At 37.2% G+C, this 144,179-nt stretch overlaps 2 protein-coding genes across 8 annotated transcripts; both read left to right on the forward strand.

Annotated features, from left to right (window-relative positions):
* The first annotated feature begins 1,709 nt into the window (after positions 1–1,709).
* Positions 1,710–94,591, forward strand: LOC120534013 (polyhomeotic-like protein 3). Of its 7 annotated transcripts, XR_005634668.1 has the most exons (18): positions 1,710–1,828; positions 15,521–15,688; positions 33,389–33,556; positions 33,987–34,064; positions 49,254–49,415; positions 50,534–50,623; positions 54,751–55,000; positions 55,093–55,143; positions 64,526–65,340; positions 66,857–67,001; positions 69,967–70,217; positions 72,771–72,921; positions 74,610–74,724; positions 80,854–80,992; positions 84,985–85,228; positions 88,965–89,077; positions 90,327–90,613; positions 94,027–94,109. XR_005634668.1 is itself a non-coding variant. In XM_039761244.1 (17 exons), exons 2-16 carry the CDS (start codon positions 15,569–15,571, stop codon positions 89,042–89,044), a joined length of 2,859 nt encoding a protein of 952 aa, XP_039617178.1. In that variant the 5' UTR covers positions 1,710–1,828; positions 15,521–15,568; the 3' UTR covers positions 89,045–89,077; positions 94,027–94,110. The 7 variants fall into 7 exon arrangements, 5 of the variants coding, with proteins under 5 accessions (XP_039617178.1, XP_039617162.1, XP_039617171.1 ...); XR_005634669.1 differs by lacking the exon at positions 88,965–89,077; XM_039761244.1 differs by lacking the exon at positions 90,327–90,613 and having other exon boundaries at positions 94,027–94,110.
* A 13,250-nt stretch (positions 94,592–107,841) lies between these two features.
* On the forward strand, positions 107,842–127,116 carry LOC120534042 (claudin-11-like). Its single transcript, XM_039761279.1, has 3 exons — positions 107,842–108,505; positions 118,361–118,525; positions 122,621–127,116. Exons 1-3 carry the CDS (start codon positions 108,280–108,282, stop codon positions 122,863–122,865), a joined length of 636 nt encoding a protein of 211 aa, XP_039617213.1. The 5' UTR covers positions 107,842–108,279; the 3' UTR covers positions 122,866–127,116.
* The last annotated feature ends 17,063 nt before the right edge of the window (positions 127,117–144,179 follow it).

Consider the following 144,179-nt stretch of genomic DNA (forward strand, 5'->3'; position numbering starts at 1 on the left):
TTTTATTATAATATAATTTTATATTAAAATAACCTGCTAATAATGGTACCTTTTCTTTCTCTAGCTGTATGCTGTGGACATTATCTGTGGTTAGATCCCATGACAATATGTGATCAATCATTACAGGTATTAACATATTGTTAAGTGTTACAGTGTTATTTAGAATCAGTATTAAAATGTTGAAAGCTGAATAACATTGGCCTATTTTCGTCTGAAGAAGTTTTACTTAAGACCTAACATAGTATTATTAGTGACAATTAAAACACTGTAGCTCTATTTATGTTTATTAAACCAGCTATTTCAATGCACTCTACTTTATGCTGCTGTGAAATATGAGTAGTTATACTAGGAACAGTGGGTACAAAGGATGGACCAACCTATCACAGGCCACATTATTAATGAAAAACAATAAATTATAATCAATGCAGTATTTACAAATGTCCCTTAAAGGTCTTCTTACAGAAATAAGTATTATGTACCCTTTTCATAAAAATTTGCATTACGGATATACAGGTACAGGAAATTAGCCAAATGGATATGTTATAGGCTGTATATTACAAATTATTTTACATCTGCATCAACTATATATATATATATATATATATATATATATATATATATATATATATATATATATATATATATATATATATATATATAATGTTGCATTGTTCATTTCCGCAATATCCATCTGGAATGTGCAAGACTTTAACATGTCTTGACTTTTCCCTAAGTGATGTGTATTAAAGGGAATAGGGTTGTGCCAATCAATATTTTACTAATGGAATTACAATAGTAATAATAATAGTGATAATAATACTGTTAGATATTGTATTTAGCTGAATAAGCGCTTTAAAAGGGATTAAAACACTGTCAGATATGTTTAGCGTAAACAAAAACGACATCTCCATAAGAATCCGAGTCCAGCTATTAAATACTCATTTGAAACTATTATGATAAATGGCTAATGATGTTTAAGTCTAAAGGTAAATTAATCTGAACTAAGATTACAATCCGTAATATTTTATAGGACGTGCATATTTTTAAAGGACAAGGATTAAAAATGGAAAATAAAGTATTTTAATTAGTGCGAAGGCGAACTGCAGTTACTCAAGTTTATTCTATAAGTGTTAAAATATTTCAATTTACTGTTAGGTGTCCCCATGTGTTCGTTGACTTATACCCTTCATTTCTTCTTAATGTTGTTTATTTATTTATTTTTATTGTTTAATTTGTGTGTTTGTTTATTTTTCTCAATTACAGATGATAAATATATAAGTAGGTATTTGCTTTAATGAAAGTTTTCAGAATCTACTGGTCAGCACCATGTAATTATGTGTAATTTATTTATACTATAGATTGAAGTATGTATATACATTTAAATATTTCTAGTTTTTTCGTTATCCTTGATAACACAGTTTTACCTGGAGTTGTGAAAATTTATTTTGAACTCTAAATTACCATATAACGGTAAACAAACTGGAAAAATCCCCACACTTCTTTTACCGCTTCAGCCGTGAATCCCAGGAGACCCCCAGGCAGACCTCCACCCTCCTCTCTCTAGGTTTTACTTCACCGCGCTTGGATGAGCGAGCCGCAAATATTATGGCCATTTTGTATAACCTCCAAAAGTGTCTGCTTGTGTGAAGTCCTCCTACACTGAGAGCGGTGCTGTGTCTGTTTTCTTTCTAAGAGTACGTAGCTTTTTGTTTTTATCTCCATTTTAGTGAGCATTTACGCATTAGGACATGACAGACTGTGAGACAGCCTAAATCCGTGACAGACGCTCACCGGGATGGGTTATGATTAATGATAATTCCTTGGGCAGGTAATGCGATTTTAGATTAAGAAAAAATAGAAAGCCTGGTGCTGTTCAAGCAGTGTTAGCCTTGGTCTATATTGTTCTTATGTATGGAGACCTGTTATTAATAATTACGAAAGAGCAGTACTGTATATGTCGGTGTCGACTAATTTGATGTAAACGCGTGCAGATGTCAATTATTGCGGAAAGCGGAGACTTTAGTCCAGACGTTTTGGTGGCGCACATAAGCAGTCGTGTTTACATCGTAGGGATGAAAGACAAGGACTATGTTAAAATGTGATCATCCTCGATTCAGTCTGTAAATTGATGTGTAAATCTTTTCGTATAAAGTTGATGTAGTGTCATTGCGTATCATTTTGCGTATAGCGATCATATGTTTACAAACTGCTGCTGCATGTAAAAATGTTAACGTTCGAGGCATAGCTTGGCAGTATGAAGAGCGTAACAATTTACCTTGAACCTGAACGTTTTATACACCTTTTTCTAGATGCTGTTTGCTGTAATCATGCATCATCCTAAAGTAATAAATATTATAAAAGAATAAAGTTTTTATTTTCTGTCACTGATTGTCATGTATTTCAAGTAAAATTGCAACTGCAGCTACTAAGGCGCGGTCCTAAAAGCAAGTTTAATTTTATCGTTAACTGTAATCCGATTTTACTTGAAGCCTTATAAATTCTTAAATTGTAAGTGTGTGAGCATTTATCTTAACAAGAATTAGCATCAGCATATTGGGGTTACATCTTTCTTTCTTTCTTTCTTTCTGCAGTTTGCCTAGATTCTCCTCCTTATTCGGACTTAAACTAATTAAAAACGTTTAAACTTAGGCAGGCAATACTGCACCCTTCTCAAGATGACCCAATAGTCATCCAGAAAAATACACAGCCTCAGACATAACAGCTGCTTCTGGGGCTGATGAGATTAATTATCAAGATAAAAATGATGATTTATACCAATTTTAAGGTACGTAGCATTATACGCACATTTCCAAACTGAAATATATTCCCTAAAGAAAATTATTTCCAATTAATCCACTCTCACCCGTTTCGTTATAAAGCTTTGGATCCAAACTACAGCAAATAAAAAATGGCAGCACGTATTTTGTCTTCACTAATTAATAATCGTGTCAATAAAGAATATACGACTCCCAACTTGAAAATTGTGGCATGTGTTGGATAAACTGTGTATTATTGTATACATAATTAGGTTCTATTAATCTGACAGAATTTAATTTTTTGCGTATCGTAACTACACACGTTTTAGGCTTAACCTTTTCTGATATGTTATTTACTTCCCCGTGTACAGTAAACGTATATTCTATTGTAATTTGTCTAATTGTATCTTATTTTATGAGCCGATACAATTCTTGGCAGCTTAAAAGTTGTGAAAGTCCTGGGGCATTTCGATTCCATAAATTGTTTAATTTCATTTATTTTTGCTTTGAGAATCCCTTGAAGATAAAATTGAGAATAAAAGCCGCTATCTGAAGTATTGCTTAGTAATTTGATAGATGGAAGTGACGGGGATTGTTGTTTAGCTCCGGTGTTTTATATGTTAGAATGGTGAAATAATCATTTAAAATAACAATGAACTTGGCTATTATTTTACTTTTTTGCAGCTTCTGTTAACGAAAAGTATTGGAAACCCCCCCTATAGCCGAGAACAGGCGCGACTAGCGCGCAAGATTCTAAGTACTGTACTTTTAAAACATCGCTAACATAATAATGCTTTGTACAGGCGGAAGAAATGTTTTTAATGAAAGTAACCCGTACTTCCCAGCTGTATTATGCAAATTATACTACAAAAAGACTACCTCGTGATATCTTTAATTTAAAAAAAAAACACGCGCTGTATAGCTAAGTCATTTTACACTTGTTGAGTCCATCAGAAGCTGTCTTTAAGACATACTGAATGCCGAAATGCAAAAGTATTCAGACCCTGGATGGCTAACAACATTTTTCTCCGTTTGCTGCATTGGCACATGTAAATGAACGGTTTCCGACAGTCAGCGAATCTTTACTGGAAAAAAGCGAGTTTCGGTGAAAAAACGTTAAGTAACCCAAACAGGAAACCTAAAAGTCGTAATTGCACACGTATTTAAACCTTTTTGTGGCAAACCTGCATGAATTCAGGTGCAAAGAATAACTGTAGCAGCCGCACCACTAGCTAATTAGTTCCCATGACTTCGCAGTTAAAACGTCTCGTTGAGGTTTCTTCGTCAGGTAATTAATCAGTGAAGAAAACCATGGGGCTTTCAATGTAAGTCAAATTAGTCATTGAAAAGCATGCACAGGAAGGAGAGCAACAAAGTGTCAAACATCTGTCAATATAGCCTTTCATTTGCTTATCAAGAAAGTAAAAGGTGTGCTAACCAGTTTAAGCTGGGATGTCCCTTCAAACTGAGTGTTGGAACAAGAAGTCCTATTGCTGAAGTCACGGCGACACCACTACTAAAATATGGTAAACTATTAAATTCAATGGACGTGATGAGATTAGAAATGAAAAATAACCAGGTTAATCCACAACTATTGATTAACAAGATATAATTTAAGTGCTGTACTAAACGTCAAATGGGGCAAAACACAACAAAACTGGAAGTGTTTGACTAAAGCTCATGTGTTAGGTTAGATCAGGCAATGAGTACCACTCCTGCTTTCAAACATGGGGACAGTATAATTTAAGGCAGGCTTTTAAAAGACATGTACCTATTAGGATTATGGACAAAACTGACCAACCAAAGAAAATGGCAACATTCTGAGAAAATCCCCAATGGAGTCCAAATTTGTATCCATCAGGACAGTAGCAAACAGTACAAAACCTGCTACTTAATACAAAATTAGAGAACATTTTTAAGTATTTCATTCAGAGATCTGACTTAAATCTATTGCAAAAATTTAAAAGTTGTCCCCAACTTCCAAGCAATATGAAAGTGCTTGAAAAAAATGTAAGAAGAATAAACAAAAATTACATCATTCATTTTGCAGTTTCTAGAGATACACTTAGAAAAGACTTGCACCTTCAATTTCTGCCAAATGTGCTTTCAACAAATATTGAATTCACATGTTTGAATACATAAGCAATTGATATTTTATCCTGTTTACTCATTGTAACATTTACCATATTTACTCCTAATATTCTTCTCTTTGTGCTCTCTAATTTTAGATAAAGTATTAAGTTAAAACATGCACACATCACTATTTATAACTTTACAAAACATACACAATATAAGAGCCAATATGCTTCTTTAAGGTTCAGTGACTCTGGGGTAGTAGACTCCGGGTCAGCTGTTACTCTGGGGTGGATAAGGGGGTTGGGAAGTTATTTAGGTGTTGGTTGTTTCCTTTAGTCTCTTGGGCATTGGCTCAGCATGACCCTGAACTGGATAAGTGAATTATTAAATGGATGAATGGATATTAGTAAAAGGAGACTACATTAAATAACTAGATCACGCATACAAGCTGTTAATTGCTTTTAAACTGTTGTGACAACAGACACTGCATAAGTAAATTTAACCTGTTTACTGTTTTATAAATAGAAGATATTCTTTTCACATTTATTTACCATAGATGGTTAATTTTTTTTAAACAAATCACATGCATATTTCACATATCTAATTAAAAGTAAATATAAGGCCTACCTCTCTATGGATTAAAGGTGCTTTTTAAAATGGGTGGGTGTATTAGGTTCTTTTATTGAAAATGCGATACCTTGTATGTGTAAATTAAAAAATTCACGTCCAATGAAACCATTTCCTTAACACACAATGTTATGGTTTTTTAAACATGCTTACAGTATAAAATGGTATGAGTTCCGAGACCTGCAGATCGGTAAATTGAGAACTAGTACCAAAGTAAGTAACCAGTTGCGGACATGATGCCATCATACGACAATTCTATTTTCTTTCACGGTATTTTAGTGCCGCATTACTGCCTGGTAACGCATATTTTGAATTATGGGAGAAAACCAAATTCGTAAATGATATTTACCTACTTTAATTATCGTTTATCATATAAAAAGTAGTTTAGTGTAATAACCAAAGCGATCGTTTAATTGGCAGTCTTCGATGAGGCAAATCGATCAGTATTTAAGAAATAATGTTGATGGGAAAGGAGAGCGGCACTGTGGCACATGTGGATAGGAAACTGGGTTTAAAACGCTGGGAAGCAACTCTTCCAATAACATTTACACGTTTTTCCCATGGCAATGAATGTTTGCCTCCGTTATACTAAAGAGATACACGTTAGTTTAAGAGCGCTAAGAGAGTTGCCGTGCGATGAACTGTCGTTAGATGTATGAAGCTGCAAGGGTAGGCTGTAATCCTAACCTGCCCTAGCCTGAATTTGACTTCTGTGATATGGAAATTGATTAGAAATATACAGGTAGCAATGTGACCTTCGGTCATTTCATGTTGACGCTTCTCTTAAAAGCGTACCAGGCCTAAAACAAGAAGAGTTTACTTTGCTGTATGAAATACAGCTCACAGTCTAGTCATGATGCTGAAGATGTCGATCCGAACAAGCAACCTGGCTAGCGTGCTATTATGCGCCGTAATTCGAGTATTCGTGAAATCCGTTCATGGTGTACTGAACCATTGTACGTATCCAATTTACCAGGCGAAAGCATATCATCACAACATTACGCAGCAGACAGCTACTCGAGTTTTACGTAGGTGAACTTTGAAGTGATCGTTCCATAATACACTTCGAGCACACACGTGTAGGCACTTTGACTGCAAACTTTATTGGTAGGCTATATTAACTGAGACGTAGTAGTAGGGTGTTGTACAGTGTTAGGCATTATGGATGCAACGAGAAGTCAAGCAAAATGACGCCTTTTATTGGCTAACTAAAAAGTTCACAATGTACAAGGTTTCGAGGCAGCTCAGGCCTCTTTTTCACGCAAGATCTGAAGAAGGAGCCTGAGCTGCCTCGAAAGCTTACATATTGTAATCTTTTTAGTTAGCCAATAAAAGGTGTAATTTTTCTTGACATCTCATTAACTGAGATGTAAAATTCGCCCATTTTCACAGGTGCAGCCAGATTCCTGTGGATGTAGCAGAGGTCATCTTCGCTGGTACATAACGGATTTTTTTTTGTACTCAGTATATTAGTTTTAGGCTGTGTCGTTTATATTATTAGTGTCCAACACTGTACGGAAATTTTACTTTTAAAGCCGAGAGCACCATTTCTTTGTTTTTCAAAGGTGCAGAGTATTGAGCCAAATGAAAATACCGTGCAATTTAACATGCATCTTTTTCTCTAGAAAATTTGAATAGTTGCTAGTAAAAACTGCCTCGTTATTTATATAATTGTCAGAAGCTGAACTTTTCTTTAAATTTCTAGTTTACTCGCACGCTTGAAGTACAATGCCTTTCCGTATGTTGGTGTATTGATTTTAATGCTCTCGAGAGCACTTACAGTTTTTGACATTTTTCGTTGTGGGTTTCTTCACAAAGACAAAATACACACAGTGCTTTGAGAAAAGGTCAATGACACGTCTTTAGTTGAGTGTGCGGAAGTGATTCAGAGTTGGATGTGTTCATAGAAGCAGTGGCATCTGGCAGACTTACTGTAGATAAAAGTCCAAAACTAATATCGCTAGAAGAAACATTTAGTTATGTTTAGTTGTATGTTCGGTTTGTTAGGAGTTACTGTATTTCTTTATTTGAATGATACAATCAGCTGTAGTAGCTCCGAAATTGTGCTGGTTGTTGCAACTTAAATAAATGCGTTTTGCACCTTGAAGTCCTTTTAGGAATATAATTCTGTAAAATACTATATACTTTTGTAGTTTACCCTTTAATAGATTTTACATTATCTACACTTAGGCAACATATTTTTGAGGAACGATTTTTTTTATGACAATGAATGTAATACTGCCCTGAAAAAGCAGAATTCAAGATTTACATTTTTAACAGCTGTAAAACACCAACTTTCTTACTGAGCTATAATTTTAAATTTGTACTAACATTTTGTTTTCAGTGTATTTTCCTAAAAATGAATAAATGCACTATAGTCAATCCAGCAAACAGCAAACATTATTTAATATAAAACCTTTCTGTAAGTAATTTACAAGAACAGAGCTATGGTCAGTTGTTTACATATACATTTTAAAATTGGTGCGCACAACAGATTTAGTGACTTTCAAAGTGAGATTGGTGTGGAGATTAAATGGGCAGCATTGTGATTTACAGTCCAGTTCCTGAGTTGTTAGGCCATACAAACCACCTATAGCTAAACTGAAGTTATTCAATAAATATTTCTCTTTTGACATATTTCAAGCTGATGGTTTTTGGAATCAGTGATGTGAATATATGGTGGTATTCTATAGAATATATATATTCTCTGAATGGGTTTTGAAGGCAGTGAATCCTAAAATCACTGATTACTTCAGGGCTTTCAGCACAAAAGAAATTATCTGTCAAAGTGGAAACAAATGATGAAATAATCTTTAAGAAATGCTATAAAGTTAAACTGTATTTAAATGCAATATTAAGTGAATAGAACACTTTTTGCAAATTATTTCACAAAAATATACTTGAATCTAGGTGAGACACATTTGGCAGAAGAGCAAATGTCTTTTTAATAAAGGCAGAAAATTATTGATGACACAGTCTGAATGATACCAGTTAAAGCAGCCTTTGAAATAAATAATTTCAGCAATTAATAATATAGCCTATGATAACATTCATAAACCTTCTTAATCCTGTTCAGGGTCACATGGCCCAGAGCCAATCTGGGCAGGACTGGGTGCAAGTTATGAACCAGCCCTGGATAGGGAGCCAGTCCATTGTAGGGTCCCCTCACGCTCACACAATGCTAATTTTCCTAGCATGGATATATTTTGACTACCCAGATGAACATCCACACAGACACAGAAAATACATGCTTTACAAAAAAAATGATGATATAAATTCTACTCCCTAAATATGTAAGTCATATTCATATGGACTTTCAGATTAACGATCAATAAATACATGAAAATACAGTGTTTTATGACTAATACAAAATAATTGTTGTCCTTCCCTGTACCATACCATGGCCAAAAATACACAGGTTTCATATTATATGAAATGTTTAAATGTCATTAAAATTGCAAAGCAAGGTTTTTTAAAATGTGAATCTTCAAAAAACATTCAGAACTCATTATATAATCTTATGCATTTTAAATTTTATATTTAAATCTGTTTTAAATTATATAGAAACATGCTACATCATCTGTAGAGGCTTTTTTGTGGTATGAACTGCTTGTGTCAGTTCTATGTTTTTTGAATTAAACCACTTAGGATTAGTCAGCTTATAATGGAGAAAACGTATTAAGACACTTACAAACATTTGCTGTACAAGTTACCAAATATTTATTGATGTGTAATGACATAGCAAAGCTTCATTTGAGGGTATGGTTATACTGTAGGGAATAAATGTGAAAATCTGAAGACATTATATTGTATTATAATAGTGAGCTATTCATAGTTATATTGTAAAAAATCAGTCTGATTTAATTCCTTGTTATACTGCAAATCTTTTGGTGCATATAGGCTACTTTACTACCTTCTCCTGAGATTTATTTACGGTATCCAATGCTTGCAGTACTCTAATGTGTTTAACATATTAAACATACTTACTGCTCGTGTGATTTATGTAAAGGTATCTCCATTTTTACCTCCTGATCATCCTTGTCGTAACAATTTATCTGTTTATTTAATTTCCCGTTATCTTAATCCTGTATGATAGAAGATTTAATCCACACTTTTCTATTTATACGTATCAAAACCATTCAGATGCCCCATTATGTAATTAGTCAATTCACCTATCTCCTTATCCAGGTCAGGGATGTAGGAAGCTGATGGCTATCCTAGTATGTCATTATTATTTGTAATACTCTTGCAGATTGTGAGAGTATTGACATCAATGTCCAATGAAAGCATGATGTAGAACTCAAGTAGGCCACACAATGCAGTAGCAAATCAAATGCTAGAGTAATCACTTACGTATGGTAGCCTCTCTTAAAATCAATGTGGACAAAAACATATACTCTACACTTTTATGAATGTTCTGCAAGGTTTCTGACAAATATTTTGTTTGTAGCCTGAATGAAATTGATAAATAAAAACAGTGGTGTTGAAAAAATAAAAAGGAAGTGAAAATATTTGGTGTTCAGGTTTTAGCTGCTGATATTTGATGTTGTTCTGAAAGCCATGATCTTGATTTGCCCATTTAAACCATTGAATGAGTTTGATTATACTCTTGCAGTACTTTTGATAAATGGTGAACGATTCTTCAGAACATTCACAGGCTAAGCCTCTGGTCTTTTAGAGCTGTGGTGTTTCATATTACTTGTCCTGTGTCTGTCATCATGACATTCCTTTGAACACACCGTTTGGCCCACCCCATGGAGTTTTCTGTGGTCATTTCTCTCAAATTCAGTTGCTTGGAAGCCACAGTTATCTTGCTGCCATTCAAAATTTGCCTCTTTACTGGTCATCTTGAACAAGTTCCTAATGTTATGTCTTCATAGAGTTTTTCATGGTTTTCATTAATTTTCTAGTATTAGTATTTGTCTATTTGTTCACTTTTGCTATGTTAATCTACTGATTTTTGCATACCAATTTGGTTGTTTTAATGTGTTTAATTTTTAATCCCACTGTTGGTATTTTAACTACATGCTTATCAACTACTAACCTTTTTCTTTTTTTATCTGTTAACTCCTCAACCTATGGTTGTCAGTTGTATCAGTGTGTATTCATCCTTTACCCACCTGTACAGAAGAGTAAATGTAGATTTGTTTAGGGTTTTGCTGAGTGTAAAATGATATAATAGTGTACTAGACTATATTAAAGGCTAAATACACTGAACAATCCCTCATATTAAGCCTCTTTCAAGCGACCAGGACTCTGTTTAAACACTTTGTTTATGTTCCTGTTTGTCAGAGTGAGGAAAATGTTTTGCCATGGTGTGTGTTTAAGCATGGCAGATTAAATTAATTAGTTAAATATTGAATTAAGGAAGTGCAACCGTAGTTGGTCACATGTATATCATTAATAATAAAGTGAATTTAAAGTCAGAAATTTACCTTAATTAAACAATTGTCTGGAGTTAAAACTAAGAATCACAGAGGTTCCCAGAGACCAGGTTTGAAAACCCTTGAGTAAAGGGTTCCCAGTGTCAGAGCAGAGGAGCCTATGTGGTTGCAAATTTTCATTCTGTTTATTACTTACTTTTATCTGGACTTTCATCTTAATTTAACAAACTGTTATTACTCAGAATTTACCATCATTGTGTCAATCCAGTTTTACCGGATTTTAAAATGTAGTGTTAATGTTTTATAGATGTAAATCATACTTTTAAATTTATTCTACAATGTTTTGGTTGCTTATGACATTATTTAATAATGAGCACTCAAGCGGAAATTATGCTGAAGTAAAAGCTCCTTTTTAGTATTCATTGTTATTTGTATCTTTTTCTGCACTGTACTGATTGTCACTATTTGTGTAGAATTTAGGAAGCAAAATACAGAAGGGATGAATTTAAAGGAAATTAAAAAGAGGCTCATGTGTATTGAAAGCTATGGCAAAAATGCAAATCTTTCTGAATTGCTTATAAAAAGCAAATCCCCCAAGGCAATGTCTGAGTACAGAATGAAGGAGAAAAAGACCAACTTATAAAAAAAAATCCTGAAAGCACAAGTGAGTGTTAGATTATGAAATTTAAATGCAAACCAGCAGATACAAAAATCAACCTTGCAGTCCACTTGTCTTTATCCAAAACCATTTTTTGGATTACCTTCATCCAGAACAGTGTTGTGTGGAGCAGGAACCATTCCTGATAGTACCATCCAAAAAAAGCGTTATTGGAACTCCAGCCTGTCTTATATACATCAACACACAAACAAGATGAGCCAATGTAGAGTGACCAAAAAGTAAAAGGAGGTTGGGAGAAACCAGTGTTTTTGGAGAAAACTCACATGGTCACAGGACAAACACAATAACCTAACTCAGAATCACCAGACTGGGAATCAAATTTATGACCCAGTTGTTGTATTTCAGCAGCACCAATCTACCATCCATCAGTAAGTTTTATGTTTTCCCAGTAACTGTTTCCTCAGATAGCCTACAGGTTAGGAAATTGAACTGTAAGTCACATGGCAGTCAATTCCTGTTTCAAATAAGAGAGAGCATGTATATCTATAAAACATGTCAATACCTTTTCAAGACCTGAAAAATGTGGATAGGCGCAATCAGAGCCATCCACAGCAACACCCAAAAAATAAAATGGCAGTTCAAATGAAAGGTAATCGAAGACTCATTCTGAGCCACTTAATTTCCATAGTTCAAATCTGTAAACAATTATCTTGTCATTTGTGAGACATTTTTCATAAAATCAAAAGTTAAATAAGTAAATAATAGAATACAGGGACAGTGAGGAAAGTTTTAGAAATGCAACTTGACAGTTTATTGATGTGACAAATCTTGAGGAAAAACATTTGAGCACTAGTAATGATTATACATTAAATTTCCAGACCAATCAAGCAATATACGTTTTACATATCTTTCACATACCTTACCCTTCCATCTATCCGTTGATACATCCATAACCTAAATGCCCAATTCATTGTTGCAGAGAGTTAATTCTTGTTCTGAAAATACTGTCCTGCAAAGCAGGGTCTAATAATCATTGGGGAGCCATCCCATCACTGGGCACCATATGCTTGAGGTGAAAATAAATTGAAGCTAAACTACTCAAAGCAAAATGTTAAGTTCAAGTAATCAGTGACAATGAAAATCAAATTTGATAAAGCATTTATGCTGTGGTTGTGGCATTACTAAACATCAGTCTGCTCAGTGACATCAAAGTATATCTTTACTGTCTTGTATTATATTATTATTAATTGAGGTTTAATAATGCTGATGTGTAAGCCATTGTTGAAATTAAAGATTAATAGGCTAATTGATGGGTGCATGGTCTTGTGATAATTAATCCCTTAAGTGAGCAGCTGCAGACTACATACTTCTTCATTTACAGTAAAAGACAAATTACAGTATGATTAGAAGTTGCCCATATGCAAATAATTTAAAATCTACCAATCAGTCAAATAATTAGTCAAAGAATCAACCAACCAACTAATCAAATAATCAGCATTTTTTTTAAGCAAGAGCTCTTTATTATGAGTAATGTCTCAAAGGACTTCACAGATCAATTGTGAATAATATTACAAGGCAAAAAAGTACACAAAGTGTCAAAATGCCATTTAGGGGATATAATATAGACTAAAGGAAAGCATTGCTTCCTGGAGAGTGGGAAGAAGACTGTGTCTGGAGTGTGTCCACTTGTCACAGAAAAAGTAAAATGAATTTTTGGGTCAGTAATTTGTTTTTGGTATGCAAATATCATAAGTCCATGTGTTGTTTAAAATGAATATACTCAGGTTATCCGCTATGCACTGTGATTAACTAATGCTTGGCTTAGGTTTGATTCCTGCCTTGTGCCATGTATTACCTGGAATGGATTTTGGTTCCCGAGGCACAGGGTTAAATGGGTTGGAAAAATAATAGATCAAGGTAATCCATTCATTCATGTATTTTTTCAGTTCAACTGGGGAACTTGGCTGTATACATTTTTTAGAATGGATAGAAGACGGGTTAAATCATTGGAATTTGATGCAAGCAATAAAATTGCTGCCTGCTCTTCTGCAAGAAAACTTTTTTTACACTTTTTTACTGTTGATTTCAGTTCAGATGATCAGCATGCCTTAACATTGTACTTCGCACAAGATTAATTTGAATAGCATAATGGTGTGGGGGCTTGTGCTGCTCTGTGAACTTTGCCATGCTATCTTTGCTATTTTTGTTGCAATTTCTTTTTGGGTACCCTGGTTTCCTTCTACATGTTAGTTTCTGCTTTACCTCTAAATTATCCAGATCTGTACAAGAGTATGCCCTGCAATGGACTGGAGTCTTGTCCCGATTTGGTTCCTACCTTGAATTCAGTGCATCTGGTACAGACTTTTGCTTTTTATCACCCTGTAATTGCATAAGTAAGGGATGGATATGGATGAACGAGTAATCTTGATGCATATATTGTCTCAGTGTTATAATCAGACAGATTCAACTAGAGGACAAGTGCCTACTTTTAAAATAAAACAGATTTTGAAAAGGAAAAATTAGATGGTTTCACAGACAGGTCAATGTTTGAATAGTAATACTTGCTGATTATAGCAGGGGGAATGTTGACTTATTGCACATTGTTCAGACAAGCAACTAAGAATTTATTTGTCCCCTGTACATGTAACAGTATTTACTTAAATATTATGATTTAGAAATTGTTTCTAAAGCAAATGGTTTCCTTCTTTTCTAATATTTGCAAATAGTGTGATATTTTGCCACCAGGTGGCACAATAAGAGCCTTCTTTCTGCCCATGTTCTGTCAGACCAGTGTTCATAAAGTGTCTGTATGCTTCACAAACCTGCATTCATTAAGAATTCTGTATTATTTAGAAGTGATGCTGTTACTCTTCATCTGCAGAAATGGCGTCTTTCCCCTTTCACAGTATTGCTTTTGTGTCTCACTGAATGATGCTTTGTTATACAGCTATGACAAGTGTGACAGTTCAGTTACAGACAAAGCCTGAGCAAATGAACTGGAGTGTCCTTGTGAAATGAAAGGCAAAAATATCTCCCCTACAGAGGGAAGCTATTGTTTAATGTTGTGCTAATAAATGGTGCTCTGATGTGCTGTTGCCTTGCATGACTTCAGGTTGCATTAGGTCATTGCTGAAATAAAAGGTTTTCCAGGTAAGCATTAAATAAATTTAATCTGGAATTTCATCATTCAATGCATTCTTTTGTAAAATAGAAATAGAACGCCAATGTGGAGTGTAATAAGCTGTTATTTTTATTATAACCCATTCATCAAGTGTAACTGTCACATTATAGATGTTCAAATGATAAGCCAGGAATAAAATGAGTTTTGGAAACTAAACTGTGACTGGTTTATGGGTCAGATTCCCAACACTAGAGAGGACATAAACACGACTGAGCAGAGTCATAGTCATTGGGGAGTCATTTAAGAAATTAGTAAGATGTTTTGTACCTTATGTTTGACCTTAGTGGTGTGTGTGTTTATGGGGGCAGTCTAAAGTAAATGTCAGACTGAGTGTGCAGCCTATATAGTAAGTATGTACTGTATAGCTCCTCAGTCATTCATCATCCACCAGTTGTTTGTCCATTTGAACTACTTACTAAAATGAAATACACCTTGGTGTTTATTATGACAAGCTACAATAAAATTACTTTCACATCAAAAAATAACCCGAGGCAGCACTCATCTGATGATTTCTCTGAAATTTCCTTTGTCTAATTGTGACACTCCTGCTCATCTTTCCAAACTCTAGCATATTAACTAATTTCTAAATATCATGCTTACTTGGCTGCAAGAAGTAGTGGCAAAATCTTTCTAACACTGCATATGGATGCAAAATGGAAAACAGTATCAATTACTTGATAAATCCAGCTTGTATGAAAATGGTTCTTATTATTTCCTTATTGTGGAAATATTATTAATAGTCAGAGGCAGCATATCTACTGTATGTATCGCAGAAGGCATGCTACAAGAAGAAACACATTTTCCAAACCACATGAAATGCATGTAGCCTTGACTTGTGTTCTTCTTGCTTTATTGTGCTCCTTTCCTTTTTTCACAGCTGGGTTCAGCCCAAAAGGAAGAAATTGCAGAAAATCAACACAGAGCAATGGACAATGAGGCAAGATCTAGTGCCCCATCTGGCACAAGTGGCACAAGCACCCCATCCCGGACACAGGCGCCCCCAGTGCCTCTTTACAGTGGTTCATCTGAAAGACAGGCTGTTCAGGTACAAAAGAGAAGAGCATTTTGTGGATTCTGTATATGGTCACGTGAGTGTTTAGATAGGCCAGACAATTTGTGTTAAATACTGCAGATAACATGTTTCTGAAACCTTTAGAAATAATCTGTTTTCCTGCAATAATTTCACCTAGCATGTGATTTATTTCCATCTAGGTCACAATAATAGAAGGAGAGGATCTGACTAAACAAATAACTCACAAAAAACATTTTACATGTCTTGTTTGAAAATATAAGTCTAAATTGCATCAGTGTAAAGCAGTGTACATGTATACATAACATTCCTTTAATGGACTAACATCACATGCTATAAAATGACTATGTTGCTGTAGTGGATTCAGAAATTTATCAGGCTCCTACACTTTTTGCAGACTTTATTTAGATTTAATTTTAAATGGATGAATGTATCATATTTCCCCATCAGTGTATTCTCAGTTTCCCATAATGGCAAATTGAATATGTGTTTTCAGAAAGTTTTTCATATTTATTAAAATGAAAAAATAATTACAAAGTTAAAAGCAACAATCTCTCATTCGTTTAAATAAACAGACCTGTAATTCAGTATTTTGTAGAAGCTCCTTCAGCAGCAATTACAGCTTTGAGTCTTCTTGGGTAAGTGTCTACAAGCTTTTCACACCTAGATTAGGGCAGGTTATCCCATTCTTTCAAGTAGATCCTTTCAAGATCTGTTAGATTGTATTGAAAGCTTCTGTACCTTGCCATCTTCTGGTGTCTCTGCTAATGTTCTATGTGATTTGGTCTGAGCTTTGGCTGGGTTGCTCAATGACTTGTCCCAAAGCCACTCCAGTGTTGTTTTGGCTTTTGGTATGCTTTTGTTGCCCCAGTTTGATATCTTGTTCACTCTGGAGTAGGATTTCTTCAAGAACCTCTCTATATTTTGCTGAATTCATCCTCCACTCTATTCTGACTAGCCTCCTTGTTCCTGCCACAGAGAAGCACCTTTATAACATGATGGTGCCACCATGTTTTGCCATAGGTGTAGTCTTAGACAGGTAATGGGTAATGCCTGGTCTTCACCAGACATACTACTTGGACTTCTGCTGAGAGTTCAATTTTTTTTCACTGGACCAAATAATCCTTTTCATCATGCCCCCTTAGTCCTTTTAAGTGCTGTTTAGCAAGTGTATCTTCCATCTAGACACTCTACCATGAACAACTGATTAATGGAGTACTGCTAAGGTGACCATCCTTCTGAAAGAATCTTCCATCTCAGCAAAGGAATTCTGAGTCTCTGTTATAGTGACCATTGGGTTCTTGGTCCTGCTCCTGACCAGTGCCCTTCTTGCCTGGTTAATGAGTTTGGACAGATGCCCATTTGTAGGAAGAGTCCTGGTGGTTTGAAACTTGATCCATTTCACAATTATTGATGCCACAGTGCTCCTAGGCACACTCAAACCTTTGGAAATAGTTTTATACCCTTGTCCTAATTTATGCTTCCCCACAACTTTATTGTGGAGGTCTACAGGGACCCTGAACTTCATGACTTGTTCTTTTCCTGACATTCAGTTTAAATTGTCTCCACTGTGATGTTTCCAGTGGACATTGTTATTTACAGTAGGTTTGAGGGACTGAACAACTTAGTTCACCACAATAAGACTGAAAAAATATGCGAGTGCTTGTGTTTCTGAAGGCTTGGATAATGTACATAGCACAACTGTAAAACTCACAATTTATGCCAGTCGACAAAAAGAGAGGAGAATATCCCAGGACTGATGCGTGAGTGAAGCGACAAGGCAGTTGACTCAAAGGGCACTTTAGTCAGGGCAACATTTTCTTGTTTTTATGTAACACAAAAAAGTTGGTATGAACCTTAAGATTTATCACACGTTCAGTACCTTATTTATGTACTCCCTCTAAAAATGGTGATAAAATATATTAAAAATTTCAAGTTTGGTATAACGTAGTTCACAGTACCTTGGCACATTGCCAGCATCCGAGAATCAAAACAGTGCATGTGCATTTCAAAGTCACATGCCAGTCCATAGCACTGACATACAGTTTTCTTGATAACTATCGTGATTTTGCAAAATTAATAAAAAATAATTAATGAGACTGATGCAACCTGAACCTCAATCTGAATAGCAGCTAAATACCAGCTTTACATTTTATAAAACATGCAGAAACTGATTTTTGTATTTCTCATTTCTGTAAGTAGTATTGAATTTTGGTTATGGGTGAAAACAGTTTACATCAAACTGACATGCCAATACACATAATAGCATTGTTGGGTAGCTTGGTATTTAACATGCCAGCATGCCAGGTGGCTTACAATAATGGTGATAGCACCATTGTAACTTTTTATTTTATTCATTTTTTTAACGTTGCTGACCCATAAACTGTAACCATGTAAATATATTTAGGCCCTTAATCTAAACAGAATAGCTTAATATCATCAAAAATTAAATGAAATTAAAACATAATGCTTATTTTTTACATTTACCCATGATTCCTTTTTACCCCATCATAATTAAAGTATGCAAGTACTGCAGTGTTATTATCCAAGAATACATTACGTCCGTTTTTCTAGCTATGGAGAATATTTTTAGCACAGCAGGAGCAGGAGTGAATATGAAGAGTACAATTATCAAGTCATTGATGGCGCTGATGCAAATTTTAATGTAAGCCCATTTGAGAGATGCTTATATTTTAAATTAAATTCAGCTTTAGCAGTGCCTTTACATTCTACAGTTGCAATCCTGTTTAATTTGACTTTGTCATGTCTGTTTCTCGTGTTCTACACCAATTTGAGGATTATTATTTTCATTATTATTGCAGGATTACTATCTACATGTTGTAGCCTATAATTTTTGCCCTCCTCCTCTCTATGTTTATGAAAGGTAGGTGCACATGTATGTCACATAGTACATATTCTGATTATATATTTTTGTAAAATTTAGTTAATTTCTGGAATCTGTTTAATGTGTCAGTCAGAGCCGATGTCTGTTAAAAAGTCTCACAAGTTTGAAACAAAGATGGTTAGACAAATGTGGGGGGCGAGTTTCATATTAAACATTTGAATTGTTTTTAGTGCATATTTGCATTTTATTGTTTTAAAGCTAATCTTTTATTATTTTAGATTTTTTTTTCCAAAAGTAAAATATTTGTTTATTTTTTTGTTCGTTGTTTAGAGAATGCACTGAATCATGAAGCCTGTATAGCAACATGTAATATATGTGAAATAAGAGTATCATCCCATGCTTAAGTAAGGGTAAATCTTGGATTAGTGGCTAAAAAGCAAAAACAAATCACTTTGCCTTAGGCAGCATTATTCAACGTGCTGGCCCTGGTATAGCTAATCTAACACACTATGTTTTCTAAAGATAGAAAGGTACTCAAATATCTAGATAGATTAAAAGTCTTTGGCATATATCTTATCATTAAATATGAACTTCTTATATATAAATACTACAGTTAAAAGAATTATTATTTGATATTCTTCCTGGTACTTTCATTGGCACTTGAAATCTTGGTTACTGTGAAAGAAATAACAGGACAAGGTTAGAGGTTTGGGGCACCTTAAGGCCAACCTCATATAATTCTAAGCAATAAACTGAAAGAAAACATGTTTTATGATGCAAAAAACAAGTTGTAGACTGACTAGAATAGCGGCTCTTCCAAATTTAAGGCATTCTGGAAGGAAGCGGCGATGGAATGGTGTCAATCATCCTTTCTGCAGGAGGGAAAGAAGAGAGATCATTAATACACACTGCCTCCTCCTCTCTTGGCGGAGAATTACCATCACCCAAGCCTTCGAGCTTTTTTTAATGCTCATGGGTATGACAAATAATCCTCCCCAGCCCAGATTCCATTGGATCAAGTGACTCAATCTCTGAGGTCATAGACATGAGGCAAAACATCAGTGTTGATGTGGAGAGAACCCTGACGATACAGGACTTTGAACTGATAAGGCTGAAGGTCTGAGAACCATCTGGCAACACAGGATTTGACTTCTTGTATAGCAACATCCAGTGTAAAGAAGAATGGTCTGTCAACAGAGTAAATTCGTGTACCAGGAGGTAGTAGCTCAGATGGTCAACAGCCTTCCTTTTCACTGCCACATACCTGGTTTCCCAATCTAGTAGCTCAAGTACATTATGTGGTGTTCAACACCATCAACACTTTTGCTTAGCACGGCACTCACATATGTATCTGAATGCTGTAAGGTCGCTTGGGCCCAGAGCAAACCAAATGGGAGGACCATGTACTGCCAATGTCCACCTGGGGTACTGAATAAGGTTTTTCCCTTTGTGGATTCCGTAAAAGAAATTTGCCAATACCCTTTTGTCATGTCCAGTGTGGTCAAATATTGAGCCTTCCCAAGCTGCTCAAGGAGTTCGTCCATGCGAGGCATTGGGTAGGCATCAAATCGGGAAACTTGATGGAAGTCATTGTAAAAGTGTCAACCTCCGTCCGGTGTTGAGACCAGAACAATGGGACTGGAAAAGGAACTAAAACTTTGCTCTGTCACACCAAGGTCCAGCTTGCATCTGATCTCAAGTTCCACTCCTGCTTGTTTAGCTTCAGAGATGCGTAAAGGGCTCTCTCTAACAATAACCCTGGGTTCTGTAAGAATGTCATGTGCAATTAATGTGGTTCTTCCAAGCCGTTCATCGATTACTCCCGGGCCAGACAAGATGGCTGTTTCCAGCTCTCGTCGATGGTGGGGTGTCTGTCATATTTGCTCCAAAATGAAGGTTATTTTGCGCAAAGAAGGAGCGAGGTTGAGCTGAGTGGGGATCAAGATTCCTTTCCTTCCAGGGCTTCAACAAGTTCACGTGATAGACCTACTCAACTGGCAGCATGCCTGGTTGTTTCACCAAATAGTCTACCAAACCCTTCCTCTCCTTAATTTCATAAGGGCCTTGCCAATGAGACAATAAATTGGGAATGACGACCATGACATGGTCTCTGGGATGGAGCTTCGGTGCCATGGTAATAACACAGAACCTGAGCTAATTGCACACATTCATGTTTTTTTTTAGGATGGATCGAATTTTAGCGAATCTATTGTGTAATTGCATAATATACCTAAGAATATTATTAGACTGCGGTTGGCTGGTGCCCTGTCCGGGGTTTATTTCCTGCCTTGCGCCCTGTGTTGGGTGGGATTGGCTCCAGCGGACCCCCGTGACCCTGTGGTTAGGATATAGCGGGTTGGATAATGGATGGATGGATGGATATTAGTAGAAGGAAATGCCTCTTTTTCCCAATTTTCTTTTAGAATATCCAATATTCCTCAGGGTTGTCGACAATACAGTTTCAAAGGGAGAGAAGAGGCCTGCGGTACCTCCTGATAATCAAAGAGTATGAGAGTGGTATACTGAGGTTTTTAAATGCTTAACTTGGAGTAATTTGGCAACCTCCTTGAACATTTCTGAAATGAATGACGTCCCTTGGTCCATTAGGATTTGTTTAGGAGTACAGGATAACTGGGACGTCAGTCTTATCTCACTGAGTCGCCACATAACTCCGCTCAAACTGACTGCAAGCACGGCATGGAAACAACTTGTGATGGGTTTTCACCATCAATGGCCAGGCTCAGTGCTTTAGAAGAGAAGGTAGATATCATTCCGCTTTTCATTTCTGACCAGTCCTATCTGAGAATCACAGGAAAACAGGGACTTTGCATAAGAGACACCCTGATCCTTTTAGTGACACCTTTATAAGCAACGATACAACGAGAGAACATGTACCATCGAGTCTCCCTGTGAATACAGGTTAGATGGGTTGTTCCAGGTTTCCAAAGTAGTGGAAGAACATATTGATGTGTAACAATAGAAATGTTGCTACCAGAATCAACAACCCTATGCTTGTGAACAACCACCACTTCATTGTGAGGAAGAGACAGGGGATTAGCAAATAAAACAGTACCCCTTTCCTTGTGCACAGCTGCAGTCCATGGGCTCATCAAAGCAGGGGCAGTTGGGGATGGTATGTCCTACCTCTCTACACTTATAAGAGCAGAGAGAAGTTGTGTTTTTCTCTTTTGGGTTGCACCTCTGGTTCCGTGTTGTGTACGGTGGGCTCCTAATTAGTGACAGGTCAAGGATGGGACTTGTGGTGATCAGCGAACTATTCCACATGCTTGATTTGCAAAGTGGTCTGTTGGCGCTTGAGGACTTCTATTATTAAATCCAAGTTCTTGTGTTCTTGTTTCTGGACTAGCCGGGCAAGGTAGTTGGGGAGTGCGTTTAGAAGTAGGTCACATGTTACCATGTAGGTAATGTGTTTTGCTGAGTTTACCTCTGGTTTCAGCCATCGCTGAACTCTGCCCCTCTGCCCCAGAAATGCTTGGGAGCGGGTTGACTTCTCTGGGCTGAATGTCCACTTGTGACACATCATTGCCTGCTGTTCCGGATTAATTCTGTGCTGTAGCAGCACCTTGGCCTTCAGTCGATCATAATTATCAGCCTCCTGCATATCGAGGTTATAATAGGCTCACTGTGCCTGTCTCCCCAAGAACTGCACCAGTATGTGTGCCCAGTCCACACATTGCCAGTGATGACTTGTGGCAGTTCTTTCAAACACAAATAGGTAGGCCTCAATATAGGGGCAATAATCCTACAGACTGTGTCACTGTGAAAGAACTAACAGGACAAGATTAGAGTTTTGTGGCACCTTGTGACCAACCTCATATAATGTCAAGCAATATATTGAAAGAAAACACGTGTTTTGGGGCATTTTGTGACCAACCCGTATAATTTAAAGCAATAAATTGAAAGAAAACACATGTTATGATGCAAAAAGTGAGTCGCTCTGACTTCTGTCTTAGGTAGACTGACTAAGATGGTGGATCCACAGAATTTAAGGCATTCTTGGTGGAAGAGAGTGATCCAGGTCGATGTCAGATGGAATGGTGTCTAACATCATTTCTGTAGAAGGAGAATAAGAGAGTTTGTTAGTACAGAGTGCCACATCTGTCTCAGTGGAAAATTACTGCCACTCATTTTTCAAGCTGTTTTCCATGCACATGCGTGTGACATTAAACTGAAAAGAGCATTTTTATTGGGGAAAAAAAGAATTTTTTATTAAGAATGCTCCCATATATAAGACCATTATTCTATACAATACTCACACATATAATATGTAAAATTAAATGCACAAAAGTATCCATCCATTTTTATCCAGAGCAGGGTCGCTGGGGCCTATTCTAGCAACTATTGAGCACAAGGCAGGAATAATCCCTGGATAAGGTGGGTGCCCATTTGGGGGGCGTTACAAAAACACTGACATCAAGGTCGTGTTTAGCATTGTCAATCCATCTAACATGTCTTTGGGAGGAAACCAGATCACCAAGAGGAAACCCACTTGGATATGGGAAGAATATGCAAACTTCACAGATGGAGCACCCAGAACTTGAATTCTGAAATTCTTGTTGTGAGACAGCGGTACTCCCTGTGTGTTACCCTACACAAAACTATAAAATCTATTTTTGAAAAATGAATGTCATGCAATATATACAGATAACATATTTACATACTGTATATATATGGTGGTTATAAGTTTAAATTTTATGTATTCTATGTCAGTGGCATTCTGAAAAGGATCATTTACTAAGCAAATAATGACACTAGACCAGTAGATGTCTAAAAACCATCATATGAGATAGTGCTCCTAGTTCAAGGTAAATTAAGTGCCATCACTTTTTAAGAAAAAAAATAGAAATGACTTAGCAATGCTAAATTAAAAGCAAATACTACAATTAATGAAAAGGCAGTGTAATGTAATAACATGAAGCAACCTCTGCAACAAACTCCCAACAAGCATATGCTATGCTACGCTTGTAAAATAATAACTTTTCAGCCTTGATTTAAGTGATAAAACTGATGAGTCTTCTCTGGTATTGGTAGGTGAGACATTAGAGATTATGGGTGCCCTATAATTAAGTGTTATGGCCCCTACACTAATTTGTTAATTTATCCATCGGATATTAATAAGGCCTGCATCTTGAGACTGAAATGTATGCCCTGGACAAAATTTAGATGCTCTAATAATGATCTATCTATCTATCTATCTATCTATCTATCTATCTATCTATCTATCTATCTATCTATCTATCTATCTATCTATCTATCTATCTATTGATCCCAGCTCCCTCTGCCCTGAATTAATGGAGAGGAAGGAATCTTAATTTACTGTTTGGGTACTTTGCCATCCTGGAGCAGATATTGTTGCGGCAGGTTAGGGAGATTTTCCAGGTTTACATTCAGGAGTGTTTTCAGTGTAGAACTCTGTATTAAATGCTTACTTATTTTGTATAATGACAAAAAAGCATGCTTGTTCTCAAAAGTCAAAAAAGCAAAACAAAGTAGTTAACCAAAAATATTGCTGATCAAAAATCCTTATTAAAAAAAAAAAGAAAGTCAAAGTTAAGAAAATGTAAAGCAGATGGTCAAAATTTAAAACAAGTCAGAGTAAAGAGGTTTTTAAAATTGTTACCCCAATGTTAGAATGCATAGAGCTCTGTAGCTCCATCTTTTGTTGAAGGGAGCTGCTGAAACTGTATATCAAATCCATGTACAAAACTATCAAAATTATGTTAAAATTTGAGAAATTAGAAATTGTGTAATACAGGAATATAATGCAATAAGAAGGAATAATACCAAAACAGTAGAAAATCATGACACATACTGTACATGTGTGATTTAGTCGCATCACATCACCAAATGGCAGTATATAGATGTTAAGACTGAACTTAAAATAATGAGTCACTAATGTGATTGATGATATATATTTTAAATTATCAACTAAAAACTGGAATATCAGTGGAATGGAATTAAAATTTAAATAAATGTTTCAATGGTTTTGAAGTTCAGTCCTGGGGACCACCATGGCTACAGGTTTTTATTCCAACTAATTTCATGGACCATTATGCTTACTTTTAATAGATCACTTTGATTAGTTACATATATTTCCAAGAATTATTGAATATTTGTATTTTACCGCATCTTTAAATTCTTAAACTTTTTTGGCATTATATACAAACTAGCCGAAGCCCGCCATAGCATACGCCGGTGTAAGAATAGGAACGGAAAACGGTGAGAAAGGAATTCAGTATAACAAAGACTTAGGAAACCACCGTCGCAGTATAACGAAAATAGCAAGGAGCAAAACCAATGCCAATGGTCGAGACAGTACCTTCCTGTAGCAGGCTACTGAAAACATAGACATATATAGATAGATGCCGCATTCACTTTGTTGCCCAGTGGACACTATACAGTAAGTCAGCACGTCTGCCCTATTGCGAGTGGTAAAAGTTCCATTTAAACTAATACAGGTAGAAGTGGAAACCGGGTTTTCTGATGGAAAAATAATAACGTTTTAAACAGTATCGTTTACATAGAACAGATTTTGGCGAATCGTTTACATGCAATTATTTATATCCATGTATACACTAAATGCGTCCGTATCCCATGGTCTTAGAGTTGGTGGGTGGGGCTCTCTGTCTTGCGTGTGCTCTCTGTCTTGCTTGCCCTTAGTTAGAGTTGGTGGACGGGCTTTGGTGGGCGTGGCTCTCTGTGTTGCTTGCCCTTAGTTAGAGTTGGCGGGTGGGGCTCTGTGAGTTGGTGATCGTGGCTGTCTGTCTTGCATGCAGTGTAAAGTCAATGTGGCTCAGAGGTGCATGTGGACTTTTGCACAGACGAAGGCGACTGAAGCTGTGTTTGGTGAATTGTTGCATGCCTCGAGAGCGACGCTGGACTCGGGAGGATGGTTACAGTTGCTGTGCATGGCTTTGTCGTGCGTATCCCATGACGCGGTAGGTGGGTTAGAGTTGGCGGGCGGGGCTCTGTCGAGTGTATCCCATGGTCTTAGAGTTGGCGGGCGGGGCTCTGTCTTGCTTGCGCTCACTGTCTTGCGTGCCCTCAGTGTCTTGCTTGCGCTCAGTGTCTTGCGTGCCCTTAGTGAATTATATATATATATACTGCTCAAAAAAATGAAAGGAACACTTTTTAATCAGAGTATAGCATCAAGTCAATGAAACTTATGGGATATTAATCTGGTCAGTTAAGTAGCACAGGGGGTTGTTAATCAGTTTCAGCTGCTGTGGTGTTAATGAAATTAACAACAGATGCACTAGAGGGGCAACAATGAGATGACCCCAAAACAGGAATGGTTTAACAGGTGGAGGCCACTGATATTTTTCCCTCCTCATCTTTTCTGACTGTTTCTTCACTAGTTTTGCATTTGGCTACAGTCAGTGTCACTACTGGTAGCATGAGGCGAAACCTGGACCCTACAGAGGTTGCACAGGAAATCCAACTTCTCCAGGATGGCACATCAATGTGTGTCATTGCCAGAAGGTTTGCAGTGTCTCCCAGCACTGTCTCAAGGGCATGGAGGAGATTCCAGGAGACAGGCAGTTAGTCTAGGAGAGCTGGACAGGACCATAGAAGGTCCTTAACCCATCAGCAGGACTGGTATCTGCTCCTTTGGACAAGGACAAACAGGATGAGCATTTCCAGAGCTCTACAAAATGACCTCCAGCAGGCCACTGGTGTGAATGTCTCTGACCAAACAATCAGAAACAGACTTCTTGAGGGTGGTCTGAGGGCCCAACGTCCTCTAGTGGGCCCTGTGCTCACAACCCAGCGCAGTGGAGCTCGATCGGCATTTACCATAGAATACCAGAATTGTCAAGTCCACCAATGGCACCCTGTGTTTTTCACAGATGAGAGCAGGTTCACCCTGAGCACATGTGACAGACGTTGAAGGGTCTGCAGAAGCCATGGAGAATGTTATGCTGTCTGTAACATCATTCGGCATGACCAGTTTGGTGGTGGGTCAGTGATGGTCTGGGGAGGCATATCCATGGAGGGACGCACAGACTTCTACAAGCTAGACAAAGACACCTTGACTGCCATTAGGTATCAGGATGAAATCCTTGGACCCATTGTCAGACCCTACGCTGGTGCAGTAGGTCCTGGTTTCCTCCTAATGCACGACAATGCCCGGCCTCATGTGGCAAGAGTATGCAGGCAGTACCTGGAGGATGAAGGAATTGAAACAATTGAATGGCCTTCACGATCCCCTGACTTAAACCCAATAGAACATCTGTGGGACATTATGTTTCGGTCCATTAGGCGCCGCCAGGTTGCTCCTCAGACTGTACAACAGCTCAGGGATGCCCTCATACAGATCTGGGAGGAAATTCCACAAGACACCATCCGTCGTCTCGTTAGGAGCATGCCCCGATGTTGTCAAGCATGCATACAAGCTTGTGGGGGCCACGGTATTAAGATACTGAAAAGCATTTTGAGTAGCAGAAATTAAGTTTTTGAAAAAATGGACTAGCCTGCCACATCTTCATTTCACTCTGATTTTAGGGTGTCTACACAATTGAGCCCTCTGTAGGCAGAAAACTTTTATTTCCATTAAAAGACTTGGCATCCTTTTGTTCCTAAGACATTGCCCTGTCTTTATTTGTATAGATATCCAACTTCATATTGAGATCTGATGTATCTAATGTGTTTCTTTAAAGTGTTCCTTTAATTTTTGTGAGCAGTGTATATAGATGCTGAAGATTAGCAAAGAGCAGTGCAGACCAAGGTGTAAATAACAGATACTAAAGGGATGCAATAACTTCACTGCTATTTTAACTTGTCTGCTGTTTAAGAAATATTGCTTACAAATAAGCAAACAAGTGAATAAGGCACTCAAGTAATCATTCCTCTTTAGTATTCTGTGTTGTCAGTACTTAGATACAATCAAAGAAGCAAACTCTATAGAACTGTGAAATAAAAAGCAAATGGCAAAAATATGCATTTAAAGTTTTGTCAAAAATACAAATATTTCAGAATTTGTTAGAGTATGACTATTAAAAAGGACAACTGACTAAATGATAAGATCTGTTGAAAGCAAGAACTATGTACTGATCGTGACATTAGTTGAAATAAAAATCCATAGGCGCAGGGATCTCCAGTACTGAACTTTTGAACCACAGGTTTACAGACTTGCTTTTACCGTGGAGAGGTTAGACTTGCTTTATATAAAAACTGGAAACAGTAAAATGGCAAAATTTCTAAAATTGAGTGTGGCTCCCAAGCATAGAGACAAAGCAGAAAGGTTTGCAATCCTAACCTTACCTTGTTTACACCAAACTGACAAACATATGAGATTCAGCTCCAAAAGTGTGAAAAATGAGGTGACAGAGATGGCAGCCAACTTACACATCTTGGGTAAATTTTGCACACACCTGTGCTTATTGTGCATTAGACAAGAGAAAACACAGAGTTAGGTCTCCATAGAAACAACCTTCTCTAAGAAGTGCTATGCAGTAATGGCAACTTTCTTTGAAAGCATATTGCCTGACGGTGAGGTAGGTGTACTAGAGAAATAAAAGCATTCTCTATCCCTCTGTTGTGTATTTCTTTTAAATAAATATTTTGAAGTCACTTGTATGTATTTATATATGTCTTCTATTGAAATGGGCATAAATATAAAATGACAAGGCACACATGCACACCTACAAAAACTTTTGAGAGAAAAATGTACTGTTTGCAGACAATATAAACACAACAGTTCCTGGAGTCACACTCCCTTTTCCTATGTATTATCAAGCTGTTTATGGGCATCATAGGAGAGAGAACTTAAACAATTAAGAAATAAAAGGCAGCAACATATGTGTGAATTAGTGTTCCAAAGGACTTAATACATAAGGTTTAATCAACCAGGATATTAAAACAGAAACCCCAGCTGAGAAGTCAGGGAAAATGAAAAGGTTAAATACTAAAATAACTGTGGGAAAATCAAAATTCAAAGCAAAAGGCAAAGGTAGAAGTCAGAAATCAAAGGCAAAAGTCCTAATTCTGTTTGATGTCAATCACCTAATGAAACAGTAAAAAATTGCTTTTTTTTAATTGTGTGAATTCAGTGTTTGGATGTTAGTGTGCTCCACTATCTTGCACCACTGTCAGGTGCAAGGCAGGAATCAATCCCTGGATGTGGTGCCAAAATGAACAATATACAATATTTAAAAATTATTGCCAAATAATTCTCGAGAATGCCAAACATTGGGAATAGAATCTGTCAGGAGAATCTTGTGATGAATCAAAAAGTCAGAAGTTTCATTAGGTTTTTAGTACAACTAATAAAGATGATGTCCAGGTGTTTATGAAGTCAAGTCAAGTCAAGTAAAGTTTTATTTATAAAGCACATTCATAACAGCTTAAACTGAACCAAAGTGCTGTACAAGATAAGCTAAAAAAAAAAACAATCTATCTATCTATCTATCTATCTATCTATCTATCTATCTATCTATCTATCTATCTATCTATCTATACAGGTGCTGATCATAAAATTAGAATATCATGACAAAGTTGATTTATTTCAGTAATTCCATTCAAAAAGTGAAACTTGTATATTAGATTCATTCATTACACACAGACTGATGTGTTTCAAAGGGTTATTTCTTTTAATTTTGATGATTATAACTGACAACTAATGAAAGTCCCAAATTCAGTTTCTCAGAAAATTAGAATATCAATTAAGACCAATGCAAAAAAAGGATTTTTAGAAATGTTGGCCAACTGAAAGGTATGAACATGAAAAGTATGAGCATGTACAGCACTCAATATTTAGTTGGGGCTCCTTTGGCCTGGATTACTGCAGCAATGCGGCGTGGCATGGAGTCGATCAGTCTGTGGCACTGCTCAGGTGTTATGAGAGCCCATGTTGCTCTGATAGTGGCCTTCAGCTCTTCTGAATTGTTGGGTCTGGCGTATTGCATCTTCCTCTTCACAATACCCATAGATTTTCTATGGGGTTAAGGTCAGGCGAGTTTGCTGGCCAATCAAGAACAGGGATACCATGGTCCTTAAACCATGTACTGGTAGCTTTGGCACTTTGTTCAGGTGCCAGGTCCTGTTGGAAAATGAAATCTGCATCTCCATAAAGTTCATCAGCAGCAGGAAGCATGAAGTGCTCTAAAACTTCCTGGTAGATGGCTGCGTTGACCTTGGACTTCAGAAAACACAATGGACCAATACCAGCAGACTCTGGGACCTTGATTTCCAAAGGAAATGCAAAATTTACTTTCATCAGAGAACATAACTTTGGACCACTCAGCAGCAGTCCAGTCGAGAAGCTTCTGATGCTGTCTCTTGTTCAAGAGTGGCTTGACACAAGGAATGCGACAGCTGAAACCCATGTCTTGTATACGTCTGTGCGTGGTGGTTCTTGAAGCACTGACTCCAGCTGCAGTCCACTCTTTGTGAATCTCCCCCACAGTTTTGAATGGGTTTTGTTTCACAATCCTCTCCAGGGTGCGGTTATCCCTATTGTTTGTACACTTTTTTCTACGACATCTTGTCCTTCCTTCGCCTTTCTATTAATGTGCTTGGAACCAGAGCGATGTGAACAGCCGGCTTCTTTAGCAATGACCTTTTGTGTCTTGCCCTCCTTGTGCAAGGTGTCAATGGTCGTTTTTTGGACAACTGTCAAGTCAGCAGTCTTCCCCATGATTGTGTAGCCTACAGAACTAGACTGAGAGACCATTTAAAGGCTTTTGCAGGTGTTTTGAGTTAATTAGCTGATTAGAGTGTGGCACCAGATGTCTTCAATATTGAACCTTTTCACAATATTCTAATTTTCCGAGATACTGAATTTGGGACTTTCATTAGTTGTCAGTTATAATCATCAAAATTAAAAGAAATAAACATTTGAAATACAGTCTGTGTGTAATGAATGAATCTAATATACAAGTTTCACTTTTTAAATGGAATTACTGAAATAAATCAACTTTGTCATGATATTCTAATTTTATGACCAGCACCTGTATATATATATATATATATATATATATATATATATATATATATATATATATATATATATATACATACACATACATACATAACAATACCACAATCATAACAATCATGTGCTATTTGGTGTTGTAATTTTACTTTTAATGCTTGTAAATAACTTCCTTTATTGATTTTGTGGATTTGTTTACATTCCTGTCTCCAGGCATTACACACTAATGACATCTTTGAATAGCATCATGGCCATCTATGCCATGATGACACAGTTTGTAATTCAGTGTGATTTGTATGATAATTCCTTTTTTTGAAATTTGTCTTACATTTGAGGAAGATGAATGTTTGTTTGAGACTTGGAGAATAAGGGAACAAATAAAAGAGAAGAGTTTTTGACCTGTAAAGGTTTAACACTGAGAGTTCAGGTTCAGTTCCTGCTGGTATTTTGACTGTTAATATGCTTTGAGGTTTGGGTCTCTGCATATATAAAGTAAAACTAGGTCTAGTAATCAATAGTTCAATTTGAGAGGCCATCATCCATATTGAGAATGAGAATGATTTCAATCTGTTTTAAGATTAAAAACTTGATGACTCAGAAAGTTAAATAATGTTGTGTTGATAGAAGGAATTAAAATATTAATATATATATAAATATTGTGGAGAGAAAAATGTTGCCTTAAGACGGGTAGAAAAAATATTTAAATATTATGTTTTCAGTCATCAGGAGGTTAGTTGAATGATGCAAGAAGTTCTAATAGTGCTAATAATAGTGCTAAAATATTATAAAAGAAGGCTGGGTTAAGGATTCTGAAAGCAAACACTGAAAGCAAATAAAACTGAAGATCAGTGATACAGTGATATTGAGAGTAATGGGAAAGGCAGGGCATAGTGAGGATGTAAGGGATTGGAAAGACTGCAGAACACACACTAAATAGGCTTAAATAACTTTACTAAGCCTGTCCTCATTCTGTACTATATGAGGTAGGTGACAGCTGTTTTGAGAACTAATGGAATCAGAAGATGGCATGGAGAGTCAGTATTCACACAGGGACCATAATCAGGAAAAATATAATAAAATAAACAAAGCTAAGAACACATACTCTTAAACCTAAAAAGGGTACCTGTAGCCAGAGTTAAGAAACATGAAACACAGATCGTCATCCGAGGTCAGAAAAACTGTTGTAATCAGTAAATTTAAAAGCTAAAAATCAGAAATTACACAAGAGTTTTTTGTTTCAAGAATACAGTCTTGGAGGACCAGTAACGTGTGACGTCACTTTTTAAAGCATCGCACTAGTTAAATCATTATGTATGACTTCCAGGAACTGCATGTAATCAATGCCTTCATCAATAAAGAAAACGTGATGGCATTGCAGGTAAATGTGAATAATTTTTTACATTATTTTAAACATAATGAAATAAAAAATTACTCTAACCAGTAGATTCATTGGCATCAGCAGCCCTAAAATTCATATGCAAATAATTAATTCAGAGGTCAAAAAAGAGTTGGAGAAAAATTGAACTCCAAAAAAAAATCATGTCCTTTTCCATTTATGTAGATATGACTGTGTGCCTTCAAGAATAGATTACTTTATATATTTTTGGTTAGTTCATGGAATGGCACAAAGGTACAGCAGGTGGTGTTTTTATCTTACACCTCTTAAATTCAGATTTTGATTTTTGGTTTAGAATCCTGGCCCTGTGGAATTTTTACATGCTCCTGCTCCTTGCATTCATGTATATTTTCTTGACACATTCCTTCACACAGTCTATGAGTTAATTCAGCAATGCAAAAAATGTATGATCTTGTTTACATGGAACTCATTCTACCTGAATTGTTGTGTATAACAAAAGTTCCTTGTAATATTATGCTCTGTGAAGTGTGTGCTAGTAAAATCTGATAATTTGATTGGCCTCAGCTTTATTCTTTTTCTACTAAGACAGTCTCTGACTCCTTTTGAAACATAGAGCACAGTAGATCATCTTCACTTCGCTCTAACCTTTGTCCTTGCACCCCGTGTTCTCTCGGAATTTCAACTATACAGAGATGGGAATTATTACTCTAAAGCATACTGAGGGATGTTTTAATTGCTTTTATTGTTTCCTTGATTAAGAAGTTAGCCTTATTTGATCTTTGAACAAGTCTTGTAAACGATTAGACAGGGCTGAGGTTTAGCTGGTTTTGATGTCACTTTTCAGTAAATACATGACCTTAAGTAAGTCTATGCTGCTGCACTTGGAATTTTGTAGTAATATTTATTTCTTGAATTTGTGCAATGTATGTCAAGCACTTGATATAAATTATGAAAGTATACCTCTAAGTTAATGCACTTTCAGATACCTGGAAGTGTACTATATATATATATATCTTTAAACCACCCTGTATATGTACTGTATAAAGATATATACATACATACTGTACATGCATATACTGGATATACAGTATGATGTATTTCTGTTTATGTTTCAATGTTGTGTTTTATACTTTTTTGTTTTTTGTTTTTCATACTGTATTTTATTGTACAGCATAGCGGGCTCAAAAGTGTGCTTGAATTTATCTAACATTTGTTTTAAGCATTTTGAAATATGCATGGAAGGCAGTAAATATAATGAAAAGAACTCTTTCTCACTTGTAAATGAGAGAACGCTCATAAAGAACAGGAAATCCTGGAGATATGCTTGCAGTGGTCTGTGGTTCATGTCAGACATGTGAGAAGTACCTACAGTGCTGAGAGAGAATGCTCTTTCACAGCAAAGCTTTCTTTGGTGGCTTAGCTAAGTACAAATACTGATTGCCATTTTAGCCTCTATGTAACATACAGTTCAAGTGTTTCTGATCACAGGTAATAGATTGGATAGACATGTCCCATCATCCATGACAGCAGCAGTACTAAATGTAGAAATTCCTGCAGGTCATCCAGCAGGCAATCCATCGCCCACCTAGTATGGCAGCACAGTATCTGCAGCAGATGTATGCAGCTCAGCAACAGCACCTCATGCTCCAGACAGCAGCCCTGCAGCAGCAGCAGCAGCAGCAGTTGAGCAGCTCCCAGCTACAGAGCCTAGCCACGGTCCAGCAGGTAAGTAGCAAACAGGCCTTGTTTGTGAGTGGTTATGTACCTGGGATGAGGACTGATTCTAGAGTATAAGATAGTATTTTAAGTAGACTCTCCTTCTGGGGATCTTTGTTTTGCGCCCCCCATGTTCACGTCTAAACTTATTGTTTCCTGTAGGTGCCTTATGCAGGCGTACCATTTTTTATTTGATGTCAGGCATTTGTTTGCTCTGAAAACCACAGGGAGGCTTACAGTTGTTGTGAGCCAGTGGTTATCTCTTTTTATTATTCTTGTGAAACTTCACACATGCAGCAGCACCCACTGTAGGAGGTGGGTTATGCTGAATATAAGACATTAACTGACGGATATTAACCTTTCGCTCTCTTTTTCTTTCTCTCTCTCTCTCTCTCTCTCTCTCTCTCTTTCTCTATCTCAATCTCTCTATCATTTCCAGGCGACGCTTTCTGGAGGCAGGCAGTCCTCATCCCCCACTGGAAGTGTCACTCAGCAGTCAAGTGTTTCGCAGACTTCGGTGGGTAGCATTTAACTCTGCATCTGTTCACATGTGGCAGAGCTCTTTATTGTGACAGCGGTGACCTCAGTATTTAATTAAGGGCCTTGTAAAGTGGAGCAGATTCCTTGGGTAAGTCCTCTGGGGTGCCTCTGGGGCTGCAGTTAAGGTGGAGTTTTCCTTCCTTCGCTCTTGAGAGTGTGATGGAGCTTCGTGCTCAATGCAATTGCTTCCTACTTCATGAAAGGTATCATGCCACAGAAAAGTAGAAAACTATTAAGCCTAAAAGCAGAAGGAAGCATTGCAGTGCTTCACATGTATTTGTCTTGCTTCATTTTTACTTCAGTTAGTCATCATTCAGGTATCAACATGCCATTGCTACTTGTGCTAATGTGGAGACCAAGCTTCAAGAAGTCTAGATTTCAAACTTGCTAACAGGTTATCTGATTCTAAACCATCTTCATCAGCTAATCTTCCAAAAGCACAAAGCTTAGTGACCCATAATGAACTAACAGTTTTTGTTTATATCTGAGATTGCATTCCAAGTCGTGATTAAAAAAGAACTTCCTGATCCTTGCCAGCTAACTGGTCAGATTATATGGAATAAACCAATGACTGATGGTTCACTCAGAGTAGTTAATTTTTCCATTACTTTTCTGGCTTAGGTACAGTACCATGAAAATGTCTTCAAACAAAACTAAAATTAGACATACAAAGAAAATAATTAATTTCATTTATCTAACGAACAAAGTTATACAACACCAACTAGCATTATCCGAAAAAGTAATTGCCCCCGTATAGTTAATTTCTAATATTAGTTCCTTGCAGAACCACTTTATTTCAGAAACATTGGTAGGTTTCCAAGCATGCCACAGGATCTGTGTGAGGATTAGAGCAGGTCTGGCCTCTCCAAAATTATAATTTTGCTTCTTTTCAGGCACTCTGTTGTAGAGTTGATTTTCTTGATTCCATGTTTTGGATTAGTGTCTTGCTGCATGACTCAACTTTGCTTCAGTTGCAGACCACAGATGGTAGATTGAACTTTTTCCTTAAGAACTTTCTTATACAGACCAGAGTTCATGGCTCAAGTCATCCAGGTCCTAAGGCAACCAAACAGCCCAACACCATCAGACTACAAAAACCATGTTTGACTGTTGGCATCTTGTTATTCTGTGGGATGCTGAGTTTGCTTTATGTCAAACAAAGTTGGAAACGTGTCAGTCAAAAATTCTTGTCTCATTTCTCCATAGAACATTCTCCTAAAAGACTTGGTGATCATCCTGGTGCTTATTGGTAAATGAGAGGAAAGCAGTTATGTTCTTCTCAGTGGTTTCTGTCTCACATCTCTCCAATGAAGCCAGTAACAGAAGAAATCAGGAAGGTGGCATGTACCTTTTCACAGCGCTTACATGAAGTGATCCTTGTTGAACTGATGTTGCTGTTTTTTTTTCCAAGTGCACTGAAGTGGCCTAAGCCAGCAGGCAACTGACAACTAATTAATGTTAACATACATTATAATTGCATTCCAGGAATTAGAAATGACATTTCAGGCGTGGTAGTACAAGATGATACAAATACTACTATAACACAGCCTCAAAGTCCTGGGTTTATATCTTTGCCTGAGCACTATCTATGTGGAGATGGCATATACACTTCTTCCATCCCATATCTGAAGGACACACAGGTTAGGATGCTGGCATCTCAAAACTAACTTGATTGGGTTAGTATGAGAGATTGGTGCCCAGTGTTGGATGGGTCTGTTGACTGTGTTCAGTGCAGCTGGGGCATGTATCAGGCTCTTGTGACCCAGAACTGGAATGAGATTTTTCATGGATTCATGGCTTTTGGAGGTACTGAATTCTCTACTAATAGTAAATATTTGTGTTGTTTCCTGTAGTAAGAAACAGCAAGATTGAAAAATAGAGATAGCCCACTGTGTAATATAAAACTTTTGCAGTTACTATATATATTTTGAAGTCAGAGGCATGCTTGTTCAGATGAGTGAAGGTAGTTCCCTTTAGGTCAACTTTTTCAAGTGAGTAAGCTGGTGGTACTTTCTGACTCAGAGTCCTGGAGTTCACAATCAGCCAGTCTATGTGAGGATGTGAAATGGAAGAAGAGTGGGGTCTTCGGTGACTTCTCAGTGGTGACTCTTGCTTGTGAAATTCCAGCATAATAATAATTGCAAAGTCTTATTTTGGGGTGGCTCACCCAGTTTTGTGCTTTTAGCAGATGTGCTGAGGGAAAAGTGTTTGAGGTTGTCATCACCACCTAGTATAAATTTGAAATGATTGACCCCTGAAACTCCTGCCTGATTATAGCATTGACACTAGTGTCTATATCAGTGCTGTCTGCCCTTCACCTCATCTATAAATCCTACTTCACTGTAACCTTTAACAATTTTATTACCTTATACAAGCTATACTAACTATACTGAACAGGACCGGAGAAAGTACAGTCACCTGCGGCACTCCTGTGTTGCTGACCTCAATGTCAGACCTGCAGTTCCTGAGACGCACATACTAAGGTCTGTCTGTAAGATAGTCCATGATCCATGCCACCAGGTCTGAATCTACTCCCGTCTCTGTCAGCTTGTCCCTAAGGAGCAGAGGTTGGATGGTGTTGAAGGCACTAGAGAAGTCAAGAAACATAATTCTTACAGCACCACTGCCTCTGTCCGAGTAGGAGAGGGATCGGTGTAGCATATAGATGATGGCATCCTCCGCTCCCACCTTCTCCTGGTATGCAAACTGCAGAGGGTCGAGGGCATGGCAGACCTGGGATCTCTGGTGGTGAAGCAGAAGCTGCTCCATGGTCTTCATCACATGTGACGTCAGAACGACAGGCTGGAAGTCATTCAGCTCACTAGGACATGATACCTTTGGGACTGGGGTGATGCAAGATGTTTTCCAAAGCTTTGGGACTCTCCCCTGTTCCAGGCTCAGGTTGAAGATTCGCTATAGAGGACTCCCCAGCTCCAACGCACAGGCCTTCAGCAGTCGTGGTGATACACCATCTGGACCCGCTGCTTTGCTGGCATGAAGTCTCCTCAGCTCTCTGCTCACCTGGGCTGCTGTAATTGTGGGTGGGGAAGTCTCTGCAGTACTCCAAGGTGAGAGTGAGTTAGGGTGGTCAAACCTGTTAAAGATGTTGTTCATTTGGTTTGCTCTCTCCACATCTCTGTCAATGGTGGCACCCCGCTTCGAGCTGCAGCCAGTGATGATCTTCATCCCATCCCACACTTCCTTCATGCTGTTTTTCTGCAACGTCTGCTCCAGCTTTCTCCTGTACTGCTCCTTCGCTTCCCTGAGCTGGAGTTTGGAGTTCCTTCTGCACGCGCTTGAGCTCATGCTGATCATCGCCTTTTAAAGCCCTTTTCTTCTTGTTCAAAAGGCCCTTGATGTCACTTGTAATCCATGGCTTGTTGTTAGCATAACAGCATACTGTTCTTACTGGAACTACAATGTCCATACAGAAGTTGATGTAGTCAGTAGTGCAGTCAACAACCTCCTCAATGTTCTCACTATGTGATACCTGCAGGATATCACAGTCTGTAGTTCCAAAGCAGTCTCTCAGAGCCTGCTCTGCCTCAGGGGACCACTTCCTGAATGAGCGTGTGGTTGTAGGTAGCTCCCTCACTTTTGGTTTGTAGTGAGGTTGAAGCAGAACCAGGTTATGATCTGCTTTCCCAAGCGCAGGCAGCGGGGTGGCTCTGTATGCATCTTTAACATTTGCATACAGTAGGTCAGTAGTCCTATTTCCCCAGGTGTTACATTCCCCATACTGGGAGAAGGCAGGTAATGTTTTGTCCAGCATCACATGGCTAAAGTCTCCAGCGATTAACAAAAGCACCTCAGGGTGCTGTGTTTGTAACTTAGCAACAGCAGAATGGATTATGTCACCTGCTATCTCCACATCCGCCCGAGGAGGGATGTAAACAATAACAACAATGATGTGTCCAAACTCTCTGGGTAAGTAATAGGGACGCAGACTTACGGCCAACAGTTCGATGTCCCTGCAGCAAGTGGAGATTTTGACGTTTACATGTCCAGAGTTACACCATGTTGTATTTACATAGAGAGCGAGTCCTCTTCCTTTCTGCCTCAGGTGGGCAGACGCAGGTATTTGCGTCTCTGTCTGCTCTAACTGTGCTTAACCCGTGTAGCTCCACGTTAACATCTGGGATGTTAGTTTTTAGCCACATTTCACAAAAACACAACATACTGCATTCTCTGTAGGTCCTGACATTTTTCACCAGCGCAGCCAGTTTGTCAATCTTATTTGGTAGTGAGTTCACATTTCCCAGGATCACAGAAAGCACCAAAGGCTTGAAATGCCATTTTCTCTGGTTTATAATGATCTCTAATGACTCGCCCCTTTGAAGACTCTAGGATGTGTCTTATTGGCTCCTTGTGACCTGTGGTCTGACATACTAAATGTCACAGTAGGTTAACATTTGTTTAGTTAACTTTTAATTAACCACTGCCATAAGATTGAAATTTTACTTTGTTAAATAAATAATTATTGACCAGTGAATGCTATTTCTCTGTCAATGTTCTGCTTCCATAACATATAAGACATTTGACAAGAAATACTGGGAAATATATAAGCATTTTGTGGAACGTCATTGAAGGTCACATTTGTGAAGTATGGCATAATTCAGAAGAGACTAACTTTGGTCAAGAATAATCCAAATGTGAGGCCCCCCCTTGGTTATCTGAATTCTCTTTTCTTCATAAGAAATATCTTTTTTTAGCCAAACAATAAACATTTTGGGAACAGATGACAAAGCTAAGAATGCATTGCTGAATGATGCCTGACACCCCAAAAGCACAACTGTGTTGATGTACACAAAGGAAAAAGGATCTGCTACTTCCATATCTTTCTTGAAAGAGTTTTTGTTTAAGACAAAGGTGTGTCCTATCAAATTCTTGTATTTTGTGTTTTTTTTCCACTCTGGTGGATAAACACTAAATAGCCTGTTTCTTTCCTGACGTATTTCATTCATTTACCTCTCTACTTAATGTATTCACTGGATTTTAGCTACTTAATTTATGGCCCTTTCAATTCAGGGGAAAGTTCAGTGTACCAAGAAGGATTCAGTTTGGCGTTTCTCTAGCTCATTGCTGTGGGTTTTAAGTTGGAAATGGCTAGCCAGCCATGCGCTAACCTTTCTCACTAGTCTAGTATGCCTACTCTTGAGAGTAAGCCTTTGTGTGATGGATTAGCTTGATGAATGATCATTTTCACACCCAAAGTGATGATTACATTTTTTGTTCAAGAAATTATTCATTGGTAAAACAGTTGTCTGCTTGGGAATCAGTATGTTAACCTTTTTGGGAGTGCTTGTGCAGGTGAATCATCAATGAAATAAAATGTTGCTTTTGGGGTGAACCTTGAATGTCTTCTAGTTTTTAATTACAGAGGCGGAAGCTTCACTGAATGAATGCTTTGAAACAGACTAAAAAATGACCAACTAAAAGGGGGTACTTCAGAATTATATATTACTTTCAGTGTGAGAAAACCTGCAATATATGCCTGTCTCGGCATTATTGGACATAGTTAGATGACTGCCAAACAGCCTTATCCTCATTTATTCATTAGGGAACATCCATTCATTTCATTACCCACTTGTCCAATTCTGACTTGTGGGGACTTGAGCCTATCCTGGCAATACCAGAGGCACCAGGGCACTAATCCATTGTAAGGTGTTCTGATGCACACACTCACCTTTGAAGAGCGAAACTGTAAATGTTATCATGGGAATATAGAAAAGTGAATTGTGTAATGGAGAAAGAAGTATTCTTCTCCTTTACATTATTACATTATTAGTGTACTTCAGCTTTTTCTGATTTGATTTGCTTTATTCATTATTTTGCATGAATAATTTGCATGGAAAAGTGTGGTTTGTTCAGCAAAAATTATCAAAAAATAAGAATCCTATAAAATATTTCATATTCATTATCTGGTTTTGTTTCAGCTTGTATTTTAACAGAGCATACTTATAAGCTTCTACTAACATTAAACAGATATTATATCCGAACCCATTAAATCTACAGTGCAAAACTAAACTCCATATCTTTTTAAACAACCATAATTACTAAAACTGAAACTAATATACAGTGGATTCAAAAAGTGTTCAGACCTCTTCACTTTCTACATATTTTATGGTGTTATAGATGCAATTCTAAATGGATACTTTAGATGCTGTTTTCCAAACTTCAAGCAGGAGTTAACCACTCTACCATAAATGCCAAGTTAATTTACTGTAGGGCTGTCGAGATGGCTTTGTTACAATGAAATTGGGTTATCGTTCACCTCCCTGATAAAGACCCCTTTTGCCCGGTTACTCAGTTTGGCTGGACTTTCAGTTTGCCACAGGTTCATTACAATCAAGTTCTAGACACATCTCAACGATTAAAACAAAAAGGCTGCACCTGAACACAGTTTGGAGTGCCACAACAAAAGGGTCTGAATACCTTTATAAATGAGAGATTTCAGTTTTTGATTTTTAATAAATTTGTAAACCTTTCTGAAAACACATTTTCAGTTTATCAGTATGAATTATTGAAAGATGGGCAAAAATGGAAAATGTATCCATTTCAAATTAAATCCACAACAAAGTGTGTAGAAAATAATGGGGTCTGAATATTTTCTGAATCTACTGTAAAAATAAAATTAAAGTGTCTTCTTGAAATAAAAAATAAAGTAAAGCTAAAATATATTATGACTGAAAAATAAAACTAAACTGAATTATGATCAGAAAAAAATAATGAAATAAAAACTAATGGAAAAAAGCAAAACTATGATAATCTTAGTAAAAATAAAAGGCATCTATACTATGACATTTGTACAGTGACATCTGTGTGAAATTCCATCCATCCATATTCTAACCCGCTGAATCCAAATACAGGGTCACGGGGGTCTGCTGGAGCCAATCCCAGCCAACACAGGGCACAAGGCAGGAACCAATCCTGGGCAGGGTGCCAACCCACCGCAGGACACACACAAACACACCCACACACCAAGCACACACTAGGGCCAATGTAGAATCGCCAATCCACCTAACCTGCATGTCTTTGGATTGTGGGAGGAAACCGGAGCGCCCGGAGGAAACCCACGCAGACACGGGAGAACATGCAAACTCCACGCAGGGAGGACCCGGGAAGCGAACCCGGGTCTCCTAACTGCGAGGCAGCAGTGCTACCACTGCACCACCGTGCTGCCCTGTATGAAATTACATCAATTCAAAGAACTGATATGGTACAGTTACAGGGTGTTAACTCATTTGTGATTTTCGAATACTTTCAGTTGCTTCATTTGTTGTTTTATGCAGTGTTTCACATTGAGAAGTACAAGAAAAAGGAAATAGAGGAGAGCACAGCGGAGTACCACAACTCCACAAGACTGGCTGGTTTGTCTCATTCCCCCATGTCTGTGTGGGATTTTCTCTGAATTTGTTCCCATATCTGAAACATGTGCAAATTAGGTAGATTTGTGTGCCCTGTGATGAACTAGCATCCCATCCAAGGCTGGCTCCGGTTGTGTACTTACTACTGACTGGATAAGTGCTGGGTTCCTACAACTTTAAAATTAAATTAGGTTCAGAAAATGGATGGATGAATGGATGGATGGATAGATAGAAGGATGGGAAAGCTAAATGTAAATAGAATCCGCTTTCAATTTTGTTTCTTGTTTAATTGTTACCTGCATTACCAGCATTTAAGTGATTATTTTTTTCTTTCACATTTCAATAGTGTTATCTGTCTCCTTTATTCAAAAATGTGTAATATTTCCTAGATGTTTTTTTTGTCTGATGCTGCTAAAAGCTATTACAATGATTACATTTTTACTTTGCTTCTTGTCTGTACAGCACATGCTTGCTAATTTGTATCAATTACAGAATGTGCATTATCACGTGTTAACAATCCCATAGGAATGGTCTAGTGGTTATTTAATCAGGCTGCTAGTTGCTTCTGTTCTCCTAAGGAACAAAATGAACAATAATTTGTTTAAGCAAAGTTAACTTACAAGTGCGAATCAACAGCAGTATTCCTATTTTATTGTTATTCTATTATTTATTGTTGGTTTTAGGTTGGTGATGAGGATTTTTACAAGTAGCTTACTGTTGACATGTAGATTCTCAAAGAAAAAGATATCTGCAACATACCAACATTTATATCATTCTTACTTTTTCAAAGACGCTTTAGTTAAATTAGGGTAGCACATAGAACACTGAAGGGAATAATTAAAATCCTTGTAAGTTATTTTTAGACACCTTTACAGTATATTTTAACTGTGATATTTTTATCAAGATCCAAAACAATATGACAGTTCAAATAGTTTATTAAAAGGGTAAAGTAAAGGCAGTTAAAGTAGTTTACTTACATTTTATTATTTATTTTTTGGGTGAACTGCTTCAAGTGCAGTACTTTATGGCTTCTATCATAAGTGTTTCCCAGAATAGGCTTAAAAATAAAAATAATTTAAATAGCATTTAATTTTAAAGCACATTTTCATATACACAGTAGTGTACCTGTAATTGTAACATAATATACTTTACAAGTAATATAATAGAATCCCTCACTTGTTAGTTTGGAATGGTTACAACTGAAAAAGTAAATGTTGAATTTTATCACATATTTTATAGTCAAAATTCCTGAGAGGTGTGGAAAAGAAAAACTCCAGCTGGAGAATACACCGGAGAAAATAAAACTCTAGAGATTTCAGTGCCAACAGGACACCTTAGTCCATCTGGGTGTTCTACAGTAGGCATCTTAAATGGTGGTGCAATGTAGCACTGCTTTCATGTATCAAGGAAACCAAGCTTCAAGTTCCTGATGCTCCCTGTCTGTAGTTTACAACTTCTCCCCTTGTCCAGATGTGTTTCCTCTGGGTGGATTGCTATGATGTGTGTGTGTGTGTGTTCACCCTGCGATAGGATGGTGTCCTGTCCAGAGATTGTTCCTACCATGCCCTTGAGATGAGCTCCACCTTCCCTGTGACTCTGTTCTGGATAAGTGGGTTTTAAAACTAGATGGATAGATGATTATTATCCAAGGGATGAAAAGTCCTAGCAGATTCATTGCTGCAGATATCATTGCTGTCACATCCTTCAGTCTTTCCTACATGAAAATAGGCTACAGAGTACTTTGGCCAGGTAGTAATGGCCCAGATCACTACCAGAAGATTTCAGAAAGAGAAAACACAGACAAATATATTAGAAACTGGAAAAATGATATATATTTAGGACTATCTAATGATTGCATTATATGAAAGGAGCCAAACCTGTCACTGTAAGTAAATATTCGATTTTATACTATTAAACTTTTACAACAGTGTTCAAATGACATTAAGGATGATTATGTGTTCAAACTGACATTCTAAAATTTAGAATGGCAAATGTTAAAAGTCTTACACACAATTAAAAATATTGCAAAATCAATCCTAGAAGAAACAGGAACCCAACATAATGATGTTAATAAAGGTGAAACAAGTTGAAATTTTCTGTTAACCTTTAAGAACCCTGTTTCTTCATTTTGAAAAAACTGTAGCCAATCAGTTTCTTTTTCTTGGTAGTCCATATAGGAGTGTATTACAATAATCTTGTTGGCTAAAAACAAAAGTGTTAATTTTTAAGCATTTTTAAACAGTATTAAGGACTAAATTCCTGCTATGTTTCTTGAATAAAAAATAAGCATTGGTAATATGTTTAATATGTGACTAAAATGTACCTATTACTATGCCTAAACTATTTACTTTAGACTTGACCTGCAAGGCCAGATGATATCCTCACTTTTTTACCACAGCCAGTAACCCAAGTGTTTGTTTTTTCTTTGTTTTAGTTTAAGTAAATTACTCCTTACCCATTCTTTAATTCTAGTAAGACTCTGTTAGGGGTTAAGAGTCATTGAGGTGTTGGGCTCTATATGAAGGTACTGTATAGCTGTGTGTTGTCTACGTATGTAGCTATGGTATAGTTACAAACATTTCCAGATAGTTTTCTCAATGAAAACAGTTTAAAATACTTCAAGGAAGGCCTACAGACTATCTAAGACAAGTAATGGGGTTGCTGTGATCTATTGTATCAAGCACAGCGCTCGGGTCTAAGAGAACAAGGACTGATATATTATTTACATTAGTATTTTGCGATAAATCATTAAATACTTTGGCCAGAGCAGTTTATGTGCTATGATTATGTCTAAAACTTTTCAGGACTGATATTTTTATTCAAGGAATAATTTAACAGTTAAAAGACCACTTTATAAACATAGGTATGACAACAGCTGTTTTTAAGTAATCTAAAAAAAGACATCAGATTCTGTTGAACAGTTAACTATGTGTAACAATATTGACTCCATGATTATGAACGTTGAACTAAGGTCAATTACAGAAGGTTAGCTCAATTCGTAATTCCCAATATTCTCTTTCCCGGCTTGATGTTTGGTATTTGTATGGACCTTTGATCAACCATTTATCCTTTGCTAATCCCTGCCTGCCTTTATTTTTCTATCTCCAGAGGTGAATAGTTTTTGGTAAATTCTGCCTTCAAAGAGATTTCTAAATACCATTGCAGTGTGTTCTGGATATCCTTACTGGTGCTAGGTCTAGGGTGAAAAATACCAATATATTCTACTTCGCTGTTTTTACTGACTTGCTTGCCTGCCTAACAGTGATTCATGCAGGTAACATCCCACCTAAATTCCATTGCTTGCTAACTGGAAAACATTCTTGCTTCCTTGTTGCTCACTTCCCATATGTTATATACTCAATGATCCTAAATCTTTTTTGGCTTTTATGTCTGTGTAATAACTGAGATTACTTTTTGCCCAAGTAAGACTTCATAAACCACATGCCACTTGTTTATGCCCGATTAAGCAATTCATTTTATTAGGCTATTTGACCTTTATTAGAAATATCATACTCATCGCCTCAGTTGTATTTCTCTGTTAATTGTTTGCAGCTAAGCACCAGAAGTTATTCATTGCTTAAAATCTTCTGTGAAAATTTGGAAAGCAAAACATTGCTGACTGATTTATATGAAATTTTATAGTTTATGGTTAGTTGTTAATCTCCGATTACATGGTCTGCGTTTTTATTTTGATGGAATTATTGTTTGACTCCTGTAATTAGACTGTAATTATTTTCAATTATTTTTTGTTTGTTTTTTGTAATCTAAATGTTGTGAGAACAATGATGTAATCTTTATGTCATCTTGGATTATGGTTGCTGTGATGCTGCACATTACTAGGTTGTGTGACATCAATGAAGAACTTGGTCATATTCACAATGTCATGGTAGCTTTGTTATTTAAGCCTCATGCTTGATCATTGATCAGTTTTTGTTTTATTGGCAAGACCTTTCGCTTGCTTCTAGAAAACTGTCATCTGCCAATTTCTTTTCAAGGCTGTTTTTTTTTTACTTTTAGTTTTGACTTGTTTTATTACCTCAAGTAAATGTAGTTAATTGATTTAGCTTTTTGCGTATTGACCCCAGCTCTGTCCAGACTTCCTTATTTACCCTTAAAAGACCCAGGGCCTCATGCATAACACTGTGCGTAGAATTCACACTATTGGAGTGTCCTCTGCATGGTCATGTCAATTTGCATCTTGGATTGACGCAGCTGCATGGTGGCGCAAAGGTAGTGGGGGTGTCACAAGAGCCAACATTGGCACGTGAGGAGTAGCAAGATTAGAAGGTCATTGTGAACATGCGTGATGGTACTGTAGTCAATTTATAGAGGGGTATGCTCATGTGGCGGGATCCTGGGGCCTCATGTATAATGCCGTGCATAGAATTCACACTATAACATGGCGAGCGGACAAAAGAGGAAATATGCTTACGCACAAAAAAAAATCCAGAAGCATAAATCTGTGCGTTCGGCAACTTCCACATTCTTCCGCTCCATAAATCTCAGTCAACGTGAAAAGTAACGCACGTGCACGCACCTACTATCCCGCCCCAACTCCTCCCAGAATTATACCTCTTTGAATATGCAAATCAATATAAATAGCCCTTAAGCTCAGCCTTCTGTGAAAAGTCAACGGCAAAAGCATGAGGAAAAATAGAAGAATTTCAGCAAATACAAAGTGGAGGCAAAGAAAAATTTACTATTTCTTGGTTTAAACAGTGGTATAAACAGCAAAAGGAAGTTGATCAAGTGACATAGCATGTTGGAGAAACTCGAAAGCTCAAGTTCACAAAATCGCGCTGTGCCCGAAATAAAAAAGTTGTCACATATCAAAGTCGCTGTGAAAAGGTGAGTCGTAGTCTACTGTCTGAGTGTCATATGAAAGCTTATTAGGGTACAGAGAAACAAAAAAGGTGCACAGTGGGAAAAAGGCACAAAATGACAACTTTTATCTCGAAATTTCCACTTTAATCACGTAGTTTATTTTGTCATTAAAGTAGAACATCATAAACTTCATTTTAAAATCGTTTAATTTACTAGTTTCTCAAATCCCATCGTAACTAAAGTAGCACGTTAAATGCTTTGTTTTGTATTTGATCTTCTATGTACTCTATGTGTGTGAATCACTACGTGCTTCTGGAGTTTCTCTTCCTCTGACAGGACACAGAATCCGTTACATTCGTAATATTATAGGTCTCTTTATAATTAAAATACTGAGGTGTATATGTGATATCATTTTCATGATGATAGGAGTTAAAGCATGTTTTTAAACATGAGAACATGATGACGCAGTGATTGTTCATGTCTCACGCAAGATGTTTGTTGCGCCATGCACGACCTGTGATGAAATAATTTATTGCAGCAGTACTGTCTGTCAAACGTACTAACCTCCAATTCCTGTTCTTCCTTTTCTTTCTCCAAATACCCAATTGCCACACAATCAGTTCTGTAATAGACGTTAAGCCATCTGTAAGATTAGAACGGCGATTTTTCAAAACCTTTAAGGAACATTGAAATATCTTTGTAGTATGTGTTTAATTATTCTATCCATCTATCCTTCCAGTGTCGCGCCAGCACCAGCAAGAATACAGTGCGAGGCAGGAACAATCCATGAACAGAGTGCCAGCTCCTCGCTAGCGCAGCGACACTGTGTCCTGGCATGTTTAATTATTAACAATATAGATTATTTAAATGAAGTTAAAGTTTTATCTGTGTAATATAATAAACATATTTTGCTGCATTTCATCCTAAAAATGATATGGTCATTATATGTAAATACACACTTTATAAAGTGGCTCAGGTTATGCAATATTATAACAGTTCGCAAGTTTACAGTGAGGTAATTGTACTTATAAGTACAAACCATTCTACAAGGAGCACTTGATGGACTGATTGAGTGCATTTATAGCTCTTGGGATGAAACTGTTTCTGAACCACGAGGTCTGTACAGGAAAGGCTTTGAAGCGTTTGCAGTGTGAGAGCAGTTCAAATAGGCAGCATGGCTGAGGCAGTGTGTGCTTGATGCTGTATACTGATAATTCATAGTTCTGATCAGCTGCTGTACAGCTGTGATTCCCCACTCAGATACAGTTATATAAATACTCTGGTGGTGCAGTGAGAGTAATATGGAAAAAGATGATCTGCTGTGGCAACCCGTAACGGGAGCAGCTGAAAGAAGAAGAAGAAGGTGCTAAAGCAACTATTGTATTTAGAATAGTTTGACCATTCTGTGGACCATTATATTGTTACAAGTTAATTACAATCAGATGCATTAAACTAATAAACAATATACTGTTAATTTCAGTGTATTTATAAAGCCACGTCAGGGATGTGGATCTAAAAAAGAAAGGAAAAACACACTAGAACAGTAGCACTGCTTTGATGCTGGGTGTCGCTAGTCTGCAAAACCGAGCACAGAACTTGCGTACGCCAGTGTATGAGCTACCGTGGAAATGTGTGTGGCTTTATGGCAAGTTTAGGTTTTATACATCGCAATTTGAACGTGGAGACGTTCTTACGCAACATTTTTCTGCGTACGCACCGTTTATACATGAGGCCCCTGTTCTTCACTCTAGTGACTATACTGAAATTTTCAGTGCAATTTTATAGGAAGCTCAAATTGGCTCATGACAGCATTCCCCAAGTTGCGTAAGGTTAAGTCATGTTGATTAGCATCATTTCTGTGACATAGTGTTTTTCATTGGCACCGCTATTTTGTTTGTCTGATGACTATGATTATACATAGTTGCTAGGCATGTGCGCATGTCACATGATCTGTGATCTCATGGTGGTCATGTTATATAAATTGGTCACATGGTTAAAGTATTGTCTGAACTTTGTTCAAAAATAAAGAGACAACTTCACAAACATATTCTGGTATATTAGCAAATCAGTTTAGCTTAGATTCTGGTTACTGTTTTGTTTGTTTATCATTGCAAATTTAGTGTTGCTCCACCAGGCATTAGTGTACCAACCTCTGCTTATTTCGATGACTCTTTTGAAACTTACAACTGATCTCTGCCCCTTTGCTTATCATGTGCCTGTGACAACTCACATGAAAGTTCTCATTGGTCATAAACACTGGTAAAGGGTAGTATGGGCTCTTCATAAAATAGAATAGCGAACTGCTGGGCGCACAAAGACAGGGTCTCATCATTATTCTTCCTTCTCTCTTCCACCACACCTTTAATTCCCAGCTTTAGAGATTTATCCAGTAATGCTAAACACACCATTATGCAATCGCAATTGGAAAAAAAAACTTTATTATGCCACTTAAAGTGTTATCATTCAGTGTAGTAAATACTGGTTGGCTGATATACTAAAAAATAAAGTATTTACTACTGTTATTAATCAAGGAACATTCTTTCAAACCTGGAATGAATAATATTACAGCACATGATGAAGCTAACTGATAAGTTGAAATAATGCACTTTTATGAATTGCATACAGATTGGCTGAACCCCAACAGCATAAATATACAGTACTTCTTTTAGCGCTTTCAGCTCAATTTCAAGTAACTGTAAAATTTTGACTCTGGTTCCCTCTAGGTTAATGGGAGCTAAGAGGATGATGGTCACCCTTCAGCAGAGAAATGAGCACAGAGAAGAATTAATTACATTTACCTGATGGGGAGAAGCACTGGAACATAAATTATATTGTTAGATTGGCTTTTCATTTGGAACTATGCTAGCATTTTCCTGTGTGTCTTGCTTGTTTCTCTAAGCTTTGGAAGCATTCTTGCTATGCCATCTCTCTCTCTTTCTCTCTCTCTCTGTGTCTCTCTATTTCAATCTGTGTAGATCAATCTTTCAACATCTCCAGCAGCCACGCAGTTGATCAGCCGTACTCAGACTTCCAGCTCTTCAGGCAGTGGTGGCCTCACTCAGCAAACCATGCTACTGGGAAGCAGCTCCCCTACCCTCACCACCAGCCAGGCACAAATGTACCTGCGCGCACAGATGGTAAGGGAGTTATCATATGTATGGGGACAAGGAGCATACTGGGAGCATATAGGGACAAAGGCAAGGAACATATTAAGTCTGATGCCCTTTAGAAGCATGACATTTGTGACATTTACCTCCTATTTACCAAAGCCAAAAATGTTTTGTGGTGGACTAGAATCCAGCCTGCCTTGCTTCAGCTTATATTTTCACTCACTGAAACCTGGTACTGGCCCAAGAAATGATTGGATGGAGGGGTGTTTACTTTGTGGATTAGTAAAAATGAGTACGCCAGCAGCCATGTACCACTTGCACTACAGCATTGGTCATTCACCTGAAACTAAGCATGTTTAGGCCTAGCCAGTACTTGGTTTGGTTTGCTGCTGAATGAGGTTTTGGTGAGGTGATTGGGGGTGCTGTGGTTTGTGTGTGGATGCCAATGCCCCAGTACAGTGACATTGAGCCTGCGCTTTAAAAATGCAAGATGCCCTTCAAATGAGGTGTAGAACCGAGCTCCTGACTCTCTCTGGTCATAAAATATCCCTGAGCATCTTTCAAAAAGAGTAAGGTGTTCCCTGATATCCTGGCCAAAATTGCTCACCATGGCCTGGTCATTCTTCCCCATTAATCATCCCCTGTCCCTCACTGACTAACTATCTCTCTCACCCCTTCACCACCTAATAACTAATGTGTGGTGAGCATACTGGTGCAAGAATGACTGGTATTGCATTATCCAGGTGGATGCTACAAATTGGTGGTAGTTGAAGTGGTTCCCAATTATCAATGTAAAGCTCTTTGAATAGGGTAGTTACATTTATGCACATGTCATTAATTATAATAACAATAATTATTATTATTAATATTATTATTATGAAATGTATTATGTCCTTCAGAAAAAGGGCTTGATGTATTTTCAGTAAACAAGGAGCATTTTAATTCAGATTAGTGAATGCAAAGCAAAAATTCCCTGCTATTTCAACATCAGTCTGTTGGAATTATTTAAAATAACCCTAAAATATATATCTTGATATATATCTGGTATCTTCGCCATTCACACTTTTTATTGTTAGCAGATTATCCCAGCAGCTATTACTGTTTGGTGTCCCTTTTTCCTCTTTCTTTCTTCTTCTATTTGACAGCTTATTCTCACTCCTACTGCAACTGTCACTGCTGTCCAGTCTGATCTTCCTGTTGTTTCTTCTGCCTCCTCCCAGTCAACTGTGTCCCAGGTGAGCTGACCAGACACAAGCAATTTGCTGAAGAAACAAAAACTGGAGTCAAGGCAGCACTTAAACAAAATAGTTTTTTAGAGCAGGAGACTTCAAATCACTGTTGTTCTTGACACCTATTTTTGATGTAGTAGTGATTGTTAAAAGTGACATTATAATAATTAAATGACATTCTATTATAGCCAAATCCAGAATGAATAAAACCCAATTCATTTTCTCTAGAAAAAATAGTTGTACTCTATGTGGTTCATTACACTTTTGTTCCAACATTAATCATTTTATTGTATATTTTAATTTGAGTTTCACTGTTTTTTAACTTATTTGCTTAGCAGGTGATCAAACATTGTGGAATTGTGATTCCCTGTCACATTTATATTGCGTGTAATCCTAAATTGGAATGATGTGAATGCATATGTGTGTGTGTTTGTGACTGTACACTTCTGTGGATTGGTGTCCCATCCAGAATTAGTTTGTGCTTTACAAATACTAATACAATGATGGGCTCTGGCTCCTTGTAGGTTTGGAAAACTAATATATGGATGAATGGCTGTATGGTGATAATATTGGGCAGCAGTAATAAAATATACAAGAATCTAGTAAAGTAATCACAAAGTCAATTTCATCAACTATTTTTGTAATAACTTTGATAAGCTAAATAAAACTGTGTCTTGAGAAGTATATACATGAAATTGCAATTAAATTTTAGAAACATATCAATATCCATCCACCCATTATTTCATTATCCAATCTACTTTATCCTGACCGAGGTTATAGGGACCAGGGCATATTCCAACACATCAAGGCAGGAGCTAATGCTGCATTACACGCTCATGCAAACACCAATACTCAAGTACAGAGCTCTATTCAGAACAGAAGATGAATAGCATTTAGTATGGAATGAAAAAAGCAATTCATTACGTTTTCTTACTTAATATCAGGCAGAGTTATGTACAGAAAGAGCACAAATCCAATACAAGGGATACATGGGATACTTCTTGGTGATCTGATTATTAAGTTAACTTTCAAAAGCTTGTAAAAATATATGATGGTGATCTTCATTGATAGCTGTTAATTTATGCAACCAGAGAAAATGAAGTTAGGGCATCAGGTGTCATATCTTTTAAAATTTCCTTAAACTATAATATGGCAGCTTAATGGGGTGAATTAAGTTTACAAAAGTGAACTGTTTACCTGGCCACTGGTTCTTAAGCTAAACTGAATACCATGACTTGGAGATACTTTCTGATGCTGGATTGATTTCTTGAGACACTAAATTTACATTGTTTGTGATTTTTTTTTTAACAAACTCTATCTTTCTACTTCATGATGGCAAATAAGTTTTCATAGCACCCAGTCAAAATGAATGTACTTCGTTCTCACTCTTTTGTTTCTCACTGCCTTGGCTTGCTGTAACTTTCTCTTGCCTGAAGTGTTTCCATACTTTTTGCTCATGAGGCTCTGTCCATATTCCTAATGTGACAATCTGACAGACTGGATAATTTTTTTTGTTGTTGTTTTTGGGTGCCATTAAGTAATTAATTAACATTTGTATGGTAAAAGTTGGGCAGCATGGTGGCGCAGTGGTTAGCGCTGCTGCCTTGCAGTTGGGAGACCCAGGTTCGCTTCCCAGGTCCTCCCTGTGTGGAGTTTTCATGTTCTCCCCGTGTCTGCGTGGGTTTCCTCCCACAGTTCAAAGGTTAGGTGGATTGGCGATTCTAAATTGTCTTGGGTGTGTGTGTGTGTGCGCGTGGGCTGGCGCCCTGCCCGGGGTTTGTTTCCTGCCTTGTGCCCTGTGTTGGCTAGGATTGGCTCCAGAAGACCCCTGTGACCCTGTAGTTAGGATATAGTGGATTGGATAATGGATGGATGGAGGTAAAAGGTAAACAACCTACCAACTAGAAAAAGTCAGATCAAAAATATTTGTCAAATGAAGGCATCTAAACAAAAGCAGCTACAAAGTTGAAACCAGTAATATGTAAAATTCACAATTAAAATGCAAGTGTGTCCAGTAGGGAGGGTTAGCTTTTTTGAATAGACCAGATTCATTATTTGGAAAATCACTGAAAAAAAGGTGGTTCCATTTAAAGTACCATCTTAAGGCCATACCAGTTACAAAATAACAATAACAAGCCAACAAATAATAATTTTATACTTAGTTTATATTAAATAATCATTTAGCGTACAATGCACATCTAGGTGTTCCTGGAAAACATCGTTTAAAATTCAGCAGGGTGAATGCCTCTGCAGCTTTTGGGATATTCCCTATCTTAATTTTTTTTGTTAGTTAAAGTGCTCTCCATGCTCCAGCCTTTATCTTCTCTATACAGTATGTTATACAAGTTTAGTGGGTGGCAAGTTATGGGGTGCCACAATCTTCAGGATTGAGCAACTCAGCAGTTTTGGTCCCCCAGTATTTCTGGAGTGAATTTCAAGTGCCAGGGAATGGTAACACCTTTTATTACTTTAAGAAGATAATGTTTTTGTACGGGGCGGCACGGTGGCGCTGCTGCCTCAGTTAGGTTCGCTTCCCGGGTCCTCCCTGCGTGGAGTTTGCATGTTCTCCCGTGTCTGCGTGGGTTTCCTCCGGGCGCTCCGGTTTCCTCCCACAATCCAAAGACATGCAGGTTAGGTGGATTGGCGATTCTAAATTGGCCCTAGTGTGCGCTTGGTGTGTTTGTGTGTTTGTGTGTGTCCTGCGGTGGGTTGGCACCCTGCCCAGGATTGGTCCCTGCCTAGTGCCCTGTGTTGACTGGGATTGGCTCCAGCAGACCCCCGTGACCCTGTGTTTGGATTCAGCGGGTTAGACAATGGATGGATGGATGTTTTTGTACAATAAACTAATCAGTGTTTAACTAGAAATAGAAGTAAAATAAATATATAAGAACAATAAGTCTTTTTCGTAAGCTGATCATGTATGTGAGTGCAAAAATGAAATACAGAGACTACAGTGAGATATTGAATATAGATTGTACTTTAATGCTACCTACAGTCTTCAACCAAACCGAATTCATGCAAAACTAAATAAAATTAAAATAAAATTAAATTTGGTTGAAAATGAGTAATACAGATCTGTTTTCTTTCTTCTTCAGATATTATCTTACCAAAATAATTAATATTTTTGTTTCTTTAGAAATTTTCCTTGCAGACGGCTAGGTGCTCCTTTTTCACAACCACAAAAATCTGACTAGCAGCCTGTCCTTTTCACCCGATTCTTTACTAAATTGTGTCTATGTCACACACTGGAAGACTTAACAAAACCAAAAGGACCTTACAAAATATTTAACAAAATCTTTAGAATGCCAGGATCAGGACAAAAAACATGGCCAGGCATCCCTAGCTGCTAACATATAAAATTCAAAGTTACTGGGCTAATGCTGCACTATATGCTTCTAATAGGATTTAAAAGTTTTTATGGTGCTACTGAGCAGCATTGCCCCTAATGTTATTGCACAGAAGTGCAGCCCAAGTATTACTACAAAAAGATGATCAAGTTTCTGCCTCAAATATGTTACTTTCTTATTGGCCTTTTTAGTAAATACACAGTCTGCTCAGCGGTGTACATTTATTCCTTTTCATTTCTGCATGTTTATTTAATTAGAGAAACTGATGGTTTGAAGGGGTTGCCAAAAGCAATGATTATCAAGAGGTCCAAAATTAAAATTTGTGAGTGTTAGCTATACTGTATAGCTTCACAGATCTGTAAGTAAGATCAGACTGCTGACACTTCTAGAATGTTTACCCTAAATTCTGTCCCATATCTTTCATAAATGGGCCTGCAGCAGCCACCTCAGCATATTTCTAGAATGATTCACACCTCATATTGAAAGCATGAAGTGAATCTTGGCCTTACTTTTATATCTGATGAATCTGAGATAAGACTTATCATAATGATTGGCTGTTTAATGTGTGTGTATTGTTGAACTCAGCTGCAATTCTTTATATGGCTTTTTCCTCTACAGTGATATTCCTGTGTGGCTTGGAGAAAAAGTGACTTTTAAATTCTTGCTATAACGTAGTTTTGTAAGAAGTTTTGTGTTTTCACTTCTTTTTAACTAACCTGGTACTTCAGAATGGTGTCTGTGCTTGCATTGAACTGTTGAACCTATGCTTTATTTTTCACCCTGCAGGTTCAGAATTTGGCTGTTCGCACCCATCAGGCCAATACTCAATCCAGTGGTCAGAACACATCCGTTAAAACCAGCACTCAGGGGCAAACGCTACCTGCTTCCCATCCTAAGATGTCATTGAGCCCTGTGAAAGCCAGTCCAGCACCCGACTCCCACAGTGAAGGAAGCAAGAAAGGCGATAGTCCTGGAGCAGAACCCAGATCGGGCACTATAAACCGGCTATCTGCTACTCATCATTTGATAGCCCCAGGTGAGCATCTTTTCTTGCACTGATCCATTGAAATAGAATTTGTCCTCTTGTGCAACATTGGAATTCTTAGTGTAGGCACCTTTTTCTTGCAGTTTATGCTAGGCCTTGCATTATTTGCAAATTCTGGCTGGCAGATGTATCAGGTAAGAGAAGAACACAAGACATATGTCCTTATGATTGTTGACTTCATGGTCTCCTCCATGCTACCTATTGTACAGTCATGTACACTCAGTATATACTACCATTTCACTCAAACCCTTATGTGTTCTGAAAAATCTCCAAACATGGATAGTGCTCATGTAGAATTTTTCACCACAGCATATTCAGTGTGTTGTTTATTATAATACATTGGGTAAGTTATGTGCTTCTGCCCGCATCAGGACAAGGCTGCTATATTGTGTAGATATGAATAAGTGGCACTCCCACTTCACAAGATACCTAGGAAGTGCCAGCATATAGTTTCCATCACATTGCTAGTGGAGTATGCAGTGATGCTAATGAATTATAACACGAGCACCTAAAAGCATGGAAGAAATCTCGCCACCCATTTACACAAATCATAATTTAATTAACACGCTCATTGATTGAAGTGTTTTGTGTTGATCAGGACTCTGTACCAGAGACATAACTTTTCATTTCAAAGTCAGTTTGCTAGTAAAACAATGAAATATTCATTTACTTTATGGTAATTATTAGCTCTAGACATAATGTGGAAAGTGACTTGGTTGTTTTTTTAAAAAGTGCTATGGGCATAATTCACTTTTTTTCATTCTCTTGATAGCTCCCCTTTAGTACTTAAATAAGAAAATTGTCTTGAATTTATAATAATCAGCATTATTCCCATGACCATTTTTACAAAGTATTGGGGCCATTTCCCATCTCTCACAGTTAACGGTTACATCTGTTCTGTTTTTTGTGTGCCTGAAAAAATATCTAAAATACTGTCAGTTGTAAATTAGGCAGTGTGGAATTTTCCTGAATACAGTGTCTATCTACATTGTATTTTTCTATTTGGATCAAGTATAGGAGGCAGGCAAGAGCAGCTGAAGAAGACACGTCCAGAAATACAACAAATTTTGAATAACAACAAAGTTTATTTTATACAGGATTAAAATACAGGGAGCACAGGAAACACTGAAGAGCAATGAGAATAGACAGTTCTGTAAAGATATGAAAAATATTTATATTGTTTAAATATTCTCATAGTGAGTGATGGATTTCAGATCTTTGTGAGTGTTTGAGTTGTTGCCTAGCAACTAAGAAATGCCAGTGCAGAACTGCAGCTAGCTGGCTTGCTTTATGATGTGTGTTATATATCTTCCAGCTGAGACGCAAGAAGACAATAGCAAAAGCAATTCAAATCGGACGCAGTACAACAGATGCCTTGTTAATGGGCTTGCATGTCATTTTCAGTAAAAGGTCCGTAGTGCAGCAAATGCACATACTTAGTGTTTCCAGCAGGGGGGAATAATTCCCTAGCAATTCAATTTTTTTCAGCTATAGTGGTTGAATTGAATTTTCCCTGTGAACAAATGTTGGTGTTTTATTTTTTTGAGTGTTCTGCATGATGTATTGTTGTCCTTCAGCCTAAAGTTTCAGGGACCCACTACAGCTTCATTTACCACATATTGGATTAAGAAGGTTAGGAAAAGTGGCAGATGTTACTAGTAGCAGTTGGAGATATTAAACGTGAGTTTGTATAGACTTCAGCTCTCACAAGATCTTCAATTATATTACAATGGAAGTTTTCTGTATTAAAATTCAGCTTGCCTGTAGCTGATCACATGGCTAATGAATGATCAAACATCCACTAATCATTTCATAGACATCTTTACAGACAAAGAAAAACTCTTGTCTGGCTCTGTTATAGGCCAAAGTAGGAGTTCTTCACTATCTGGTGAAGATTTGAGAATGTCCAACTTTCCCCTGTAGAAAACTGAATAATGCTTATGAGTAGCATCAATCAGAGAACACTTCAGCACTGTAGGGTTATTGAAGGTCTGTGTCAGTGGGCATCTGCAAAAAGAAAAAGAATGGTTAAGGTTATTTTGATGCTGAAAAAAATAGAAGATTAAAGGGACAATGTTATCAAGTGTATCATACTCTATGCAAAGGGCAGGATAGACTGTTTCATTCTACTGTAGGACTGTATGAATTCTTGCTGCAAGAAAGTGTTTCTGCATCTGACATGTATTCCCAGGTCTCCCTCTGCTTTAGAGGAGAGGGTCAGGCACATAAAGCATATACTGCCTCATTTACATTCAAGAGACCTGATGAAGCATTACACACTTCCAGCTGGCCTCAGCTATTCCTCTAATTCTCATTTTCATGTAGGTGCCCCTACACCATGGACTTTCTGGTGCACACACTACACACAGAAGGGTATATCACCTCCTAGTAGCCCATCTATTCCTAGACTGGCACACACAGCATCTGTCTTGATGTCTCTTTCACTTTACAGAAGAACATTAGAACAGTTTTGACAAGAAGAATCCATTCAGCCCAGCCAACATGCCAATCCTGTTCACCTAATTTTTCCAAAATAACAATGAGTTATTTGCTGTGTTCCTCTGTACAAATTTCTTTCATTATTTTAAGCACTTTTATCATGTCACATTGTATTTTCTTTTTCATGCCTCCTGTTGTGTATTCAAATCTAACATTTTCATATCCTATGTTTGCTACATTACATTTATTTATATTAAATTTCATCCACTACAAATCTGCTCAAGCCACTCATTCTGTCTAGACTATAATAAATACGATGATTCTAGATTATCACCATTTCACTTAGTGCAAATGTAACCATTTTGTCATTTATATTTTTATGAAGATGCATTATGTGTAATGAAAAGAGTAGTGACCAAAGCACCGATCCCTGAGAAACATAACTTTTAACATCATTCTAACATTCTAAAAAGCTCCTCTCAACATATTTCTCTGTTTCTGGAGTTTAAGCCAATTTTGTACTTACTTACAGATTCCATCTTGAATTCCTAGTTCTTTTAGTTTGAATACTAACTTCTCAGGTGGGACCTTTGCTATTTAATGTAGAAAGTGCAAAGTGCTATACGTGGGCAAAAAAAAAAAAGCATAATTTCTAAGTACAAGTTGGGAGACACAGTACTAAAGGAAGCAAACTCTGAAAAGGATTTTGGCATTTATGTGGACATAGCATTTTCATTTTCTAAGCCAGAGGTTCTTAACAGGGGGGCCTCAGTAAACTTTCAGGAGGGGCTTCAATGTGAATGAAGATAATAATAAAATAATGGCAAAAAAATCAAATCATTAAAAATCTACAACAGACTGCCAAACTTATCTTTTCAAAATGGATCACTTTATCAATATACAAAATATTGTAGCATCTTTGCCGGCTTCATGGTGGGGACTGTCTGACGGTTGGATCTGGCAAGGGAGGCTTGGAGTACATCGGAGAGCCACCTGTCTTGTAGATCAGGGCAATATACAAAAGACAGACACAGAGAAAGTAAAAAGGGGTGACACCTTGATGAGGTAAAATAAAAATGATGCAGTTTTTCTTTTGGATGGTTTGATAGGTGGTATGCACTCTTGGGGAAATGTCACGCAGTCTAAGAACAGGATGGTGACCTGGATGGATAGATTTTATGACGCAGATCACAAAAATGACTTTAAAATTTTAAAGTTTTTTGAGAAATGGCTAATTTTCTAATACAAATTCCAATATTCTCAAATTGGGTGTTTTGTGTAGTCATGTGCTCAGGTTTAGCTGCCTTTCAGTAGCTCATGATCTTCTTAGGTCAAAATCATTATATTTTATAGCCTTAACTGATGCCATTTATATGATACTCTCTTATTTAAAATACTGCAAGAAAATCTGTCTGATCATGTGTGCTGTGGCGTGCTCCAGCATGCCCGCGCGCTCCTTCAAGACTACGGGTTGTTTCCATGATAATGCAACCCTATATATACTGTACCTAGCAGCAGCAGTGAGTAGCAGCTTCAGGCTTTCTATCTAATGTCAGTGTCAATTAGTATTACATTAGAAATAAAACTGTTAAAATTCGGGGCCTTTGAACTTATTTTTATGTAATTTCTGAAATGCCACGCCAATGTCACAATAACTGTGATATGTTTTGTTACATCTGTGGTGAGTTCACTTTGAATGTACAGGAATTATACTTCAGGTGCAATTGGTGACCAGGACAAAGTATGGGCTCCTGATATATGTTGTGCATCTTGTGCGACCAGCTTGAGAGCTTGGCTGAAGGGAGTGTGTCCATCCATGCCACGCCATGGATGGAACAGAAGGATCATGTAACTACATGACAAATGTCTCAGAATTTTCTTCCAAGAACAAGAGGAGATGGAGTCCATCTATACTAGGAATCTATTGCTGGACACTGATACGCAAAGCACATGACTTTCTGCCATGTTGCTTACGTTGTAATATCGTATCAAAGGCCTATGCCACTGGAGACGTTAAAATGTTAAATGCATAATTGGAGTTTCCTTGAAAACCATATGTGATACAGAAATTACAAATGCATTTTTGTGTTCAGTATGTAAAAATCTATCGTTTACAACCACAATTGCTGAGGAAACAACATTTTTCATAAAATTTGTTGGCGAGTGTAGCTTGCCAGTTTTCTCAAAGACACTTTAACATTCATTTCATAGTGTATGTAGATTGTATCTGAATATGAGTTAATATGAGATATACACATGTGTAGCGATTGTAACAACTACACTTCACTAAGTTTATAGTGAAAATTTATCTACTGTCAACCCCAAACTGTCTTCAGACCCTTTTCCACAGTGCCGAAAATGTCATCCACTAATAAAAGTGATTTTTACAAAAAAATGATCCAGACAAAAGATGCAGCAAAAAAATGTAATTAATACTTTATCTACAATCCCACAAAATCACCGTACATAAACCGATTCCGAAAACCGCCCACCCTCTCCCAATGTATACAGTACACAAATGTCATAAAATCATGTACCCCAAAAATATCCCACAATGTCCACTCAATTTAGTCTCTTTATCAGATAATCATATCTCCCAATATTTCAGTTTCTAAGACATGCCAGTCCCATAATAAAAGATTTATTGCTCACACTGATTCTGATCCCATCCACTGTCTAGTCCACTTCCCTCAGTGTATCAAGAATCTTCGAGGTGGCCACCCCCAAACTGCATTGGACTGGGGCTCCATCAAAAAACAGTCTTTTTCCTGGCCTTAGATAGGTCACATCTTTCCCCTCCACCATAAAGCTTGGGCTGTTTTTTTCCTTTTCTTTTCCTGCCTTTTGCGCTCCTTTTCAATAGTGCATCCGTTTCCATGGCACTCCTGGAAATCACAACAACAGCCCCATACCTCACAAAGGTCCTCCCTATCCACACCCGCCCAGCTTATGCTACAGTGTGCACAGATGGAAACAGGACTCACATAGAGAGAAAAAAGACAAACCAGAAACATACATTTTATGTGGCAGTGCTACACATGATATAACTTATCCTGATTACATTTGCACCAGACATTAAAGTGTGTATCCGAAGTTCTCATGTGTTAATTCATACAACATAGCACAGCACACCACAGCTATAGTACTATAGCTAGAATGTGAACATGCTGCCCACAATGACCCAACAAGAAAAAATTGAATTAATGTGAAATATAATACAATACAATGCAATTTATTTTTGTATAGCCCAAAATCACACAAGAAGAGCCGCAATGGGCTTTAACAGGCACTGCCTCTTGACAGCCCCCCAGCCTTGACTCTCTAAGAAGACAAGGAAAAACTCCCAAAAAAACCCTTGTAGGGAAAAAGTGGAAGAAACCTTGGGAAAGGCAGGTCAAGAAGAGACCCCTTTCCAGGTAGGTTGGGTGTGCAGTGGGTTTCAAAAAGAAGAGGGTCAATACAATACAATACACAAAACAGAACAAATCCTCAATACAGTATTAAAAAAAATAAAAAAATTACAAGTATGGAACAGAATTTAACAGTAGATGATATCACATAATATGATTTGGATTTGTTTAGAGTCCTGGAGACCTCAGCCATCAAGCTGCCCCCATTTGGCCATTCCACAGCTGAAACAGTGCTGGGCCAGCCAATCTGATGAAAGGACCCTTCTACCCCACAATTCCTGTGATCCTCCATCAGGGATGACTTTACTTTAGGCAGGCAAAACAACTTGGCAGATGGGCCTGCACCATGTGCCACATTTGAGTACTGAGAAGAGAAACAGAATAGGTGAGGGTTAGTATCCAATTATAACTATCATGTTACTTATGTTTTAGTGCTAATAACTAACAACAGAGATGCAGTCTGTACAGTTAACCGAGGGGCATCTCTTATGGAAGCAGGCAGACCATTCCACAGTTTAGGGGCCCTGTAACTAAAAGCTCGACCTCCCACTGTTATTTTATTAATCCTTGGAATCATAAGCAGACCGGCATCTTGAGATCTTAATGTGCGCTCTGGTTTGTAAGTCATGATAAGTTCAGACAAGTAAGCCAGACCTTGGCCATTTAATGTTTTATATGTTAAAAGTTGGACTTTCAGATCTGCCCTAAACTTAACCAGGAGCCAGTGTAAGGATTTAAGAACTGGATTAATGCCACTCTTGCATAAAAAAAAAAGTGTTTTAGTGTTTTAACATTATGCCAAATGTGTGACAGTCTCATAAAGGTAATGCAGATTGACACTTGCCATTGCTGCCACTCTGCTAATTTTTTAAAGACGTATAGGTGTCAGGGCTAACCAGCCTACTGCAGTTTACCTGTCTGATGTCACTTCCCCACACACTTGCTTTGTCTTTTCCACTGACGTAATTGTAGTTTGTGAAAAGAAAACAGATTTTAAAATTACTTTTAAAAAATTACTTTCTATTTTTAAAAATACATGATCATTTTATGCATAACTTAGAAATCAATACTTAGCCAAGTTGAGTAGTGAGTAGCTGTTGTTGTTATCAAAAATATTTGCAGTGGCAAATTCTGTGTTGTTAATAACTGGTCATCATTTTTCCTTAAAAAATCTGACTTATTATATGTTATGATTATGGAATTCAGGCACTAATAATTTTATTGAAGTAAAATATATAGGCTATTTTTGAAATGGCTTCTTAATTTTTTATTGTGCTTTAAAAAATACAGGCATTATTATAGCACTAGCAAAAAATATAAGTTCAAAAACAAGTACCTTTGTCAAGACTGCAGCAACCATACAAGAGAGTAAATATCATGTCTGGAGATTTCACATATTCTCATGCTTCACTGGGGGACCTCAGAGGAAAAGAGGTTGAGAACCGCTGATCTAAGCAATGCACAAAACTATTAAAAGGGTAAATAAAATTGTAGGTTATGTTGTAAAAACTGTTGAATTTAAATCAAGAGATTTTATGCTCAGACCACATAATGCACTAGTGAGACCACATCTGGAGTATTGTGTGCAGTTCTGATCATCACGCTAAAAAGAAGACACAGCAGTACTGTGCAAAGGAGTGCAAACAAGTGAATCTCACGACTTAAGGACATGTCCTACTCTGACAGACTCTGAGAATTAAATTTGTTTAGTCTCGAGCAGAGGAAAATGTATGGGGACCTAATCCAAGTTTTCAGAATTATCGAAAGGATTGACAAAGTAGGTCCTGCAGAATTCTTTCAATAGTAAACCAGCTTTTCAAGGACAGCAATGGAAATGAAGGGGTGGTATATTTAGGACTGACACCGGGAAGCACTTCTTTACTTAAAGAGTTGTGGAAATGTGGAACAAACTACTGAGATATGCAGTTAAAGCAGAAACCTTGACAACCTTTTTAAAGTATCTGGACAAGATATTGGCATAGCTTGACTGTTCAGTTAAACAAATGAATCGGCTAGACTGGATGCTCTCTCGCTTATCAAATTTGTTATGTTCTTGTGTTGATTGTAAAAGCTTTTTGAAAATCAAGATAAGCAATATCATGCGAAACTCTCTGATTGTTTTGTTGCTTCCTCATGGAATTCCAACATGATAGTCAAACATATCCTCCTTTGTCTAAACACATGCTGACTGTTTAGTAATACACGTGTTCTTGCCATGTGTAGCTTAAACTTTTGTTTACAAACTGTATGCATTATTTGATCCAATATATACATTAAGCTTACATGCCTGTAGTTATTTGGATCAATCCAATCATGCTTTTTATAAAAAGGAATAATATTTGCTAGGTTCCAGTTCTTAGGAATTTTCTTAAAGTGTGTGCTGATTTTTTTGAGTAATACACTCAAAAGGTTTATATACTGTACACACCTTTTTGAGCACTTTAGGATAGATGTTACATATTTTGTTAGATTTCAGCATATTTAATCTAAGCAGTATTTCTCCCTCTACAGTTTACAATTCACTTGACAGTCCTGGTAACCACTGGTAGCTTATCAACATCTTTACCTCAGTAAACCATAGCAAACAGCAAGTTAAGAGCATTTGCTATATTACAATCTGTATATTTCAAACTCACCCTTGCTATTTCTAATGCAGTTCACCTCCTTGGTGACTGCATTTAAATACTTCCATAATGAAATAATCTCTTTGGGTCATCTCTATGCTTTTTCGCAATATTTCTCTCTTAATGCCTTTTTAGATTTCCTATTATCGTTATTCACTTGTGGCTGTCATGCTCTCATAAGTCCTACGGTCAGCACTGGAGTTATTTCACTTGTGTACCTCATAGAATTGGTCTTCTTTTCCTTTTCAGCTTATTTTGTAGCTTGCTATCTGCCCACTGCAGAGTTTTGTTGAATTGCTTTGTGCGTCTTAATTTCAGAATGCTTCTCGAGGCTTAATGTTAAAATTAACTGTCCTTTGCCACCTTGTTTTTTTTTAAGTTTAGTAAGCAAGCAACCACCACTCAATTCATATAACTACTAGACAAATCATAATAGGGCACAAAATGACTGAAATATTTCAGTCAGTGCAGAAGGTGCTAAAAGCCAACATCAGTCATCAAGTAGGTAATGTTAAGAAAGTATATTATAAAAGATTTTTTTTCATAGTGTAATTAGTGTGAGGCAGGCCTTCATTCAATATACAGATCATAGCAATGCCATAGGCACACAGGTTGAGACATTTATGGAGGCTTGACATCTCAAATGTCTACGAACATCACATGCTAATGACAGAAAAACATAGGTTATCAGAATCTTTTATGGAGTGAACCGGGTCATTGGGATACCACTAGTGCAGAACATCCAGCTTTGGGATTGTATAGAAGTCTCAGCCTTAGGGTTGTAGATACTGACCTTGGAGCTTTTAATTCTATTGTATTCTAAATGGTGGCCATGATCTGATTTTTGGGCTGGAGTAAATGAGTAATAATCATTTCCAATGTAATGGGTAGTTGTTCAGTTATATATTGGTTCAATGAAAGAATCTGGTACTGGGAAACTTGACACTGTTTTGAACGTAGTAATTCCCAGCTTCATATACTTAATCTGTTACTCTTTAGTAAAAAGCTTCAAAATGCTTAACAGTTGCTCTTTTCACTTGCAGCTCCATACCCTTCCATGCAACCTCAGGCGCTAATTAAACATCAACCACTCCCACTATATACGTCTCCACCAGCACAGAAGGGGAACCACCACCAGTTAATCATCCAGCAGTCATCTCTCCCCAACCGACAGGTACAACCAGTGGCGATCCAGGTCTCAACCCAGGAGACTCCATCATCTTCTCAACCTTGTGTGTCAGTGCAGACCCAAGTGTCAGGAGCATCTAGTCCAATGTCTGCTCAGTCCCAGAACTGCACAGTGGTGAGCTCATCCCCTAGCCAGCCACAGCAGCAGACAGTTGTTGTTTCCCCTCAGCCTCCTCCCTCACCAACAAGTCCATCTCAAACCATCATTATCCAGCCTCAAACTATTGTCCAGGCCCAAACACAAGCCTTGATATCATCTCCTGTCCAGCAAGCTGGTCTCACCCAAGCCACTGTCATTCCCTCCCTCCTCCCTCCAGTGTCCTCTCCTGTGGTTCAGAGTTCCACCTTACCTCAGACCCCTTTGCTGTCTCAAACATCTGTCTCCCAATCTCCACAGCTGCCCCTGCCCCCTCAAACTGCTCCTCCCAGCACTTCCCTGACACAGCTGGCTCACACACCAACTGCCACACTTCAGCCTCTCCCATTGCAGTCTGTCCAGGCACTTGCAATGCAGTCGGAGATTTTGACACCTGGTCAGATGCTGGTGTCGCAGGAGGAGTTGCCTGCAGCAGAAGCCTTGGTGCAGATGCCCTTCCAGTCTTTATCTCCTCCACAGACAGTTGCAGTCAACCTTCAAGTACAGTCATCTGCCCAAGTGGAAGCTCCAGTGGTAAGACCTGTTAAGATGTTTTTTTTTCTGCAAAAACATTCTTGTGAGTGATGTGATGTGTATTAAAGTGCTATTGAGAGTGAGAGACCTAAACTTAGTCTTTCCGGAAAATTTCAGTATGTGGAATTCTACAAAATGTTTTTAAGAGTATAAACTACAACACGCAGTGTTACTAGAGTTAGCTGCATAGGCATATATTGAACATTGCTCTCTGCAGTAAAATAGATTTTAGGGAGATACATGTGATGTGGTCTGTCATGTGACCATGTCAATCACTCAATCATAACATAAAATTCTCAATCCCACTTAATCCTATAAAACCAGTTTAAAATTTCCAATTAATTAGCGTGCACATCTTTAACATGTGATAGCAAAACACAGATAAGGCCCTAATACAGGTCTCAAATGTAGGATACTGGACCTGTAAAGTAGAGCGACACTGCTTCTGTCAATCAGGTAATCCTTAATTTATATCATATTCTTGATTCAGCACACCATTACTAGGCATTTCTTCAAAGCAAACAAGAGTATCATACGAAGTAATAAGATAAAGTACTTAACACATGTTAATTTACAATGAAACAAAGTATGAAGTTGCATAAGCAAAATGGGAGAAGATTAATGTTATGAGATGACAGTAAATCAGAATCTCAATCAGTGCTCCTGGTACAGAGCAGTAAAATTAGGGCATGTAGTTACCAGTATACAATGGTATAGTGATTAGCGAAGGTTGTGCCTTATAGCTGTAGAGCCTTTGAACATTTGCAGTGCTATGCTTTCCTCCCACATCCCAAGGATGTGTATGTTGATAATCTTTAGATTTGTCCAATGCGAGTGGATTTTAGCGTCCATGTGAGTGTTCCCTGTCATGACTAGTTTAGCTTGGTGCCTGTGTTGTGTTTAATAGCTGGATGAACTGAGTTGTACACATAGCCTATTTAAATGAAAGAGAGAAAAAGAAAGATATGAGTATGACATATTCATGGAGCCCCATGGACAGAGAGTAAGAATCATAAAGCTAAATGAGCTTCAAAGCAGTGTGAATACTCTTAAGTGAATTTTCACATGTGCACTTAGCCGTGGTTGGGACTGGACAAAGGTGCATAATTTAATCCCTCAGATGTGGTTAGGGATGGGTCACCATTGTATTTTAAATAAATACTGTATTTTTAAAATCTTGTCTCTCTCTTGTCTCTCTGTTGAACTTCAAAATTGTGTGGTAAGTTTACCCTCAGCCTTTTGATGCTAGCACTCATTCCATTATTCGTAAAAATGATTGCTTGGTGCTTCAAATCTGCTGACATCAAATGTCTCCCTTTTACTGAAAAGACTGAGTAAGGGATTAGGCTACTTGGAGATTGTGTGCTGGACATTTACTTGAATACCTCTTTTCTCCTTGAAAATAGATTATGGTGAAATAGAGAGACTGACGCGGTCACAGAATCTGTTTGCTTCTTTAATCTGCTTTCTCTCTCTCTTCAATTAATCATTGGTTTTGGGACTTTGGGACAAACAGGTCTATCAGATTGAAAGTATTTGTCAAGATGAGCTAAGAGAGGACAGAATTGGCAACAGAACTCCTACACCACCTGCCCTTTCACCCCCAGCTGCCCCAGTTGAGCACAATGAGGAAATGTCTGAGCGGCCTGAAAATGACACAGGTAAGACATTACAGATTGATCTTCTGTTCAAAACCACTTATAACAGATAAGATTTTATTATCAATGTACAGTTAGATCCATAAATATTTGGACAGAGACAACTTTTTTCTAATTTTGGTTCTGTACATTACCACAATGAATTTTAAATGAAACAACTCAGATACAGTTGAAGTGCAGACTTTCCGCTTTAATTCAGTGGGTTGAACAAAACGATTGCATAAAAATGTGAGGCAACTAAAGCATTTTTTTAACATAACAGCCCAAAAAAACTGCATCCTAGGTGCAAATCCCACACTCTTTCTCTGGGTGAAGATAACATACTTGCTATTTTTTCCTTTAACTTTTCCTTTTCTCCTCTTCCACAGCTCAAAGATGCTTGTGTTGGGCTCATTAGCAATCATAAAATGGCCCAGCAGGCATGTGTGGCTATACATGGGAGTGTGCCTTATAATGGGAAGCATTCTGATGCTGAATGGAGTACTTAAATACACACACTTAACACCATAAAGTTTTTCTTTGAGTATGTAAAATACTGGACAGGAAATAGCATGCCACTATCTTAAATACCCTCTCAGCAATGACATTACAAGTTATGAAATCAGGGTCACATGATCCAAAATGTCAGATCCAGTCACAACGAAAATAGCCAACAAAACAAATTACCTCATCAAAATGGCATGATGAAATTAAACAGAACAATCAAATTATGTAGCACCTTGACAATGAAAAATAATTGTACAACAAAGGCAAAAATGAAATCTGCACAGTTCAAAATCTCAGAATCATGACGTTATGTGTCCAGTTTTCCTCTAAGATGCTAAAGACGCGTACGTTCATTTAACTGGTTGTTCCAAATTTGCTCCCTGCGAGTGAGTGTGTGTGTCAATGAGTGTGTGCCCTGAGATGGAGTTAATTCCCATACACCATGGTTGGTTCCTGCTTTGCACCCAGCACTAATTGGAAAAAGCTCTACCTTGCTAAACATGATTAAGTGGAACAAAAAGCTCCAATGGTTTACATTGCAGCAACATGGCTCTGTGGGACTCAGACTTCTTTTACAACTTACTCACTGCCTCAGTAGAGTTTGCATATTCTCCCAATGTACACTCTCCGGGTAAAGCGGTTTCGTCCAACAACCTAAAGACATACAGGTTAGATTAATTATATTAATTGGTAAATATTATTTGATTCTGTATTGGTGTGTGTGTTTGTTCCCAGTGAAGGACAGCTTTTCCCATCCAAATGTCATTGCTGCCTTGTTCCTATTGCTGATAGGATTAGGTTCTGGCTTCTCATCTGTAACAGAAAAGGTGGTTCATAAAATGAATGGTTTATATATTTAGACAATATGTAATCTAAGGAAAATAGTGCACAAATGGTATTATGTAAAGTGCATGTATGGCATACGAATAACACATTTTAAGGTTTATATGTGAGACATCATTGCTTCTTAGACAGTTTTATTTGTTAACTAAAAACCGGTAGTGTTCCTCTGAAAGAATGTAATGGTTCAGAGAACTGTCAAATAATGCTCTATCTGATAGAAAATATGAAAAAAAGAATGGACAGTCACAGTGAAATCACTGGTAGGGAATTTTGATTGCGGATTGTTTTCAAACTGTCTGTTTCATACTCCCATTGTCAGCTTTGTCTACAACAGAAATATCTCCTCTTACCATTTTGCATTCTCATAAAGCTCTTCCTTCTTTTTTATTTATAGATAACATCATTTTTTTTGAATACAGAACAATTCAAAGAACCTTTCTGCTTTGTTTCCTGCTAAAATTATTTTTTAATTAATTTCATATTACCAGTTATGAGCAAAATGAGTTATGCAAAATTGAATTTGCAGAAAACTCAGCGTTTCACTTGACAAAACAATATTGCAAAACAAATAGTGTTTTACTTCCAGTGATATTTGTGTCATTGACAAAAGAAGAAATTTGTTTAATTTCTGTCTAGAAACATTTGAATGCATTTATTACACATGCCTGTCATCTATTATTTAAATAAGTATCTCTAGCGGGAAAAAAATCACCTGACTTCTTTCTTATCATGTCTAGACTTTTGATGAACTTTCAGGTGTGTGTTATGCTTGTACTAGTAAAAGGATACCCACTTTGCCAATAATAATGACAGTCTTGGCAATTGCAACCCTAAAGATGCATCTGAGACAAATAAAACTCAAAGCTCTGTTGCATATGAAGCATGCACATCCTCAGCTTACACTGCAGGAATCAAGAAACAGGAAAGGGCAGTTGCTAGGTAACAGCTGGTGAAGCAGATTTTTGTGTAGCACAAAAAAAAAAGCAGTAATGTGCAGGACTGTGCATTTTCATATCTCTTTGTGCAGGAAATATGAAGCAGGTCACATTTAAAAATGCACTCTGTCTTCTTTGTGATGTAGACAAGAGCCATAAAATATAATTAATTTGACTGATGTGCTGAGGATTCAGGATTACCTGAAATCTGCAGCTGCAAAAAACAAAGGCAAACATGTTCATGTGTACAAGGCAATAGGAAGAAAAATAGCTTTTAGTGAGTTTTGCGTTTTGTAATTGCGCAGTTGCTTACAAATGAATTCTGCTATCACTTTTGCAAAACTGTATGTGTTTCTCTCATCACTAGATAATTTAGGTTGTTCATTTGTTAAGTAGTTCTCCTCCATTGATCTTTGCCACCACTTCCAGAGTGTAATCATACCATATACACAACATTAAATGACTAGCTTTGGTGAAATAATGCATAATTCACATCCTTGTGCAATTTAAATTCTATGAGGAAAGCTTCAGGCTTACAATGTTTCAGTAACATATTTTCTGTTCCACCATACAGAATAGCAGGGGAAGAGAATGGCATAGGTAGTGGGATGTATCCTAACTATCAGATTAACCAACAGATTCTTCCTGCCCTACTACAGTTCCAAATGAATAATTACTTTTGTCTTCATTGTCTGTTTGCTAAGATCCCCTGGATCTGCAGTGCGTGACCACCTGTGGCAATGCCTCTGTTATCAGATCGGCAGCAGATCCCTCTTACGTAAGCAGTTCACCTCCTTGTCTTCAGCCTGCACCGGTCCAGACTAGCTGCAAGCCCACATCGGCAAGTCTGTCCAGTGGGGCTGAGAACAGGCCCCCACAGGCAATCGTCAAACCCCAAATCCTCACTCACCTTATTGAGGGCTTTGTCATCCAGGAGGGCCTGGAGCCATTCCCGGTAAGTAGCTGTCAGTCAGAAAGCTCTTAACGCAAGTCTGCATTCATTATTAGTGTATAATCAGCCTCTGGCGTTATTGCTTTGTCAGGTAGAACTATTGGAAGTGATAAAAGGTGCAAAAAAATTCCAGTTGGTGTTTTCATGTACAAGTAACCCAGTGCTTCACATACTTGGATGTTTGTCTTTTATGGCTCAAGCCTGTGCTCCACTAGAATGTCTGATCCTTGCAAAGTGTATTTCCTGGAACCCTATGCTTATTCACCTTTGCTTCTTTGCCACTTGCACAGCTCTATAAAACTAAGCACTTTTCATTCGCTGCAGATATTTTCTTTTTCACTAGCTGCTTGATTTACATTGGCCTGGTGTTAGTGTGTACAGGTAAAAGTGTACAGTATACTCTGTGATAAACTGACATCCCACAATAGGTTGCTTCCTACTTGACTACTAGTGTAGGTTTCCAATTCCCTTAGGACCTTGTCTTGAAATATGCAGAACTAGAAGATGAACAAAAAGATGAATGTTACAACTTTATTTGGTCATCCATCCATTTGCTAAACCTTCTTAAACACATTTTTGGTCAAAGGGAACAAGTAAATGTGGTGCCAGGCAGCAACGAATCCTGGTTGAAGTGTTAGTCCATCAGAGGGCACACTCAAGCACACCTTCACTATTCATGCCAGACAAGTTAACCTGAATTTTCATTATGTTTTAATTCCCTTTGGGATGGGAGTTCATTTAAATCTACAGATTGTTCCACCAAACCTTTAGTTTTCATATCCCTTCTTATATGATTACATTTACTAGAAATCTTATTATTAATCAATATATTACCAGTATTACATTGTTACTGAATTTTCTCATTCAAGCAGTTCAACATTTTAGTTTTTTTTCTTTTTCTGCCATATGTATTGTAGGGTAATAGTAAGCACTAGTTTCAAATCCTGTCCCATTCATGATTTATGTGCAGTAGGCACCTTCTTCATGTGTTTCCATGGTTTTAGTTCTCCTCAGCAAGGTAAGAAAATGGATGGATGTACTTTGGATATATTCCAATTTCATGTTAAATGTATTATTTTAGTATCAAAGGCTATCTATCTATCTATCTATCTATCTATCTATCTATCTATCTATCTATCTATCTATTACAAAATTATTTCAGTCACATTTCTCTCTTCTATATACTCTTCATTTTGCCTTTTTATTTCTTAAGAAACATTTGTAAAGTAGAACATTTTTGTCTACACATATCATCAAAGTCTGAAATTATGGTGTTGTTAGTTCTGGCCTTTTCGTCCATTTTGTCTATAATTAGCCACCTTTCCTGTTTCGGTTTCCAGTGTAAAAAGTTAGGGACATTGTACCACAATGGTTAATGCTGCTGCTTCATGGGTTCAGTATCCTGGCTTTGAATCCTGTGTACTCAGTGGAGTTTGCACATTCTCCCCATTTTATGTGGGTTTTTTCTCTGGGTACTCCAGTTTTCTTCCCACATCCCCAAAAATTTGTAGGTTAGGTTAACTGATAATTCTGAATTGATCCTTTGGGTGTGTGCATGGTGAGCCTTGGGATACAATGGCACCCCCTGTGATCTTGAATTGGTTTTGACAGGTATTTATAAAATTTTAAAATGCAAGAATCATTCAGATAGGCAGTATGATATAGTGGCTAAAATGTTGGAAACAAACCAAACATTTTCACCCTCCACCACTTTATTTACTATATATACTTGAGTAAGTCACTCAACCTGCCAGATTTCACTCTCAGGAACATAATCATTTTTCATTTTCATTTTTATTTGATCATATTTTTATAATTTTACCATCCTGGTGGTGATGTCATCTTTGATGCCATTTTGTAAAATTACTTGTAACATTTTCGTAAAATTTTCTTGTATGCCCCCATTTTGTATTTTTGTTTCTATGGACACCATTTTATGTGGCAGGTTGGTTGATATAATGCTACAGTACATGGTTGCTATGCATTTGATGCATATAACAGGTTACCTGTACATTGCATTTGTCCTATTTTATAAGATAGTGACACTGTTAAAGTAGTGTCCATAAGTGGCTGAATTTTGTTGGAAATTAAAGAAAAAATTGGGATTTTAGGAAAAAATCTTTTGTTTTTGAGCCACATTCTAGTTTAGTTTAGTTTTGTTTTTATTATGAGTCTCTTGAACTTGATGACTTACTTGATTACTCTTATGACTTACAGTATACTGAATTCAACTATGTATAACTTTCCTTCTGTAATGCCTTTTAATTTTTTGAACATTTTCTCTTCAATAGGACTTTTATTGAAAAATGAAATGGCTATAGCATTTAGATTTTAGGTGAATGGTTGTACTTTATGTTTGTAATTTTCTGGTCACTTTGGATAAAATCAGCACCTAAATATCTAAATGTCTCCATCTTGTAACATCTTCCTTAGAGAGAAGGAACAAGTCTTAAGGTTCAACCCATTCATTTCTGTATTTTAACTTCTTTATTCTATTAGCCTGGTAGCTTTCCTTTGATGTCCCTCTTTAACTTTTACTTTTATTTATCATGACAGGTAAGTCGTTCTTCCTTACTGATTGAAAATCAAGCCAAGGTATCGAAAGAACAGGGAATCAAGCAGACCAGTGTTGAGCCACCTGCCTTGATAGAGATGGAGCAGCCTGAAAATTCCACTGACAGTGAAATGGATGACATGATTACTGAGGGTCTGTACCAGTTTAAACTTATAAATGAATGAACTACAATAAGAACTTTACATTTTTATTCTCAGTGATAGTGGTGATAGGGTGTCAGCATTACTGGCTAATAGCACTAGATTCACAAGTTCATTTTGAAGCTCAAATGTGCAAATTCTCCTCACGTTTATGTGAGTGTACAGAATACTGAGGAGCTGTATGAAAAACTGGAGAAAAAAGAGGGACAGAGAATGATTTTTAGAATAGCAAAGAGTAGGAACAAGAGTGGAAAAGATTTTAGTCAGATAAAGTGATGAAGTAGTCTTAAATGAGCATGATAGGATCAAGAATAGATGGAAGAGTTACTCTGAAAAGCTACTAAATGAAGAAAATCCAAGGGTAGTATTTGAGGATGGAGTCATATAAAAGGGCTAGTATAAAAAATAAAGAGAAGAGGAAGTAAAGGAGGCACTGAAAAGACTGAAAAATGGAAAGGCACACACAATGAAAATATGGGAAAGGGTTATAGAGAGTGTGGAGAGGAGCAATTTGGTTTTATGTCAGGGAGAGGAAAAACTGATGTAGTCTTTGCATCGAGACAGCTCATAGAGAAGTATTGAGAAAAGAAAAAAAGTTTACATATGAAATTGATTTAGAAAAGGAACTTTTGATAGAGTAACACATCAAGAGGCATGGAGGTGCATGAGAGAGAAAGTAGTACCAGAGTACCAGAGAAGTATATGAGCATTGTCCACGATATGTATGTACAGTATGTATTAACTCAGGTTAAAACCAGCATTGGGGTAACAGACAAGATCCTACTTAGATTAGGTCTGCACCAGGAATCTTCTTTCAGTTCTTACTTCTTTGATCTGGTCATGGATGTGTTGAGTCATGGGAGAAAAGACAAATCCCCCTGGTGCCTGCTTTTTGCTGATAACGTTGTGCTGTGTAGAGCACCAGAAAAGAAAAAATGGAGAGGAAGTTGGAAGAATGAAGATAGAGTTTTAAAGATGAATAGGAAGATGGCAGAATATATGAGGTTTAAAAATTTCAATATCTAGGATCAGTGGTGGATGGAGAACCCGATGCAGAGATAACCCATAGAGTGCGGTTTGAATGGAACACTTGGAAGAAGGTATCAGGAGTATTGTGTGAGCGAAGAATTAAGGTGAAGTTTAAAGGTAAGGTTTTAAACACCATGGTAATACCAGCAATGATGTATGGAGCTGAGACATGAGGAGAGACAGTGAATATGTGGGAAAAAGAATGATGGGAATGGAAATACAGAGGAAGAGGCCATAGGTAAGGTGGGTAGTTAAAGAAAAAGAAGATCAGAAGGAAAAGGCCTTGACTGGCAAGGAGGTGCAGGACTGAGCTGTTTGGAGACACTAATTTTTTGAAGCTTTTTTTTGAAGCATAGAGCACATAGGCCTGCAGAGTAAGCAATATATTAATTATTATTTATTTTTAACCCTATGGATATTTTTCCCTAACTGCATTATTAAGTTTTCACACCCTTAATAACAGTGCTAATAGTTCTCTCATTTGTACCTATCCCAGGTAGATTTCAATTCGGGCTGTTACCAAGTTAAGGGTGAATCTTACATTTTAAGAGCTAGAGTTGGAAACCTATTTGTTAATTCAAGTATATGATCTGGGAGTCAGAGATGTGCATTGTGAATGAAAAGTAACTGTTTTGTGCCTGTTTTTATTAGAGGGAATTGAGGATGCTGTGACGAAGCTCCTGAAATGCGAGTTCTGTGGGAAGATGGGCTATGCTCACAAATTCTTGAGATCAAAACGTTTCTGCTCTATGTCCTGTGCCAAAAGGTATAATGTTTATTTGTACTTAGAATTCCTAATTGCTCATCCCCGTTATCATATAAAAGATCTCCTGGCATTTTTACTTCATGCACAGAGTTATGAGATGTGTTTATTAACTTATGGAGGCATGTTACTAAGGTTCATCTTACTAGAAATAAAGAAAAGCAAATAAGCAGCGTGAAAGTTAATACACTTGGGAATGAAGCCAGTAAGTTTGTTTTCACAGAGATTAGTTGCATTGGCCAGGACTATGTTAGCAGGATCAAGTTAACATTAAAACATCCTTTAATTTTGGAGTAGGGGAGTAAGATTCAAACATCACTGAAAAAGTAATTACATTTTGGAAGGTTTTTCAGTTTTCGAGTTTACAGTGTACATTTCTTTTTTATACTTTGTTAAGTTCAGAATTGCAGTAGAATACATGGTATGGTTTTAAAGTTTTATGTTGAATTCATCTAGTAGTCACATTTTTATTCCCCTTCCCCTCCAAATGAAGCAAAAATTAACAAAACACATAAGCAGTTAAAAATAGTTGAAGCCTTCAGGAAATTTAATTTGGTTGAATAGTAGTAGTATATGCATATTAAATCCAAAGCAGCATAACGTTAAAACGCTCTGCTGAATAATCTGTGAAGAACATTTTGTCAGGTAAGGACACCAAATAGAAGCGACAGAAATCAAGCAGTACAAGGTACAGAAAATGATGATGCTAAAGTTTGCCTTCTGTTACCTATGACTGAATTGTAGCTAGAGTACCATACATACAATACACTCTTTTTACATTTAAGCAACAACCATTTTTTTAAAAATTATTGTATATGTCAGACACAAACCAAACACAAAGCCATTAATCAGTATGAAAAATCAAACAAAAGTATAATATCATCTTGCATGGTAAAGACTTGACTGCAATAGAGGAGTAGAAAAATACCTCAGTATAAAAGTAACTTTGGTTTCAGAGTTTTTCAAGGATCAAGGATCTTTTATCAAAATCCATATGTTGAAACGAAATTCAGTGCTCAGGTCCCGGTAATTAAACAGTGCCCATGATAACCCCATAAAAAACTTGTTAATAAAAAGTACCCCTTAAGTAGCCTCTTAACCCTATATATTTTGTAATAAAGGTATTACAATTAAACACAGTAAAATAGAAAGTAATAACATTAATACATAAAATAAACTAAGATTACTATAGCCAGAAGAAATATTGTTGCAGTATGCTCTGTAATTAGCAGCAAGTAAAAAAGGTAGCAGTAAATAGTTTAGTACATAAAAAACTACTGAAACAAAATGTAAAGTGTAGTATAAGTCACATAGAGTGTACAGTCAGATTTAATGATGTTGTATATATACAGATAAAATATTACTGCGAGTTCTGACTAGATATACCATTCTTGAGCAGTCTAACAACAACCAGACAAGACCATTCAAAATATGCAAAACGGTCCAACAGATCATACTGTGGCTTCATATTAGAATGAGTCTTTCTCAACATGTGTTATAATAATAATGATAATTATTTACATTTATATAGTTCTTTTCTCACTTCTCAGAGTGTTTTACATAGTGATTGAGGAGCCACTTCAACCACCACTAATGTGTAGCATACACCTAGAAAATGTGACAGCAGCCATTTTTGTGCCAGTATGCTCACCATACATTAGCTATTAGGTGGTGAAGTGGTGAGAGAAATAGCCAATTAGAGACAGGGATGATTAGGGGGCCAGAATGACTAGGCCATGGAGGGCAATTTAGCCAAGACATTGGAATACACCTTGATCTTTACAAAGGATACCCTGGGATCTTTTATGACCTCAGAAAATCAGGACCTCGGTTTTACATCTCATCTCAAGGATGGTGCCATTTTTATAGCACAGTATTCCCATCACTGCACTGGGCCATTGGGAAGCACACACAGACCACAGGGTAAGTGCCCTCTGCTGACCTCACCAACAGTTTTTTGTGCAGCAGCCCAGGCATTATTCTAGGTCTCCCATCCAAGTACTGCCTGGGCCTGAACATGTTTAGCTTCAGGTGGATAACCTTTTCTGATGTGCACGTGGTATGGCTGTTGGTTGTAAAGCCAAGCTCTATTGGTAGGAGACACTCTTTGTAGAAAGACTGTTCAAAGAATACTAAAACATAGATACATTCAGTAAAATTAATAGCAATGATAAACTTAAAATATATCAATCCATTTTTTAGCCTACATCTTCAGCTCAGAATCATGGGTTACTAGAGCATGTCTTTGCACCAATGACAGGAAACATCTTTATGTATACACCTGTGCCCATTATATTAATTTGTATTTAACTGGATATTTTAAATTGTGCATAATCCATTTAGTACTTGTATTCAATTCTCTTCAATTTATTTATTTTTTAATTTGTGTGCTGCCATTTGTTTTTACAGACACATGCAGTTATAGTGCTGTTGCAATGTTTCCCTGCTGCTACCATGTGATACCCAGAAGTCACATTGTGTGACATCATCACCCAGAGGATATTTAACATGGTGGTATGCTACTCCTGGTGTTTAAGATTTTAGATTTGTATGCAAAAACTTTTGTGGTGCTGTCTAGTATAATCTTTTCAAGCTATTAGAAATGTGTGTGATTGTAACTTTGATTTTTGATAAAAATGTTTGGCTTTGGCTGCTAGGTGTTTTTGGGCAAATCTGTTGGCTTTGAAATTTTTTTGACTTTGAGTTGGCATTTTCCAACTCCTGGTCTAGATCTTAGTTTACTCTGCCAGTACATAATTGCAGCATAGAATTAAATGCATAAGGCGAACTAAACCAAGATTGGGCACTAGTTCACTACATAAATCTGTTTATGCCTATGGTAACTCATATAATGCCAGTTTAAAGTTCTCAACCAACCTACCATTAATATTTTTAGGATGTGGAAGGAAAATCTGAGTGGAAGAATAAGCTAACCCCAATGCCTTAGTTAAGATTTGAATCCTGGACTTTGGATGATTATAAATAACCCACTAGAAATTGTGCATTATACTCCATAAGCAGTAACCAGAAAAAAACAATGTCAAAATTGATGATCTCCACTTACTGTATGTTTTAAATTATATTCATACTAGGGGGTTCTCCCCATGCTCGTTTTGCTTGCCAACCCCCCAGGCATGTGTTATGCGTCAGCCACTTCATGTCTCTGCTGCTCACATTGTGAAGAGGGGGTCTGAATGCACCCCAAGGAGATGCGGTTGCTCCTCCAAAACCCCCTCTTAAACGGTGATACAATGGGAAGCAAATACAGTTTTTTTTAACCTCCTCTTTGCTCGATCAGTTGCTGGCTTGCTGCTGCTGCCGTGCTGCACGATCTGCAACTTGCGCTGCGCTTTGGAACATATAAAAACCTATACAGCAGCTGTCCTACTCTTTGTCTTTTATTTCTGGCCCCAGGTGTGGTTAAATCACTTGGCACAAAGTCTCATCTCGTGGGACGTGATTTCTTTAGATTTTTTAGTTTATAATTTAAAAATGGAATAAGAATCTGAAAATCTAACAGCATCAAATTAAAGTTTGATAAATTCTGAAAAGAATGATACCAAACATATATATGTAGGTTTTAAAATAAGCCCAATTTAAAGTGTGACATATAAGTCACATAAAAATTGTCACAAAAATTGTTGCACTTTTAGGGTTAGGATTTTATATATAGAGAGTAGATAGATGAAGTAACTGCACAAGTACCGTCATTCTGACTGGAACAGATTTCCTTCAAAGGTGGCTACTGTATGTTTACACTAATCTGTTTAGTTGTGCGTGACCATCATGTAATTTGTAAACTTTGTAGTTTTTGTTTTAGCTATATATGTAAAAAATGAAGTGCAAAACAGTCTTTATATTTGACCTAAGACTGCAAAATGCTGCACCAAGCAGTAGTCCAACAGCACATTTACAAAGAAGAACTGGGGATAATCTTTAGCATTGAGATTGCAGATTGATGTAGGATTTATTCTTAAAGGGAGAATAACCACACATATTATAAAGCTTCCCTCCAAGGAACAAAGTTTGTGGTCTGGCACAGAATCTTGGATATTAAAAGTGTTCAGTAATAAAAAAAAAAGTCTATGCATGTTTCAACCTTTATCTATGGCCAGTTTTGTATAGCAGTATGTACAGTTACAAATCCAGACATTAATATTGCAATCCTGTTACATTACAGAGATACTGCAAAAAATGTTATGTACAGAAAAGTACTCTAAATGCAATTGAATGTATGAATGTGTTTTTCCTAAGATCCAGAAAGGTATTGAATGCTTTTCATTTCATACTTTTTGATGGCATCTCTACTAGATCTTATTTGATTTTCAATATGTTTTATGTGATAATTCCTGGAACTACCAAGCTGATGTAGTAATCATTGATTGGTTCCAATCTTATGACAAGCCTGTAAGCAGTCCACTCTTTTTTGTGTGCTCTTTCTTTTAATGTAAAACAGAGTAACAAATGAACTGCAATTGAGTATGAATTGCAACCAAAGGAAATTACAATCACAGGCGTCCTGCATAGCTTGAAACAGTTTCAAATAATACCATAAGAGGGCAGAAAAAAGAACAATAAGCATCAAAGTAATTTCTTCTGTATTTAAGGGCAATTTATTATTTCCACTCATGTAGATCTAAACATGACAAAATAATTTAATTTCCCATCCTGAGTGCTCTCCAAATTTTCATCACTTTGCAAGTAACATACACACTGGCAACAATGAACACTTTAGAGGACCAGCTGTGAAAGGATTTTCAGTGCTGTAGACATCTTTTTGATGCTTGTAGAAAGAATCCAACATGGCAAATAAGTTCAGAAGGAAGATAGGACAGACAAATGGCAGTCAGGAATCCAAATGCAGAAGCAAAAGGATGAAGTAGAGATTCTCCAATATGACCCTGAGATATGATAATAAACAATACGTAATCAAATGTATGAGAATTGTGATATCACATATGTCACAAACACACATTTTCAAACAGTGTAGCAGCCACACATTTAAAAAGATTGTATGAAAGTGTACATGTAGTTGTATGCACTTCACGTCTGTTGAATTATATATAAACCATAAGTATGTAAATATTTGGCATTTACATCCAATCAGTGTAAAGTAAATCTAGTGCCACCCATGGAATTCTTTTTATAATGGAAAAATGTCAAGCTGTTGGCCCTCTTAGATTTCTGAATGGTTTCTTGTGTTAGTAAAAAACAACACTCCTATGTTTTATTGAAGACACCCATTTCTTAGTGTTATTGCTTTGATAGTATCTAGCTTAAAGTTAATCTAATTTGTGGAATGCTCCACCAGGCGTACTACTGCTGTACGCCCCAATTTCATGACCACCTGAGTTCTAATTAAAACTTTCAGTAAAATAATATGGAAAATATTGCCTCCGCCTACCTCAAATGTATGACAAACTGCTCTTTAGAAACTTAACTCAGCAGACTTATACTTAATGCAACTTGTTATTGGTAAGGCCAACTAGCATTGTGTACTCTAGCACAAAAAAGTGTTTTTTTTTCTGTCTTTGTGGTTGAGATAGTTTAACCAAAACAAAAGATAAAAAGATATGGAGTAGAATAATTTAGGAGCTACAGCAAATACGTGTAAAAGTACAACACAGTAGTGACATGTAAGCAGCTTACTGTATTCATACTTTTGTTTAAGTAGCACAATGAGCTCACATGTTCCCGATGTGGGTCTTTTGCATGATAGTCATCCCAAGTCTCACTGTAGGCTTTCAAAGGAAAATGCCATTCACAGTTCACATTCAGAACTTCAGTTGCTGTGATGTTTCTATAAAGAAAATATGCATTTGAATGTTTATATTCAATAAATAACATATTTAATGTGATAGTGCTTACTAAATAAAGATAATAAAACTGCTAATTTTGGTAAAAAAAAAGTTTTTAAATGTCCTGAGATGAGTTTAATATCTTAAAATTGGTTTGTTTTACTGCGACACTTTAGTTAATGGTTTGTCTAAATCACAACTGCTCTGTTATACAGCCTTTTGCTTTCTGACACTCTACAACTAAGTAGGAGTAAAATAGGCTTATTGTATGTCCAGTTGATGCTCACTGTGTTTCAAAGCATAACTGGGACACTTCATTTCTTGCTGTTTACAGGTTCAATGTCAGTTGCACTAAAAGACTCAGTTTATTGAAGGCAGACAAAGTGAGCCGGTGGGGTCGTAAACCTGATGGAAGAAGAGGACGCCGACCCGGTGGTAGTGATGGAAGCAACAGAGAGCATTTCCATAAACAGGTGGGTCAATCATATTTTTCCAAAATTTGGAAATAATATTGCTGAACTTAAATATAGAAAAGCAGCGCTGCAGTCAAAAAATATGGAAGTTAGTATGGAGCATTTGAAGAGGTGAGTTTCAAAACCTACTAAGTAAATTTTTTGGCGAACTTTAGGTGAAGCATGTTTGTGACTCATCAAAGGGTCAGCTATGTGCTTGCTATTGAAGTGGGCTTCAAAACCTGCTAAGTATAGTATAGTGCTATAAATTTTGACGTGAGTTCCAAAACCTGTTAAATACATAACCAGCTTAGTTCCAAAAGCTGCTAAGTACACCAGCCAATCATCTCAATATGCCACACTCAGAGTTTTAGGAAGAGACTGGCAGGTGCTTAACTACAAGTCTGCAACTGCAAAAATCTGCAAAAAAAAACTCCTATTTCACTTGACAAAAGTTCAAGTGGCGGAAATAACAAGAAGCAACATAAACATAAAGACAACGTATTCGGGCTACTTTTGCAGTCACACTATTGTGAAACGTGGCAGCAAAATAAAAAAGTTGTCAGCTGACCCACTTCCACTGAATTGTTGTGTTAATCCAGCAAAAGCAAAGGATGTTGAAATGTTGCTTAGCAATATGGACAATCCACAATCAGAAAAAATTAAAGAGTTCTACCTCCCAATCATTGGAACAGCCAACAAAAACACTAAACCAATGGCAGACAGTGATACCAAAATATATGATGCAGACAGTGTAGAATATTGACATTCTAGAGATTGTTAATAACTTGTTTAATTTACTACTCAAACACTGCTTAACAGGATTTCATGACTTTTAGCATTACTTTTTAGCTAAATAGTTTAAAGACTACAAGTTCTGTATTTCTTTTGTTATATAATAAAAATATTATATATTAAGATCCAGAGCACTTTTGATGAAAGTTTCTACTGTACTTATAGGTTTATGGAATAGCATTGATTTAGTGTCAAAACCTGCTAAGTACGTTTTTTTCCTATTTTTTACAAAAATGTAAAATATTCAGATTTCTGAGATGTCCAGCAATTGACCTTCAGTAATGTAACAACCAACATTTTGCAAAAAGAATTTTAAAAATATCATTTCAAAAACTTAAAAATTATTTTTCTCTTTTTCACAAAAAGTTGTGTCCTGTACTTAGCTGATTTTGCATCTCAGCTCTTCATTTACTATGTGGTATATACATATATATTCTGACAGAACCACTAGCGGCTTGACAGCCACCCAACCCAACACAGACAGACACGGGAGGCACACTTATGAAACACAAGTGCTTTTATTTTATTTTTTGTTTCTTCACTCATGGAGAACGTCTTCCCCGTTCCCACGAGCCCACAACTCAGTCCAAGCACAAACAACACACCTTAATGCAATTCTCATCTTTCTTTTCTCTTTACTCTTTCTCCTCCACTCCTCTTCGGCACACTTCGTCTCCCTCCTCCCGACTCTGACTCACTGAGTACTGTCTACTGGCCCCTTATATAAGGCACCTGGAAGTACTTCAGGTGCTCATTGCCCCATTTCCGGCAGCACTTCCGGGTGTGGCGGAAGAATCACACACATGGGCTCAAGAACAGCTGTAGTGCCCCCTGGCGGTGTCCCTGGATCCCAACAGGGCTGTGTCCAACTCCATCTCCCATGAAGCTCTGCGGGAGTCCGAGGCACCACCTCCTCCCGGGAGGCTGTCATCTAGCGTTTCGGGAGTGGTAATGCTCTATTTGTTCCCGCGGTCCTTCCAAAGAAGAGGCCTCCTGGCTGGACAAGGGCCCCGACCATCCACAACAATATATATATGTAGATATATTATTATATGCCATAATAAATAATATAATGATTGTAATATGATATATGGGAAGGAGCAGTACTTAACCAGACAGGTACAAGGTATAGCAAGAAAAGTTGGTTATCTTGGTAATAAAAGAATAGCAAAATTTATATTACACTTTAAAAATTATATTATTATTTTAGTATTATTAGACAATTCTAATAAAAAATGTTATAGAATGTTAAAGAATATTCTAACCATTTTAAAGGCGGTGCTGAAAATGTTCTCCTCTGTCAGTGACACAAAATTCCCTGCACCACAGTAGGTTCATAAAAACAGGCCATAGCCCATCTGTTGAATTAATTGTCACATGGACATCTTTGGAAACTTACTACCATAGAGCTACTGTAGATCCTTCCATATCTGCAATGCGACAACCTCTGAGCTATGAACGGAAGAGTTTCTTGGTTTATGCCACTTTTTCGTCATTTACTAAACTGTAATTCTCAAGAGCACTCCCAGTAGGATATTGTTCCAATAATCCCTCCACATGTTCATTTGAAGCCTGTAGGAACCTACAACTCCACAATCAAAACACACAGTTCCCATTAATACAGTGTGTCTTCTTTCCAGCAAGCCTACAGATGCCGTAACAGAACTAACAACACAAAACGATGGTGGATAGTCCCACCATACCATGCACAAAGGAATACATAGTGGTACTGTAGGAAGCACCAAAGCTTTTTTGCTCCAACTTTATATGTACACAAACTATATAAAAAACTGTAACTGTTCTGTTTAATGGTATAAAAGTTTAGATGAAAATGCTGAAGGCTAAGGCTAAGAATTGCAATGCAACTAAATCTTGCAAGTTTCCTTGGGTACTGGTGTCTGTCACTTACACTACAATAATGATAGTAAATAGATACTGTTGTCGAATGGGTGCGTACATGAGTATAGAGGTGGAAAGAAAAACCAATACTCATGACATATTGTTATGTAAGTAAAAGTAACTGACATGGAAAGTACTCAAGTAAAACTAAATAAACATGATCTTAAAAGAAATACTCAAGTAAAAGTACATTTTTTTGACTTTAGGAAAAAAAATAAATTATTAAAATATCCTCAACTGTACATTTTGCAATTTGTAAAGCATAAGCAGAATATACATTGCAATACAGTAGGTTTTATTAATCAAAAGCCATATTCATTAAATATACACACATGCACACACTTACAACTATAAACAGTGTTTTGTAAATGGCAGTTAAATTTCAAAATCTAATTAATATCTACATTCTGTGCATAGGTGTAGTGTGCAACTAATCAGTATTATCCTTAATCTATAGAAAGTTAAGATTCACACCTCATTTAAAAAAGTAGAGACTTCATTGGAGAGTAAAGAAAAGCTTACCGTTTGACAAGTAAGGTTTTGCAATAGGAGACAAAAGAAACTAAAGTTGTACTTACACCTAAACGTGCAGAAAACATGAAGTTTTGGCACATATGATTAGAGACGGAATCTTTAACAGCATACAGGTGTTGTCCATTTATCCGATACATTGGGTATTTGTACTGCAATATACCGCATGGCCATTACGCCATTTACTATTACACTTCACGCTCTATTATCATGACTTACAAGTTACTTTAATGGTCTCTTGCAAATCTGCATTTTAAACATAAGCAATAAATTTTACTTTGCAATGACCGACTTTGAGAATGTAACATAGTAGCATTAGTTATAAATAAGTATACTTTTGAAAGAGGCTAATTATTTGCGTTTAAAAATACTTTTAAAAATACAATTCCGTACAACGATAACTCAAGTAAGGTAACAAAAGCAAATGCAATTACTTTCCACCACTGCACGAGTGTCCTGCACCATTTTCTAGCTTTCATATTCAGTGGATGGTTTCTGCTTTGTGGCCATTTTTTAGGCACCCATGACCCTGAGCTAGGTTAAGAAATTTCAGAAATAGGTAAGGAAAGCTAAATTCTATGCAAAACATTTTTATAATATAAAGATTTAAAAAGAAAGGTTACTGCTTGGTTCCAAATGACAATAATAGGCATCTCCAGGTCTTCCTAAAAAGCTAAAAATTGTAAACTTTGTACCAAAGAAACATAATAAGGTGAGTGATGTAGGTTTTACTGATCAGTACTTGCAGGGAAGCCTACTGATTAAAGTTTTGTTTGACTCTGATTTAGCTCCAAGTCCCCTATCCTGCCACTGATGAGGTTCAGCCTCATACACCACATGAAGATGCTCTTTCTCTTCCAATGACAACACGACTGAGGAAACACAGTGAAAGGGAGCGGGAACGAGAACGGGAACGGGAAAGGGGACTCAGGGTGCGTGAACCCACTGACAGTGAGAAGCTGCAATCAACGCTGAATGACCCCATTCTCTGGACAGTCGATGAAGTCTGGGCCTTTATTTATGCTTTGCCAGGTAATAGACACTTAATATTTGTCCTTTTCTTTCGGCTAACTTTTGCTTCTGCAGTAATACTGATCTATACATACAGCTTGATCTATAAATCTATAAATACAGCTTGATCTGCTGTGAACTATTTTTTCATATTATGGATAGGACCTCTTATATTTATGCAATGCGTGCTGGAAGATACTGTATGTGTATTCAAAAAGAGAGATACATAGTTTTAAAAGTCAAATTGCCTCATTTTTTTCCTAAAACTTTGCTGGCAGAAATATTAGTGACACTCATAAAAAAAAATGCATTTTTCATTTCACTGTGTTTTTCCTTTTGCCCCTTTTTCAAAAAGGCAAGTAATATCCAAAACGGAAAAAGCAGGAAAATGCACTACACTTTTAAAGGCTGCTACCCTTTTTGAAAATATGGCAAAGAATGTAAATTAGAGCCCTGTGGTGGGCTGGCGCCCTGCCCAGGGTTTGTTTCCTGCCTTGCGCCCTGTGTTGGCTGGGATTGGCTAGGGCAAACCTCTGTGACCCTGTAGTTAGATTATAGAGGGTTGGATAATGGATGGATGTAAAGTAGAGCATTGTGTGCTGTGAAAATTATGGGTCATGTAAAGAACAGGTACAGAATGAGCTGGTATGTTTAATTACCGTAAATCGGATGTAGAGAATGGCAGAGCAGGAGAAACACTCTTTAAACAATTATTGAAGAATTTACTTAAAACAGTTTATTTCTGAAATGTCATTATCTAAAAATACACTAATTCATTTTTGACTCTGCTTAGAACAGTACTGTTTTATAGAGAGCCATGACACCACAAGGTATCAGATAGGAACCAGCCATGAATGGAATACCTATCTATAAAAACACACACTTACAAGACTCAATTTAGAGACAATATTTAAACTAGCAAACATGTCATTTGGTATTGAAAGAAATCAAAGGACCAGGGAAAAACATAAGGAGAACTCCTGCAGGCTTTACATCTGCTGTGACCAGATGTCGAGGTCCTTGAAGCAGTGAGATCACAGCTCCAAACACTGTGTCACAGGGCCACCCTCCAAAAAATGAAAAAAAGCAGATAAAGGCAATAATCAGTAAAGAAAATACATTTTGAAATCAATTTCTATTAAATTTATAGTAGATCTGTGCTCTAAACTGATTTCCATTTTGAATTTTTGCTCAGGACACAGCAAGTTCTAACATAGATATGCATAATTTGTGTATCACATTGTGTCCAGCACATACTAAATGCAACTAACTGGCCCCATAGAGTACCAATGTACTCCTTTTACATCTAACATATGGGCATTTTGAATTCTTTAGTTTTTCGTATTGTCATTGTGTTCCTCAAAGATATAATTCATGAGTTAATAAACAATGGATAATATTGGACACTTATGAACATTAGAACATAAGAAATTTGACAAACAATAGAAGATCATTCAATCCATAAAGCTTGTGTGTTAAGCTAATAGCTAAACTGTTCCAATATATCATCCAGGTACTTCTTAAAGTTCATCAAGGTTTCTGCTTCAACTACATGACTAAGTAGTTTGTTCCAGATTCCCACAAGTATTTGTGTGAATTATTATTCTATTCAGTCCTAAATGCATTTTCCCATAATTTCCACTGGTGTTCTCAAAAATGGAAATCACTGCTAAGTTTAAAGAATTCTTCGGGATCTACTTTATTAATGTCTTTGAGAATTTTGAAAACCTGGATTAGGTGCCTATGTAGTCTCCCCTGGTGAGAGTTAAAGAGGAGACTAAAATGGGTTTAATTCTCAGAATCTGTCATAGTATGACATGGTCTTTAAGTCCTGGGATACACTCAGTTGCCATTCAGTTGCTCTTCTCTGCACCGCTTCAAGTGCTGCTATATATTGTATTGCATACAATAGTCCAGATGTGGTTTCACTAGTGCATTATATAGTCTGAGCATAAAACCCTTGATTTATAATGAACAGTTTTAACAATATAACATAACATTTTAATTGCCTTTTTAATTTCTTCTGCACATTGCTTAGATGCTGAAAATGGTTTGTGAACATTACCCCTAAATCATTTTTAGAGGTTGCTTCATATAGGACAGTATCTCCCATCTTGTATTTATAACTGATATTACTTTCCCCCCTGTGTAGAACTTTAAAATGTAAAATTTTTTTTAACATTTTGACATTAAACTGCATTTTCCAAGTGTTTACTCTATTCAGAAACTTGCCCAAGTCTTTTTGAATTGTTTTTCTGCCTCTTCAGTGTCTGCCATTGCTCCAGTTCTGGTGTCATCTGCAAATTTCACATGTTTACTAACTATACCAGAATCAATGTCATTAATATAAATCAGAAACATCAGTAGTACAAGAATAGACCCCTGAGGCACTCCATTGATGACCTCACTGCATGTAGAGCATTCTTCTCTTATCTGTGCTCTTTCTGTCCTGTTGGTTAACCTACTTGAGATACAGTTTTGTACATTACTTCTGATACCTAGTGCAGTCAGTGTGGGACTGTATTGAAGGCTAAGTAAATTGTATCATATGCTTTGCTTTTGTCAATTGTTGCAGTTGCCTGTTTAATAAATTTTAAAAGTTTGGCTTGGCAAGCTCTTCTTCTCAGAAACCAAATAAAGCCAAAAGAGACCAAAAAAAGATAGCATTCATTAGTACAATGAATTATAGACTTCTGTAATGGTGTAAACCAGAGAAGCCTTGTCACTGTTTCCACTGACATTCCTTAGTGCTACTGTTTTGTCTATTACCTCTTCTGGAACAATTTAATCAGCTAAGAAGCATAGTTCTCCTATTGCTGACAGAATCCTATTTATTAGAATTATTATTATTTTTATTATTTATTTTTGGTTAAGCAACCCAGAAAGGTATAGGTATGGTATGGTATATGGTATAGTGGGTCCACGGCTCAGAAAGAATGGCAGTTTTAATAAATAATCAATTGGCCAGCTCATATTCTGAGGGCGCACTCACACAGCTGCAGTGAGTTGGTGGAGTAATTGAGGCAAGATGCATCTGCACATGAAGGTGAAACCTTTCTCAATTGTTTCATCGGCTTCGTGCGATGTGCGATTCAGATACTATGCCCACGAAGCCTTATAAGAATTAGCTGGCACGAGAAAAAAAAATAAATGAAATGAAACAAAGGAAGAGGAGAGGCAGGAGAGAGAGAGAGAGAGTAAGCAGGTGTAATGTGAGGAAGCAGGCGGACGTTTGTGGAGCCCCAGGAAAGAGCGTGTGGCCAGCGCTCAGGAATCACTCCTGTTTAATGTTCTAGTAGCAGGAGCAACCACTAGGCTTAGGAGTGTCCTCTTGTGGCGAGGAGCCAACGGATCGGTGGCAATGAGAGGACAGAACGAGATTTCGCTGGATAGATCCTGTAAAGGTAGTGGTGGGTACAGGAGCAGGGCTCGGTAGCTCCCCACAGACGTCACAGGGTTGACATCGGGCACACAGGCCAAGAGAAGAAGGGTGTCTGCACCCGGTAGAGGACTTCTCCTTGGGCTGCAATGTCCAGAGAGGGGAAGCCGAAGAAGAGTCTGATTTTTAAAAGGCCACCAAAGCTCTTGGGATAAAAAGATAGTTTCCTGCCAGAATTATGACCTAATTTTAATGGATTATTTATGGATTGATTTCATTTTATGGATTATTTATTATAGACGTTGCAATGTACTTTTTGGACATTGTTGTTTATCTTAATAAAAGCACTGAGCACTTTGCACCTTCCCCTTGCTTCAGGTGTGTTTTATCCTCATCTGCTCAGCTCATCCTGGTCATGTCTATCAACGGTGTTGGGTTCAAGATGCTCCCAAAAATGAAGAGGGAGCAAGGAGCCAACCCGCACCGTCACAGTAGGTCATTCTTCATTAACATCAGTACTAGATTCAGAGATGGTTTTTATCCATACATCATAAGGCTATGCTTTTGCATTTACTGCCTGTGTTTTCATTGTCTTTTGTTGGCACCGTACTATTGTCATTAGTATGTGCATTATGTATATCTTATTGTACTATGTACACTTGACAATACAGTATATCTGAACTTCAGCTTCATGGACTGCCCTCTAGCTTCCTGGAAGTACATGTTTCTGGTATATGTTTCTCTTCATACATTCTCTGATTTTAAAGGTACACTTGCCTTTTTGCTCTTCTGGGTTCCTCACATTAAAATGTATAACATTCTCTGCTGTTAACAGTCCCTTGTCTGTCAAAGTCACAAGAGTTGCTATTGCAAGTGCACACTCTACCAAAGTGTTCTATGGCTCTACTGCTGTCTTGTATTATATTCTAGCTGTGGCAGCGTCATCTTGACCAGGTCCTCTGTAACAATACAGTACATTTTAAAGTTTGCACCCCCTTGGAAGTTTCCACATTTTATTATTATACATCTAACAGCATAGCATTAAATCAAGGTAAATTTAATTTGCCTTTTTTGACATTGGTCAACAGAAAAAGACTCATGTCAAAATGAAAACAGGGTACTGGAAAGTGGTCTAAATTAATTACAAATATAAAACACAAAATAGTAGATTGCATAAGTATTCAAGTGGGTATTTACTAGATGCACTAGTGTGTTATTCATAATGTACAGTGTCAAGCATGGTGTTTAGTCTGATGGCCAAAACACATAATTTTGGTCTCATTAGACTTAGGGAACTTCAGTCAGCTGGAAGAAAGTACTATGTGCCTTCAGCTAACTCTAGCAGAATTGTTGTATTCTTTTTTCTTAATAGTGGCCTTCCTTTAGGCACTCTCTCAGAAAGCTGTGTCTGGTAATACAATTGTACAATAGCTATTTTATGCAAAGCCTCTCCAATTATTTCCACTGTAGCTTGTAACTCCTTTGGAGTTGCCTTAAGTCATTTGATGGCCACCTTCACAAGCTTTCTTCTTGCATGATCACTTCATTCTGATGGGTGGCCTGCTCTAGACAGATTTACTGTTGTGCTATATTTTTTACATTTCTTAATGGTTGGTTTAACTTGACTCCAATGGATATTTAGTGACTTTGATATTTTCTTGTATCTATCCCCTCACTTGTGTGTTTCAGTCTCCTTTGCATGGAGTTGCTTGGCGTATTATTTTTCTCTTCATTGTGTAGGTTAGGCCATGATCTGACTCGCCACAAGATGGACTAGGGATGGAACATTTGACACCGAGGCTTTGAAGCGCACATCCTTTTAATGAAGAACACTGTTTCAAATCAGTGTACTGAAGCTTGTATTACCTATTACCACATGACTGATGATGTCTGAAGACTGGAAAATCATTGAAACAACAGGAACATTGACTGCTTCAAAGTTGTGTGTTATCCTGAATCAGACAAGCTATAAAACTGGGAAAATAGCGGTCTAGACTGTGGGAACATTTCAATCTGTGTAATCGACAGTAAGTTAAATGCTGTACTATACAGTTCTTCTGTAGTGAAACTTGGAAGTGTCATTAGTATTGTAGACTACTGAAGCCACATTCCCTTTATCACTTTGCGGTGTTCCGCAAACAAACTTTTTAAACCCATAATATTGTTATTCTCCAAATGCTGATGGAAGAATAATAATCTTTCACATTGCCTCACAGCTAAACTCCCCTTACATAAAAAAAAATTGTTGCATAGTTATGACTCAGTGGCAGCTTATAAAGTATTTATAAAGACTGTAATAAATTAAATCTTTGGGATAACACATTTAAATATTTTTATTGCAGAAATTATGCTAATATGTACATTTTTTGTGACATTTTAATGACAACATGATTATGATAATATCAAAATGTTCACACAGAACATCCATGGGCTTTTAGATGCTATGCAATCAATAAGAGCTTGTATGTTAGCTTTCTTTGCTTGCTGTCTTGAGCTCATGGCTAATGTGGTTTCAGTAAACCACTAGATGTCACTTTGTAGCTCTTCACTTCTTTTTTTCTGCCACAATCAGGATGAAGCCTCAGAAGCTTCATTGAACTTCGTCCGGCCGCTACTAAAGTAGACTTTCCAGTTACAGATGCATTTATGCTATAGTCAATCGAAACCCCTTGACTACACACAGGTGATCTCTGTTTAGCTAATTATGTGACATCTTAAATCAATTGACTGCACCAGTGATAATTTAGATAATATTAGAGGGGCCTTTCACTTTCACATCAAAGTTCCTTTTTGTGTTGATCCGTGTCAAGTAAGCCCACATTAAATCCACTGTGATTCAATGTTGCGTAACAGTAAAATATGAAATCTTCCAAGGGATAAATACTTGTCATAAGTACTGTACAAATACTTAAAAGTTATGTTACTGCTAAATTATCTGATCAATGTTAACAGCAAGTAAGTCAAGTGGCTTGATATGCACACTATTCTCACAAACCAATGATTTCATTTCACAAAGTACTTTTTCTCTTTTAGCAATGAACTATGCACCAGATGTTATAGACTTTATATAGATGGGGTACTTTTCCATGGAACCTGTTAACATTTGTGATTGCTTGAAAGTATAGATTTCACCTTAATATGCTACTAGGTTTATTGCAGGACGAGAGTATGAGCTGTGAGAAAAGACTGAAAAAGATGAATCTTTTCATTATGGTGAAATGGGGACTAAGAATTGAGATGATAGAAATACTTAAATAATAAAGAGAATTGCTGGAAGGAAGACAGCTATCACATTAAAATGAGTTCTTCAGCAAGAGCAGCTGGAGCAAAGATTGATTTTCAGTTACGTTAGAAAGTATTTCTTCACTCAGGGAACAAACAATATGTTAGTAAATTACAAGGTATTATATTAGATAGTAACTAACTAACCTGGGTAAAACCATTGATGATAGGTTTATAAAGTGATTATCGTCACATGTTCAAAGTACAGTAAAATTCTTACTTGCATGTGTTTATCAATGTGCAACTGATCATGTTGATTATATTAGACAGTAATACTTTGGAACCTTCAAAACCCATCTGATGATATTGTAGAAAATGCAATAAGTAGGGATCATTAGCAATGTTAGGTCTGTTTATATCAATAACTTGCTTATGTTTTATGTAACATGTGACTATCCTCTAATGTCTACATGTTTTAAGTATATCCACAGCAGTTTGAAGGTTAATACCCTTTGCCTTTTTACAGCATATTGAGTAAGCAAAGTCACAGAAAATCCGATTTAAATCTCAGATTAACAACTAGCTTTAAGGCCTGGCACTTCTCAATAGAAGTGCTAGCCATGATGGAACCAGATTATACTGCTGCTGGATTATGTGAATTTCCCCTTGGGATTAATAAAGTATCTATCTATCTATCTATCTATCTATCTATCTATCTATCTATCTATCTATCTATCTATCTATCTATCTATCTATCTATCTATCTATCTATCTATCTATCTATCTATCTATCTATCTATCTATCTATCTATCTATCTAAACATAGAATCTAGTTGTTGACCACGGCCCTTTATGGGGCTTGCTGTAAATTAGATTAAATGATTAAAACAGATGGCATTGTAGAAGTTGCTTAAGTAGGTGGTATCACATCTAAGGTACATCTTAAAGTGTGTTTCCAGTAAAACCTTGGGTGAGAAAACATAGGTAAAATAGGAGTATGGTTCAGAAAAGGTTTTCCAGGGCCATCTTGGATGAAATGCCACTGTATCAATCTAATCCAGCAGTTTAATGGTGTGGGAACACATTTAAGGTGGATGTTGAGTATGTACATTGTGATCATATCCAAATCATTCATGCCCACTGTTAGTATTTGATCCAGATCAGAATATTTAGTGTGAATGTGACTCTTACTGGGTTTTCTAACTCTTATTTAAGCTTTTTTTTTTTGCTTTTTTAGTTCTGTTTTTTCTGTTTCTAGTAAGAGTTCTTCGTATGTGTAACCACTGTAGGATAATAAATAAATTAGTGTCATTTTATGGATACAATTATGTCTTATGTTTATTAGATTGATTTAGGATGTCAGTCATATCATTTTATCATCTTATTATTTATTGAAGAGGCAACAATTATTGTTTGTTTTTTTCAAAATAATAAGTCTGCTTGTGGCTTATATCATATTCAGTTAAAACACAGATAGATAGATATTATTGTTTCATTTACTGCCTTGCACTTGAATGAAAAATGAATTTTAACTGCCACAGTATATTATGTGTTCTTAGTTCAGTGTGACAAAATGACTGGTAAGGAAGTGCTGTGATTGAATTCATTGTGAAGGAAGGAGCCCTATTGCCACATTCACACTCAACTTCAGTTTGTCAACTGAATGTGCAAAGTAGTTTAAAGTCAAGAACATAAATATTACCAATCAGCCCACAAATCACATCCCAATCAGGCCTGACAAATCACATATATTGGGAAAAATTAAAGAAAAAAATCGATGAGCTCATCTGATATGATTGACATGTGACAATCAGAAAAATAAGGATGTCCAAGGAGCAATCTTCACATTTCTAGAGGTGTGCTAAAATGCAGTGATGTGGATGGGCATTTTTGAAATTTATAAATGTACAAAGATTTCACTGATAAGTTCTTATTTCTTATTCAAATCTTTATAGAATCAGAAAATTAATTTGTTCATTAAGTTTATACATAGACAGATATATTGATGCTCTACATGGATGCAATAGATAGAAACAAGATGAAAACAAAAAAATGTCCAGTTTGAATAGATGAAGTAAAATTGTTATGTTCATGGCTGCAATTGGTTTCAGGTTTATTTACCCTCTACTTGAATGTCTTTTCAGATAGTATTCAAATGTTTTCAGAGTAAGTTATTTAACCCTTGATATGTTTGTATTACTTTTTTATCTTTTCACAGGGTGTCAGGACATTGCAGACGAGTTTCGATTGCAAGAGATTGATGGCCAAGCTCTTCTTCTGCTGAAGGAAGATCACTTAATGAATGCTATGAATATAAAACTAGGCCCGGCATTGAAAATCTGTGCTCGAATAAACTTATTGAAGGAACCGTAATGGAAATCTAAAGAGACAGACAGAGAAAAGGGAGTTGGGTTAAGAGAGAGAGAGAGAGAACGTGAGAAAGAGAAAGAGAGACACCCTGTCAAGTACATGTCATTTACTGCTGCTGAGGGGAAGTGTTTCACTTGCTGGTGATGTTTTCTTTATTACTCCAAGGGAAAGCTTTGTTTGTTTCAGTTCCAATGGTGGAAGTGAACAATTTTGGCTGGTTTTATAAAGGGTGTTATACTTTTTGCAGGTGGAGAAGTAATCATTTTAAATATAATCAAATTTGAAAAGCCAAGGTAAACATGGTAGACACAGAATATAATAGTCAACATATTTATTTAATAATTTACTTGTTTTCTTTGTTGCTAATTTACAATTGTCCAATAATATCATAGATTATTCTGTCAGTATTTGAAAAGATTTAATATATACATATTTTTAGAAAAGTATTTATCTGTCTATATATATATATATATATATATATATATATATATATATATATATATATATATATACTGCATATGTGTGTATATAAATACGCACAATTTTTAAATTAATATATTTTTTTCTGCACAAGTAGATAAAATATTCTGATATATGCTCCTTCTACATCCTTCTTAAACAGAAAATTAATGTTTTAAATCATTGTGTTACTAATAAAGCTTTTTAAGTAAAATTTAGAGGATTATTTGAACATTTAAAGAATCTAGCTCAAGGAGCAAACTAGTGACACCTCATTATATTTTATGCATTTTTCTGATATAAAGAAAGGAGGAATACTCACAGAGAAATAGAAAAAGTAGATTTCATTGAAAAGTGTACTGTCCCTTTGTTTTTCCTGAGTGATGTGACACTTAGAAGATGACAATTCATAGTGTGTAGCTGGGGCCTTGACAATGGGCACAAAATGAGCCCTAAACCTTTCAATGAGACACTCAGACTGAGGGATAAGGACTGCAGTGTGCACAGAAACTATTTAGATGCAATTTTAGGTAATCCCAGACCCTGATGAATTCAAGAGCAGTGTGTAAATGTTTTTTTTTTTCTTCTTTTCATGGAGAAACACACATGGAGCAGCAGGCAACTGTTGTGTGCCAGGACTCGATGTAAAGAAGCTGTGGGCATTGAGAAATAGAAACTACTCCCACTGTTTAAGTAAAGGTTAAATCAGCCATTGCAGGGTACAAAAAGGTCAATCACACAACTTTTTTTTGGTTTTTTTTTTCCTACATTCTTTGTCTTGTTTTAACATTTTTTAAAATATTTTTTCTAGTCTGACATATTTTGTTTTGAATTCAGGGCAATGCTAATGAGTTTCACTATGACATATGGGGGCTTGTGCTATAATGAATCCCTTATCTAGAAGTGTTCTTCTTACTCTCTCTCTCTCTCTCTCTTTCCTCTCTCTCTCTCTGGCTCAGCTGGCTTTCCTCCTAGAGACTGCAGACCCCCTCTTTGGCTTCTGTAGAAGCTTTCAAGGCTGAGGTCCTCATCTTTTGCTGACTGTTTAAAGCAATGAATAACTATTTTTTTCTGATGCCAAAGTAAATGCTTCTCAGCACTGCTTCTTGTGAAGTGTTTGTGCTATTTTGGATTATCAGTCTGAAAATGGGCTTTTAAATGTTATAGGGAGGTGATATTTTCCAATATCCTGGTTTTCCTGTTTTAGGCCATGTATTTGTTCATCTAGTATGAATACTTATAATATACATTCCAAATTTATTACTTGGATTTAACTGTAGTGGAGAAATAGATATATCATCTCAGAATATTTTGTTTTGGTTCTGTTGCCTTTCAGTCCTATGACCCATTTATTTATTTTCTGAACTTACTATCTCCAGTACAGGCTTGGTGGGAACTAGAACCTGTGCTGGGAGCTAACCTTGGACAGGACACAATCACTCTTAAAGGGAAAATGCACATCTAGTGCTAGAAACCAATAAAAAGGTAGAAAACATATAGGGATGCAGAGAAAACACTTTATAGACATCACACAGACCTTAATTCACGAGGAAGCTGAACCCAGCACCTACCGCTGTGAGGCAGCAGTGCTAATCAGTGGGCTAGTTGTCTCAAACCTTTGAAAATCATTTTAAATTTGTTGTTTAATCCATTCCATGAAACAGAAAATTGACAGATTTTTTACTGTTTTACAATATCAACAACAGATGACCAAATCCAATTAGTAGTAGTATAGAAACATACATAAACACTATTCTTAATATTTTATGTTTATTTTCACACTATTTGATGATAGATTCATTTTAGATTATTGATAGAAACAATCAGTGGTGAGTTTACTGAAAACAATGCATCATGCAGGATGGCATGTCAAAAGCATGTCAGACAAAAGAGCTTAGACAAATATGTACCATCAAAAAAGTATGTCATGATAAATGGGTGGGAAAAATGCACATAGCTAGCAAAGGGTCACTGTACTGTGCAAGTTGTAGCAGCATGAACATAATTTCTAAAGCAAAGTATGGCGCTATAAAGGACACATTGCGGCTGCTCTTTAATTTGCACGCTTTCAAGGTGGCTCTCATTAGTGTATTGTATTTCTCCTCATGTTGTGTCCTCATGGTTCCATCCATCCATCCATCCATCCTCTTCCGCTTATCCAAGATCGGGTTGCAGGGGCAGCAGCTTGAGCAGAGATGCCCAAACTTCCCTCTCCCCGGCCACTTCTTCTAGCTCCTCATGGTTTGCAAGTTTAATTTGTGACAGTGCAATGTCTCTATCAGCTGTGTGCATTTGTCCCATATGATTTTGTTATGTAGCAACTGAGAGATTAATGAGTATCTTTATGATGAATGTGCATAATGTATGTGTCACTTTTTCATGTGATTCTCAAAAAAATCTTCATAATTGAATATTTTATGAGTGTATAAAGTACTTTTCTTTAATCCTACACCTTAATTTAATTAGTGAAAAGCATTACAGGATGACTGAAATACAATATATTCGTGGTATCTTGTCATTTTATATGGGGTGAAATATATTTTTGAAAAGTAAAATTAGAAATCTGTTGTTTCTAAAGCAAAATAATGACTGTAAATGAAACCCACACTTTAATAAACAAGAGCTTGTGCTTCTGTTAAAACCAATGTCATGTTACCTGACTTCTGGTCGATGGGTATGTCAGGCTTATTGACTTCAGTTGCGGCTCTCATCACCAGACTATGTCAGTTTACATGACTGAAAATCCCTGGGCATGACGAATTTAGTGACTGTGTCATGACTTTCTAGCACAGTCTTCCTTACCCCTTTTTCTCACAGCCAATAGTGTGCTGTCTGATGGAGCCAGCACAGTATGAATTGATAAAAGATATGGCTAGTTCAGATGCAGACTCTGCCCTTTTTTCTTTTTTCCATTGTGTCATGGTACATCAAACACGAGACATCACACAGATGAGCTTCTCTTTTGTTTGTGACGTCCAAAAATTCCTTTTCACTACATTGTGGTTCTGGATGATCATTCATTGGTTGTCAGCCCTCATGCACACAGAACCCGCTCCTACAACTAAAGACAAAATCGAACCTGTCTGATTTTAAAGTCGCAAGTTATTTGTGTATATGTTTGATTTATGTATTGTTATCTTTGTATAATTCTTAAATAGAGATGAGTAAGTTAATTCCGTTTTTCAATGAAAATGTCTGCACTCAGTGTACACAGGAATAACTCCAAGTACAAAGAAATGCAAACTGAGTCTTTTAATTGGAAAGCATTGGAAGATTGGAAATAATTATTTTAAAGCGTTGGTGATTATGGCCTGCCAACCCTCCACACCAGCCCCATACACACCTTCTGCTCTAAGATAAGGAATTTAGGTGTTTCTAACATCCAGTCTTATCTTCACTGGGTAAGTGGAATGTCTGTTCAAACAGCAATGTTGTGCAGAATAGTACACACAGCTATCACGGTGCACCAGAGCTCAGGTGTAAATCTGATGCCACTTGAGTTATAAATAAAGTGGAAATGCAAGTGGGCTGCTGTTGTGCTCCAGTATGCTATGAGTTTGCTGATGTTGCACTTTTCTTTGGTGTTAGTTACATGTGTCAGCAGATACGCATGAAGGTGATACCTGCTGGAATATAGCAGCCAAATCAAAAAACCAAACCCAACATATTTCATGCCTTCTGATGCACTACTGAATTGGCCCAGATCAAGGCATCTTCTGTACTTTGAGGACACTTGGCTAATTATCCATAAAAAGTATTTGGTGACTGAAAATCACCTGTAGGTTCAATGCAGAGAACTGAGTCTGCGTCAGTATCACTTGCAATAATTGAAATTAAATATTGTATAGTGTTGGGTTTGTCAGGAGGTGGTTGACGACACAGACTTCAGTGTAGGTTTTCTGTATTGTAGCCATACTGACTCTCCTCCAAATGTACAAAGTCCATTTTTTTGTCCTTCTCTTTTCTTTTTTCTTAACTCTCTTCGTAACCAACTTCAATACAGAAAATGTTAAAGTAAAGCTAGCTACAATCCTAGAACATAGATTCTTCAAAATTGCTGAAGGACATAGAATATCAACTAATGATTAACAACAGATTTTTTTATATGTAACACCGTCTTACAAATGCATTACTTAATCTCATAATGAAAATGATATCATCTAGTCAACAACTGATTTTAAGATTGAGCTTACAACATTCTTAGTGCTATGGTACTTTTGGGAATACTCACCCCTATTTATCATTGTTAACCACCATGCTTGGTAAATTTACTGAAAGAGCAAAAACAGTTGTGATGTTACATTCCTTAGAAAAGCAAAACACATTTAACATGTAATTTTATATCTAGAGAATGCAAAAATAGAAAAAAGGCCTCTTTTGAGGATTGAGTTTAATTTAAAGTGCAATTAAATCTTCAGAAGCTGTGTCTGCCCAATTTAGTGACAAACTCTTTTTTTTTCTAAGGTATTATATACAGCTATAAAACTACAATGCAGTTTTTCCATTATTTTACTGTTTTGTTTTTCTCTGTTTTTGTTAAAGTGGTATCTGGCATGTTATTTGATCTGCCCAGGGTCACACATTAAGTCAGTGGTGGAGACTGAAACTGCAGCCCTGTGATCCAGTGCCTTAACCACTAAGCCACAATGTGTGCCCGGAGGGATAAGAAGTAAAGATGTATGCGAGATGTACAAACATTGAGTCAGGAGAACCTGCAGCCCAGTATCTTAGCCACAAGGCCATGTTGTCTTAGATCAGCCACTACAGGATTATCACTCCGGTTATTACGTTTTACCTACCTTTTATGTTTTAAGGGAAATGGAATGAAAAGAGCTTATGTGTTAGATAAGAAGAGCAAAGAAAGACTTTTGGAAAAAGTGTTTAGGAATGAGGAAAAGATTAGTGTTTGTTATATAAAGCATGCTGGTGTTTAGTGGAAAACTTGGGTGTATGTGTTTCAAATTTTGTTAAAAATGTGTACTGAAAATCAATTGTTTTGGTAGACCTGAGACAGAATTCTTAAGATTACAGTGTTATAAGTTGAATCATACATGAAGTAATGAATTAGTCCTGAGGCAAACAAGTAAAAAATTAAATCACACCAATGATAAAATGAAATATTTTGAAAGGCCCCATAGTTGTTATGAAGTCATATTCCAGACTTACTTATGAATGTTCCAAGTACACAAATCAAGCACTGTGTTATAGGTTTAAAAATGTGTCTTTACAATTTTTAAGATTTGTATTTACTGTTATATTCCATGTTATTTATAATATTTATTTATTTACTGTTCATTTTACAAAAGGTACGGAAGCTTTTGTCTCTCGGCTGCAGGTTATATGTAAGTTTTTCATATTGCCAGGAGTGTTCATTGGAAGAACTTCCATCACCACTTTCTATGCTTTATTAAAAAAAAGAAAAAAAAGGTAAAAAGCTTTTTTGGACTGCAGCACAGAGAAAGCAAAAATGGCACTTTAAAGACCTTCTTTGAGTTTATAACTAGTGTTACTTAACAGTGTTGCTTAATATTCTGTTTCAGAGGTATTCATGCATGAACCGTCAGGGTGGAATTATACAATGGCTTTGGTGATTTTCCTTCTCTCTTGTTTGGCATAGGAGTGTCAGAACATTTAGGTTTCCTTTTATTTACAGAAAAAAAGGCTTTATGTGTATAGTACACTGCTGTTCCATTCTGTGATTTTAGCATAAATATGCCTTTAACTCAAAAAATGATCTTAATTCATTGAGATTATTCACAGTTTCCTTGTCATGTTAAGCATTTTAATTATTACTGGAAAAAACAGAGTTAGCAATCATAAAATGTCAGCCTGTGCTAATTCTTATAGTTGCAAAAGAGGTTACTGTTCCTTGTAGTGTTGGCATGGATTCATTTGTTACCACTAATGTATCATTTACAGTTGTTTAATCAGAATGCAGAATTACAGCATGTATATTTCAAACTTTTGCCTCAATGTGTGTGCATTTACACTAATAGGATGGAAAATACATTTATTTTTTTATTATAAAGATATGTGACATATGAATTTAGAGAATGTAAGAAGTTTTAAGTACAGTATTCATTATTTCCTTAAGTGTATAACAATGAGCAGCTTTCTTTACCACAATGTCATTTACATAAAAAAATACAAATACTGTAATTACTTCTAAAATCACTGGAGTTCAAAAACACAGACATCATGTTAGCCACCTTGTCAAATCAACACTTTTTTAATTCTTCATTTATTTAGTACACAAAGCTAAACTCAAACCAAGATCTTTCAGTATAATTAGAAGGAAATATTAAAATTGTATTAAGGACTGTTTTAAATATTTTCCTATGTGCCTGAAAATGTTAATGTTGTTACTGCTGTCAGTGGAATGAATATAATAAAACTTTAATTCCAGAAAAAAATCTCTTTTTTAAATCCTAAATGCATCTTTTACCATGTAATTAGAATATTACTGAAAATGACTCTAAATAAGTATATCAGGATATAAGTACATCCTCCCTGCGTGGAGTTTGCATGTTCTTCCCATGTCTGCGTGGGTTTCCTCCCACAGTCCAAAGACATGCAGGTTAGGTGCATTGGTGATCCTAAATTGTTCCTAGTGTGTGCTTGGTGTGTGGGTGGGTGTGTGTGTTGTGCCCAGTGGTGGGCTGGCGCCCTGCCCGGGGTTTGTCCCTGCCTTGCGCCCTGTGTTGGCTGGGATTGGCTCCAGCAGACCCCCGTGACCCTGTGTTAGGATATAGCGGGTTGGTAAATGACTGACTGAGGATATACAGTATGATGAATACCATCCATTATCTAGCACATGTTTCTGCAGAGACGGTCATGGAGATTTAGCGTGGCTGCAGGTTTTTGTTTTAACTGGATTGATTATTTAGAAACTGATCCTTATCAATAGCAGACCTTATTAATTTTTAATTATCAATTATTAATTTTATGGCTTGTTAGTGTTTTCATTCTGCCATGTTAGCTCATTCTTATATCGTAGATCTTTTTATTTCCAAGGATGTTATTCAAATGATTTGTAGCTTGAAATGGCTGAGTAATTTTCAGTCCTTTACTTTTTCCTCTTTAGTTTCCTTCCAGATATTTTAATAAAGCAGAGAGTTTACAATAAATACACCAAAGTGTGAATAGAAGCAAGTTAGATGTAGAATTGCTGGTCCCTTTGTTATTTACATCTTATTTCTAATAAGCAGCCGTTAAATACAGTGAATACAGTCGTTTAAGACAAAATGGAGCATTTAAGAGGGGGCAGTCTTTTAACAGGTGAGACGACTAAAATGAGGTATAAAAATGTTGCTTGAGCAATGAGTGCTTCAAAAGCAATAATTGGCTTCTCATTTAAGAAACTGATCTTAAATTAAATTACACTTAGGTTACACAGGAACCAACCATATCCAGGATGCCAGCCAATTGCTGAACATATTTATGGGACAAATATGAATAACTTATCCTCTAATATACATGTCATTAGGATTTGGGTGGCATACTGGAGTACCCTTAGAGAGGAAACACACAGAGATGATGGGGAGAATGAGGACATTTTGCACATACAGTATACTGACCAAACTGGGATCTGAGCACGGTCTTCTGGAACCATGAAACAGTTCAACTCTGCTGTGCACCTTTTTAATGAAAAAACCTGTTACTTCAAGGGAATAAGATATACTGTATTCTTAAATTCCTGCATATATCTTTAAAGGTACTGATTTACATATACAATATTATAACTTTAAATGTTGAACTTTTTATAAGTACTCAAAAGTTGCTCATGAAATTTATGAAAAGGCTTTCCATTTCAAACCCTAAATTTCTCCACTTCCCCTTCCTGATACCCCTGAGTGCTCAATACACGGAAGATGTGCTTCACACACCAACATTTCTGTATATTTTACAAACCCACATCTCCTTGTGCCTACACACTTTAGTGTCCTTCTGAAACAGACACTCCAGATTCCGTGTGCTTCACCCGCTCGAGCCTCCTTGTGCCACCTGCACACAAGCTCTCAACTAAACAGTAGCCTGCATTTATTTTCCTCTTAACAATGAAGTATCTTTCTTTGTTCTTTTTCCCACAAAACATTGAAAGTTTTCCTTTGTTCATTTTAACATAAAATTTGAATGTTTCTTACTGTTCTTTTCCGAATCAACCTTTTTGCCTTTATAATCTTCATCTTCTTTCGGCTGCTCCTGTTAGGGGTCGCCACAGTGGATCATCTTCTTCCATATCTTTCTGTCCTCTTCATCTTGTTCTGTTACACCCATCACCTGCATCTCCTCTCTCACCACATCCATAAACTTCCTCTTAGGCCTTCCTCTTTTCCTTTTGCCTGGCAGCTCTATCCTTAGCATTCTTTTCCCAATATACCCAGCATCTCTCCTCTGCCTTTATAATATTTGTAACAAAAGCCTCAAACCCAAACTAAATGACTACCATGGTGTTTCATTAATTTCTCTCCAAATGGCTAAATCCATATCCTTCCAGAATCAATGATTAATTTAATAAAGTTATTAAGTGATTTTGTAATCAGTAGTAGGAAAAATGTATATTTAAAGAAAAATAGTACTTTACAAAACAAATACAGCCAAAAGGAATAAATGTTACAAATCAGGATATGAGAATTTTTGTTGAGTAAATAAATTTTTTGACTCAATTAAGATTTTTTGGTACTGGTGAAAATCAAGGATTCTGGGTGTATGGTTATTTTGATTAGTATTTGTCTCTGGATCAATAGATGATCTTTTTCATCCTTTTTTTTGTTTTCCGTGGACACTGTCATTTTGTTAGAACCATAGTTTTGGGAGGTCGCAAAGTGTAACATCAGCTGTGCAACGCTTGATAAACAGGGATCACATGTTATGCAGTGTTCAAGATCATGGATTCAGAAGAAAAGAACACATCATGTGTGACGTTAGCTTTATTAGGATTCTGCCTTCTTGTAATCCTCCTTTTGAATTTGATTATTGTGTAGTGTTTTTGCCTGCGTGGAGTTTGCATGTTGCCTGTGTGGAGTTTGCATGTTCTCCCCATGTCTTTGTGGGTTTCCTCTGGGTTCTCTGGTTTCCTCCCACAGTCCAAAGACATTCAGGTTAGGTGCATTGGCGATTCTAATTTGTCCCCAGTGTTTGCTTGGTGTGTGGGTGTGTGTGTGACCTGCAGTGGGCTGGCGCCTGGCCTGGGGTTTGTTTCCTGCCTTACGCCCTGTGTTGGCTGGGATTGGCTCCAGCAGACCCCCGTGACCCTGTAGTTAGGATATAGCAGGTTGGATAATGGATGGATGGATGGATGTAGTGTTTTTGTTTTGGTGACAGGTTATAGGCTCTTCTAGTTTTGACCACTGCTTCATTGTAGTGTTCCCTTCCATTAAATTGTACAAAACTGTTGTTGACAGTACAGTAAAGAAATCAACCATGAAATTAAACGGTGTAATAAATAAGACAGTACCCTACTCTATGAAGTTTGTATGTTCTATCAATTTATTTTCTACTGAGTTCTACAGTCTTCTACCCATATTCTAGATATGTCAATCTTAGGATTGTAGATGCCTCAGTGGTACAAGTAAACCCAAGGGTAGGACAGGCATCATATTCACAATTAGGTTCACCCTTTTGCCCAGTGCTGCCAGTGACTCCCTGTTCAGAAAAGTTTTACATTTTTGAATAGCTGCATTATGCAACATAGCCAAAGAAAAATGTAACCTGCCATTATAAAGCATATTTACATTACAAACCTCAAAAATCTTTGAATTTCAAGGGTTTTCTTCCAACATGGAATCATATTCATGAGAATGATAACAAAATACTTTTTGTAGTGCTGGCTGGAAGCCTCAGCACAATCCTTATGGTGCTGTAGGCATTCGGTTTATGTGACATCTGGTTGGAGAGCAGCATGTAAATTCAAGCCTCAACACCAGATGGCAGCAATGTTCTACAAAAGAAAATGTGTGCAGTGTAGATAAGTCACTGGACATGGACCACTCCCAGTTGTTAAAGAATTCCTGTCAAATTTTTAAACTATAATTTGAAAGCAAGTTGGTTATCTGAATTGCTATTCAGTTTTTCTACACAGGGATACAATATGCGTAAAATCCTAAATTAATGCAGATATTTTATAAGTCTAAAGATTCTGCATGTCTGTCATGCATTATTGAATGCTGTTAGTTCTTTTGGATTCTAAATGTCTGCTTATAGTTTTTTGAAGAATATGCTCCATTTAATTAAATGATAATTTTCACAATTAAATGGGCCCTCTTCAATGAGTTTGCCTAATTTTGATGCCCATCTTTCTTCAGTTAGTCATGGTGTGGTAGCCAGGGGTGGCTCCTCCCCTTTCATAGAACACATTTCAGTTCATTTATAAGTAGCAATAGTTACATCTCAAGCGCCATGATAAACTAGAATATATTAAAATATCCAACTTCATTGTAACAGAAAACTCAAAAGAGCTTACCTGATGTATTCTTTACTGCTGTTTCCGTTTCCCCATTATCTGAAATTGTATCACCACATTAGTATGACAGTCATTCAGTTGTGATCAGCGGCAACGAAACAGTGTTGGGGTACCACCCTGGTAACCATGTTTAATTATAATGCAAAGTAAAATCAAATTGGGTGCATAATGCACAAATCAGCCAGCAGCACTTTCAGATTTCTCTTCTCCCTCAGCTTTGCAGCTCTTAATGGACTTGGGTCTTGATCGGTAATCAGACGCCACCTTTCTGTGTCATCACTTTATATGGTAGAGTGAATGGAAGTGGTGGGGATGGCTCTGGACAACATGGTCGGACAAAAGTACTTTCACTGGGTGTCTTCTATGGACTGTGAAAAAAGGATAGGATACTGTTAGTGACAGCACCCACTTTCATCCTGGAGTGGTAGTGCTTACCTCAGCCAAGCTTGACAGGGGACACCTGAACACCCATGTGTGACACAGTTTAGAGGCTAAGACAACTCTTAATGTACGATCAAATGAAACACTATTATTTTAGTGTTACCTTATGGCCTCAAGAGTACAGACACATATCCACTCTGTTAATATTAGGACTCTTGTCACATGAACAACTAAAATGGAGAAAAATGCGCACGCCATACCCTGACCAGATACAACGCCTTTAGTTGTATGCTCTAAATCTTTAAACTTATATAAGTGGATACATCAGGAAAACCCACAAAGGGAATAAAAGATGACTTCCTACATGAAACATAGGCAAACTTCTGATTGATATAAATTGGTTTTGAATACTATGATCTGTGCTGAATGAATCTTTCGATACCCAGCCTGAAAGAAGGAGTAATTTAATCACATTTACACTGACAATTAATGAAATACTAGCGTCCATTCTGGTCCTTGGGATATACTGTACTTACAGTAGTGCCCAAGGCTTAAATGCTGACACCATGACAGCAACTGCATTTTCAGGTGACCTTGGGGAAGAGGTATAAAATTGTTAGAACTGACAACATTAGTGAATCTAGAGGAATGAGATGGGGAAAGAAAAGGGGTCATTGACAGCTTGGATAAGTAGCCATCATAATGAAGGTGTGAATGGTGACATGAATAGGCACCTACCTATTCATGAGGAATGACGTCGGCATTCAATAGAAGATACGCAATATGGCCAAAAATATGAGGACACCCCTCCAAAGTGTCAGGTAACCTATTGTTAACATTTACATAAGATCATGCACATAGCCGTACAATCTCCAGTGTTAAACACTGACAGTAACTCAGTGCTCAGTGTCTTTAAACATGGCAATGTCATACAATGTCATCTTTGCCCGTATGTGAAATTTGAGTTCTGCTAGATCTGCCCCAGTCAACTGTAAGTGCTGTTATTGTGAAGATGAAATGTTTAGGAACAACAGCAGCTCAGCCATGAGGTGGTAAGCCATGCAAACTCACAGAGCAGGCCTACTGAGTGCTGAAACGCATAGCACATAAAAATCACATATCCTCTCATATCATCATTCACAACAGGGGTTCCAGACTGCCTCTGTAAGTAACATCATTACAAGAACTGTGTGTTGGGAGCTTCTTGAAATGGGTTTTCATGGCTGAGCCACTGCACACAAGCCTAAGATTGCTATTTGTAAGGCCGAGTATCAGCTAGGATTGTGTAAATCACACCACCATTGGACTCTGGAGCAGTGAAAAAGTGTTCTTAAAAGTGATGAATCCCATTTCACTATCTGGCAGACTAACACAAGGCCATCTTAACATATGGGCACAATGAGCACTGGCCCTGGGCACCAGGAGCATAGGGGCTCATGATGTTTCTGATGCCATTGTATGTTTCTGTTTTGCTGTCAAAGCATGGGCCCCAGCACACTACTTTGTTTGTGCTGTTAAGATGGCCCTGGGGTTGGTGATGCCAGGAAACACTATCTAGTGCCTACTGCAAAGTTTGGTGCAGGAGGAAAAGTGGTCTGGGGCTGTTTTTTCTGGTGTGGAGTAGCCCCCTTGGTTTCAATGCTGAGCATTGTTAATGCTATAACTCACAAAGGCATTTTAGATAATTATGCACTTCCAACTTTGTTACAACAGTCTGGGGAAGCCCCTTTTCTGTTCCAGTTTTGTCCATAAAGACTTGGTTTGACAAGTTTGGTGTGGCCTGAACAGAGCACAGACCTCAACCCTTAGAGCTTTTCAACATCAGTATCTGATCTCACAAATGTTCTTTTGGCTGAATGGGCGCACACACTCCACATTCTTGTAGAAAGCCTTCTCAGAAGAGTGATGGCTATTATAGCTGCAAATGGGGGCAAATCTATATCAGTGGTCAATGCCCAACAAACTTATATCGGAGGGATATGTCAGGTGCCCACAAACATTTGGCTCTATAGTGAGTAGTGTGTGGTTAACTTTTTTGACATTTACTCACGTCATATGTGCATTTGTGAGCTACAGGTATTAAAAGAAACTTTATGATGAGAAACTTTAGATAAGCATAATTCTATTTTCATTCGACTTTATTTGCAGGCATATATTATAATTCTTTGTGCTATATGCTCTGAGATTTTTTTTTGTAAGCAAGACAGAATTTTCCAGGTAAAGCAGTTCTCACTAACCTTGCTACATTTTGATTAGCATAAATTTTACCGTACTCTACAACAAAGAGACTTTAAACCTGTTAGAACTAAACTGTATAAAATACTTTTTAATGTTGTCTTCGAGAAAAAATAGTCAGAAAAGATGCCTCTAGGTGGCAGTAAAACCGCAGAAATCGTTTAAAAATGCAAGCTACTGTGAAGCAATTTCAGTCCTGCTACTCATACAACGCAATGCCGACACCCCTACGAACACATAAATCAAACCGACATTAATATCTTTCGCCCACTCCGACTGAAACGCCGCCACTCACTTTCAACGCCACCCCAGCACTGTTTGCCGCCTCCCGCCGTCGACGCCCGAGCCGACTGATAGGCTAAAAGTTCCTCAGGCTTATTTTCGTCGACAGTGATTGGGTGTTGAAAGTAACGGTGAAATGCAATCAAGTCGCCACAGAGTTTAGAGTAGAGATAGTCCGCTGTCTGCAACTAAACTCACCTGTAAACCGGGATTGTTGAGTCCGTTGAATATACACGACGGCTTTGTTAATTTAAATTGAGACATTTCTGAGTTACTCCTTTCATGGCGTCGGCTTGCCTTCAGCTCTCAGGCTTTTTCATCAGTTTCTTCGGATGGATTGGAATAATAATCGCAACTGCAACCAATGATTGGATTGTGACTTGCAGTTACGAGGTCACCACCTGCAAAAAGATGGACCAGCTGGGAATTAAAGGCCTTTGGCAGGATTGCGTGATGTCAACGGACCTGTACCACTGCAAAGCTCTGAGCGACATACTGTCCTTGCCTGGTAGGGATGCCAACCTTCTCTCAGAATTAACCTGTCGCGCTTGGAAATGCGTAGTAGATGGAATTCAATTCATCCAGTGCACTGCGCGCTCAGCTGTATGTTCTGTCACACACATGTCTTTCTTAACTGCTAAAATGTATTATTATTATTATTATTATTATTATTATGCAACTAAAGAAACGCCACGATCATTTGGGGGAAATTAATACGTTTTATATAATCAATTATGTACACCTCTTTTGGAAAATAGGCAGGGGTAATCAAGCAGTAACAGATATGGAAGGGTGGGCTTGATTAGCAAAAGTGGAGCAAGCTCTAGTAAGAGAGATCTTAAAAGAAAGTTTGGGACTGAAAACCTTTACATTTTTAATAACTGAAAACATGCCCAGGTCACAGTCTGGATGGGGTTTAAATGTTGTCTCAGTGTGTGTGGTGATTTTTCTCCAGGTACTGTAATTCTGTTTTGCTCCCGTATTCCAAAGATGTGCATGTTGGTTTATTTGGCATCTGTAAATTGACCCAGTTTGACTGCACATGGCCATGTAAGATAATGCCCTTCTATGGAATAGCACCAATGGGTATGTATGACTTTTGATAGACTGGCACCCATGGATATGTTAGATTGGGCCATTATATGGATGCCACCCATGGGTGTGTAAGATTGTACTATTTGATGGACTGGCACCTGTGGATGTGTAGGACTGGACACTTTGAATCACTGGCACCTATGGGTGTGTAAAATTGTGCCATTTGATGGATTAGAACCTGTGGGTATGTAAGGATGTGCTCTCTGAAGGAGTGGCACCTGCGGGTTTGTGAGACTGTGCCATTCAATGGATTGGCACCTGTCGGTGCGTAAGACTGTACGCTTTAATGGACTAGCACTCATGGGCATATAAGATTTTGTCATTCGATGGACTGCTGAGGGTATGTAAAAATGTGTCCTTTGGTGCACTGGCACACATGCATTTTGTAAAACTGTGCTCTTTGATGAACTGGCAAGCATGGTGTGTGTAAGATTATGCCAATCGATGTACTGAGACCTGTAGGTGTGTAAGATTGTGCTTGTTCAATAGAATGGCACCTATGTGTGCGTGAGACTATGCCTTTTGATGGACTGGCACCCCTGCACATAGATGACGGCTTATACTTTGGTACCCGAGTGCTGGCAATTGCCCTAACTTTTTTTAAAATTTTCCTTCAGTATTGCAATCTGATGGTCTCATCAGAGCTAAAATAATATGCAAGTAGTTTCTGGTACTTTAACAGCTAATGGAGTTGACAGTCATGTGTATCTTTTAGGAAAATGCCTCTAACCAAATTAAATTTTCATTAATTCATCTAACAAACTCAAAAACATTTGAGTAGCCAATATTGATTAAGTTCTTTCCCTTATCAAGAAATGCTGTCAAGTAAATTTTAACAAGATAAATACTTAATATCCATACATATTGACAATTGGGAAGCCTGAAATACCTTCTTAAAAATGGTGCTAGAAATACTTTATAGCACCAAATGAAATACCTGTAGTTACAAAGACATACAAAGGTATTCATCAAGTAAACAACAATGCAAACTAATTAGAAAAATCCTAGTAAATTTAAACATGCACCCACATTATTATGTATGCATACATTACAGATGTGCCTGTTTTTCTGCTTACTTTACAACTAGATAATTGTACAGTATATTCTATTCAACCCTAGATAGAAAAACTACCTGCTGTGGGTAGCATGTGTGTCTCTCACTGTGCAAGTCTTTTTAATAAAATGAAAAGCTCAATTAATTTTAACCACATGCATGTTTATACATAGTCTGTCCGTTTGTTTGTAAAGATAAATAAAACGGCAAAAATATACTACCCTATTGCTAAAAAAAGTATACAATTGTGCAAAGTAAATAAGCGTATTAACACCTGGATAGAACGTTTGAATCGTCAGACTATCTGTAAATACTACTCCGCCTTCCGCCTTTTAAAAAAATGGATTAACGTTGTTCACAAGTGGTAAGAACAGATCATTGAATTTTCTGTTAGATCCACACACATAAAACCGAACAACTGACAACTCTGTCTACAGTGAATGAGGGCACACGATAAACGAGCAGCACCGTGCAGGTCTATGGGGGTGGAGTCTTCACTATCCAATAACATTGTCGTCACGCTCTCTAGAGCCTCCTTTTCGTAGGAACCCGTTCTGGACTGCAAGCCGATAATTCGCAGGACAAGCAACCACCTGTCGTGTCTTGTAGCAGAAAGAAACAGAAGAATACTACTTCTTTGTCTTGTCTTTGCACAATGTCCTGTCTTGTTTGTGTTTTAGTTTTAAATCTTAGTTTAATTTTAAATTTTAATTATAATTTTAATTCAATTTACATTTTTTATTTGCACTGTGGACCCTGAGCTTCGCAATTTCGTCTATCTGTATACTTGTATATGGTTGAGATGACAATAAAGTTCACTTTGACTTTGAATACTGTTGGAGCGTCATTAGTGGAACTTTATTACATAAAGAATATTATATTTGTATTTCCTGTACACACTCTAGGTGAAACGATCCTGTCTGTACTTAAGTCAGCAGCTACATTGAATGTCCTTTTATTTACTGCCCCTTTTTAATTAAAGACGTAACCACACCCGCATACCCAGCAGCCAGCAGCGTTGCCAGAATTTTGTTGCTGGGTGGGCATTCATGAAACTAGGTGGGTGAATAATATTTCACCCAGATAAGATGGTTTATAGAACTTGACCATCAGTGGCTGAAGGAGGAATATCCTCTAATAAAACCCTGCTTACTGATGCACACAACGTTGGAAGATACACTCACACAAATTCAAAAATCCAGCTGTTAAAAATACAAATCCACCCTCCTTGGCTATTATAAGAAGAAAATTAAAATAATGACATTACTATTATGTAAAAAACAAAACAAAACAACTGGCATGATAGCACCCAAACTATAGACACCATTAATTGTCCTCAGTTAACAACACTGTTAAGTGAATGTTTTTTTCTCTCTCTCTAGCTCTAGCTAGGGATGATGAATAATACCAATTTGAAAATTGAAAATTGATTGGGTTGGCTGGGGTTCAGAGTGGGTGGGTTGTCACCCATCTATGCCCACCTTTGGCTATAGTACTGCCAGCAGCCCTTGCATCTTAACCTTAACAAGTCAAAAACAATAATTCAATACATAACACCAGTCTTGCTCCCATTAGATCAATTCAAACTTTCCTTATCAAATTCAGCCTCCTGGTGTTGGGAGGCTGATGTATCCACCACAACACTGCTTCACAATTTAATATTACAATATATTTATATTGGCATGCATTTAGAGCAGTACTATGGCACAGTGGTTAGAGCTGCTGCTTCACATTCCTGTTACACCAAGTCTGAAAATTAGCAATTTCTATGTGTACTTTCTACCTTTTTCCACCTTCTGAGCTTTTCCTCTTAGTACTCAGGTTTTCCCCACAAATATGTGTGAGTTAAGGAGTTTGGCCAATGTTTATCACCTTGGTATGATGAGAGTACTCTTTGATAAGTTGGCACCATATCTGGGGTTGGCCCCTGTCTCCTGTACTGTGCTGCTAGGATGGGCTCTACAGATAACCTAAACTGGGTAAGAGGACAAGAAGACAGATGGATGAATGAATTGACTTGATACTGAATAAATAAAAATGGTCCTTGTATATTATTCTGTATTCTGCCATCAGATTGGATGGTTCAGCACAGATTCTACTACAGAATGCCCAGGAGGTCATGGGTGGCTAGTTGGCCAAGGTCTCGAGGACTCTGACTGTGTCTGACTTTGTCTTTGACATTCTCCCTCACAATGGACTGTAGACTCCCAAAGGTTTGTTTTCTCCATGAATGTTGTTGACTGGAGTTTCCTCTCCACCGTTGTCCACTGCCCTTAGTGCAACAGTTAATCAACGGTCAGATATTGCTAGTTTAAATTTACGTTAATCAGTTTCAAACTACTTTATTTTCCATTCTGTATGTTTATGTCTAATAATTTTGTACATAGTAACTTGTAAAATTTATACTTGCCACTTTACCTGAGAACTTATCATAGCACCCTGTGCCTGCACTCAGTGAAGAGTGCTAGACAAAAATAAACGGAATCGTCTGCATACATATGGCATTAATGTCAGATTCATTTGGAGTATCAGATCAAAAACAGAGTTTCTTATAAATATATAGAAATATATAAATTATATACATAAGTGGGCAGTGATGTCTGTATGTGGGTGTTTATTTATTATTTATTGCAGTACTGAGATCTGTGCTTATTTTAATATTATTGTTACATAATCTGGACATCAGTCCTTGATGGCAGAGCAAGCTTTAGCATTTTTACTGTCCTACGCAAAGCTGTAAATGATGCCCTCCAAAAATTGTACAATCCGTTGACGTAATAGTCCTTTAAATGTATGATTATTGCTCTTTTACCCTTTGATATAGCTTTACCTATAATATTTTATTTACAATCTGGCAGTTAAAATGGATTATGAACCGATTTATATATTCACACATGGGCATTAAACTAAAAGAAGTGAGAGTTCAGGGTGATGTTTGTAGATGGGTGCAGAATTGGCTCAGACACAGGAGGCAGAGGGTTATGGTGCGAGGAACCTTATTAGAATTTGCCAATGTTAAGAGTGGTGTTCGACAGGGGATCAGTGTTAGGGCCGCTACTTTTTTTAAAATATAGAAATGCCTTCGATAGGAATATAAGCAACATGCTTGTTAATGCTGCAGATGATACCAAGATAGATGGATTGGCGGATAATCTGGAATCCATTATATCATTACAGAAGGACTTGGACAGCATACAGACTTGGGCAGATTTGTGGCAGATGAAATTTAATATCAGTAAATGTAAAGTATTACATGTAGGAAGTAAAATGCTAGGTTTGAATACAGAATGAGAGGTCTGAAAATCAAAAGTACATCTTATGAGAAGGACTCGGGAGTCGTAGTGGACTCTACACTATCAACTGCCAGACATTGTTCAGAAGCCATTAAAAAGGCTAACAGAATGTTAACCTATATAGCATGATGTTTAGAGTACATGTCCAAGGGTGTTAAGCTCAAGCTTTATAACACACTGGTGAGGCCTCAGTTTTGGTTTCCAGGCTACAAAAAGGACATAGCAGCGCTAGAAAAGGTCCAGAGAAGAGCAACTAGGCTGATTCCAGGGCTGCATTGGATGAGTTATGAAGAAAGATTAAAAGAGCTAAGCCATTTCAGTCTAAGCAAAAGAAGATTAAGAGGTGACATGATTGAAGTGTTTAAAATTATGAAGGCAATTAGTACAGTGGATTGAGACTGTTATTTTGAAATAACTTTATTAACAACATGGGGACACAGTTGGTAATTTGTTAAAGATAAACTTCTCAAAACAGTAGGACGTTTTCTTTAAACAGAGGACCACAGACACTATGGAATAAGCTACCAAGTAGCACTGTTATCAGTAGGACTTTAGAGACTTATAAAACTCGACTTGATGTTTTTTTAGAAGAATTAAGTGGATAGGACTGGCGAGCTTTGTTGGGTTCAATGGCCTCTTCTCGTCGAGATTGTTCTAATGTTCTGATCTTCACATTAATGTATGCATTTTCCATGGGCTAGATGTATACTGTATATTTGTTTTAGTGAAGTTCAATATTCTGGGTAAATGATGTCAGAAAACTAGCAGTTTATTAAAGATTTTAAGTAAATGAATGTAAATTTGACAGCATTTTAGATCTGAATATATTTTATTTAAAATTTGCAAGAACAAATATATCAATAATAAATAGATTAATTAATAGCTTCATGGGAGTTTCATTGAACAAATTCCAGTTTTTAAAAAGTAAACACCACTAATATGTTTAATTAGTTATTTACTACTTTAAAAATACAAATTCAAAACTAATTCTTTTCTTGACTTCATCTTTGTGATCTTTGTGAACAATTCCTTTTAAATATATTGCTTGGGCTCATTTGGTTTCTACTATAAAGGTTGCTGATTTAAGGACATATATGACTTATGTACATTATAAAGTGCATGTACAGCATACATGTGGTTTATATAGTATATATAAGTCACCCAAATGACTGCTACATTGCATTTAACTAATTTCACAAATTATTCAGATAAATACTAATACATAATATTAACATTGATACAAAACAGGCGTAATGTGCTAAGTATAACATATATAATTCAAGAAATGTCAAAGTTGTAAAATGTATTCTGACTGTTTTATTGAATAGGCCCAAATTCAGCCTTGGAGTATTCTTGTTCCCTAAATGTTGTCTGGGTTCATCAGAGGCACATAAACAATTCTTCTCAAACTGCTCATAATGGCAATGCACTATCCTTGTAAAATAAATGGAGAAATGGAAGGAAAAATTTAGGTTAGATAGAACTTTATTTGTTTCCAGGGGAAATGTTGGCCATTTACAGAAACTCTTTAAATGAATAAATACTAAATACAAAAACACTATAGTCTAAAGTCTAAAGGCGGAGTGGTGGCTCTGAGGCTAAGGATCTGCACTGGCAATCGAAAGGTTGCCAGTTCGAATCCCATAAATGCCAAAAGGGACTCTGCTCTGTTGGGCCCTTGAGCAAGGCCCTTAGCTTGCAATTGCTGAGCGTTTTGAGTAGTGAGAAAAGCGCTATATAAATGCAAAGAATTATTATTAAACACACGCTAGAATGATTTAAAAGGAAGCAAATTAAAAATAAAAAATAATGTTTGCCTTGGTAGTCCCAGTCCCAGTGAGATATTATGCAGACACATTGCTGTTAGTATAAGGGAGCCCCAGCAGCATTTCTTGACACAGTTCTGCTGAATAATTCATTGACAGAATGTCCTCAGTGTTATTGTGTCAGAGGTAAGATGTGCAGCATTGTTCATAATGGCACTCTGTTTTGTTTTCATTCTCTCCTTTGCTATGACCTCCAGGGGGCTCCAGAATGTGTCCTATAACTAAACTTGCCCTTTTAATTAGCCTGTTGATTCAGTGGGCTTCTCTTGAAGTGATGTTACCAGCACAGCACACCGCAGTGTAGAAAATCACACTGGCCATCACAGAGTTGTAGAAGATGTGAAGAGTGCCATTACCCACATTAAAGGAAAACAGTCTGCTAATAGTTCCTCTGTATACTGAGGACAGTCCAACCTGTCATTGATGTGGAACCCCAAGTACTTGAATGAATGCATCACCTTAATATTCACTCCCTGAATTCTGACGCGGTGGGCTGGCGCCCTGCCCAGGGTTTGTTTCCTGCCTTGTGAAGAAGCAGTGCAGACTCCCCCTGATCCAACGTACTTCTTACATTAAGCAATAAAAAAACACTAATGGATATACATAAACAAAATACAACAACTAGCAATAAGTAAAAAAAAAAATCATTGCGCTCACAGTGTTCCAATCTTAATGGTTACTGATTGCTTAAACCATACAGCATTTTTATTGGACCAGCAAGCCTAATTAGCTATGTAGAGCAGCAGTGTCCATACAGCTGGAACGTCTTTCTTGTTCCCAATTTATCTGTGTATTTTTTCTACCATCAACAAGATTAAAATGGGGAGACATCTGTACAGACTTTTTTCAAAACATGGCAGGATCTAATCAGTAATATTTTAAAATAAGTTTATAAAGCACAGAGAATTTATTAATTTAGGTATTTTTACAAGCCTTAAATTTTACACCGTTTGGCTTGCTCTCTCTCTCAAGGGTGGGGATCGATCTGTTCTTAACATAATTCTTTTTTTTGTAAAAACTTGATTGCTATGTATTGATTGTAATAAAATTAATAAATAAAAATTAAAAAAAATAAAATAAAATGGGGAGACAAATTCAGAGGGGCGAGATTGCGCTGGTTTGGGCATGTGCAGAGGAGAGATGCTGGGTATATTGGGAGAAGGATGCTAAGGATAGAGCTGCCAGGCAAGAGAAAAAGAGGAAGGCATAAGAGAAGGTTTATGGATGTGGTGAGAGAGGACATGCAGGTGATGGGTGTAACAGAGCAAAATGCAGAGGACAGAAAGATATGGAAGAAGATGATCCGCTGTGGCAACCCCTAATGGGAGCAGCCGAAAGAAGAAGAAGAATGAATTCTTTATTATTATTATTATTATTGTTATTATTATTCTTATTTGACAGGGTCTCACTTTTTTTGTGGAAGAGGTATCATTTAAGGTTTATTTTGACTCGTAACTGGACACGTGGCTAATTGCATATGCATTCAGCTGGCATATGAAATTAGCCATACTGTGTTGCAGGATCATTGTTATATACAGTATCTCAGTATATTTAGCTAATGGACCCCAAAAACTGAAATAGTAAAAGTTTTTTTTTAATGCATGGGTGCAAATCCAGCTGAAGTAGTGCAGGGTAGTGACATCATGAACGCGTAAAGCAGATCAGGCAGTGAAGTAAAATGTGAAATGGAGTATGTGTACTTGTACTTGTGAAAGTTCTGCACATGGCTGCTAGAGCTCTGTGGTGTCACACTGGCCCTTGCAAAGCACCATGGGCTGTTGCAAAAAAAACCCAGTTTGCCTAAGCCAGATGCACAGCAAATTTCGAGGAAATTGCTTGGCAAAGAAGTTCACGAGTGAATACAGCATATTTACTGCAAAAAATGCTTTGGCGAATCAACACTATTGACTAACATTGCCAGATTGGTCCCAAATAAATTAAAATCTGTGCCAATGAGTGTATCATGTGTGGACTGGCACAACATCCAGAGATGGTTCCCTCTGATGCTAGTGTTTGATCTTGAAAATTGAAAAACAAATTGAAAAAACTGAGTGATGGTCAGAAGAATGCAATGGAAGTTAATGTGTAGATATACTGTACCTGCCTGTCAAACACGATGATTAAGTCCAAGAACAGTGAAATGTATGCATATGAATTAGAATGAGATATTCTGTACTCATTATAAATTAACAATATATTGTATCACCCGCAACCAATTGCAACCTGACTCGTTTAACTCCTTTACACTGTTCGTCTTCTGCTTCAGTGTTATGGCCCAGAAGGACACCACTCTTTCTCTTTCATTCCCCTCTACTTGCATGTTCACTCTACTGCTCCTGAACACTGTACTGCTCCTTTTCATCCACACACATGTTGCTCCACATAGTGTACTCTCCTGCAGAGCAAGAGCGCTTCTGTTCCAGCACCTTCCACCCTCAATCCTGTCTCTTGGGCACCTTCCACCCTTCTTCCCAGGACCTCCTCCTCCTATCACTGAGATGTTTCATTTGCACAATGCACTGCACCTTCTGAAAGCACAGTGCTCAGTAGCTGTCTAGCCACATGGTTCTCTAAATCTCCAGCCTGATCATTACAATATATAAGTGGCCTTTGTGTTGTAACAATTGAAAACATACTATAACTAAATTTTGTAACAACATACAAATTTTGACAAATCAGAAGAATCCATTTGGCTTATTTGATTAGCTTATAGTTAAGTTGTCTCTCCAGACTTGTGTTTGAATTATATGATTTGGTAACTCATTTCAAATTGTCACAGTGGTGCTTGTGAAGAACTGCCACATGGTCTCCATTTTTGATTGACTTTTCCCTTCTTTTCTGTGCAAAACTGTTTTTTTCCTAATTTTTTAAAATCAAGAAATCAACCATTAAAAATCTCTTAACAACCTCTGAATATTACTACTCAGCTGTTTATCAGCAGGTGAAAACAATATAATGCAAATTTAATATGTGGGTGTTCTCACAGTAAAATGATTGTAATTTACATATTTTTAATCAAAATATTTTTCAAGGGCAGACAATACTAGTAAAATTTACCTTTATGTCACCTAATAAGTGTTATTAAAATTTTACAGCTTACGTCCAGACATCCCGAGCACTGATGATCTCAGCTTCTATCATCGGCCTGCCTGCTGTCCTCCTGGTTTTAATGTCTTTACCATGCATCAACTTGGGGAGCGAGCCAGAGTCAGTGAAGCACAGGCGTTCTGTGATTGGTGGCATACTCATTTTATTAATTGGTAAATATATTTTCATCTTATTTTAAATTGTGTTTATCATATTCAACTATCAGTTATATTTGTCTTAGTTGAATAAGACGAAGAGTGCACAAACAGTTTTATTAAGGAGTGTACTCCCTAGCTTCTCTCTGTGTCTAGAATATTGCCAAGAAGACCCAAGGAAATGTCAAAGATTGTGTTATTTAAATAATAAAATGCACCATGAAAAGGTAAGAAAAAGAATAACTTAAAGAACCAATGGAAAGGAGAGATGGCAGTGGAGTTTTTAACCAGATTGTTTAAAGCAATCTTAGAAAGTGAGAGGATGCCTGAGGAGTGGAGAAAAAGTGCACTGGTACAGATTTTTAAGAATAAGGGAGATGTGCAGAACTGTAGTAGCTACAGAGGGATAAAATTGATGAGTCACAGCAAGAAGTTATGAGAAAGAGTAGTGGAAGCTAGGTTAAGAAGTGAGGTGATGATTAGTGAGCAGCAGTATGGTTTCATGCTGGGAAAGAGCACCACAGATGCAATGTTTGCTCTGAGGGCGTTGATGGAGAAATATGGAGAAGGCCGTAAGGAGTTGCATTGTGTCTTTGTGGACCTGAAGAAAGCATATGACAGGGTGCCTAGAGAGGAGTTCTGGTATTGTATGAGGAAGTCGGGAGTGGCAGTGAAGTATGTAAGAGTGGTACAGGGTATGTACGAGGGAAGTGTGACAGTGGTGAGGTTTGCGGTAGGAGTGACGGATTCATTCAAGGTAGTTAATGGTGACCGACAGTTTGACAGACGAGATAAGACAGGAGTCCCTGAGGACTATTATGTTTGCGGATGACATTGTGATCTGTAGCAAGAGTAGGGAGCAGCTTGAGGAGAACCTGGAGTGATGGAGATATGCTCTAGAGCAGGGGTAGTCAATTATTATTTAAGAAGGTCCAGATAGAGACAATTTCCTCATGTACAGGTCCGCAGCATCATCAGAGTTTTTAATATGTGCTGGCATAACCAGTTTCACAGTAAATCTGAACATCATTAAATAACTGAACATATCATCCCCTCTTTCTTTCTCTCATATCCCACTACCTACTTTCTCTTGTTCAGTGAGAGAAATGAGCTGTTGCTTGGTCTGTCAGGACTTTAAATCTGGGCTCGAATGGTGTCAGTGCTATCCTCATGCATGTGTGAAGGTTGTCATCACTGAATGTTTTTTGTGACGTCCCAAAATCCACGCATCTCTGAGGGAACACTTGTTAGCGAGTTGTTGGCCAGTACATGAATGTGTTACAATCCTTGTTGACTGATCGTTAGTTGGCTATAAGATCACTTGTTTTCTGTAGCCTAACTGGCAAATTTAGTGGGTAACTTTTCTCAAATGTAATTTTGTACTTATTTTTCAGATTCCTGTTTTTAACCACTGCCACCATCTCAGAGCAGATGAGACACAGCAGTTTCAAGCTTCCTTTGGGAAGTATGAACATAAACGCCTCGGTTCATTCCAGATTAAAAGCCCAGTGTCAAGTTTCCGCCGTTTAGCTTAAGCCATGACGCATTGACTATTTCTTTGCTTTTTTCTCTCTTGTTTTCTCACTCCTGTATATTTTTTTCTCCATGTCAATGCTGCTACCACAAGAGTGCCAGCTGTTTTCACTCAGAATGCAGGTTTTCCGCTCCTCTATTCAGTGAAGGCCCGCCCTACTCTGCCTGTGATTGGCTGACATTCTTGCCTTCACTTTGACCAATATCAGTCTTCATGCTAAAACCTAACCAACTCGAACCCACGAAGGCAACAAGTACTGGCCAATCAGAGACACGTAGGAGGTCCCTTTCACTGATTAGCGGTGTAGAAACACTGTCAGAAAAGAGTCGCCGGTAAAAATGTAATCTCTGTCAAAACTAAATAAAACTCAATGATATGTCTGGGTCCGGACAGAACAGAGTCTGGGTCCAGACCCGGACTGCGGTCCTCCTATTAGTGACCTGTACTCTAGAGAGTAAACGAATGAAGGTCAGTTGGAACAAAACAGAATACACGTGTGTGAATGAGAGAGAGGGATTAGTGGAATGGTGAGGAAGTAGGGAGTAGAGCTGGTGAAGGTGGATAAGTTTAAATATTTGGGATCAACAGTACAGAGTAACGGGGAGTGTGGAAGAGAGGTGAAAAAAGAGTGCAGGCAGGGTTGAGTGGGTGGAGAAGATTGTCAGGAGTAATTTGTGACAGATGGGTGTACCAGCAAGAGTAAAAAGGAAGTTCTACAATATGGTAGTGAGACCAGCTATGCTATATGAGTTGGAGACGGTGGCACTGACCAAAAAACAGGAGACAGAGCTGGAGATGGCAGAGATAAAGATGTTAAGATTTGCATTGGGCGTTACAAGGATGGACAGGATTAGAAATTACTACATTTGAGTGTCAACTCAGATTGGAGATTTGGGAGACAAAGTCAGAGAGGTGACATTGCGTTGGTTTGGACATGTGCAGAGGAGAGATGCTGGATATATTGGGAAAAGGATGCTAAGGACGGAGCTGCCAAATAACAGGAAAAGAGGAAGGCTTAAGAGAAGGTATATGGATGTGGTGAGAGAGGACATATAGGTGGTGGGGTAACAGAGCAAGATATGGAAAATAAGATATAGAAAGAGATGACCTGATGTGGCAACCCCAAACAGGATTAGGCAAAAGAAGAAGGAAAGAAATGTTAAACAAGGTCCAGACCCGCTGAGCCTTTCTTAACATGTCTTGTCCTCTTTCTGCCAGGCGTGGTGACTTACCCAACTTTTGTAAAGTGCTTATCTCTCTTTCTCTGTGTGCATGTATGTATATATATATATATTTTCTCTCCTCAGGGATTAATAAAGGATATAAAATCAAAGTCAAAAAATCAAATCTTGCCTACCTGCTCCCTTAAATGCAGTCAGAGTTGGCGTTAGGCCCTCTATCTGCATTTCTAATCCTCCACAACTTTCATCTTTCTCTGTCACATTTGGAAGAAGTGACCTGCGTTCAATTCTTTAATCTGTTTTTCCCATAGTCAAGCAATATCAGTCAGTCAGTCAGTCAGTCATTTTCCAACCTGCTATATCCTAACACGCTGGAGCCAATCCCAGCCAGCGCAGGGCACAAGGCAGGAACAAATCCCAGGCAGGGCGCCACCCCACCGCAGGGCACACACACACACACACACACAAATGTGTAATAAAATAAACTGTGACTTCAAAAATGTTTGTGCTTTTTTCACTTGCTGAATAAGTCTGAGCAATTGTTTTTAAGCTAAACCTTGGAGTTTTGAGCAACACAGTAACCAGTAAGGATTCACAGGAATTTTTACCAAGAATAATGTAAAAGTGCAGGATCTTGCAGAAGATAAAAGGATCACTCCTCACCTTGAGAAAATTGGTATTTTAGACCCATTAAATTAACAAAAGGAACATCAGATGTACTATATAGCATTTATTTTATGTTTTTGCCGTTGATGAGAAAAGAAACAAAATGAAACTGATTGGCTGCAATGGATGTTTTTTGTTTTTGCCTATAAGACACCTCAGGTCTAAGGCATCACAGATGTATTGTACCACAGTCAAAGGACAAAAGAAGCCATTATTCACAAAGTAAAAATAAAAAATAAAAATTATGGATATTATTTGTAAGGCTATTTGACTTTATCACGTGCCGTTTGATAAAGGTTATATTGAATTTATACAGCACTTGATTGACACTAGAAGATCTGGAAGCAGCCTTAGGGGAGTCATAGGATGCGATTTAATACTTTCTTCATATAATTGTGGACTGTAGTTGGCTCCTTGTTTAAGAGGACAGGAATGAGCTAAAGTCTTCACAATGTGGGTCAGAGGAGGTTTAAAGAATCACTGCCATGAAGTCCCCATTTCACTTCTTGATTGCCACTCATTGTGATGTAGCATACATTTCTTCTGACAGCGTTAAACAGAAGTGTGCCAAGTTATTTTATTTACTTTATTGAAGTGTGCCTTTTATGACTGTGGTGTTCCAATTTTAAATTAGTTTCTGAGATTATTTAGACATTTAATGATTTCTGTAAGTCATTATAACACTTTAAATAACAATATGTAAATGGAAAATATTACATTTTTGTCTTGCAGCTTTATTTGGAATAATATCAACAGTGTGGTTTCCAATTGGAGCATACCGAGACTCAGGACTGATGACGTTTGGCTTCTCTCTGTATGCTGGTTGGATCGGTTCAGCTCTGTGCTTGTTTGGAGGATCTATGATCACTTGCTGTACTGGAGAGTCTCCTCAGTACAATGAAGATCGTTTTTATTATTCCAAGAAAGGAGCTCCTGCAACATCATCTCCAAACCATGCTAAGAGTGCACATGTTTAAGAGCTTTTAGTGCACATTTGCAATTGGAAAATGTACATTTGTATATTGCCTTTTTTACCAAGACTTTTTTGTTATGTTAAAACCAATTCCAGCTTTTTTTTACCAATTAAATAATAAATCATATCCTTTCTTTCTGAAGCCTTGAAAACAAAAATAACAAAAATCACCCTCTTTTATATAAAATCGTTATCTTTCCATTGTATCTTCCATTGATTTTTCTTCTATTTATCTAGTTCAGGGTCACGGGAAAGCTGGTTCTTATCCCATGAGTGTTGGGTGCAAGGCTGGAACACACTGACACAAGCACAATCACACTCTTTCCCAAAACTAAGGGCCCATTCACACCTAATTGTTTTCTGGCATTTCAATGCTGAATCAGATCACTCCTAAACCACCTAAAAAGTTATTTCCCATTATTTTCAATGACTTTGTTAGCACCATTTTTACAGCAAGCAATTTAGGAAACTCCTGCATACAACAGTTTCAGCCAAACACTTCTTCCAATGAAATCAATAAGAACATTCCTAAAATGTTGGTTAAACAAAAGAAGGGCGTTCTTGGATAAGCTGGTATTGTTGTGCATGCGAGTCCTTTGGTTGTCTAATGGCAGCTATTGAGGGAGCGGACAAGTGTCCAAATATCTTACAATCATGTGATTGAGTCAAGATGCAGGTATACATTTAGTTTTAACTAGGTTAAAGTTCAGTAAGATATTTTAACATAAGGGCAGAGTGGTAGTGCAGAGCTGGCATTCCTTCCATATAACACCAACTGTATGGGGTTTGCATGTTCTGCCCATACTTTTCTGGATTGTTTGCTATTAGTGAGTGTGTTTAACTGAGTAGTATTGCCCATTTTAACAGTGAATACTGGAAATGTGTCAGTAATACTTTTCAGTAAAGGAAAAACTAGGTTAGTCCTTCCTGTAGTAAATAACATCCAGCTCTTTTTTCAATCTGCAATCTGAGCCCATGGCTGAGTATTAGCTTCTCTGGCACCAGATCACACTTTTTCAAAATATATTTAACAAATAACTCAATTAAACCTAAACAGATACTTTAATAACAGTGGTGGACAGAGACACACATTCTAGGTGGAGCTGTTTGTTTCTTATTCAGACAGTTTCATTAACCATCCCAATAAGACTTCAATACAAACTGCAGGATACCAAGTGAAATAGTCAGTCAATTTAACTGGCATTTTAAAAAATCAGCAGATTAGTAATAATAATTAATTCATTACATCTGTATAGCGCATTTTCCACTACTCAAAGTGCTCCATGAGGGTAGGATCCGGTATGTGAACCCATGATCTTGCTACTGCGAGGACGGCAGCGCTACCATTGTGCCACCAAAAATGAAACATATAGCCTGCAGTAAACAATAAAATTAGCAAAGACACCATTAAGACAAAGTATTAGGAATTTCTAGAGTGCAATATGATGATGATGTCATATGTTAAGGTCAACTATATCCAAAGGAAAATGGGATTAGGATGGATATGTATGTGTGTGTGTGTTTATGTGTGACATCTTATTTATATAGGAATTTTGGCGTTCTGTCTTTCTGAGTGGTAAATCTCTCAGTGACTCTAGTATTAAAGTCATTTCACTCATGTTTTGTTAATCTTTTCAGATAAACGTTTCATGTCCCTAACTCCTGAAACAGTCCATGTTGTATCTGTCTTTTTAAAAAGTAAGCAATGAGAAGCAAAATACGGCATTTGCATGACTGCATGCAGATAGCCAAGCCTTTCTGCTGTGCCAATTACAGAAGAAGCCTTGCATGTAGATTTGACCTTTTTTGCTGGCCTGTTGTGTGATTTTGATGTCTGCTTGATCAGGGCCAAGTTCTTTGATTTGTAGTTTCTCTGCTAAGGTTGGAGAAGAGATCTTGAATTGAATTTGCAGGTGGCTAAAATCCCATATCTTCATTATGCATGCTCATCATTGTCAATAGCAGTTTTTGTGTACGCTGGCAAACAACATCAGATGTCCCAACTCCACTACTGGTCTCTGCTTGGGGTGATAAATTAATCACCTTTTAGGCTGATTGGCTAAATTTACATTGCTATGTGGATATCTTTTGTCAGTGATTGGCTACACTACTGCAACAACTGGGTGATTGTTCTAGTGAACACAGTACCCCAGAAGAGATATTTAGAGAGAGGGGGTGATTATAAAGTGAAGTTCACTCAGATTTGATTAATTATTATTATATATTGCACACTATTATTTCAAACACACGCATTCATAAAATGAGTAATTATTGTTTATTTTAAAAATTCATATTTTGGAAACCAAACTTAAAAACACTTTGGAGCAGGGAAGGTTCAGCACTAGCGCCCTCTATTGACCGGCTGCCACTGTTTAATAATAGGTTTATTTGACTGGATTGCAAGCAGCCCAGTCTTTTTTGCTGGTGGTGTGATTGAGGCCTGAAAAGGACCGGTGCATCGTCCACCACATCTGCTTCTTGTCTTACCCCTAGTTCTACAGCCGTAATCACTGGCTCCCTGGGAACCTAAACTGGGCTGATTAAATTTATCCCTCAGTACATGCAGGACTACAGTGACTTTGGCAAAATAGACGCACTCGTAAGAAAAATAAAATGGCCTTGCAGGAAGACGTAAAAAAATTTCAGCTTCTTCCAGACACATGTTAGAAAAACAACTAATGTCAGGATGAGATTCCTTGGGTAAGACAATGACGGAATAGATGCATAGAATGTTCTTATAAAAAAAGTATTGCAAACTTAGACTACAGCAATTAGGGATAGACAGTGTTTGACATTTAGGCTTTGGGCGGTGGGGGTCGGTGGGCTGGAGTTTAGGGGCAGACATTTTCACAACCATACTTCTACAAATTCATAGATAGATACACCATATTCCAAGTCACATAACATAAACTGTTTGTGAAATAAAGTTACAGTATAACCTAACTCTCGCAATAACAGGTTTAAAACCTTGAAATTCTGAAAAAGTACACAAGCTATAATGAAACTGAAAGGACTGATGACTTCTTTTTTTGGGCTTAATGTACTTGAGCCAAAGTAAACACTTTTTTACTTTTAAACAAGTTAGAAGATGCACGCAATGGTGGAGTAATACGGAGGCATTGTGGAATTGAATTAACTTGAGTTAGGTGGACTGTGGAGGTGTGGGTAGGCATTTGTGTGGTTATAATATGATGGACTAGTGTCCTGTCCAAGGATGGTTTCAGCCTTGTTCCTTATGGTTGCTGGGTTAGGCTCCAATTTCCCTGTGTCCCTGCTTAAATAAGTGGGTTTAAACCAGGGGTATCCAACTCTGATCGTGGAGAGCTAAAGTGGCTTCAGGTTATCCTTTCTGCTATAATTTTATGTCAATGACCAATTTATACTGCTAGTTAACTCTTTTCTCTTCATTTTAATCGACTTCTGATTTAACACTCACATCCCTTAATTGCTTTTCTTCCTTTAATTAGCAGCCAAATAATAATGAGATACAAAATGAGCCAATGCATGACCTACAAACCTGTGTCCATCCTACAATATCTGAAAATATAGAAAAGGAAAGGTATCTGTGTGTTATAACCCCGTCACTCAACCCAGATTGCGATTTGCTCAATGCTGATGACCCTTTCGATGTTACACTTGCCGGCATTAGAAATTTTGCAACAGAAGTAATGTTTCTAAAGTAATTAAACATCTAATTTTATGTATTCTTGTTTTTGTTTTGTAAATAAACGAATGTAAAAAACAGTGAAGTTTTTCTCTTGCCTGTGCCTGCGTCGGGGATATAACACACGAGTGCCTGTGGCGGGGTTATAACATATGAGTACCGGTCTCAGTATTGTTGCTCTGCTCAAGTCCACAAAACATTTTGACAGTGATCTCAAAAATGGAAATCAACTGCTTTGCAGATCTCTGCTGTGTTAGAATGAGAGTCAATAACAAGAACTGGCTTCCAATTAAGAAACTGGCGTGAAATTGGTTGGAGTTTGAGACCCCCGACTTAACTGGCCATCTGTTGATTTATTTCGCATCTCATTTTTGTTTTGGCTACCATTTAAGGAAAAAGGAAGCAAACCAGAAGACTGGGTCTTTAAAACAAGTCATTTAAAATGAAGGGAAAATAAGTTAATTAACAGCAAAAATTGGTTACCAATTAGAAAGTGATAGACCAAGATCAGAAAATGGATGCATTGATGGAAAGTTGGAGCATAATTCATTTGTTCTTTACTTCATTAAAGAGACATTTTTGTTTATTAAATATTTTGTCACATGGTGTGTTAGTTGTGTCTTTGAGGTTTGGGCAGGCGGCACATTCAAACATAAGATGTGGGCACACGGACATGCAGACATGAGTGTGCAACTTTGCCGTCATTTAAATAGCCTCTTAAGGATCTGTTTGCAGGCAGGAGTGGCAATCTGACATGTAGAAGAGAAACAACATTGTATGCCAAATATACAGTACACGCTGAAGTGACCTCTCTCAAGCTAAATCTGATTCAGTAAACTAATCTGTCATTTATGGAGTACAGAAGAATTCTCTATTTTAATGGTAGGTGACGTGCAAGACAGTGTAGGATGAATTAAATTATGGTGTTCATCGATTGTAAACGTATTTACATTAGCTGTGGCCTTAAACGTTTGAGAAAAAAATACAACGCTCTATTGGTTGATTTATTTTAGTAACATAGTGCATCCATTAGGGGGCTCCACAAAAGAGACAGAAGGTACAAGTAGACTATTTTATATAGTAAAAGATTTACAGCCATCTGTCCACATTTACATTAATTTGTTTACCAGATGCTTATATACAAAGTGGCATACAAAATATGGCCAACATAACCAAGTAGACTTCAGCCCCTGGACTGCTTTGGAACAACAATTACAGGATAAGGTATGAAAATTGATTATCACATCCATCTGTATACTTTGCTTTTCATTTCTATCTATCTATCTATCTATCTATCTATCTATCTATCTATCTATCTATCTATCTATCTATCTATCTATCTATCTATCTATCTATCTATCTATCTATCCATCTATGTGTTTCTACTGTACTCTGACGATACAACAACAACTCCTACTAATGTACACCTAAAACCTACGAGTCTTTCCTGAGAGCATCAGGTACCAGTCTGTCGCAGAGCACACTCTCTCTGACGCTCACAGAAATTTAGAGTCATGACTTAAACTATCTTGTGCATCTTTCGGATGTTTGAGGAAAACCTGAATGCCAGGGGAAGAAACTTACGACATAGACAGAATATGCAAACTTCACAAGGAAATGCACCAGCTATTAGAAAATTCAAAAGTATTGTGATCAGTGTCGCCAGTTTAATATGACTCTGTTATCAAGTAAATTAAATTAGGTTAAAATATTTCAAGTTATAAAAAGTCTTTTACTGATGTTCATTAATAAACGGTTGTGTATGTACCTGTATATAATAGCATATAGCACTAATGCTGAATTTGTTATTCTGCACTTCTGACCAGCAAAACAAATATTGAACATATATGCCATGGATGCAGCAACACACGTGAAAGAGAAATTCACTTTCCCATTGTTAATAATGTATAATTATGAATCAGAATATTGTAATTATTGTATATAGCCAACAAAAAGTCGATCCTAGTTTTTCTTTCTTGTATACTTTGCTGTTACAATAGTTAGCTTTATCAGCATCTCTTAAGATCACAAAGTTACAATTGGAAATTAATTTGGTTTTCCTGTTAAAAACTTTTGTATGTTTCAGTTAAATAAAAATATAAAGCTGGAAACTTGTTTTAAGTAAATCTGTAATCGATGTTCTTGGTGATATGATATACATTGTGTGTCATGAATGTGGGCTTTGCAAGTGTCTTGTGGAAAAAAGATTTATTGAGAAACCACATGGGCTGGTGAGAGGTTATCTGCTTAGTAATAAAACACTAGGGTCTGTGTGTCCAGTCTGACCAATCTGATTGGTCAGTTTGGCTTTAGTGTGATTTGTCAGTTTCACTTTGGTGACATCATGAAAATGGAAGTGTGTGATGTGCACAAGGAGGAGTAAAAGTGTATGAGACACACTGAGAGCGTCACCTTCAAAGATGGCAAGTATAAAACTGGACAGGAGGTGAGAAAAGATGTCTCAAAAGTAATGGCTGAATCAGAGAAGCAGGCTTTACAGAGATGCGCTCGAGAGAGGGAGCTCAGATGAAGAGATGTTAACACACACAAATACAGAGGAAAACAGCTGAAGGTTCACATAGGGCAAGAGATAACAAATATTTTTAAATGATTTTATTACCTGCCTTCAACAGGTACTGTAGCTAATACCATATATAACAGCAATTTCTGTTCCTGTTCCCAGAGCACAGGCGGTCCTGCCAAAGATGAACACCATACCCGAACTGAACCCTTTCGTCCTGGGGAAGACAATAAAAAAGGAGCCAAAAACTAGGGAGAAGGTGTCACTAGAATGGCAGCACTCCTGAAGAACACTACACCGTACCTCACACTGTTCTACGAGAAACACTTTGAGTCTCAGCCCTTTACCAAATATCTTCAATTTAAAGAGGCTTTCCCAGCTGGAACCCCTGCCTTGTTTCATCTTCCTTTGTGTTTTATTACATCTAACATAAAGTAAATGAGACTGATCGAAAATATCCAAAAAGCCATAGGTGATTTATTGAGGAATCTCTCAGAAGACAAGTGAAGGGTATTTACAGGGGTGGACTACAAATAATGCAATAATATTTATGGTAAGATTTGCTTTAACATCGGTCTCATTGATTTCACGACAGACCCCAAATATCAAGGGTACCCAGCTCCGGTCATGGAGGTCTGCAGTGGATTTACACAATTAGACACCAGACCTAGCAGGTAAGGAAATTTAGTATTTACTTATATGGCTTGTTAGTGCTTTTGTTCATCCATGACAAATTTTTATAACATTCCTGAGTTTTTGTTTTTTGAGAACATTCCATCTTTATGTTTTGTGGTCCAGAGCAGATTTGTATATGTTGGTCCTTTTCTTTTCTCTCACTTATTTCAAAACATTTTATTAACATAGGCAATTCATGATGCATATATACAAGTTTAAATGGAAGCACTTTAAAAAGCTGGTGGTTCCTTTGCTATTTGCACCTCATTATTAAGAAAACAATCAACAATTAAAACCTAAATGCAGCAGTTAAAAACTAAAATAGATAAAGAGTGCTGAATTGTAACATGAGAGCTAACTAAAACTAAGCTCATAAAATGTATTGCTTTAGTAGTAATAAATAGAATGAACTTACACTGCGGTGCAGTGTTTTGCCTGCTGCTCTCCTTCTGTTTCCATCACTCCTGCATGACAGTTGAAGACACCCATCCATTGCTTCCTTCTATTGTTCAAAGTTTCACTGGCTGAGTGCCACAGTTTCCTGTTGGATGGTTATTCTTTTTTCTGTTTATAACAGTGATCACTTGCACTTCCCCAGAGTCACACTCTTAAACTTCTCTGGATGTCTAATGAAGTTGGAACAAATGAGAAACTATTTTAATTGTAGTTTTCATTGATGCTTTCTTTCATCCTTTCATTTTCTAACCTGCTTATCCAGCTCAGGACTTTTTGACAGATTAAAACAAGACTTTACACCTTCTAACTGTAATTACAACTTTGCCTAAATATACAATCTATCTATCTATCTATCTATCTATCTATCTATCTATCTATCTATCTATCTATCTATCTATCTATCTATCTATCTATCTATCTATCTATCTATCTATCTATCTATCTATCATTAACTAATATCTATCTATCTATCTATCTATCTATCTATCTATCTATCTATCTATCTATTTGACAAATAAAGCAAACTTGACCTTTTGCATATTACATGCACAAGACCCTCAATAATGGAGTTGTAAAAAAAAAGAGAAGTGCTACAATATTAGACTGGCAAATGATACACAAATATTGACTGCCATGCTCCCCATACCCACACTCTATTTATAATGTAGTGAAACTAACTCCAGTGGTCTTGTCTGCTCTTCCTGGCGTGTACACTGATCTTGCGGCAACATCTTTCTCTTTCTGTCCCTGGAGGGCCGCACTGACTACAGAGTTTCGTTCCACTCATTTTCTTAATTAGAAGCCAGTTCTTGCTTTTAATGAGACATGTCATTGTATTAGATGGTGAACTCTCCAGCTGCCGTCTCAGAAATTACCGTTCTGCATGAAACTCAGGGAAAGTGTTATTGCTCTCTTGGATTTAATACATCAACGTTAAGTGCCCTTGCCATTTGCTTTTTTATTTCAATTCACTTCCTTGTTAATTTTCTGTTAATTCTACTGCGACTCATGTACTGTACCTCTTGAACTGGAGTGCTCAATTCGTAGCCCTAGAAGACCACAGAGGCTGCACGTTTTCATAGCAGCAAAATGTCTTAATAAAGATGATTGTGTCTTTCATTAAACTCCTTGCTTGTATAACTTTTTCTTTGCTTGTCTTGGTACTTTCTAGGAGGATTTAAAATGTCATTGCTGTATGCCCTTTGCTTTCTTACAAAATGGTGGAAAAACAAGAGGCATTTAGAGATTATTTTGTCACAGCCTTAGACTTTCCTTCCATAATTAGATTAAATTAGACCAGCTCAGAGTTGTGGGGGCAAGCAGCCTACTGATGAAAAGCTTCAATCCTCAATGTGGTGCCAGTACACTACAGGACATCAGTTTAGAATTGGCTATTAACACTAAAACATATGTCAATTAGATACTGGTGCACACATGCTCAGACTTGGGGAGAACTTGTAAACTCTGCCCAATCATATAGGCCCAGTCTTCTGGAATGTTATGTTTCAATTTGAATTTTTGTGTATTTTATACTTTTCTGCTGTGTTTGTTAATTTGAATTACCATTCTTCATGTTATTTCTGTTAGTTTCACTTATTATGTATTACTTGTTTTCTCACTACTTATGTGTGCCTCCATTCCATGTGTTGCATGGGTGGAGCCCCAGGAGGCAGGGCCACCCTTATATCACAACTCCTGCGTCCTTCTGCTGGCTATGTATTCCATTCAGAAGTGTGACCCAGCAGTTGAGTGAGTATTTTAGTTGATTTGAGTCTTATTGCAAGTATTGTTTTACAAGTTTTCTTGTTATTGGAATTCTCTTTTGGCTTTTGTATTGGGACTTGTCTGCTCAGGATTGCCTTTTAAGCATCTCTTTTGGATCCAAGAAATTGTGCCTTGTACTTTTCTATTTTTATAAAATAAATACTTTATTTATAAAGATTATTTGTTTGCCCTGTTCATACAAGCCAAAGGTTTACAGTTGTCCTTAAGTTTTATTTTTGAGGCTAAAATACCTTTCGGATCTGCAAAGCTTGAGGGAAGCAGAAGGCTTCAGATCCTTTTGTCATGTCTGGGACTCCCAATCACAACATGGAACTGTGTGCCACTTTTTTAAAGAGTAGCTACATTGTCCTGAACAAATGCTGAGGTAAATCACCATAGCACTCTATTCAATGTCAGTCACGGAAGTGCTTGTTTGTCACACGTCAAATATCCATCCAGAAAAAGCAAAAAATAGCTTATTGAAATCACGGTCACGGGAAGCCTATCTTGGCAGTGTTGATCATCAATCAAGAGCCAGTCCTGGATAAAGTGCCAGGTTTACACATGTCTTTAAATGTAGGACAACAACTCACTGCAAAACATGCATTTTACAAGGAAATCTGGAAAGACACCTCATGACTAAATAAGCAGTCTAGAGGACACATCTGCATAGAAAATTGCAGCACAATAATTCATATATCACTTAAGTGGATTTATTCTGCTGCCGCACAATATAACATTCTGAATAAGCAGATAATTCATTTCAAAGCACAAATTAGACTCTAGTTAGAAGGTTGGGTGCAATGAAAACCTCCTGGAGCTACTGAAACTGAGTATCTGTCATTTTGTTGGACTTCCTGTTGTTAGGTACAACTTAAAGTCCTGTAAAACTGCATGCATTTTTCAGCGATTTTCAGTCACAGACTCCATTTACATTACTGTCACATTAGAGTAACATTATGACCGTCACTCATGTAGACACACCTAACAACTCAGTCCAGTCTGAAACTCGCCCCTACAAAGTTTGCTTTGTCTTAAGTTGTAGGGGCGGGCTTGTGTAAGAGCTGACAACCAATGAGCACTCAGCCAGAAACACAATGCATATAATGCAGCTATGAAAAATAAGGAATGTGGGTATTTTGAACCTTGAAAACAGAAGATCACCTGTCTGATGTCTTCTGCTTCACATACAATAGAATGGAAAAAATAAAAAAATTAAAAAAAGAGCAGAGATTTCAGTTGAACACGTGACCTCTTTGCATAGACACTGGCTCTGTCAGGCACCATGTTATTGGCCTCCAGAAGAAGGTGTGGTCTTGCTATACTTTGGAAATATGAAACTGTGCTAGGAAGTTGTCCAGCTGTCGTGTCATTTGACATCCCACGTGATACATAGTTGTATAATCTGGTATTCTCAGGTGACAAGATCAGAAACTGCAGTGGTCAGGGCTAGACATTGGTGACATCAGCTTTAGGCTCAAACATAGTATTCATATTGTGATATTGATATGATTTACATTGTGCATTTTTAAAGATCTCCAGTCACTTTTGATTTGAGTATGTGAGGAGCAGATTTACTTGTTTTGTGACAACGTGTACAAATTTGAGGGGGCCAAGGTGATCATTCATATGTATGATATTCTCATATTTTTGTGTATGCGAGCATACAAATGTCTTACAGGTAGGTCCACACTTGAATATACGGGCAAGGTTTTGGGTGAAACACCAATAACTTCATTTTTATTTCCTGAACTATGGAGGACAACTCTCTGGAAGACTGACGATGCCACTGTCACTACCAGATCTGCATTCTCTGCTGATTTGCACCATGCATATGCAAAACTTTTACAAATCCATATTTTCTTGGTCTGTTTCACTCTTGTGTGCATAATTCATGTCATATTCGTGCATGTGTGCTTATTTATTTATTTACTTACTTATGTATCTATTTATGTATTGTGAAGATGTAAGAAAGAGACAACACGCTCAAAACGTTTTGGGGGTTTGCCTTCCCCGTATAGTGAAGTGTCCAATAGTCTTTCTCAGACTCGTACATTCAAAGAAATTGAATCACAACAAGGACAAACCTATTGGTGAAATAGCCGGATTTATATAAGAGACAGACAGAAAATGGGTATGATGGGAAAGTCCAGGAAGCGCCATAGAGACAGGAGGGATGTAGCGGTTGTCGTACACATGAAAAGGAAATCGTCTCCGGATCTTCAAAAAGGTTTTTTTTACTCGTCTGTTTTTCTGACAAATAAAAGAGAGAGGTGTTAGTACTCCAAACCCGTTTTCTATGTTTTATCACGCTCCATTGAGCTGGTTGGCTGCTCCCTACTTGCACGTGTGTGACAGTATGAATTTATTTATTTAAAGAGGATCTGGAGAAAGCCAAATTTCCCCATGGGGGCATATAAATTTATATCTATCTATCTATCTATCTATCTATCTATCTATCTATCTATCTATCTATCTATCTATCTATCTATCTATCTATCTATCTATCTGTGACAATGTCTCAGCTAGATTTGCACAACACATACACTTAAAGAAAAAAAATGTTGCACACACATAATCTTCTATTTACACTTTAAGGCTCACTCTGAACTGCACACACAGATAGTAATATTTTTATTTCAGTACCATATTAGGTGACCATAATACCATCCATCCATCCATTATCCAGCTATATACTAACTACAGGGTCACGGGGGTCTGCTGCAGCCAATCCCAGCCAACACAGGGCGCAAGGCAGGAAACAAACCCCAGGCAGGGCGCCAGCCCACCACAGTGACCATAATACGAACATTTTAAATACTTTGTTATTCTGCTAAGATTTATTGCAGGTTGTGTCTCACAGCTGGATTAAGCATGATAAACCTGTTATAAACGTTATTGTTTATCACTGACATTGCTTCATTTTGCTTACATAGCACTTTTTGTCTATTTTTGATTACACAAGGAAGCAAGTATTTATCCACTACAATTTATATGACAGATTAAATATAAGAAAAGGTGAAAAAATAATTTCCTAGCTGTCATACTCTTGATTATAAAGTGCATGGACACATGTCACATTTCACTTTACACTCTTTTTGTCACACTGCTAAATTGTCCATTTAAAAGATATTCTTTCAAGTTTTTATTACATTGAAATGTTTTCATCTTTTCAAGAAGCAAAAAGTGTTCTTGTTGTTGGAGTGAAATTCAATGTGTTCTTGTTCTTCTTTTTGGTCTCATTATTTTTGTGTTTATTGACAAATGGCAAAAACTCTGTTTAAGAAAACAAAGCAGAACAGCAATTCGTAATAAGAAAAACAGATGATTTAGTGGGGAACTTTTTTGTATCATAAAATACAGGTAATATGCATGTGCAGTACAGATCAGGCAGTGTCGTAAAAATAATTTAGTAATCAGAGGGCGCATGCAAAATGCAAATCGGACAATAATTTATGTCATAAAATAAAAGGTGGAGATCGGACAGTGTTGTGAAAGATAATTGAGTTTACACATTATGGATGGGTGGGAGAAATGCAGAGTGAGTGCCAAGAAGTATTGGGGTGGCAACTGGTTTGCTCCTTTTAATAACTTGGCAGGTTTAAACAAAACCGGTGCACAAGGGAGCAAAGCACAAACAAATAGAACAAAAAAACCCAGCATCCTCCTTAGATTTAAAAGCTGTGGACTTGTGAGAGTGGGTCTGGATCACAGAGCTCCATCCTCTATCATGTCCAGGTCCAACTGAGATGTCACCATACAGGGATGATAGGTTTCTATTTGTATCTGAACAGAAGGGTGGAGTTAATTGCTCCCAAGTGCAGTGTTCTTGGTGATGTGGGAGAATGAAAAAGAGACAAGAGTGTTAGCAACATGAGCCCCTCTTTCCCTGCTTATAGTGTACTGCTTACCTTAGATGAGCCTGGAAGGTGCTCCTCTGATGCTCATCCTTCACAACATGCATACAATTGTCAGGTAGAGACAGAAAGTTCTGCTTCCACCCACAGTGACTTCACCCCTTCTTCTTCAGCTTCTATAAATACTTCAACCAAAGTGACTGATCTTTCACTGTTCAGTCTGGAACCCGCTTTCAACGTAGATACAACCCTTCTCAGAAATATGGAAATCTATCATGACCACTTCAGGAGCTTAAACTTCTGGATTTTAAAGAGGGTATCGTCAGGAGCCCCAAATCTTTCTCTTTTGCCCTGTCGTTTGTTCACAATATACAGTTGCAATAAAAAAGTCTGTGAACCCTTTGGAATTCTCAGGATTTCTGAAATAATTACTCCTAACAAGGTGGTCTAAACTTCAACTAAGTTACGCTAATAGACAAATACTATCTGCTTAATCTAATAATGCAAATACAATTAACTTCTTCTTGTCAATATTAACACCATCATTTATACATTCACAATTCATGTCAGTGAATGTCTCGGCTAATGTCTTCTTCAAAAGCTGGTTGTGGCCAGGAGTTCCAGTCCATCAGCTAAAACTAGATGTGTTGGTTGGAGGGTCCCAACTTTATAAAAAGGGCACATAAAGTCTGGTTACTGATAGAGTCTGCACTTCTCAAGAAAGCTCTGTCTATGTAAATTGACCAAAAGAAATATCAGATGATCTGAAGAATGCTACAAAAGAATTTCTCAAGGCGTAGATGTTTATTAGTAACAGTAAGACAACCTGGAAGAAATTCAGTTTTTTGCACTAGTGTGAAAAAGAGAATAACAACAAAGCACCTACAGAAATGTACATTTTCTAAAGTCTCTGTTCATGTGCCCAGTATAAATAAACTCTGGGCAAGAGTGGTGTTCTTGGAAAGACATTGGAGGAAACCACAGCTCTTCAAAGTTTGTAAAAGAGCATCTGGTTACAATGGTCTGTGGATCAATGAGAGAAAAATTGAGCTCTTTGGCAGAATTGTGTAATGCTGTGCTTGAAAAAAGAACACTGCACAACAGCAATAAAACCTTATTCCAGACACGAAGTATAATGGATGTACAGTACCATCATCATTTGGTTCCGTCTTTCTGTCTCCATGCCTGAATAGCCTGTTACTATAGAAGAAATCCATCCATCCATTTCCTAACCCGCTGAATCCGAACACAGGGTCACGGTGATCTGCTGGAGCCAATCCCAGCCAACACAGGGCACAAGGCAGGAACCAATCCTGGGCAGGGTGCCAACCCACCGCAGATAGAAGAAATGATGAATTCAAATTTTTGCTAAGAATTGTACTGGCACAAGTGAAGTTGGTCATCCATTACCTGAAATCTAATGGAAGCTGAACAAGACAAAGACACAAAATCAATAACAGAATGGCTCTAATTGAAGATGTTTTGCTCTGGAAAGGCTGTGTCAGAGTCCAGATCTCAAGCCAATTTAGATGCTGCGTTATGACCTGAAGACAACTGTGCAAGCAAGGAATCTCAGAAATATCAATAAACTGAAACAGTTTGTCAAGAGAGAATGGAGGAAAAATGCCCCTTACTGTTGTTCAAGTCTGATGAGCAGCCACAGGAGATGTTTAGTCATTGTTATTGCTTTCAAAAGAGATTCAGCCACTAAACAGAAGTCTTTGCAAACCTGGATTGGACTGTGAATGTTTAAATAATGTGTTGAGTATTGACATAAAGAAGTCAGATTGTGTGATATTAGTTTATGCAGATTGTATTTGTCAATTAGTGTAACTTAATTAAAAATCAGAGGACATTTTAATAAGTAATCAATACAGAAATACTGTTTTTTTTCTCCAAAGGATTCATAAACATTCCAGCTCCATAGTTGTTTATACCTATGTAAGTGTTTGTTTAAACGGTGGAGAATAGAAATATATTCACGTAGAGTTATTTGGTTATGAACGATAACAACACTTTGACTGTGCTGTATGAAGGTCCTATTTCTCAGAAATCCTCTTCTTTGTGGTGTTTGTCCTACTTTTTTGCAGACGCCACTTGTGTACACACTGATCTAAGGAGTCTTCAGTTGCAATGCTAACTTCTTGCATGTGCTCTTTGAGATGATCAAGCCATCATTTCATTGGCTTCCCGGGTAGAAAAGTCCTTTCACCAGATTGGCTGGCCCAGCACTGACTCAAATGTGGATTGACCAGTGGCCAAAGTCTCCAGGACTCTGAACAAATCGAAATCCCATTAAGTGATATAATCTAATCTTGCATTTTGCTCTGTAGTTGTACTTTTACTGTTGTACTATTGTATTGTATCGAGGATTACTTGTGTTCTGTTCTGTGTGCTGTATTGTATTTACCCCATTTATGGATACCCACTGCAAGCCCAGCCTACCTGGAATTCTCTCTGAATTGCCTTTCCCAAGATTTCTTACATTTTTTTCATAGTGTCCCTCCATCAGCAGAAACGCAGCACAGATGGTGTCAATAGCTCCACAGCCCTGATCCTGTGAAGCTAGATAGATAAAAGAATAAATAATAAAAATGATAGATAAAAGACAGATCCTGTGAAGGCTTTGTATAAGAACTCCTCCAAAGATCTTCATTAGGAGTGGCATCCTAGGCAAATGGGGTGATGGTTCTCACAATGTCTGACATCACCTTTGCCTTTCCAAACTGGCACAGTGATGCTGTGCTTCAATCAAATAAATCTATAAAAAGGTCCACTTGTCACTGCTCGCCAAATGCAGACAGAACTTAAAATAAGACAACCTAGACATTGACACTGAACATATTTTACAAGAAAAACATTTTACTTTAAACAGAGACTATTGTAGCAGTGAACTACTAAATATTTGTGATAATATTTGAGATAAATGTATGAAAAATAAAAGATGTCAAAATGAATTGTGCTGCAAAGTCTAATTGGCAAATAGATACGTAACACTGCAGCACTACACAGTGCTTCAAATACAAACCCTGATTGGCAGCTCCATCACTAAAAATAAAATCAAACATGAAGTCAGTTCTCTGAGCTCTGATAACAACTGGAGCAACTAGAGCTAAGTATCTTATAAAACATGTTACTGCAGACTAATTATGCATGGCATCAACTTGACAATGGGTTAGGAGCAATTGACTCATCTGAAATACAAGAACCCCTGAGCTGTGTCTGCCCAGATCCCATTCACCAGAGTGACTTTATTGTGATTTATTAAGTGTCTTTCTTAATTTTTAGTTACTCCATTCACTCAGAGATTAATTTTTTTAACCTGAAGTAAGCATGCTTTCAAGGATCAATTTATTACTGCTTAATGGTTGCTTCTGCTTCTCCGGAGCCTTGATTTCAAATCCCAGCACCAGCACTGTCTGTTCTTTTTATGTCTATATGGATTTAATTTAGAGTTTTGGGTAACTGTATGAAGCTATATTATTAAGTAACTTCCTGGACTAATTTATGACTGGGGGAGCCCTCCCCTTGAAAATATCTCACCTATGAAAAAATTAAACAATTCACTGATGATTTTTTAGAACCAATAGTGTAACCAACAGACAAATTCTGGAGTTGGGGTTAATGTCTGGGAGTTTATCGGTCACTTGGTGTGTTCAGCATGGAGACACTAATTTTCTGGATGCATGGGATGTCTGCATAGGTGAGAGTGTTCTCTATAATGGGCAGTCCAGGGTTGGCACTGACCCCTATCCTCAGAAATGCCAATTAGCAGCTACACCCCACAACCCTAAACTGGATAAACCAGTTACAAAATTGATAGATTGGGTTTTCAATTCACTAGCTATGCTGTCAGAGACAATGTTTTCCTGTTCTTGGAATAGACTTTGACATAGTGGCCGAGGCTGTATGGATCATAGAGCTGGAAGATAGGATTTACAATAAATCCCTGCCTATTTGATTTGATTTCACAATCTACTTTGTTTCCTCCAACATCCAAAGATGACAGCTTTAAAATATCCTGGTCTGGTTATGTGCAAGAGAGTACCTGGATATGGATAGGTGGGCCATCTAAGGCAGACTGCTGCCTTCCACCAGATATGGCTGAAATAACCTCAAGGCTCACCATGCCCCTAAAAGAGACAAGTTAATCAGGTTTGCAAAAATGAATGGGGAGATGAGATCTGATTTCTGCTTCTTCAACCTACTATATGCTCTTGCTTACTTCAAGATAGTGTATTATTTAAGCCATTGTTTGCTAGTAACCACACACAGATGAAATGATTTTCAACACTACGGCGCATGTCCCAGGTGTGAAGTTGTGCGACTCTGTGAGTGCTCTGGTCCTCATTACTACTTTCATCCCAGGAATTTGGTTTTTGGAGACATATGAGAGCAGAGATTCTCTCAATAAGGTTGACTTCAGAGAATTTACAGAAATGTTTGCAAAATCTCATGAGATTTTGGCATCTTATTTTCTCACTGTGCTTTCTGGAATTCTGACATGTTGCAATGCAAATAAAATGATTTTATTGTTGTTCTACTGCAGTTCTGTTGGAAGTTAAGGATCTGAATATCTCTTTTTGGTATGCCAAGCATATGAGACAACAGGCAATTCCATATAATGCACGGCTGTCAACCTGACTGAGTTATATGCATATCGCTGACATAATTCAAGGGTGTTTTGTTGGTTTCTTTGATGTGCCAGGAGGATGAGATTCCAAAACTCTGAAGAGCTAAAAATATTATGAAGGTTCTTCGGTAGAGGAAAAAGTACCAAGTACTAACTTTTGTACATAATAATTATATTTAAAACACTCATATGTGTAATTTGTAATTCTTTTCATTTGTTTCATTAAAATAGAGTATTTGTTTATTGTTTACATCCTGTCATTTTGTCTTTATTTAATAAAAAGCAGAACATAAAAAACTGCTCTTTAATTATAATCCTTAATTTTTTTGCCCACCAGTGTATTCTAAACCGTCTGTGTTCTACAATGACAGTATAAAAAATTAATAATTCATTTTGCCTCAGGTTTCTGACAGGTGCCCTAGATTGCACTAAAATAACAGAACTAAAACTCTGAAAAGATTAATTTTGTCACAAGGAATGGCTTAATTTTCATGTTCAATTCCTCAGTTTTCTGAAGGGTAGAAAATATAGCCTGTTAGACAATTATCTTTTGTAGTCTCAGAAAATGTATTTTGGAAATCTGCTTTATCATTTTGGAAATTTCTCTTGGCGTTTTTATTATTCTTCTTAAAATACTGTGATTGACCTTATTTTTAGACAACCATCTATATTCCACAATGATCTGTGCAGGAATGCCAGTAATTAAGAATTTAATGAGGTGTGCTTTGAAAGGAATGCTACCATCTGTTCTTTGGGCTTTTTTAGATGTGTTTATTTTACTTTTTGTTAATATCTCACTAGTTTGTGTTTAAAATAAATGTACTCAGAAAATGATCAACTACAAGTTGTCAAGTTATACATGCAGCTGTCTGTATATACATCTTGTCTTTAGTTCTATGAAAATTCTATCCACCTGTGTGAAGAAATGCTGTACTGGTGCTTTTTCAAGGGATGATTCTTACTTTTTGCTCATTTATGCAGGTACTAGTGTCCTGGGGCCTCATGTATAAATGGTGCGTACGCACAGAAATGTTGCGTAAGAACTTTTCCACGTTCAAATTGCGATGTATAAAACCTACGCTTGACGTAAAGCCGCGCACATTTCCACGGTACCTCATACCCTGTCATATGCAACTTCTCCGCTTGGCTTTGCAGACTGACGGCACCTAGCGTCAAAGCAGTGCTACTGTTCCTGTGTGGTTATTCTTTTTTTCCTGATGTGGCTTTATAAATGCACTGAAATTAACCGCATATTGTTTATTAGTGTAATGCATCTGATTGTAATTAACCTGTAACAATATAATGGTCCAGGGAATAGCCATAGTATTCCAAATACCATAACTGCTTTAGCGTTGTTACTCTCACTGCACCTTCTTCTTCTTTTTCTTCTTTCAGCTGCTCCTGTTAGGGGTTACCACAGCGAATCATCTTTTTCCATATTACTCTCACTGCACCACTCGGAGTATTTATATCACTGTATCTGAGTGTGAATCACAGAAGCAGCTAATCGGAAAGAGAATTATCGGTATACAGCATCTAGCACACGCTGCAAAACGTTTTAAAGCCTTTCCTGTACGGACCTCGCGGTTCAGAAACAGTTTCATCCCAAGAACTATAAACACACTCAATCAATTACTCCTTGTAGAACTGTTTGTACTTATAAGTACAATCACTCCACTGTAAACTTGCACTACAGTTATAATATTGCACAACCTATGCCATTTTATACAGCATGTATTTACATATGATGACAATATAATTTTTAAGATGAAATGCAGCAAAATATGTTGATTATATTATACAGATAAAACTTTAACTTCATTTAAATAATCTGTATTATTAATAATTAAACGTGAGGACACGGTGCCGCAGCGCTAGCAAGTTCACGTATTGTTCCTGCCTCGCGCTGTATATTTACTGAGGCTGGCGCTACACTGGAAGGAGAGAAGGATAGAATAATTAAACACGTACTATGAAGATATTTCAATGTTCCTTAAACGTTTTGAAGAATCGTCATTGTAAGCTTACAGATGGCTTAACATTTATTACAGAGCTGATTGTGTGGTGATTGGGTATTTGGGGAAAGAAAAGTAACGACAGGAATTGGAGGTTAGTACGTTTGAAAGAGACAGTACTGCTACAATAAATTATTTCATCGAAAGTCGCACATGGCGCAGCAGCATCTTGTGTGAGACATGAACAATCACTGCACCATCGTGTTCCCATGTTTAATAACATGCTGTCATTCCAATCATCATGAAAATGATATCACGTATACATCTCAGTATTTTAATTATTCAGAGAGCTGTGATATCACAAATGTAATGGATTCTGTGTACTGTCAGAGAAAGAGAAAGAACGGAAGCACGTAGTGATTCACACACATAGAGCACATTGAAGATCAAATACAAAACAAAGCATTTAACGTGCTACTTTAGTTATGATGGGATTTGAGAAACTAATAAATTAAATGATTTTAAGATGAAGTTTATGATGTTCTACTTTAATGACAAAATAAACTACGTGATTAAAGTGGAATTTAAGATTCAAGATTAAGGTTGACATTGCGTGCTTTTTACCCACTGTGTGCCTATTTTTTTTGTCTGTACCCTAATAAGCTTTCATATGACACTTAGATGGTGGGCTACGACTTGCCTTTTCACGATAACTTTGATATCTTGATACAACTTCTTTTTTATTTAGGGCACTGTGCGACTTTGTGAACTTGAGGTTTCGAGTTTCTCCGACACACTATGTCAGTCGATCAACTTCCTTTTGTTGTTCATACCAATGTTTAAACCAACAAATAGTACGTTTTTCCTTGTCTCCACTTGGTATTCACTGAAATTCTTCAATTTTCCCTCTTGCTTTTCCCATTGTCTTTTCACAGAATGCTGAGCTTAAGGGCTATTTATATTCATTTGCATATTTAAAGAGGCATAATTCTGGAAGGAGTTGGGGCCGGACAGCACGCACGTGCACGAGTTTTACTTTTCACTCTGACCAGGATTTATGTAGTGGTAGAACGCGGAAGTTGGCAAATGAACAGATTCCTGCATCTGGATTTTCCTGTGTGTAAGCACATTTAGGCTTTTGTGCTTACGTCATGTTATAGTGCAAATTCTACACACATCGTTATGCATGAGGCCCGACCTCCCTACAAAACTGTAATACAAAAATGAATAGACAGATGAATACAAATAATGGAAATGGCATTTACACGGTTTTTACCTTTTAGGGTAATCTTAGATTTTGCTTCAGATTCTTTTCATCCTCTTTCCTTTGCATTTAAAAAGGTTCAGACAATTAATAAAAGTGGGAGGTTTATCTTTTAGTAACCGGATTTTGAATCTGTTGAATGATCTTCCTTTTTATATAAGTCTCAGCTTTTAAATATAGTCTGAAGACTTACTACTTTAGTCAGCATACCCTGACTAGAGCTGCTGATTTTCTGAGAATACTGAATTTCTGTTTGTTAGTCATTTATATAGAATTATAATTAACACAATATTTATAAACTGTTAATGACCCTGCTCTATTCTATTTCTCTTCTCTGTATCTTGATGTAGCACTTGGAGCCACTGCTCTACTGCCAAGCAGTTTTCCTGCCCAAGTAAGACACCTGAGATACCAGGAGCCTTGATGTCAACAGATGGAAAGATACTGTTTGCTGAATTAGACAGTCCAGCCCAGATTTTAGTGTAGAAAACCAAGCAAGGGGTGGGTGAATAGTTGACCAGGACTGTGA

This window comes from Polypterus senegalus, chromosome 1, assembly GCF_016835505.1.
Source record: "Polypterus senegalus isolate Bchr_013 chromosome 1, ASM1683550v1, whole genome shotgun sequence".
Lineage (NCBI taxonomy): Eukaryota > Metazoa > Chordata > Cladistia > Polypteriformes > Polypteridae > Polypterus > Polypterus senegalus.

Excerpts from the sequence above, each read along its gene's own strand:
- LOC120534013 (XM_039761228.1), top strand. The coding sequence starts at position 15,569 with ATGGACAATGAGGCAAGATCTAGTGCCCCATCTGGCACAAGTGGCACA. Across the intron at positions 50,624-54,750 it reads CCCAGTCAACTGTGTCCCAG|GTTCAGAATTTGGCTGTTCG; the intron begins GTGAGCTGACCA and ends TTCACCCTGCAG. Across the intron at positions 74,725-80,853 it reads TCTATGTCCTGTGCCAAAAG|GTTCAATGTCAGTTGCACTA; the intron begins GTATAATGTTTA and ends TGCTGTTTACAG.
- LOC120534042 (XM_039761279.1), top strand. The coding sequence starts at position 108,280 with ATGGCGTCGGCTTGCCTTCAGCTCTCAGGCTTTTTCATCAGTTTCTTC. Across the intron at positions 108,506-118,360 it reads CGACATACTGTCCTTGCCTG|CTTACGTCCAGACATCCCGA; the intron begins GTAGGGATGCCA and ends AAAATTTTACAG. Across the intron at positions 118,526-122,620 it reads CATACTCATTTTATTAATTG|CTTTATTTGGAATAATATCA; the intron begins GTAAATATATTT and ends TTTGTCTTGCAG.